Source organism: Acanthaster planci, unplaced genomic scaffold (assembly GCF_054643075.1).
Source record: "Acanthaster planci isolate LZ-2023a unplaced genomic scaffold, COTS_SCS Contig23, whole genome shotgun sequence".
NCBI lineage: Eukaryota > Metazoa > Echinodermata > Asteroidea > Valvatida > Acanthasteridae > Acanthaster > Acanthaster planci.
In genome coordinates, this window is record NW_028257647.1 from 8,250 (window position 1) to 147,688 (window position 139,439).

Genomic DNA, 139,439 nt, shown 5'->3' on the forward strand with positions numbered 1-139,439 from the left:
GGATTCGTGCGCGCAATACTGGTCCTCAACCCAAGCATAGAATGCTTCATATAATCAGGCATAAAAGGTCGGAGAATTTTCTAAATCTTCCAATCTTGGTGTCATATGATAGGCCACATGTTTTTCTATCCATTCATATAAGTTTCATATCCATTTTTGCAGTCGTTAGGGAAATAGCTGCCAAAAGAAGGGCCAGTTCTTCTCTGACTGCCTGATTTTTTGCGGATTTTTGGCTTCGTCTGCGCTATCCTGGTCCTCAGCCCCTGCAGAGAATGCTTCATATAATCGAGCATAAAAGGTCTGCGAATTATCTAAATCTTGCTATCCTGGTGTCATCTGAAAGGCCACTTGTTCCGCTATCCATTCATATAAGTTTCATATCCATATTTGCAGTAGTTAGGGAAATATCTGCCAAAGGAAATGCGAGTTTGTGTCCAACTGCCAGATATTTTTTCGGAATTCTGGCTTCGTCTGCGCTATCATGGTCCTTATCCCGCGCATAGAATGCTTCATATAATCGAGCATAAATGGTCTGAGAATTATCTAAATCTTGCAATCTTGGTGTCATCTGATAGGCGACATGTTTTTCTATCCATTCTTAAAAGTTTCAGATCGATATTTGCAGTAGTTAGGGAAATATGTGCCAAAGGAAATGCAAGTTTGTGTCCAACTGCCTGATATTTTTTTCCGGAAATCTTCCTTCGTCTGCGCTATACTGGTCCTTATCGCACGCAGAGAATGCTTCATATAATCGAGCATAAAAGGTCTGGGAATTATCTAAATCTGGATATCTTGGTGTCATATGAAAGGCCAAAAATTCTTCTATCCATTCATATAAGTTTCATATCCACATTTTGAGTAGTTAGGGAAATAGCTGCCAAAGGAAGTGCGAGTTCTTTTCCAACTGCCTTCTGTTTTTTTGCGGAATTATGTCTTCGTCTTCTCTATAGTGGCCCTCATCCTGGGCAGAGAATGCTTCATATATTCGACCATAAAAAGGTCTAAGAAATATCTAAATCTTCCAATCTTGCTGTCATCTGAAAGGCCACATGTTCCCCTCTCCATTCATATAAGTTTTATATCCATATTTGCAGTAGTTAGAGAAATATCTGCCAAAGGAAGTGCCAGTTCTTGTCTGACTGTTTGATATTTTTTGCGGAATTCTGGCTTCGTCTGAGCTATAAAGGTCCTTATCCTGCGCAGAGAATGCTTCATATAATCGAGCAGAAAAGGTCTGAGAATTGTCTAAATTTGGCATTCTTCGTTTCACCTGAAAGGCCACATGTTCCTCCCTCCATTGATATCAGTTTCATATCCATATTTGGAATAGTTAGGGAAATAGCTGCCAAAGGAAGTGCGAGTTCTTTTCCAACTGCTCCTTTTTTGCGGAATTCTGGCTTCGTCTGCGCTATACTGGTCATATTCCCATGCAGAGAATGCTTCATATAATCGACCATAAAAGGTCTGGGAATTATCTAAATCTGGCAATATTGGTGTCATCTGAAAGGCCACATGTTCCCCTATCCATTCATATCAATTTCATATCCATATTTGCAGTAGTTAGGGAAATATCTGCCAAAGGAAGTGCGAGTGCCTTTCCAACTGCCTCTTTTTTTTGCGGAATTCTGGCTTTGTCTACGCTATACCGGTCCTTATCCCACGCAGAGAATGCTTCATATAATCGAGCATAAAAGGTCTAAAAATTATCGAAATCTTCCAACCCTTGTTGTCATCTGAAAGGCCACATGTTCCCCTATCTCTTTGTAGAGGTTTTTTCATATCCATCGTTGCAATAGTTAGGGAAATATCGGCCAAAGAAAGTGCCAGTTCTTGTCTGACTGTTTGATATTTTTTTCGGAATTCTGGCTTCGTCTGCGTTATACTGGTCCTTATCCCGCGCAGACGAAGCCAGAATTCCGCAAAAATATCAAACATTCAGACATGAACTTGCACTTCCTTTGGCAGATATATCCCTTACTACTGCAAATATGGATACGTAACTTATACAAATAGTAAGGGTACCTATGGCCTTTCAGATTACAGCAAGATTGTAAGATTTAGATAATTCCTAGACCTTTTATGCTCGAATATATGAAGCATTCTCTGCGCGGTATATGACAGCTATAGCGCAAACGAAGCCAGAATTCCGCAAAAAAAGAGGCAATTAGAAAAGAAATCGCACTTCCTTTGGCAGATATTTCCCTAACTACTGCAAATATGGATATGAAACTAAAATGAATGGACAGGGGAACATGTGGCCTGTCGGATGACAGCAAGAGTGGATGATTTATATAATTCTTAGACCTTTTATGTTCGATTATATGTAGTATTCTCTGCGTGGGATAAGGGGGATAAGGGGGATATATAATTCTCAGACCTTTTATGCTCGATTATATGAAGCATTCTATGCGCATGACAAGGACCGGTATAGCGTAGACAAAGCCAGAATTCCGCAAAAAAAGAGGCAGTTGGAAAGGAACTCGCACTTCCTTTGGCAGATATTTCCCTAACTACTGCAAATATGGATATGAAACATATTCAAAGAGATAGGGGAATATGTGGCCTTTCAGATGACAGCAAGATTGCCAGATTGAGATAATTCTTAAACCTTTAATGCTCGATTATATGAAGCATTCTCTGCGCATGACAAGGACCTGTATGGCGCAGACAAAGCCAGAATTCCGAAAAAAAATTCAAACAGTCAGACAAGAACTGACACTTCCTTTGGCAGATATTTCCTTAACTACTGCAAATATGGATATAGAACTTTACAAATAGATAGGGGAACATGTGGCCGTTTAGATGACAGCAAGATTGGAAGATTTCGATAATTCTTAGACCTTTTATGCTCGAAGATATGAAGCATTCTCTGTGCAGGATAAGGACCGGTACAGCAGCGACGAAGCCAGAATTCCGCAAAAAAAGAGGCAGTTGGAAAAGAACTCGCACTTCCTTTGGCAGATATTTCCCTAACTACTGCAAATATGGATATGAAACTGATATGAATGGAGGGAGGAACATGTGGCCTTTCAGGTGAAACGAAGAATGCCAAATTTAGACAATTCTCAGACCTTTTATGCTCGATTATATGAAGCATTCTCTGCGCAGGATAAGGACCGGTATAGCGCAGACGAAGCAAGAATTCCGAAAAAAATATCAAACAGTCAGACAAGAACTGGCACTTCCTTTGCCAGATATTTCCCTAACTACTGCAAATATTGATATGAAACTTATATGAATGGAGGGAGGAACATGTGGTCTTTCAGATGACACGAAGATTGCCAGATTTAGACAATTCTCAGACCTTTTATGCTCGATTATATGAAGCATTCTCTGCGTTGGAATATGACCAGTATAGCGTACACAAAGCCAGAATCCAAAAAAAAAAAAACATCAAACAGTCAGACAAGAACTGGCACTTCCTTTGGCAGCTATTTCCCTAACTGTTAAAAATATGGATACGAAACTTTACAAATAGATAGGGGAACATGTGGCGTTTCAGATGACAGCAAGATTGGAAGATTTCGATAATTCTTAGACCTTTTATGCTCGAATATATGAAGCATTCTCTGCGCGGGATAGGACCGCTACACCACAGATTAAGCCAGAATTCCTCAAAAAAAGGGGGCAGTTGGAAAAGAACTTGCACTTCCTTTGGAAGCTATTTTCCTAACTACTCCAAATATGGATACGAGGCTTATACGAATAGATAGGGGAAAATGAGGCCTTTCAGATGACAGCAAGATAGGAAGGTTTCGATAATTCTTAGACCTTTTATGCTTGAATATATGAAGCATTCTCTGCGCGGGATAGGACCGCTACAGCGCAGACTAAGCCAGAATTCCGCAAAAAAGGAGGCAGTTGGAAATAAAACTGGCACTTCCTTTGGCAGGTATTTCCCTAAATATTCCAAATACGTATATGAAACTTATATGAATAGAGGGAAGAACATGTGGCCTTTCAGATGACGCCAAGATTTCCAGATTTGGATAATTCTCAGACCTTTTATGCTCGATTATATGAAACATTCTATGCGCATGACAAGGACCGGTATAGCGCAGACAAAGGCAGAATTCCCCAAAAATGTCAAACAGTCAGACAAGAATTATATAATCGAGCATAAAAGGTCTAAAAATTATCGAAATCTTCCAACCTTGTTGTCATCTGAAAGGCCACATGTTCCCCTATCTCTTTGTAGAGGTTTTTTCATATCCATCGTTGCAATAGTTAGGGAAATATCGGCCAAAGAAAGTGCCAGTTCTTGTCTGACTGTTTGATATTTTTTCCGGAATTCTGGCTTCGTCTGCGCTATACTGGTCATATTCACGAGCAGAGAATGCTTCATATAATCGAGCATAAAAGGTCTGGGAATTATCTAAATCTGGATATCTTGGTGTCATATGAAAGGCCAAAAATTCTTCTATCCATTCATATAAGTTTCATATCCACATTTTGAGTAGTTAGGGAAATAGCTGCCAAAGGAAGTGCGAGTTCTTTTCCAACTGCCTTCTGTTTTTTTGCGGAATTATGTCTTCGTCTTCTCTATAGTGGCCCTCATCCTGGGCAGAGAATGCTTCATATATTCGACCATAAAAAGGTCTAAGAAATATCTAAATCTTCCAATCTTGCTGTCATCTGAAAGGCCACATGTTCCCCTCTCCATTCATATAAGTTTTATATCCATATTTGCAGTAGTTAGAGAAATATCTGCCAAAGGAAGTGCCAGTTCTTGTCTGACTGTTTGATATTTTTTGCGGAATTCTGGCTTCGTCTGAGCTATAAAGGTCCTTATCCTGCGCAGAGAATGCTTCATATAATCGAGCAGAAAAGGTCTGAGAATTGTCTAAATTTGGCATTCTTCGTTTCACCTGAAAGGCCACATGTTCCTCCCTCCATTGATATCAGTTTCATATCCATATTTGGAATAGTTAGGGAAATAGCTGCCAAAGGAAGTGCGAGTTCTTTTCCAACTGCTCCTTTTTTGCGGAATTCTGGCTTCGTCTGCGCTATACTGGTCATATTCCCATGCAGAGAATGCTTCATATAATCGACCATAAAAGGTCTGGGAATTATCTAAATCTGGCAATATTGGTGTCATCTGAAAGGCCACATGTTCCCCTATCCATTCATATCAATTTCATATCCATATTTGCAGTAGTTAGGGAAATATCTGCCAAAGGAAGTGCGAGTGCCTTTCCAACTGCCTCTTTTTTTTGCGGAATTCTGGCTTTGTCTACGCTATACCGGTCCTTATCCCACGCAGAGAATGCTTCATATAATCGAGCATAAAAGGTCTAAAAATTATCGAAATCTTCCAACCCTTGTTGTCATCTGAAAGGCCACATGTTCCCCTATCTCTTTGTAGAGGTTTTTTCATATTCCTTCGTTGCAATAGTTAGGGAAATATCGGCCAAAGAAAGTGCCAGTTCTTGTCTGACTGTTTGATATTTTTTGCGGAATTCTGGCTTCGTCTGAGCTATACTCGTCCTTATCCTGCGCAGAGAATGTTTCACATATTCGAGCATAAAAGGTCTGAGAATTATCTAAATCTGGCAATCTTGCCGTCATCTGAAAGGTCACATGTTCCCCTATCTATTTGTATACGTTTCATATCCATGTTTGCAGTAGTTAGGGAAAAATCTTCCAAAGGAGGTGCCAGTTCTTGTCTGACTGTTTGATATTTTTTCGGAATTCTGGCTTCGTCTGCGCTATACTAGTCATATTCCCAAGCAGAGAATGCTTCATATAATCGAGCATAAAAGGTCTGAGAATTGTCTAAATCTAGCAATCTTGGTGTCATCTGAAATGTCACATTTTCCCCTATCCATGCCAGTTCTTGTCTGACTGTTTGATATTTTTTGCGGAATTCTGGCTTCGTCTGAGCTATACTGGTCCTTATCCCGCGCAGAGAATGTTTCATATATTCGAGCATAAAAGGTCTGAGAATTATCTAAGTCTGGCAATCTTGCCGTCATCTGAAAGGCCACATGTTCCCCTATCTATTTGTATACGTTTCATATCCATATTTGCAGTAGTTAGGGAAATAGCTGCAAAAAGAAGGAGCAGTTCATGTCTGACTGCCTTTTATTTTTTCGGAATTCTGGCTTCGTCTGCGCTATACTAGTCATATTCCCAAGCAGAGAATACTTCATATAATCGAGCATAAAAGGTCTGAGACTTGTCTAAATCTAGCAATCTTGGTGTCATCTGAAATGTCACATTTTCCCCTATCCATGCCAGTTCTTGTCTGACTGTTTGATATTTTTTGCGGAATTCTGGCTTCGTCTGAGCTATACTGGTCCTTATCCTGCGCAGAGAATGTTTCATATATTCGAGCATAAAAGGTCTGAGAATTATCTAAATCTGGCAATCTTGCCGTCATCTGAAAGGCCACATGTTCCCCTATCTATTTGTATACGTTTCATATCCATATTTGCAGTAGTTAGGGAAATAGCTGCAAAAAGAAGGGGCAGTTCATGTCTGACTGCCTTTTATTTTTGCGGAATTCTGGCTTCGTCTGTGCTATCCTGGTCCTTATCCCCTGCAGAGAATGCTTCATAAAGTCGAGCATAAAAGGTCTCAGAAATGTCTAAATCTGGCAATCTTTGTGTCATCTGAAATGCCACATGTTCCCCTGTCCATTCATAAAACTTTCATATCCATATTTTCAGTAGTTAGGGAAATGTCTGCTAAAGGAAATTCAAATTCTTGTACAACTGCCTGATATTTTTACGGAATACTGGCTTCGTCTGTGCTATACAGGTCTTTATCCAGCGCAGAGGATGCTTCATATAATCGAGCATAAAAGGTCTGAGAATTATCTCAATCTGGCAATCATGGTGTCTTCTGAAAGGCCATCTGTTCCTCTATCCCTTCATATAAGTTTCATATCACTATTTTATGTAGTTAGGGAAATATCTGCCAAAGGAAATGCAAGTGCTTGTCCAACTGCCCCACATTTTTTGGGGAATTCTGGCTTCGTCTGCACCATACCGGTCCTTATCCTGCGCCGAGAATGCTCCATATAATCCAGCAGAAAAGGTCTGAGAATTGTCTAAATCTGGATAGCTTGGTGTCATATAAAAGGCCAAAAATTCCTCTATCCATTCATATAAGTTTCATATCCACATTTTGAGTAGTTAGGGAAATAGCTGTCAAAGGAAGTGCGAGTTCTTTTCCAACTGCCTTCTGTTTTTTTGCGGAATTATGTCTTCGTCTTCTCTATAGTGGCCCTCATCCTGGGCAGAGAATGCTTCATATATTCGACCATAAAAAGGTCTAAGAAATATCTAAATCTTCCAATCTTGCTGTCATCTGAAAGGCCACATGTTCCCCTCTCCATTCATATAAGTTTTATATCCATATTTGCAGTAGTTAGAGAAATATCTGCCAAAGGAAGTGCCAGTTCTTGTCTGACTGTTTGATATTTTTTGCGGAATTCTGGCTTCGTCTGAGCTATAAAGGTCCTTATCCTGCGCAGAGAATGCTTCATATAATCGAGCAGAAAAGGTCTGAGAATTGTCTAAATTTGGCATTCTTCGTTTCACCTGAAAGGCCACATGTTCCTCCCTCCATTGATATCAGTTTCATATCCATATTTGGAATAGTTAGGGAAATAGCTGCCAAAGGAAGTGCGAGTTCTTTTCCAACTGCTCCTTTTTTGCGGAATTCTGGCTTCGTCTGCGCTATACTGGTCATATTCCCATGCAGAGAATGCTTCATATAATCGACCATAAAAGGTCTGGGAATTATCTAAATCTGGCAATATTGGTGTCATCTGAAAGGCCACATGTTCCCCTATCCATTCATATCAATTTCATATCCATATTTGCAGTAGTTAGGGAAATATCTGCCAAAGGAAGTGCGAGTGCCTTTCCAACTGCCTCTTTTTTTTGCGGAATTCTGGCTTTGTCTACGCTATACCGGTCCTTATCCCACGCAGAGAATGCTTCATATAATCGAGCATAAAAGGTCTAAAAATTATCGAAATCTTCCAACCCTTGTTGTCATCTGAAAGGCCACATGTTCCCCTATCTCTTTGTAGAGGTTTTTTTCATATTCCTTCGTTGCAATAGTTAGGGAAATATCGGCCAAAGAAAGTGCCAGTTCTTGTCTGACTGTTTGATATTTTTTTGCGGAATTCTGGCTTCGTCTGAGCTATACTCGTCCTTATCCTGCGCAGAGAATGTTTCACATATTCGAGCATAAAAGGTCTGAGAATTATCTAAATCTGGCAATCTTGCCGTCATCTGAAAGGTCACATGTTCCCCTATCTATTTGTATACGTTTCATATCCATGTTTGCAGTAGTTAGGGAAAAATCTTCCAAAGGAGGTGCCAGTTCTTGTCTGACTGTTTGATATTTTTTCGGAATTCTGGCTTCGTCTGCGCTATACTAGTCATATTCCCAAGCAGAGAATGCTTCATATAATCGAGCATAAAAGGTCTGAGAATTGTCTAAATCTAGCAATCTTGGTGTCATCTGAAATGTCACATTTTCCCCTATCCATGCCAGTTCTTGTCTGACTGTTTGATATTTTTTGCGGAATTCTGGCTTCGTCTGAGCTATACTGGTCCTTATCCCGCGCAGAGAATGTTTCATATATTCGAGCATAAAAAGTCTGAGAATTATCTAAGTCTGGCAATCTTGCCGTCATCTGAAAGGCCACATGTTCCCCTATCTATTTGTATACGTTTCATATCCATATTTGCAGTAGTTAGGGAAATAGATGCAAAAAGAAGGAGCAGTTCATGTCTGACTGCCTTTTATTTTTTCGGAATTCTGGCTTCGTCTGCGCTATACTAGTCATATTCCCAAGCAGAGAATACTTCATATAATCGAGCATAAAAGGTCTGAGACTTGTCTAAATCTAGCAATCTTGGTGTCATCTGAAATGTCACATTTTCCCCTATCCATGCCAGTTCTTGTCTGACTGTTTGATATTTTTTGCGGAATTCTGGCTTCGTCTGAGCTATACTGGTCCTTATCCTGCGCAGAGAATGTTTCATATATTCGAGCATAAAAGGTCTGAGAATTATCTAAATCTGGCAATCTTGCCGTCATCTGAAAGGCCACATGTTCCCCTATCTATTTGTATACGTTTCATATCCATATTTGCAGTAGTTAGGGAAATAGCTGCAAAAAGAAGGGGCAGTTCATGTCTGACTGCCTTTTATTTTTGCGGAATTCTGGCTTCGTCTGTGCTATCCTGGTCCTTATCCCCTGCAGAGAATGCTTCATAAAGTCGAGCATAAAAGGTCTCAGAAATGTCTAAATCTGGCAATCTTTGTGTCATCTGAAATGCCACATGTTCCCCTGTCCATTCATAAAACTTTCATATCCATATTTTCAGTAGTTAGGGAAATGTCTGCTAAAGGAAATTCAAATTCTTGTACAACTGCCTGATATTTTTACGGAATACTGGCTTCGTCTGTGCTATACAGGTCTTTATCCAGCGCAGAGGATGCTTCATATAATCGAGCATAAAAGGTCTGAGAATTATCTCAATCTGGCAATCATGGTGTCTTCTGAAAGGCCATCTGTTCCTCTATCCCTTCATATAAGTTTCATATCACTATTTTATGTAGTTAGGGAAATATCTGCCAAAGGAAATGCAAGTGCTTGTCCAACTGCCCCACATTTTTTGGGGAATTCTGGCTTCGTCTGCACCATACCGGTCCTTATCCTGCGCCGAGAATGCTCCATATAATCCAGCAGAAAAGGTCTGAGAATTGTCTAAATCTGGATATCTTGGTGTCATATAAAAGGCCAAAAATTCCTCTATCCATTCATATAAGTTTCATATCCACATTTTGAGTAGTTAGGGAAATAGCTGTCAAAGGAAGTGCGAGTTCTTTTCCAACTGCCTTCTGTTTTTATGCGGAATTCTGGCTTCGTCTTCGCTACAGCGGCCCTCATCCCGGGCAGAGAATGCTTCATATATTCGACCATAAAAGGTCTACGAAATATCTAAATCTTCCAATCTTGCTGTCATCTGAAATGCCACATGTTCCCCTCTCCATTCATATAAGTTTCATAACCATATTTGCAGTAGTTAGGGAAATATCTGCCAAAGGAAGTGCCAGTTCTTGTCTGACTGTTTGATATTTTTTGCGGAATCCTGGCTTCGTCTGCGCTATACTGGTCCTTATCCCACGTTGAGAATGCTTCATATAATCGAGCATGAAAGGTCTGAGAATTATCTAAATCTGGCAGTCTTGGTGTCATCAGAAGGTTCACATGTTCTTCTAGCCATTCATATAAGTTTCGTATCGATAGTTGCAGTAGTTAGGGAAATATCTGCCAAAGGAAGTGCGAGTTCTTTTCCAACTGCCTCTATTTTTTTGCGGAATTCTGGCTTCGTCTGAGCTATACTCGTCCTTATCCCGCGCAGAGAATGTTTCACATATTCGAGCATAAAAGGTCTGAGAATTATCTAAATCTGGCAATCTTGCCGTCATCTGAAAGGTCACATGTTCCCCTATCTATTTGTATACGTTTCATATCCATGTTTGCAGTAGTTAGGGAAAAATCTTCCAAAGGAGGTGCCAGTTCTTGTCTGACTGTTTGATATTTTTTCGGAATTCTGGCTTCGTCTGCGCTATACTAGTCATATTCCCAAGCAGAGAATGCTTCATATAATCGAGCATAAAGGGTCTGAGAATTGTCTAAATCTAGCAATCTTGGTGTCATCTGAAATGTCACATTTTCCCCTATCCATGCCAGTTCTTGTCTGACTGTTTGATATTTTTTGCGGAATTCTGGCTTCGTCTGAGCGATACTGGTCCTTATCCCGCGCAGAGAATGTTTCATATATTCGAGCATAAAAGGTCTGAGAATTATCTAAATCTGGCAATATTGCCGTCATCTGAAAGGCCACATGTTCCCCTATCTATTTGTATACGTTTCATATCCATATTTGCAGTAGTTAGGGAAATAGCTGCAAAAAGAAGGGGCAGTTCATGTCTGAGTGCCTTTTATTTTTGCGGAATTCTTGCTTCGTCTGCGCTATCCTGGTCCTTATCCCCTGCAGAGAATGCTTCATAAAATCGAGCATAAAAGGTCTCAGAATTGTCTAAATCTGGCAATCTTTGTGTCATCTGAAATGCCACATGTTCCGCTGTCCATTCATAAAACTTTCATATCCATATTTTCAGTAGTTAGGGAAATGTCTGCCAAAGGAAGTGCGAGTTCCTTTCCAACTGCCTCTTTTTTTTGCGGAATTCTGGCTTTGTCTACGCTATACCGGTCCTTATCCCACGCAGAGAATGCTTCATATAATCGAGCATAAAAGGTCTAAAAATTATCGAAATCTTCCAACCTTGTTGTCATCTGAAAGGCCACATGTTCCCCTATCTCTTTGTAGAGGTTTTTTCATATCCATCGTTGCAATAGTTAGGGAAATATCGGCCAAAGAAAGTGCCAGTTCTTGTCTGACTGTTTGATATTTTTTCCGGAATTCTGGCTTCGTCTGCGCTATACTGGTCATATTCACAAGCAGAGAATGCTTCATATAATCGAGCATAAAAGGTCTGGGAATTATCTAAATCTGGATATCTTGGTGCCATATGAAAGGCCAAAAATTCTTCTATCCATTCATATAAGTTTCATATCCACATTTTGAGTAGTTAGGGAAATAGCTGCCAAAGGAAGTGCGAGTTCTTTTCCAACTGCCTTCTGTTTTTTTGCGGAATTATGTCTTCGTCTTCTCTATAGTGGTCCTCCTCCTGGGCAGAGAATGCTTCATATATTCGACCATAAAAAGGTCTAAGAAATATCTAAATCTTCCAATCTTGCTGTCATCTGAAAGGCCACATGTTCCCCTCTCCATTCATATAAGTTTTATATCCATATTTGCAGTAGTTAGGGAAATATCTGCCAAAGGAAGTGCCAGTTCTTGTCTGACTGTTTGATATTTTTTGCGGAATTCTGGCTTCGTCTGAGCTATAAAGGTCCTTATCCTGCGCAGAGAATGCTTCATATAATCGAGCAGAAAAGGTCTGAGAATTGTCTAAATTTGGCATTCTTCGTTTCACCTGAAAGGCCACATGTTCCTCCCTCCATTGATATCAGTTTCATATCCATATTTGGAATAGTTAGGGAAATAGCTGCCAAAGGAAGTGCGAGTTCTTTTCCAACTGCTCCTTTTTTTTCGGAATTCTGGCTTCGTCTGCGCTATACTGGTCATATTCCCATGCAGAGAATGCTTCATATAATCGACCATAAAAGGTCTGGGAATTATCTAAATCTGGCAATATTGGTGTCATCTGAAAGGCCACATGTTCCCCTATCCATTTATATCAATTTCATATCCATATTTGCAGTAGTTAGGGAAATATCTGCCAAAGGAAGTGCGAGTTCCTTTCCAACTGCCTCTTTTTTTTGCGGAATTCTGGCTTTGTCTACGCTATACCGGTCCTTATCCCACGCAGAGAATGCTTCATATAATCGAGCATAAAAGGTCTAAAAATTATCGAAATCTTCCAACCTTGTTGTCATCTGAAAGGCCACATGTTCCCCTATCTCTTTGTAGAGGTTTTTTCATATCCATCGTTGCAATAGTTAGGGAAATATCGGCCAAAGAAAGTGCCAGTTCTTGTCTGACTGTTTGATATTTTTTCCGGAATTCTGGCTTCGTCTGCGCTATACTGGTCATATTCACAAGCAGAGAATGCTTCATATAATCGAGCATAAAAGGTCTGGGAATTATCTAAATCTGGATATCTTGGTGCCATATGAAAGGCCAAAAATTCTTCTATCCATTCATATAAGTTTCATATCCACATTTTGAGTAGTTAGGGAAATAGCTGCCAAAGGAAGTGCGAGTTCTTTTCCAACTGCCTTCTGTTTTTTTGCGGAATTATGTCTTCGTCTTCTCTATAGTGGCCCTCATCCTGGGCAGAGAATGCTTCATATATTCGACCATAAAAAGGTCTAAGAAATATCTAAATCTTCCAATCTTGCTGTCATCTGAAAGGCCACATGTTCCCCTCTCCATTCATATAAGTTTTATATCCATATTTGCAGTAGTTAGGGAAATATCTGCCAAAGGAAGTGCCAGTTCTTGTCTGACTGTTTGATATATTTTGCGGAATTCTGGCTTCGTCTGAGCTATAAAGGTCCTTATCCTGCGCAGAGAATGCTTCATATAATCGAGCAGAAAAGGTCTGAGAATTGTCTAAATTTGGCATTCTTCGTTTCACCTGAAAGGCCACATGTTCCTCCCTCCATTCATATCAGTTTCATATCCATATTTGGAATAGTTAGGGAAATAGCTGCCAAAGGAAGTGCGAGTTCTTTTCCAACTGCTCCTTTTTTGCGGAATTCTGGCTTCGTCTGCGCTATACTGGTCATATTCCCATGCAGAGAATGCTTCATATAATCGACCATAAAAGGTCTGGGAATTATCTAAATCTGGCAATATTGGTGTCATCTGAAAGGCCACATGTTCCCCTATCCATTTATATCAATTTCATATCCATATTTGCAGTAGTTAGGGAAATATCTGCCAAAGGAAGTGCGAGTTCCTTTCCAACTGCCTCTTTTTTTTGCGGAATTCTGGCTTTGTCTACGCTATACCGGTCCTTATCCCACGCAGAGAATGCTTCATATAATCGAGCATAAAAGGTCTAAAAATTATCGAAATCTTCCAACCCTTGTTGTCATCTGAAAGGCCACATGTTCCCCTATCTCTTTGTAGAGGTTTTTTCATATCCATCGTTGCAATAGTTAGGGAAATATCGGCCAAAGAAAGTGCCAGTTCTTGTCTGACTGTTTGATATTTTTTCCGGAATTCTGGCTTCGTCTGCGCTATACTGGTCATATTCACAAGCAGAGAATGCTTCATATAATCGAGCATAAAAGGTCTGGGAATTATCTAAATCTGGATATCTTGGTGTCATATGAAAGGCCAAAAATTCTTCTATCCATTCATATAAGTTTCATATCCACATTTTGAGTAGTTAGGGAAATAGCTGCCAAAGGAAGTGCGAGTTCTTTTCCAACTACCTTCTGTTTTTTTGCGGAATTCTGGCTTCGTCTTCTCTATAGTGGCCCTCATCCTGGGCAGAGAATGCTTCATATATTTGACCATAAAAGGTCTACGAAATATCTAAATCTTCCACTCTTGCTGTCATCTGAAATGCCACATGTTCCCCTCTCCATTCATATAAGTTTCATATCCATATTTGCAGTAGTTAGGGAAATATCTGCCAAAGGAAGTGCCAGTTCTTGTCTGACTGTTTGATATTTTTTGCGGAATCCTGGCTTCGTCTGCGCTATACTGGTCCTTATCCCACGTTGAGAATGCTTCATATAATCGAGCATGAAAGGTCTGAGAATTATCTAAATCTGGCAGTCTTGGTGTCATCAGAATGTTCACATGTTCTTCTAGCCATTCATATAAGTTTCGTATCGATAGTTGCAGTAGTTAGGGAAATATCTGCCAAAGGAAGTGCGAGTTCTTTTCCAACTGCCTCTATTTTTTTGCGGAATTCTGGCTTCGTCTGAGCTATACTCGTCCTTATCCTGCGCAGAGAATGTTTCACATATTCGAGCATAAAAGGTCTGAGAATTATCTAAATCTGGCAATCTTGCCGTCATCTGAAAGGTCACATGTTCCCCTATCTATTTGTATACGTTTCATATCCATGTTTGCAGTAGTTAGGGAAAAATCTTCCAAAGGAGGTGCCAGTTCTTGTCTGACTGTTTGATATTTTTTCGGAATTCTGGCTTCGTCTGCGCTATACTAGTCATATTCCCAAGCAGAGAATGCTTCATATAATCGAGCATAAAAGGTCTGAGAATTGTCTAAATCTAGCAATCTTGGTGTCATCTGAAATGTCACATTTTCCCCTATCCATGCCAGTTCTTGTCTGACTGTTTGATATTTTTTGCGGAATTCTGGCTTCGTCTGAGCTATACTGGTCCTTATCCCGCGCAGAGAATGTTTCATATATTCGAGCATAAAAGGTCTGAGAATTATCTAAATCTGGCAATCTTGCCGTCATCTGAAAGGCCACATGTTCCCCTATCTATTTGTATACGTTTCATATCCATATTTGCAGTAGTTAGGGAAATAGCTGCAAAAAGAAGGGGCAGTTCATGTCTGACTGCCTTTTATTTTTGCGGAATTCTGGCTTCGTCTGCGCTATCCTGGTCCTTATCCCCTGCAGAGAATGCTTCATAAAATCGAGCATAAAAGGTCTCAGAATTGTCTAAATCTGGCAATCTTTGTGTCATCTGAAATGCCACATGTTCCGCTGTCCATTCATAAAACTTTCATATCCATATTTTCAGTAGTTAGGGAAATGTCTGCCAAAGGAAATGCAAATTCTTGTACAACTGCCTGATATTTTTACGGAATACTGGCTTCGTCTGTGCTATTCAGGTCTTTATCCAGCGCAGAGGATGCTTCATATAATCGAGCATAAACGGTCTGAGAATTATCTCAATCTGGCAATCATGGTGTCTTCTGAAAGGCCATCTGTTCCTCTATCCCTCATATAAGTTTCATATCACTATTTTATGTAGTTAGGGAAATATCTGCCAAAGGAAATGCAAGTGCTTGTCCAACTGCCCCACATTTTTTTACGGAATTCTGGCTTCGTCTGCACCATACCGGTCCGTGTCCTGCGCCGAGAATGCTCCATATAATCCAGCAGAAAAGGTCTGAGAATTGTCTAAATCTGGATATCTTGGTGTCATATAAAAGGCCAAAAATTCCTCTATCCATTCATATAAGTTTCATATCCACATTTTGAGTAGTTAGGGAAATAGCTGCCAAAGGAAGTGCGAGTTCTTTTCCAACTGCCTTCTGTTTTTATGCGGAATTCTGGCTTCGTCTTCGCCACAGCGGCCCTCATCCCGGGCAGAGAATGCTTCATATATTCGACCATAAAAGGTCTAAGAATTATCTAAATCCTCCAATCTTGCTGTCATCTGAAAGGCCACATGTTCCCCTATCCATTCATATAAGTTTCATATCCATATTTGCAGTAGTTAGGGAAATATCTGCCAAAGGAAGTGCCAGTTCTTGTCTGACTGTTTGATATTTTTTGCGGAATTCTGGCTTCGTCTGCGCTATACTGGTCCTTATCCCACGTTGAGAATGCTTCATATAATCGAGCATGAAAGGTCTGAGAATTATCTAAATCTGGCAGTCTTGGTGTCATCAGAATGTTCACATGTTCTTCTAGCCATTCATATAAGTTTCGTATCGATAGTTGCAGTAGTTAGGAAAATATCTGCCAAAGGAAGTGCGAGTTCTTTTCCAACTGCCTCTATTTTTTTGCGGAATTCTGGCTTCGTCTGAGCTATACTCGTCCTTATCCCGCGCAGAGAATGTTTCACATATTCGAGCATAAAAGGTCTGAGAATTATCTAATCTGGCAATCTTGCCGTCATCTGAAAGGTCACATGTTCCCCTATCTATTTGTATACGTTTCATATCCATGTTTGCAGTAGTTAGGGAAAAATCTTCCAAAGGAGGTGCCAGTTCTTGTCTGACTGTTTGATATTTTTTCGGAATTCTGGCTTCGTCTGCGCTATACTAGTCATATTCCCAAGCAGAGAATGCTTCATATAATCGAGCATAAAAGGTCTGAGAATTGTCTAAATCTAGCAATCTTGGTGTCATCTGAAATGTCACATTTTCCCCTATCCATGCCAGTTCTTGTCTGACTGTTTGATATTTTTTGCGGAATTCTGGCTTCGTCTGAGCTATACTGGTCCTTATCCCGCGCAGAGAATGTTTCATATATTCGAGCATAAAAGGTCTGAGAATTATCTAAGTCTGGCAATCTTGCCGTCATCTGAAAGGCCACATGTTCCCCTATCTATTTGTATACGTTTCATATCCATATTTGCAGTAGGTAGGGAAATAGCTGCAAAAAGAAGGGCCAGTTCTTGTCTGACTGCCTGTTATTTTTGCGGAATTCTGGCTTCGTCTGCGCTATCCTGGTCCTTATCCCCTGCAGAGAATGCTTCATATAATCGAGCATAAAAGGTCTGAGAATTATCTAAGTCTTGCAATCTTGGTGTCATCTGAAAGGCCACCTGTTCCTCTATCCATTCATAAAACTTTCATATCCATATTTTCAGTAGTTAGGGAAATGTCTGCCAAAGGAAATGCAAATTCTTGTACAACTGCCTGATATTTTTACGGAATACTGGCTTCGTCTGTGCTATTCAGGTCTTTATCCAGCGCAGAGGATGCTTCATATAATCGAGCATAAACGGTCTGAGAATTATCTCAATCTGGCAATCATGGTGTCTTCTGAAAGGCAATCTGTTCCTCTATCCCTCATATAAGTTTCATATCACTATTTTATGTAGTTAGGGAAATATCTGCCAACGGAAATGCAAGTGCTTGTCCAACTGCCCCACATTTTTTTACGGAATTCTGGCTTCGTCTGCACCATACCGGTCCGTGTCCTGCGCCGAGAATGCTCCATATAATCCAGCAGAAAAGGTCTGAGAATTGTCTAAATCTGGATATCTTGGTGTCATATAAAAGGCCAAAAATTCCTCTATCCATTCATATAAGTTTCATATCCACATTTTGAGTAGTTAGGGAAATAGCTGTCAAAGGAAGTGCGAGTTCTTTTCCAACTGCCTTCTGTTTTTATGCGGAATTCTGGCTTCGTCTTCGCTACAGCGGCCCTCATCGCGGGCAGAGAATGCTTCATATATTCGACCATAAAAGGTCTACGAAATATCTAAATCTTCCAATCTTGCTGTCATCTGAAATGCCACATGTTCCCCTCTCCATTCATATAAGTTTCATATCCATATTTGCAGTAGTTAGGGAAATATCTGCCAAAGGAAGTGCCAGTTCTTGTCTGACTGTTTGATATTTTTTGCGGAATCCTGGCTTCGTCTGCGCTATACTGGTCCTTATCCCACGTTGAGAATGCTTCATATAATCGAGCATGAAAGGTCTGAGAATTATCTAAATCTGGCAGTCTTGGTGTCATCAGAAGGTTCACATGTTCTTCTAGCCATTCATATAAGTTTCGTATCGATAGTTGCAGTAGTTAGGGAAATATCTGCCAAAGGAAGTGCGAGTTCTTTTCCAACTGCCTCTATTTTTTTGCGGAATTCTGGCTTCGTCTGAGCTATACTCGTCCTTATCCCGCGCAGAGAATGTTTCACATATTCGAGCATAAAAGGTCTGAGAATTATCTAAATCTGGCAATCTTGCCGTCATCTGAAAGGTCACATGTTCCCCTATCTATTTGTATACGTTTCATATCCATGTTTGCAGTAGTTAGGGAAAAATCTTCCAAAGGAAGTGCCAGTTCTTGTCTGACTGTGTGATATTTTTTTCGGATTTCTGGCTTCGTCTGCGCTATACTGGTCATATTCCCAAGCAGAGAATGCTTCATATAATCGAGCATAAAAGGTCTGAGAATTATCTAAATCTGGCAATCTTGGTGTCATCTGAAAGGCCACATGTTTCTCTATCCATTCATATAAGTTTCATATCCATATTTGCAGTAGTTAGGGAAATAGCTGCAAAAAGAAGGGCCAGTTCTTGTCTGACTGCCTGTTATTTTTGCGGAATTCTGGCTTCGTCTTCCCTATCATGGTCCTTATCCCCTGCAGAGAGTGCTTCATAGAATTGAGCATAAAAGGTCTGAGAATTATCTAAATCTTGCAATCCTGGTGTCATCTGATAGGCCACCTGTTCCTCTATCCATTCATATAAGTTTCATATCTGTATCTGCTGTAGTTAGGGAAATATCTGCCAAAGGAAATGCAAGTTCTTGTCCAACTGCCTGACATTTTAGCGGAATTCTCGCTTCGTCTGCTCTGTAGTGGCCCTCATCCCGCGCAGAGTATGCTTCATATATTCAAACATACAAGGTCTAAGAATTATCACAATCTGGTAATCTTCGTGTCATCTGAAAGGCCACACGTTCCCCCGTCCATTCATTTAAGTTCCATATCCATATTTTGAATAGTTAGGGAAATAGCTTCCAAAGGAAGTGCCAGTTTTTGTCTGACTGTTTGATATTTTTTGTGGAATTCTTGCTTCGTCTGCGCAATACTGGTCCTTATCTCACGTAGAGAATGCTTCAAATAATCGACCATAAAATGTCTGAGAATGTCTAAATCTGGCAATCTTCGTGTCATCTTAAAGGCAACATGTTCCCCTTTCCGTTCATATAAGTTTCATATCCATATTTGCAGTAGTAAGGGAAATATCTGCCAAAGGAAGTGCGAGTTCTTTTCCAACTGCATCTTTTCTTTTGCGGAATTCACTCTTCGTCTGAGCTATACTGGTCCTATTCCCACTCAGAGAATGCTTCATGTATTTGAGCATAGAAGGTCTAAGAATTATCTCAATCTGGCAATCTGCGTGTCATCTGAAAGGCCACATGTTCCCCTGTCCATTCATTTAAGTTTCATATCCATATTTGCAGTAGTTAGGGAAATAGCTTCCAAAGAAGGGCCAGTTCTTGTCTGACTGTTTGATATTTTTGCGGAATTCTGGCTTCGTCTGCGCTCTAGCGGCCCTTATCCCACGCAGCGAATGATTCATATATTCGAACATAAAAGGTCTGAGAATTATTTAAATCTGGTAATCTTCGTGTCATCTGAGGGCCACACGTTCCCCCGTCCATTCATTTAAGTTTCATATCCATATTTTGAATAGTTAAGGAAATAGCTGTCAAAGGAAGTGCCAGTTCCTGTCTGACTGTTTGATATTTTTGCGGAATTCTCGCTTCGTCTGCACTATACTGGTACTATTCCCACGCAGAGAATGCTTCATATAATCGAGCATAAAAGGTCTGGCAATTATCTAAATCTTCCAATCGTGCTGTCATCTGAAAGGCAACATGTTCCTCTTTCCATTCATATAGGTTTCATATCACTATTTTATGTAGTAAGGGAAATATCTGCCAAAGGAAATGCAAGTGCTTGTCCAACTGCCCCACATTTTTGCGGAATTCTGGCTTCGTCTGCACCATACCGGTCCTTATCCTGCGCCGAGAATGCTTCATATATTCGTGCATAAAAGTTCTAAGAATTATCTAAATCTTCCAATCTTCCTGTCATCTGAAAGGCCAGATGTCCCTCCATCTATTTGTATATGTTTCATATCTATATTTGTAGTAGTTAGGGAAATATCTGCCAAAGAAGTGCCAGTTTTTGTCTGTTTGATATTTTTGGTGGAATTCTTGCTTCGTCTGCGCAATACTGGTCCTTATCCCACGTAGAGAATGCTTCATATAATCGAGCATAAAAGGTCTACGAATTATCTCAATCTGGCAATCTTGGTGTCATCTGAAAGGCCACATTTTCCCCTGTCCATTCATACGTTTCATATCCATATTTGCAGTAGTTATGGAAATATCTGCTAAAGGAAATACAAATTCTTGTCCAACTGCCTGATATTTTTGCGGAATTCTGGCTTTGTCTCTGCTATACTGGTCCTTATCCCACGTAGAGAATGCTTCATATAATCGACCATAAAATGTCTGAGAATTATCTACATCTGGCAATCTTTGTGTCATCTGAAAGGCCACATATTCCTCTATCCATTCATGGAAGTTTTATATCCATATTTTGAGTAGTGCAGGAAATATCTGCCAAAGGAAGTGCCAGTTCTTTTCCAACTGTTTTCTGTTTTTTGCGGAATTCTGGCTTCGTCTGCGCTATAGCGGCCCTTATCCCGCGCAGAGAATGCTTCAAATATTCGGGCATAAAAGGTCTAAGAATTATCTCAATCTTCCAATCTTGCTGTCGTCTGAAATGCACATGTTCCTCTAGCTATTCATCTTAGTTTCATAGCCATATTTGCAGTAGGTAGGGAAATATCTGCAAAAGGAAGTGCGAGTTCTTGTCCAACTGCCTCCTATTTTGGGAAAATTCTGCCTTGGTCTGCGCCGATACCGGTCCTTATCCCGCACAGAGAATACTTCGTATATTCAAGCATAAAAGGTGTAAAAATAATCTGAATATTGCAATCTCGTTGTCAACTGAAAGGCCACATGTTCCCTTATCTGTTCATATAAGTGTCATGTCCATATTGTAGTTGTTAGGGAAATATCTGGAAAAGGAAGTGCGAGTTCCTTTCTTACTGCTTGATATTTTTGCGTAAAACTGACTTTGCGGTATACAGGGTCCTGTACTCGCAAAGAGAATGCTTCATATTTTCGAGAACAAAAGGTCTAAATATGGCAATTTTTGTGTCACCTGAAAAGGTACACGTTCCTCTATTTATTCATATGAGTTTGATTTCCATATTTGCAGTAGTTAGGGAAATAACTGCAAAAGGAAGAGCGAGTTCTTGTCTGACTGCTTTATATTTCTACGTAATTCTGACTTGGATATTTTTGCGTTATTCTGACTTTGTGCTATACCGGGTCCTGCACTTGCACAGAGATTGCTTTACATATTTGAGCATAAAAGGTCTTGAAATTATCTTAATCTGGAAATCTTGGTGTTATCTGAAAGGCCACGTTTCACCTATCTATTTGTAGGGAACCGTTCCTCGGTAAGGGCGCCCTCGTCCTTCCAATACGCGTAACGAAGGTAATTAACATAAAGTGGATACATTTTTATAGGCTTACCGGGCACGCGGTGTGAAGGTGATCTCTTTGCTTTTGGTCTCGAATGTAGAACTGTACTCTCTGCATTTTGCTTCTATTAATTTGCAGGGAGGATGGCTTCTGCCATGCCCCTAAGTGTGGGAGAGAGTCAATGTTAGGAACCCCTACTTAAGTACCTATAATTGTGTAAATACTTCTGTCGGAGGATTGTACGATTTACGGGGCCCAATGTTGTAACTGCTTTCTGTTCTACAACGTGCCTACTGTATTGGTTAAATAGCAGTATAAGCCTTTGACCATTCATTGTATTGTTTTTTTCGGTGCCGTCTAGCCATTACACTACACCAACTGTTTTTATATTTAATAAATTGTAGTTCTGGAGTTATGCAACATTTATTGTTCACGTGTTCTCCAAGTGCTCGTCCGCTTTAATTAGGGGACCGTTCCTCCTTCCTCCCACTGTCCAACTGACGTGGGGCTATTCCGCTACATATTCATACAAGTTTCCTATCCGTATTTGCAGTAGTTAGGGAAATAGCTGCAAAAAGAAGTGCGAGTTCTTGTCTGACTGCTTTATATTTCTACGTAATTCTGACTTGGATAAGAAATTTTGGCTCTATCCCATTCATTCTTGGGCCAAATTATCTATGAAACGGTCATTGTGGGATTCGGATACGTCCGAGTAATCACTTTTCGGGATCACTTGGGCACATGGAATGGAAGATTGTCAGCTCTCCTGACTTGAAATGTTGGAGCCATTGGTCTGGAATGAGATTATCCCCTGAGAAGTCATTGTGTATTGCGGACGCTGGAGAAATCACTAGGAAAACGTCCCATTGTGTAAACAGTGTTTAGTCTGTGTTCGGTGGTACGTAGCTCAGTACAGTGGAAGCCTTGCGTCAGTGTCAAAATTGGCGGGAGAATTGGCAGGGTTTGCAGCCAGAATCCCGATGTGAGCACTGATGCAGGAACATGTGGGAGGGTGGTATCCCTTGGACATGTCGGGGTGTATGAGCTTGGTCCAGGAAAATTTATTTGGCGGGAAAGATTGGATCCCTTTCCTTTCACTTGTGTGGAGTGTACTTTAGGCTGTTTTGCCTTGGGTAATTCCACTTTGAGAGATGCAACCTGAACTTGCATGCAATGGGATGCAATGTAGGTTTAATTGATACATAGTGACAACACTGTCGATCTGGAGGATGTGACTATGCTATTTGGGAGAGAGCAAACCTGAAGATACCGCTTCCGCTAATCGGCTGGTATTCTCGGGCAGATTCTTGTTTCACCATCAACCCACAATACTCCCTAAAGGTGCAAGGAGTACAAACATGACAAGGATAATAAATGATGGCCCTATCCCACTCAGAGACGCTCGGTCTTATAGATATATAATCCAAACGAATAAAGTTTGGGTGCTTTCGAAAAAAAACACATTTATTTGAGGGTGTGTCACTGTGTGATTTATTTCTACGTGGAGACTAAAATGGAGCCTCGGTGGGTAGAAATAATAAAAATTAAACTTGTGTAGACCGATCAAAACCATGTTTAGCCAAGCTGTGGGTTGGGTTGTACCTGAGAAAGTAGCGGGAATGCATTTTCGTCCCTTTGGGGACTCATCAGCCGCTTGATTCAAATATGAATCGGGGTGTAAAGGTATGGTTAGTGAGTGGAATGGCAATCACTGACGGAAAAAGTGATTACATTTCCTCTGATCATGATATTTGTGCACAATTAGTTTGAATGGGTTTGCTCATTCAAAAGTGAAATGAGAATATCTAGAGCGTTATCAGATTTCTCATGTGTGGCGGACCGATAGTCCTCCGTGTGGCTGAGTTTGGCTCTGACAATGTTTTTCTTGATATTTTTAGCTACCTTGTAGGCAACTAAAGGAGGTTTGGGGAAAACTTCCTTTAATGTTGGGTTGCCAGAGATGAGGTGCCAGTGTTTAAGAAGAGCTCTTATGATGTCTTTGTGTTTCACATGAGGATTGTGCATAGTGGTGAAGACGAGTGGGAGTTCTTTTTTGTTTTTTCTCCCATTGTGAATCATAGATTCCCGTTGCCGGAAATCAATGGACTGCATCGATCTTTGAATCTCGGCTTGATCATAGCCTCGTTTTTAATGTTTTTCTGCGAAACTTTGTGTTTTTTGTAGAAACTTATTCCCACTATTAGTGTTTCTAGCATATCTTAGAATTTCTCCTTTGATGAAGCCGTGGAATAACGTGTTGTGGATGGGATGAGGTTCTTTCCAGGTATTGGAATGTTTCCCTTGGTTTTGTGAATACTTTCGTATCCAGGGTACCGTTTGAGATGAAACGCGGACCTTTGAAAATTGAAAGGTCTTGGTAGGTAATGGAAGTTTCGGATGCCTCAAAAGTGAATTTGAGGGTGGGGTGCAGTTGATTCATGTGGTGAACGAATTGGGTGAAAGAATCGAGTTGGCCATTGTAGACGATGAGGATGTCGTCTCTGAATCTAGCCCAGAAAAGGATTTTGTCCATGGGGGCTGAGATTTCCGACTCAAATTCATTTAAGCTACGTCGCAAATGTCTGGGCTTGAGACTGATCCCATTGCACATCCGATTTTCTGTCTGAAGAATTTACCTCCAAACTGAAGATAGTTGCAGCCTAGAACAAGTTCTAGGAGAGTGCAGGCGTAGTTGGATGGGGGTTTGGTTATGGCGTAGCCGAAATTTGTCCTGTTGTAGGCTTTGCATACCGATTCAATGGTTTGCACCCGGTGGATGTTGGTGTACGTGGAGACAACATCGATGCTTGCCAGGAGTGAGTTTCGGGGAAAGTTTCTTTTTCTAGTTTGGGGATACCAGGTGTACGGAAGTTTGAAAGGCCTTTGTTTCATAACTTTGTTATGCATAAGAAGTGTAATTCTCATTCGTCTTTGATACTTGTGGATATCATGAAGAAGTGAGAGGCGGTTCGGTTTAGCCGGGGTGGCAACCAAGTTTAAACCTTTACCCAATGCTATTTTCTCCGTTGGGGAGTTTAAGAGCCTGGAAAGGTTTGTAATGAATTGTTCGCTTTGTTTGGCTTGGTTTTTCCGCTGAGTCGAATGGGATGGCCTTTGGAGATTTGAGCAGTTATGGGCAAATCTGTTGGCTTTAGTTTTGTGTCTTCCTTCTTTATGGAAAGGGTGAATTTTTCTTCTAGTCATGGTAACTGACAAATAGGCAGTTATGGTAAACAGCAAAAAAACTCTCTTTAATGGAAGAGGTAGTGGCTCTGAAAAGAGCCGTTGTGTTTGTCGGTGACTAACTAGCGTCTCCGCCTCGAACCGCCATTCTCAGTCACCTATCGTTGGAGTCATGCAGGTATGAGTAGATAGTACATGTCACCGGGCCACCCCCTGCGTTAGTCGGCGTGTTCCGGTGGACGCAATACGGTTGTGCAAGCACAATGCAGACCACACCGTAGGTAACCGGCTACTCTGCCGCCGAGGTTTCTGTACACTGCATGTTGTTCAGTCGAGCACATTCCCCCCTACACCCGTGACTAGACTCGAACCAGCCGTTCTTTGAGAAACAATGATTAAGTACAAGCATTCTACCAGATACAACCTTTCCTGTAGCCTGTTCTCGGAAGCCTGCGGGAGACGACTCCACACTTTGCCCGCAGACTTATGCATTAGATGTGCTATTTGTTAATTAATAAACTGGAGGATCCTGCTCGACAAGCCTTTGTTTAAGTTCTTGGGACCCCCCATCCACACTTCTTTATTTATTCATGACATATTGTAATGGACAGTTATGTAGTAAACAAAGAATGAATGAAAGAATGACACCCCCCGATCGCCAGTCACCTAATCTCACCGATGTCTGAGACAGTGGTGATCCACGGGCAACCTGCTCCATTTCTGGTCATGCCCTGGTGATGACACTGTTCATCCCAGTTCATAAAGTGGCTTGTGACTTGGCTGAAGACTGAATGACTTGTGATGGACTGAACTACCAATGTGCAGCACTGAAGTACGTGTATGACCTGTTATTATGAAGCACTGAAGTAGTTTAGACCAGATGTTCAAGACCAAACTGGAACTGAGATCATATCAAGGTATTAAGACCATATCTAGACCGAGACCAGGGGATACCCAGACCAAGACTATAGGGGGTACCCAGACCAAAACTATGGGGTACCCAGACCGAGACTAGGGGGTACCAGGCAGACCCAAACAAGGGGCCTACTGAGACCAAGACCATGGGGAACTACCAGAACAAGATCGGTACCAGGGGTACCAAGACCGAGACCAGGAGGTACCAAGACTAAGACCAGGGGGTACCCAGACCAAGACTAAGGGGTACACAGACCAAAACAAGAGGTACCAAGATCATGCAGGGGGTACCCAGACTGAGATCATGACAGGGGGTATACCAAGACCTAGACTAAGGGTATCTGAATACAATTGCGGGTGTGTTCCAGCAGAAAGTTTGCTGCACCGTGACCACTGCCATGAACTCAATGTAGCCGTCCTCTGTTTTTCACTAAAGTCCTCTGCAAACGCTTAGCATACCAGGGGTGAGATTTCTAGGGGATTTGTTATGATTTTGGGATTTTTTCATCAGAATTATCCTGGTTTCAGGATTTTTCATCAGAATAATCCTGATATCAGGATTTTCTTTCATCAGAACTATCCTGTTTTCACGATTTTTTCCAAATTCTCCTGATTTCAGGGTTTTTTGTCAGAATTATCCTGATTTCACAATTTCCTTCATCATAATTATCCTGTTTTCAGGATTTTTATAGCACGCCTTTGTAAATCCTCTGGAAAATGATACCATATTCCTATGCCATGGTGGGACTTTAAATCTTTTGGTATTTATTTCCTGGATGTTCATTTTCCTCCAATCTCAGCCCTGGTGTATGGTGTTATAAATTGTGTCCATAAAGGACAAATGTCAAGTACATGTATACAACTGTATATATTTCAATGCATTTTTGGAAATGCAGTCTTCCAAAGGCTTATTTTTCAATGTGTCTCAGTTGAATCGCCTTTTATTTGAGTGGAATGATTACAAATGAAGCTCAATAGGAATGGTTAACAGAGGAGTGACTTGGTGTATTTATAGTCATGTAGAAGTCGAACAGTGATCATGAAAGACAGAGAGAGTCTGTTGAATCTTACAAAATACTACATCAAATGAGTTAATTCCTTTGTATGATGCATGACACTGCTGAAAAAAGCACCAGTTAGAAAAACGGATCCACACATGCTGCTTGCCCTTCCATTTGCTGTTCCTCAAAATCTTCATTTTCAAGCCCCTGACTAATGTCAATTTTTCTTTCAACAAAAAGAAAAACTCTCTTGACCTTAACTATCTCTTAATATATTAAGTGCTAAATGCATTTTTTGTCCAGCACTGATGGTTTTGAAGTTTTGTGCGCATATTATATGACAAGCTGTTTTCTCATCAACTTGCAGCAGTGCACCAGATGCTTTTGATGGTCATGCCCAAAGATTTTTTAGCGCTGCGTAGTGGCGCAAGATGGAGAACTTGGCCAAAAGGTGCTATCACCATAGGTGCCATTTGAGTGTGAATGCTAATGCATGGATGCAGGCATACCAGGTGTGCGTGCCTGTCACCTTGCCTGCGCCTGTTGCATAAGCAACGGTATTAACAATTCTGCCACCTTAATTGGCACTACATTTGAAATCGAAAATGTGCACCGATTTGATTTCAGTATGTTTTCTTTAACTTTTCGTAATAAAAAATTGCCAAAACACACATTAATTAAGCATTTTATGCAAACGATTGCTGAAAATTATATGATGTTGGTATTCAAGAATAATGATTTCTCTCCCTTCCAGAGTTCAAGCAGTATTTCCATCACCTGATCCCAAAGCCATGAAGGACAAGCGAATGGGAAAAGTGGTAGCCTATACGCCAGGCCTGAAGAATGGAAAAGGACATGTATGAGCCAGTAGGGTAAATGATGGACAGTCTTTTGTTGTGTAAGGAATTCATACCTTTTTCTTGATAATCAAACAACCGGGAGTGTGCTGGATATTCAAGTGTTTGATCAGTCATCAAATACTTGAATATTTGGTTTTCAAAATCAAGCATTCAGAGGTAGAAATCAGTAAAATAAAAGGGGAAGTAATGAAATCATTTAGTTACAAAATTGCATAAAACAGGTTGCTGGCTCATTATCCCAATTGGTTGAAATATAGTCAGATGTGTAGGTCAGTACATGAATCTGGCATCAGCGTGAATCATACACCAAGACATTGTGCACATGTGAATTCCAGAGACTAATGCCTGGCCAGGCACCAGCACTTCAGAGTTTGTACTGGAGTCTCAAATGAGCGGAACATTGAAATACAATTCTAAAACACTCAATGGAAAAAAGAAGTGTTACTGTAATTATTGAATTGCTTGTTGAATTGCTGAGTTGTATGGTTGAATTAAAACAGTTTCAAAGTTTCTTGTCCTATTTTACATATATGGCCTGTGGCCTCAGAAGAAAGAACCCTCTTCTGATCACTCATAGTTCCTCAAGGAGCATAAACACGCTCTGACTTCATTGCAAGTTTCTGTGTGTAAACTAATACAGGTATACATGTACACTGTAAAGTAGCTGTGCATATGTCCAGCAATAAGGCCAAATTACTCTGACTTTCAGTGTTCCTTTTCTCATGATTTCTGATCTTGCTGTTACTAAGGGAATAAATCACCAATTAGGACCAAACGTGTTTAACTAGGAGACAAATCCCTCAGCTGAAACTCAGGAGGGAAAAACCACTCAGATGAACAAACAGAAATAGTTGGTTGCTGCTGTTTGTTGGAAATTGGGATAGAACCTAATATTTGACTTTAAGGAAGGTTGAAGTTAGCCTCACAAACAACTACATGTAACTCTGTATGATGTACAAGGACACTTCCTACTCTTAGAGAAGTGCAGGTGTTTGCCAAGGCTCTCATCAGTCTTTCCACTGACGGTTCATGTAAGGACTAGGGGCCACTTAAAATTTTCAATGTTTTTAAAATTTCGATTAAAAAAATAGAATTTTCATCCAGTACGTGTACATTATACATGCATTTGACATAAATTCATATACAAGTGAAAATCTATAATGCAACACAGTATGACAAGATGATGGCTGGAATTGCAATAACTGATCGTGATCGATCGTGCACGCAACAGCATGCCATGTCCAATCCACTCAAAAATGGATCTCCCGAGGTACGGCTACACCTACAGTCAATTACCACGTCTCCACGCACATGCATATGTATTTCTATTGAAACAGAGACGTAGACCTAGCTCTAGCCAACAGATTTGGATGCATTTTGCTGCTGTCTGGCCTTAGATTCAAGGTGATGAATGTTTCACTGTTATTAGCAACTGGTGTTCAACGTTCACTGTGTATACCAGTAGGTTTATATAATGCTTCTGGTACCCTGCTACATTTGTGGTTGATCACTGCTGCAAGCGCCCGGCTTCCAAGTCTAACAGTAAAAACCACCTCCTTCCATGATGTTTTACACTTGCATAATAATGTAATGGAAAGGTCCACCTGTCTGTATATGGAAACGAAGGTGAAAAAGATTGCATTTTTGGAATGCTGGTGTGGCTGAGCTATATATGTGTGGCGTGCACGCTAGACATATTTCAGAGAAATAAATTTTTCTGGATTTTAATATAAAAATTAAATTTCGATTTTCAATTTATTTCCTTGACCCATCCACCCACTATTTAAAAAAAAAAGTCAAAATTTGAAAAAACACTGAAAATTTTGAGTGGCTCCTTAGGAAGACCAGTGTCCATCGCAGGAAAATCACCTGGCAAACCATTCACCCTTGCTCACTTTTTAATTCATTCGTTTTTTACTGCCTGGTCTTGTCACAGGAGGAGCACTATCACCTCTTGGTTGACAAGATCTACAAGATCCAGAAGGAGCTGCAGCAGAAGCGACAGAAGAGGATGCAGGATTCAGGAGGTACTGATGCTGCCGCTGGAGGCATCCTCACGATGGCCACAGCGCAGCTGTCCCAGCCACAGCCTCCCCTCTAACTGCCCAGACCTGTCCATTGGGAAAATTATATCAGAATTATGCTGTACATTACGAAATGTATATGGTCTTGAAGGGTTATTTTGGTGTCAGTGTTGCTTTGGCTCAGCAATGAAAAGTGGACTGGTAGAATGGGGCGTCAGGTTGGCATAGTGACACTTTTGTCACCTTCCACTTCTGTGAATCCAGCCCAGGTTTAATTTGTGGATTTTTTAGTCTTTACTTAACTTTGTGGGTTTTTCTCATCTCTATAATAATCCTGGGGAGTTTTTCCTTCCACTTCTTAAACTGAACACTATCCTTATATTTGCAGTTGTAATTTGAAGTTGTAGATTGTCACATTTCTCAAGTGGTTACTGGCAGCCATTTGAAAACCATCCTGGAGATTATATTGCTATCATCAATAAATAAAGCTGAAAATTTTTATTGTTATTGTTGTTGGAATTACACAGGGGAAATGATATTGTTTATGGTAGCAGGGCCAGGTTTCCTTCAATTTAGTTCTAAATGTGGTCAAAATACAGACTGATCATTGTTGTTCACTGGAAGTCTGTGCACAGGTTAACATGAATTTGGTGTGTGATTTCTACTTACAGTTTTATTTCAATTCCAAGCATCTGTAACTTCTTAAGTTATTACTGAATAATCAAGACCTTTTCTTTATTTGGAGTTTTCTGAAGGCTTTTATTTTACTTCATATTTGAACAGTGGTGTCACCCATAGATCATCGCGCAATTTTTAGGACTGCAGATGAATTGACTCAGGGTGTGTACAAAATGCAGATGTAAAACAAAAATTGTACGATGCAAACAACAAATAAAAGTGTAATGCAAATGTGAATTTTATGTTTTGAAACACATTCCATATCTCGGTATGCGGAATGAAGACGTCAACTGTACATGTAAATGTAACTAGTTCAAGCTTAAAATTGTATTTCTGATAGGAGCTTCATTTCAGGAGCTTCTGGAAAAAATCTTTTTTTTCTGCACACAAGTGTCCTTGCCTATTGTCTCTTTCATGACTTGAACAAAGCTTTTGCCAAAATAAATTAGACTACTAATTTGGAAAACAGACTAATGGATATTTACATGTATGTTGACAGGGTCGCTGCTTGCCAAAGAGAAATCAAATGAATTGGGAAGGGGGAGGTTCAACAGCAACTCTTAAACTTGAAGGTCCCTTTTTCTTGAATGTCTGTATTTAAGCAAGATATGTTCTTTTTTTTTTCTAAATCCACTTAAATTTGGATGTAACCATGATCTGGCCATCTATATACACAGGTAGGCCTACAAGCTAATGGTTTCAAACTTCAAGCATACCTTGACTCGATCAACTCGACTGACATTTAAACATGTCAATGCTCTGTTTGTTTTTTCAAGCACACACAAAGTCTGAGAAGTCTGTGAAGGTACACTGTGTGTTGAATTTGAACTTGGCAGCAGTGCATATATGTCCCAGTTGTAGTACGTACCACTCCATGGGCATGTCCCATATTGTTGAAAAGTATGAGGTTGTGGTAAGATATGTGGTACAAATACTCTTCAAATGACTGGTGTAAATCACTATTTATGGTATTTGGCTGTGTTGGTGGCCATATCTTACCTTTTTCAAGAGTTGAAATTTTTGGCCAAAATTATACCCACCTGCAGGTGGACAAGAGGAAAGGGGTGGAAGATTTGAGAAGTAAATTGCTATTCATGTTTCTTCATTTCCACTAGTTTGATTTTTTCTCCATAAACAGAAGATTCACTATCCGATGTGCCATACCTGGTTGTGAAAGCCACAGATTTGAGTCTTAAGATGGCAACACCTTGCGATAGAAAAATAAAATAGAAAGCTTATGGCTTTAGTACTGAACAGGTCCAGTCTCCTTCAGGAAACTTCTAAGTGCCTTTAGTCTATGCATCTTGTATTCCAAAATGGTCCACCAATCAAAAATGGGCTTGTTTATGTGTCAGGCTTATGTAAAATAAATACAAGCCCTTTGCCTTTTAGACATTTTGGAGAAATATGGGTTAAAGAGTACAGAGTTCATCTTGTATGGCCTGTTCTATGCCACTCAAGGTCAATACACTTGAGGCAAACCAAGGGAATTTTTGTGCACAAAATGATTTTGAAGTCTAGATGAGTATTCCATGTACTTTTTGTAATTTCTGCAATCAGTGTAATAGTCGGAGGATTTTAATTGACTGAAATAAAATATGTAGCCTGAGACATTAATAATATGTCCATGATGTGAACTGCACTTTATTACTCCCTTTTTGCAACTTTCTGTTCCTCTTAAGTTACGTGTATATGTGTAAGAAACCTGGAAGTTATGCCTTATGGATTACTCTCATCATTGAAAAGTGCTCCAGAAATTTAAGAAGCTATTAAAGGAAAAATGATTTAATGAGGACACCCCAACGAATATGAAGTTTTTTAGAAGGTATAGCTCAAATTGTTTTTCCTGAATGAGAGAATAAGATAAAGAAATAAGTCTCTGATTTACATCGAATTATATTGTGGAAATATTTCATTTTCTGAAACGGTTCTTGAAATGGGATGGGGGAGGGCACTGCATTCATCAGCATTAAACTAAAAAAATATCAATGGTAGAGGGGTGTTAACGCTGAGGTATTTTCAAGCAGTTTAATTTGATTTACTCACGTTTCCCCAATGTAAAAACTGTGATATCGAAGCAAAATGAGATAGAGGGCTCTCTGATTTGGAAAAATGTTCAAAGAAACCCTGGTCAGAGGCAAAAGCAGGGATAACGCAAAACAGTTTCAAAACAGCGGTCCCAAATCCCATTTGCGATTTTCACCCACTTTTTTCTTTCTTTCCCGAGGAGCAGATGGGGAACACCCCTCCCTCTTGTAACATGTGCACATGCACGAACTTGAGAGCGCGCCTCTTGTACTACTTGACCTCCAAGTCACTACTCTTGTGTACATGTACGTTGTGTGTAGTGACTTGGACCATAGACCTGGAGGAGAAAATGCTTGGACCGGACGTTCTTGAAGCTCAAGTAGTCTAGTTGGGGCAACTGGCCTATTCCGATTGAGGGCGCTGTGCATAGTTAAGTCCCGCCATGATTGTACGGCGTTCAAAGTTTTACTTTTCGCGTTTTGTAAAAACTTCATGATTTTCACCACAAAAAGGACGTCATTGGTGAAGTGTTGGACAGCCTATGGTACCATATTTCCACATAAACAACTCAAAAGATGGTCAATTGATGCAGGTAAGTTAAAAACCACTTTTTGTTTTCAGGACTTGCTAACGTTTTGACATACATTGATACAATGTACCGGTAGCATGGTGCACTCTGCCTAGTCGCTAGTCGGTGCTGAGGCCCACCATGCATGCCTACTGTTTACTGCGCACCGGAATAAGGCACATACATGTACATATGTAAACCATTGAGCAAACAATGTGTGGTGTCAGTCATTTGGTTTCGAGTCAACTCGGACCCAAACCAACTCGGACCCATGCCAAACTGCTAAAATGTAAAAGTGGACAAAATAAAAATTTTCAACAAGTTAATCACGCCAGGAGTCCTGGGGTTGGGTCCGAGTTGACTCAGGGTGGGTCCGAGTTGGCGCGGGTCCGAGTTGGCATGGGTCCGAGTTGGAATGGGTCCAAGTTGGTTTGGGTCCGAGTTGGTTTTGGTCCGAGTTGGTTTGGGTCCGAGTTGACCTGATCCCAGTCATTTGTAAAAGTGTAGGACTAACGTTACCTAGCCCAGCGGATGTCTACAAATTACAATACAGTGGAAATGTACTTCCAGTAGGTATGACATGTATGATACCCAGAAATTAAAATGTATAAAATTAGATAAAGTTTGAAACCAGAGAAATTCAGTGGTACAAACTGTAAGGCCATACAATGTTTCTATGGGAAGTTACAACCCTTTGAAGTTTCAAAGTCATCAGAGCCTTCTGCTGGGCATTTTGCTGTGACAGGCAGACCCAAGTACACATGCATTGTTTAAAATGCGGTTCACAAATGGTACACTAAAAATACTTTATTTCTACTGGAAAGAATAGCTAGCCTACATGTCTGACAATACAGGACACTTGATGTTGTAGGGACTGTTGTAATATTGCGCATCACAACTCCGCGCGTGTATTTCCCCATTCACAAATGTTGGCGATCGCGGTCTCGTGTTTCTGCTGTTGCACTCTGGGATAGCTTGATGTTCCCCGGCTGCGTGGTGGTGTACTTTTGTCCTACATTGATAATAGTGTTCAACATCGAAATCTGCATGAAAATCGGCTGATTTTTGAGCCAAAAACACCAATGTTCAGGTAAGGAACTAGATTTTTCTTGATTTTAGGGTAGAGGGGTTGTATGAATGTCGATGAATGCATTTTTAATCAATAGAACGGCATTGAAACTACTTGAAACAGCTTACATGTACCTCACGTGGGTATAGTACAAGTACATCGCACGCGATCGCAATCGATTTTTATGTTGGGACTGATGCTTCAACTTTCGATTATCATGGCCTGATGGATATGTTGTGCAAGTGGTAGTTACTCATTTAAACATAATGGTGATCACTCATTAGTAAGACGCCACCAACATCATAGTTGAGGCTGTTCCATTATGTATGCTCACTCCCTGCTTATTGAATGGAATTATTTGCTTTGATTTGTAAACATTTTAAAATTATTTTTGTTTGTTTTTGAATTAGTTCCAAAATCTTTGGAAGTAATTGTTTTATTCTAGAAATATTTTCTGATAGGTATAGTCATACATGTACATTTTCCTATCATTTTCATTCTGCCATGACATAACTTTGTTATACTTGGTCAATTATTGTAATTCCAATCCCTGGCTCTTGTGGGAAAGAACGATTGTTAAAAACACTTGGTTTGGGCTGAAGGAACTCTTAGTGAAAGGGGTTGTGTTTTCTTTTGCAAATGGGAGTGTTCTATTTTTTAATCAATTTAATTATTTTTGTATTTTATTATTTTACCAGTATGATTAAATTATTTTACCATTACAGACTTTGACTGCCATCCAGGGCTGGGTACCATCCATCAAAATGGGAGTGACTTTAGAAGTATGGCGTCTCGGAGTTGGCCTCTTCTCTGCACATTCATCCAAAGCTCGATGTCAACATTCTTCAAGTGAAGCGACAGGGAGTACATGTACCTTTAGTGTAGGTACTGGTTGCAGAACCTTTCTGGTAATTCTCCTGAGTGTATCTATGGGGAAGGCAGCCTTCAGTTGTATACCAATTCGTTATGAACCACTTCGAGTTTGTGGAGACATTGAACTCAATCCTGGACCAATGCCTCCAATATCACTTGATATGGACTTGTTATCACTTGATATGAAACTTTCAAAGTCTGTAGCTTTGCTGTTCAAGGCCGAGTGTTCACTATTTTGGTGTCGTTTTGTGCAGAATTATACATGTACATGTACACTCTGTATAGCTTCATTGTAACGACTTAAAAAAAGTAAATTAACAAAGCAATCTTTTTGATGTCAGTTTTTGTAGGGTCTACCATTATTTTTGCAATTTTAAGCAATAAACCCCCAAAGCAAGCGTGATACTGTACAACACATAAATGTAAAAATGGTTCATGCAAAAAGAAAAACAAACTGGAAAATACAAAGCTGAACAATATTATGTCAGTAGAAGTTATCTAAAAAACTTGTATAGAAACACATTCAGAAAGAATAAAAAGACATTTAAAAGCCTCATGGAATTCAAGCCTTATGGAAAAGAACAAATGTGATGAAAGTAGCTGTAAACTTATAAAAGTGAATGTAAAAAACATACATCAAGGTTGTTAAAACAACCGCAATGGCGACTTTTGCCTGCTTCACATCACATCAGCCTTCTTTTCAAAGCTTTATTTTCCCCGGTGTGAGATCTTGCAGAAGAAGGAAAACTGGAAATATTGGTAAAAGAGAACAAAAAGTCCATGAATGCCGCATTTAAAGACGTTTCTGCAAGTTCTGTTTGTGAAAAAATAAAATTTTTGAGGAATTTGGTCAACATTTGCAAAAACAAAGGACAAAAATTACCTTAGAAACCCTTTTCCGCCACCGATCTTAACAATTTAAAAGCCTGAGTGGTACAACTTACATGTAATCTTGCTCGTCAATAGATGGCAGCATTTTTTGACTTGGTTTGTCAAGTGAGGGCAGGCAAACCAAAATTGTAACAGTTGCTGCATCTAGCGCCATCTAAGTGAATATGGCAGCGCGCATGACGGTCAGCGGATTTGGTTGGTCTGATTTTGTCTGCTTTTGCAAGAAGGGAGCTACATTTTTGAAATTATCTCAACATTTAATGAAAGAAAGACTTATGAACATTTAAGAGTAATTATCCCCACATGAACAAGACCGGGGGAACTGAACTCAGGGACAGGTGGACACTCGCATTCTAACTTTCTTGATTGGCCTGAGCAGCCATTTATTGAACTTGACACATTTCAGGTTCTCACCCAAAGCTGGTGAAGCGGAACTGCAAATATCTTACATGCGTTCAGGTAAAGTATAGATACATGTATTCAGCAAAACGTACAGAAATTGTTCCTGCCCGAAGCTGGTAACACGGAGCAACTCATATCAGCAAAATGTATAAAGCTATCAGCAAAAGATACGAAAAAGCAATTATCAGCATTTGTTTCCACCCAAAGCAGATGGATCATTTTTGGTACCTGTGCAGTACAAAGCCTTCGATATGCAAATTCAAACAGCAATTACAAATTACAGAATACAAAATTGCCCAATTCTCATGAATTGAATCATGAACAAATTAACAAGGATCCAGTCCAGTATACAATATCTTTTGGGCCAACCATCCTAAGTTATCAATATCAAACACTGTGATTGGACAGCAATTTCTATGAAGTGGGGCCCGACTTTGGCCTGAACTGGCTTGCTGGAATATCAGTCAACTAATAAGCATTTTCAAAAACCAAGTTGTTTCAAAACAACTATTTATGTCAAATGACAGAAATTGGTGAGTACCAAATGGCTTGTCTTAATTTGGCCCTTAATAATCTAGTGTTTCCCCCAACAAAGGAAGGGGTCAGGCGTTTCCATTCCCTGAAGCGTTGTTAATAATAATACAGTGACTTGAAAACTGAGGTCAGTTTTTAGGTCCCTGAATGAAATTCGCACCAACATCCACCAAAGTTGGTGACTTTGCCAATTCTGAAACCCCCCTGAAACCATTAACCCTAACTCCCTAGGGTATGTACAAAATTATATTAAAATTGGGGGATTCAGGACTGTTAGGGTTAAGAAAAAAAGGGGGGAAATTCCCTTCTAGCTTCTTAAAACTGGCAACCAAGTACAGGAATTACCGTATCGCCGTCAATTACTCTAGAATCAGCAAAGTGGACTACCGACGGAAAGTGCATCAAAATTTTTTGCAAAGCAACAAAAGAGGCATTGAAGTAAGCTACGGCTGACAGGTGGTGGCACTGAACAGGTTGGAGGAGGGTTGCTTTTGCAAAAACAGACAGATTTCTCTCTTCGCCAACCAAACGCCATGGCTGCTCAAGCAAAAGTGACCAGGAGTTCTCTCCAGAGCTACTAACATCTTAAGGTCACGCCAGTAACTAGTTCAAGGCATTAAATCACCGTGCAAACAACTGTGAGTGACCACAACTGACCCACTTAGTGACAAGGATCCCCCAATGTCCCATGGTGATAAATTATTTGAAGCTGCAATTTATTTTGCCTCAAATTGATTAAGAGCTGGAATAGCTTGTTTGGGACAGAGCAATATTCCATCAAAAAAGGACAGTTTTGTGTGACGGCAAAATAGGAAACGTCTTAACTTGGACGTGGGTCATGTACATGTACATGTACCTTTGTCAAGAACTGCAAGATTTGTATAAACCTTACAGTTCTGGAAGTAGTGTAAAAGGTAAATGAAGACACCGTCCAACCTGGGGCTGAGCTAAAGATTACCCATACAAAATGCATTAATTGGAAGAAAAACCAAACCACCCAAATATGGCAACTTTTGTTTATTTTCAATGTGTAACCTTACAAGTGTCTTGGTTAAACAGCTACCGCAGCCTGGGCGTATTTGACTACATTTTCATGATTTGAAATGTGAACAGTCTCCTCCTTTATTTCTGATTACTTAGACTGGTTTTTTTTTACCCATGCTGCCTTACAGACAAAACCTCATACAAGACCTACATGTACCTTAGCAAAAATGTCATTTAAATGGGTGTATATATATAGCACTACACTGATGTTATGCTCCACTGTAAAAACAGGGTGTTGGTAAAAGTCAGAGGTAGCCAGAGGTAGTCGGAGGTACATGTACAGAAAGAAGTTATTTTATTCTTCATTAACAATAACGATTATAAAATATCCTCATTTGTATAGCGTGTCAGAATGGAGGTATAATCAACTGCACCTGCAACAGTATTCACATGATTTTGCTCGAAAACTTATGAAAATGACAAAGAATTTCTTTAATTAATGCCTACATGTATGTATCAGGTGCCCGTTATTTTGTTTCCTTATTTACCCACCCTGACAACCTTAAATCATCCTCAATGGAATAATACGCCAGGCCGGAGTTAGCAATCAACCAACTCTTCACTTGATTTCTGCACGTGTATGGGTCAACCCGGAGGTTGAGTAAAAGTAGTTCAAACATACAGTACTTGAAACATTATTCAAAAATTACAAAATGTCTGAAATGAATGCCACAAGTGTTTTTCTCTTTATTTATTGACCAAAACATCCGTAAAATGTTCTCTATGGCATGGCATGTCAGGCGGAAGGTAATACGTGTACATGGTGTGTAATATGAAAACTATGATATGGTACATGTACATGTAACTCAATTTCTGGCATGTATGGGACTACCTGGAAGTTGATTTAAAGTACATCGAATTCAAACTTGTGTAACTTGAAAAATCATCAAATATGACAATATTCAGGATGAATTCTTACAGAAGAAATCATCATTTATTTCTTCATTAAATTTTAGGGCAGTTGTTTTGTGTGTATACACACAAAACATTAAATTTTAGGGCAGTTGTTTTGTGTCCTAAAATTTAATGAAGAAATAAAATGATGATTTCTTCTGTAAGAATTCATCCTGAATATTGTCATATTTGATGATTTTTCACTGGACATGTATACATACATGTCCAGTGCATGGTGGCGCTAAAAAGGTATAAAAATAAATGTGTATCGGGGCAGGCTGGCAGGGGGTCACAGGGTCATTGCAACAGGTAACTTTTGAGTTGTTGTACATTGTAAAATGTTACCCTCTTTTGGGTAGGTAGACGAAAAGGAGAGGCAGTGAAGGATAGGATAAAGGAGACGGGGGTAGAGATGTAAAGTGGTTAAACTGGGGAGCCATAAAGATGAGAGACTCAGGAAGTACTACAAAGCTGCTTGTGTGATATTAACCTCATTTATTTCTTTCATTGGAACTCTTGCTTACAACAGAGTGAATTTTGTTAGCTTATTGTTACAAACTGAAAGTAAAACTTGCTGTGGAGCTCCTTGTCAATCAGTGTTGGTCATTGGAGGATTCCAAAAGATAATGTATGACAAGGAATCTAATGTTCACAATTCAAGATACACACTTGGCAAATTTTGAACTTTTTTTTCTGTGAAGAGAAATAAGCAAACTTTACTTGATAACTCTAATTTTAAAATGATTTCATTTTACAAATACATGTAAGTCGTAATGTCAAAGTGCACTGTTGAATTATTCGTATTGGCGACAGAGGCAATTAATTTGTGGTTACATGACTCCGGGGGTGATTAGCCTGTGAGATAACAGAAGCATCTTTGAAGGATCTTCCAGTATATTAACAACTGTTTACATGAAAATTAAATCGCCTGTTATTTTAAATGTCACATCAAAATTTTAACAATTAGTTCTTTGATAACTTCTTTTGAACAAAAGAACTAACAAATTCAGCTTCTGCATTGAGCTCGAAAACAGAGTTCAGTCAATGCAGATGCACCCCACTGAATTTGCTTTAAATCCTTCCGACATCGACAACATCAAGTCTGGGCATTTGGGTCGCTGAGGGGGGGCAAGATGATTGCTGCCCCCTTCTTCCTTAAAAAAGGGTGATTTCCCAGAGGAAGTTCTTGTGATGCCCGTTGATCTACCTGCAGAACTTTCTACCACCGGACCATAAGGTTTTGAAGGCCAAGTCGCACAGCTCTTGCATTGCAGACACATCCAGTGACTGGCATTCCGCAGCTGACCACATATTCCAACCTTTGAAACACACTCAATATGGAGCCAATCAAGACATCCCTCGCAGAACAACATCTTTTTGGATTCTTTTGGTTTGTTACAATCATCAGTGATGTAACAAGTGGACCATGTTTCCTCTATTAAACTATTTCTGATATTCACGTAGCACATGTACATGTAGGTCATGGTGTCGCCACCATTTGGGGGTTGGCGAGATATAGGAAGTGCAGACACTGACAAATTGGTATCTTTGCTAAACATTCTATGATTCCTGAGGTCTTTTTGGGTTGAGTCTTGACTTGGTTGCCAACTATTTGGTCTTCAGACTTCTGTTACAACCAGTGGTCTTCATTGATTAGCCTTTTTTTATAGTTTGACAGACGTTTATTTAATGTTGTTCATACCATGGTTACAGAGTAGAAGATGAATTAAGTTTTACAATAGTTTGCCTTAGAATGTACAATGTCAAGCAGAAAGATAAAGCACACGTTAAAGAACAACATTTAGGTAAAGGGTGAAGCATAGATTTGCCTTTGTACTCTAACCTATTGACAGACATATATATTATTACATAGGGCAATACAAGACATGAAAATGTTTTTGGCAATGACACACAAGGACAAACACTGACAGGCAGGAGATAATACAATGCATCAAAATCCAATTCTAGTCGGTACAGGTGATGTATTCAGATAGTATTAGATTACAAAATCTTGGTGAATGATTTTTTTGAGTAAATAATTGAATCCTCTGTAATTTGCCATTTTCTACCTAGGCAGCTGTTAAGAAGTTAACATCCAGCTTGTTCCTACTTATTCATCTCTTTGCCATCAACCTTTCAAGACGACATCACTAATTGATTAAGAGAAGAGTTACAATGTATGCATCCAAAAATTGGTAAGTTTATTTCAATTCCTGAGCAGTGTAGGATTTTCATTACAGCTGAAAAGTACTTGAGTTTCATTAATGAATCCTGAAAGTTTATTTGCCCTTTGTCTCAGTCACAAAAATAAGAGGGAAAAGTTTTAGTTTATTATATTTGTGGTCAGTTGCTCAAAGTTACCCATTCATCCAACTTGTCTTTCTCATCTTGAGAAATGTGTGGATAACAGTTCAAATTACCTCTGAGGGATGCTCTTTTTTGGCTTGTGCATCTCAACCAACCAGGATTGGCTAATTTAAATCATGTTGGTTAAATCACCTGAGCACTGATTTTAATCACTGTTTCAATCCAATGACTTACTTGAACAGTAATTACTGATTTAAAGCACTCTTTTGTAAAGAGCGGCATCTCCGTTTAAACCAATTAAATCGATTGACTTAAAGTAAAACATGTCATCAACACATTCAGATGTCCTTTCATTTCATCAGCATTTGACTGAACAAAACTTTGGATTTGAACAAAGTTGTGTAATATTGTCCCAGTAAATGTGTGAGGATCATTTGATTATCTGTCAAGCCAAGTGTCTTTTGGAGAGACTGTGTATGAAGAGTGAACTGTTTATACTCAAGCATTAAATGCTACTGAAAATTTTCTGTTGTACCGCATGAATCACAGATGCTGTTATCAGGGTATTTGTTATGGAGGAATTCTGAGTACTTTACAGATGTAGATGTACCTAGGCAAAGTCTTTTGGGCAATTCCGTATGGGAATTGAGAAAAATGGCAAATTTAAAGCTGATGGAATAAAAATTAAGTTTACTGTGCGTTGTCAATAAATGTGCAACTGGCACGGAGCCAAAAAATGTTTTTGAAAGTAAGGCGCATTGCTGATTTCATCTTTTCCCGGTGTTGTACATTTGGAAGCATTAATGGCATGATTCAATTCGTCAGTGTTGAAAGGTTCAATAAGGACTCCATCATTGTTGTCTTAAAATTTGAAAGTGCTTTCCGCCTCTTTTTTGGTGTTGATGAAAGAGGGGTTGTAGTTTTCATTGCTACTGATTTTAGCAAAATTATCAACAGGGGTCTCAACTTCATCTTTGTCAGTAACAACGTTTTAACCATCATAATTAACATAATAATGACTGGAATATTGGTCTTTTTGTGAGAAGGGTCATTACGTTTGATTTTGTTCCAGATCAGTTTAGTAATAATTCTTGGCTTAAGGTCGTTGCAAAATTGTTCCCAGTCTTTTCTCTTTGCAACTTTGATGGTTTTCTTAGCGATAGCACAGGCTCTGTTGCAGTTTATTAGATCAGATGGGAGACTAGTTTTTCTCAGTTTTTTTTAAAGCCTCCTTTCTGTTTTGTATAACTTTCTGACATTCGTCATTCCACCAAGTGGTAGGTGATTTATTTGTGCGACTAGGTTTGGTATTAGGAACTCGACAATGCGCAATCAAGTTCATGAATGAAGTTGTCGTATGTAGTATCAATACTGGCTGTGCTGTCTGGCTTGCTGATAAGACAGTTGCATTCTTTTGTGAATTAGCCCCAAGCAGCTTTTTTAAATGACCACCGAGGTGTAGAGTGGTTAGTGCTTTTATAAATGTGGTGATTAATTTCAATAGTGATTGGACAGAGGTCGCTCCCCATCATGTTATTTAGAATGGTCCATTTGCATTTGGAGGCTATGCAAGGGGAGGCAAGGGTAATATCTATACATCAAAGGGAACTGCGTAATGAGTTAACTCTGGCACCTTCTCCAGTGTTAAGACAGACCAAGTTGTTGTTAGAGATGATATCATCAATAATTTGTCCATTATGATCAAGTTTAGAGCTACCCCATAGTGGGTTGTGACCATTAAAGTCGCCACAAATTATGCAAGGCTTGTCAGTGTTTCCCATGATTTGGTTAAGTAAGTTGAAGTCTAGTGTGGAGCAAGGGTTGTAAGCATTGGTGATGTTAATTATATTTCTACAGTCATCGTAAATTTTACCTATTTGGAACTCCAGAGGGATATTGGAACCCGTTTTGTACTTGGAAGCAACTCCATGTTTTACAAAAAAAGCACATCCACCACCACTTTTTTACATGTAGTTTGAGTTGTTTCCGTCATGGCGGTAGATATTGTAGCCACTTAATCTGAAATTTTTATTCTCTTTCAACCAAGTTTCTTGAATGCAAATGATGTCTGGTTTCTTGATCGTAGGCCAAGAGTAAATGATTTCTTTTAGTTCCTTTTGGTGAGCCAGAAGGGATTGTGCATTCCTTTGTAAGATAAGTAAACCTGTCATCAAAATGTAAATATTCATGATGTTGTGTTTATGTTACTTTTGGGGGGTTGGCTTGCGTTTGACTGGTTAGATGAGTGTGTTCCTGTTTTTGTTTCATGAGATTTTGATGCATCTGTTTTCTTTGGGCTGGATGGAGTCTGTGGAGTTGATCTGCATCTGCCAGGCTTTTCTTTGTGTTTTTTGAGTTCTTCAAATTCGGGACGACGGTGGTCGATAAGAAATTTAGTTGCAGCTACTCTCTCGTCTTTGTTCTTGAAGGTATCCATTATTTGCATTACTCCAGTGAGTAGTTCTAGGATATTGACTGCACTACAAAGGCACTGATGTGTGGATTCAGTTTGTGTTGCAGTTACCTGTTCAGTTTGGGTAGTGGCATCCTTTCTTTGTTTCGAGGGGAGAGTAGTTCTAGGTTGAATGGGTCTGCTGACCTAATAGTTTTTGTTCTATTTGGGTTGTCATGACTTGTGGATTTTACCTCAGGGGTCGCCATTGGTTGTGTTGCAGGAGTAGATTTGGGTGGATGATGCTTTGGGTTTATTGAGATGTCTGTTTTGATAGCCTTTGCTGCGTCTGCATATGATATATTGTATGAAACCTTGCTGTTCTGGATGCGTCTTTCTTGTTTCATATTATTGCACCCTGCATATGCAGATGAATGTTGCTCCAATTGGGTTCAAACCTTGCATACATGTATATCTTGAAAGGGAAGTGATTTAGACGATGATTGACCTCCTGACGATGACGTCATCAGGTGAAAAGTCACTTGACATTAAAGGTGCATTCTTCACAGCACTACATGTATATACCGTGAGGTACATGTCTGATTGGGTTCAAACCTTACAGATATCTTGAAAGGGAAGAGCTCTAGACGAACATTGACCTGATATGGTAAGGACTTCATCATGTGACTAGTCATGTGACATTAAAGGTACATTCTTTACAGCCCTACATCTGGTGAACTTCATGCCTGATTGGGCTGAAAATTTGTAGATAGCTAGAATGGGAAGTGCAACAGGCAAGGTGACATGATGTAAAGGGTGCAAACTTTAATTTGTTATATCTCCTAAGGTCCGAAAGGTTCGAATATTTCGTCACAATGGGGTCACCAAAAATAATATTAGAAACTTCAGGAACTCTTGGATAGATGTTTGAGTAAGAAGTGAGAAATCATATGTGGTAGTATCCCAAATGAAGGAATGCCCTTTTCTTAAGAAAAAAAAATGCGAAAAAGTCCTTTGCTCTGTCCTTAAGACAGACAAAACCTCTAGTTTTCTATGTACTTATTTTTTGCTGTTAATTGGTAACAATGTTTGTCTGTAGTTTCTGTAGTGTTGTCATGTGTGTCCATGGAGCCTCCACTCGACAAGCATACATGTACATATACATGTATGTTTCTTAGGGGTTTCCATCCATCAACGAAATATGTACCATCGTTACCTCTGCATATTATCTGGAAATAGAGTGAAGTGAAAGGGGGTTCAGCTAATGTACATGTACACTGTACATGTCGATGACGACCAACGAAAACATAACTGACTTGTCAGGGCGCCCGGAGCGCTGCGCCGCTTCGCAGGCATGGCTGGCCATGCGGCAGTGGCCCAGGCTAGGCTGCGCAGGCATGGCTTGGTGTTTAGTGATTGATTTCTTTCTTCAAATGTTGCTGTATAAGCCGCAGGGACATTTTCAGTGTGAGAATCAATGTATAAGCAGCGTATATTCCGAAAATGGTATATTAAAAATATATATTAATTGAAAAGAAATCGACGAGCGGAACTCAGAAGCGAGCCGGGAGGTTCGTTTGAAGTTCCCCCAAACCTCCCAGCCTACAGGCCTGGTTGGTAAGGGTGAAAGAATGATCAAGTATGGTATGGGTCAAAACTGAAAGTGGATTTTTTTCCATTCATCTACATGTGTACATGTATGAGGTCAGATTGAAGACATTGTTTGATTTTGGTGTCAGAGAAGGGGATATGGTGGCTGACATTTGCTTTTTAGTGCCTAACTTAGCTATTTTGCCAGCTTTTTCATCACCTGGAATACTGCAATGGCCGCAGTGTTATCCAGATGTTGAATGTTAATGAAGGTAGCTGGATGTCACAAACAATTTTACTCTGAGGTATGGGATTACAAATACATGTAGCTTGTATGGTACTAAGACAATCACTAAAAACACAGCAATGGAGAAGTTTGACATTTTTTAACCATTGGACATGTAGGGCCTGGAGGAATGGAGGATGGTAAATAACTCAGCTTTGAACATAAAAAGTTTATACATACAGATGTACTGGTACCACTGTTTAATCTGAAAATACTTAACCCTAAAAGAGCAGGGTTATATTGGCCCGTGTCACAGACTCAGTGGGGGGAGGGGAAGGGGATTCACTCCCCAAGAACTTGGCAGTGCCTTGCTCAATTTTGTAAAAACCTACCGGGCATGTAAGGACACTCCTTATCATGACAAATGCAAAGTTTGAACTCATTATATGCTTTTGTTGTTCTGGTCATATGAAGTTCAAGGCTACATGTGTACCATTCCAGCTATGGGTACCAGTACCAGCCTGCATACATTGAGTACCACAGTGGAAAAAGTACATGTATACGTTGTTGGCTGATCTGTCGTGGAAAAATCTACGCAGTGCAAAGAAAAGCATACGAAAAGCAAAAGTTTTCATATCCCAGTTGGAATGTGCCGGGTAGAGTGGGTGTACTGAAGTTAGGCAGACAGAGACTTTTTCCAGTTGGCCATATGTTCTGCACAGCAGGCGTTTAACCTCCAAACTCTCAGTTTCTTGCAGGCTTCTGGTATTCCATTGGGATTCCAGTGCCAACTGTCTTGCTTTGGGCTTTTGATTTAGCAAATTTGGTAGAACTTTAAGGCCCATTGGTCATGTTGCCACATGGCTTATAGATTTCTTGCCCGGGCTGGAGTATGACATCTAGCGGTAATACCCCCTTGGTCCTTCATCCATTCATTCATTATGGTTTATTAAAATATGAATGGCAGCCGTTGGGCTGAATTGAACAGTTTTTACAATTTAAAAACCATTAAAATATTACAAAATAATTATAAAAAATTAAACCTTAAATCGTAAAACACAAATACTGATATTAAGAACAATTAACTCATTTAAAATTTTTATCATACATGTAGAAGGTATTGCACTATTTTGAAATCATTTAGTTTTATTACTGTATTGTACATATTTCTCCGTATTCCTCAGATCATACGATATTGGTTGTTTTGTACAAAGCCATTTAGTCCCAATTGCGCTTTTCTCCAAAGACAGTGTAAAATCTGTACACAATTTATCCCTTCTATTTTGTAGTGACTGTAAATCACACGCTTGTAAAGCTGGATCGTATGAAAAATAATTACACCCCAATATAATTAGACAAGCCCTCTTTTGGATAAATTCAATCCTATTTACATGGACTTTTGACAGGTTTCCATTAAAAACAACGGTACCATATTCTAATACTGGCCGACTACAACCCTTACACATGTAGATACATGTAGTAATGATGTCTGCCACCGCTACATCAAAACGCTTAAGACATCTTAGCATGTATAATTTATCATTACATTTCTTGATCATTTCATTAACATGTGCCTCCCACTTTAAGGATCCTAGCAGTAGTAACTTCCTTCAATTGATCAACTCCAATTAAAATTGGTACTGATAAACGTGGTTGTTTCAAAAAGGAAACTGTCATTTTCTAGCATTTGTTTGTGTTAACCTCATATTATTGATATTAGACCAATCCCCAAGTCCTATAATACCGATACATCTTGAATAACAGACGGTCATGTGGAACTCCAACAATCTACCAAGGTTAAGTCATCTGCGTACTTGAAGACAGATATTGATGAATTGGTAAATGCGTCATTAATCATTATTGAAAATAGAATAGGCCCTAGTTCGGTACCCTGAGGTACCCCAGCATGAACTGTACTCCATTCAGACCTACTTGTAGTCCCGAAATTTTTAACATACTGACGATGACAATCCAAAAAATCAAAATCCAACTAATAATAGTAGGCCTTACATTGAGTTGAAATAATTTTTGAACTACATGTATAACATTATGGTCTATGTGATCAAACGCCTTCGAGAAATCTGTTAAGACCACTGTAGACGTTGCCTTAGGATTTTCTGCATTTGTGTAAATTTCATGAAGTAAGCCAATAAGGTAATGTGAAGTCGACAATCCGCGGCGGTTCCCATGTTGGTTTTGGTCTATACTCATTTCTATATCTTCCAAAAGCCACTTGGCAATAACCGGTTCCGCAATTTTCGCAAAGTGGCTAGTCAGTGCAATAGGTCTTAAGTTCTCCAAGGTTGCAGGATGTGACTTAGGGATTGGCACAATCTCAGAACATCAACACTGATTTGGCACTTGACCACTTGTAAATGAGGTATTCAAACTATGAGTTAACAGATAGCACAACTGATATGGGAACTCGTGTATAATACGCACTGCTAAATCATCACCAGTTACCAAGTTTAAGTGATCGAAATACCTGGTGAGGTTGGATCTCTGGTAAGTCATCCTGATTCGTTGGAAGGAACGTTAGTAAAGTACGCTGGTCAGGGTGAGGTAAATCTGAAGCCACCGAACAAAAATATTCCTTAATCCTATCGGCAAGCAAACGAAAATGATGTTGGGTGTCCCCAAATTCCATACCAGGGATCACAGTCGGGTTAGGACCTTGCTCACGACCAGTCAATATTTTAATCTGATTATACCATGCAGTGGAATTGGTCGTTTTTTAATTACGAACCCGGGTACTAAAGTACTGTAGGTCACCTTAGCCTTAGAAATGCTACGTATTGTTTTATTTCGAAGATGACGCCATAAAACAAGATTCCCATTTCTGAAAGCTTGTTGTCTCTGGCGTATACAAGCTTTAATCTGGGAGGAAATCCAAGGTTTATCAGTTCTATGCAGGCGGATCGTTTTTGTTGGCAAGTAAGTATTAAGTTTTTCCTTGACTGAATTAAGTAACATGCTACACTGCTCAGAAGGATCATCCAATTGAAAACACCATGTATGATAGGTTATCCAATTTCCAAATTATCTCAACCCACTTTCCTTGAAAGGACAGAAAGTTTTGTTTGTAACATTACGTTTGTACAATGGGTATCCTGATAGGGGACCCAAAGTATGCAGTTGTGGTCGCTCGTTCCAAGTGGAGCATGGACGTCAATGTCGGTATACAAATTGGCATAATTAGTTATGATCTTATCCAATATGTTACCACCCCATGAAGGGCAATTAACAACTTGTGCAAAATCATTATGATCCAGAATTGACTGAATATTTAAATCGTTGAAATCTCCTGCTATAGAAATACCAGCATCCGGATATTGCAACTAAAGAGACTCAATAGTAAAAGCAATATGATCGATATATTCTTGTGCATTATTTTTCCGAGGAGGATAGTACACAATACAGACTATCAAACATGAAATCTGGCGAGGCAGTCGGGGTGATTTCATTGTTGACCATAGGATCTCCACTCCATTAGGAATCTGTACTGACAACAATTTGGCTTGAAAAGATGTTTAGTATACAATACCACCCCACCATCTGAGTGACCATCACACCTTTACCTCGATAACAGAAAAGTTTTGTAAGGTATACAATTGATTTGGGGTATCAGGAGACAGCCAAGTTTCAGTTATTCCTATAACATCAACATTGTTAGTGTTAGTAGAAATAACTTGAAACTAGTCAACCAATGATGAACCAAGGCAATCATGGACGACACACTACGCCGTATTAGTAAAATCCGAAGAACTCAGGAAAGCACAGTCAAGCACACCATTAGTACTGCATCGGTTCCATAATAGAGTACCAGGGCACAGATGTGAATCGTTGATACCGTACTTTCATAAATACGAAGAACAAAAGAGTTGATTCTTCCGAAGACGCATTGTGACATGGCTGACATGTTGTAGTCACTCAAACAGAGGATTTCACAAAAAGGACAGTAGAATCAACAATTATACATGTATAAGTTTTAGAGAGTTTATCAAAGCAAGACGATGCTCAATCACAAACACAAACGAGAAACAAGTATACTCGTAGTAAAAGCTTAATAAAAACTTAATAGAGCAAAGAGAGTGACTTAACTGCATATCAGCCAGTTAGGTGACACTCACACAGTGCTTTCACAAAATTACCAATAAGACTATTCAGAGCTTTGGCTTGAATTAGCATTAGGGCAGTTCCACGGTGTCAGACGTACATGTACATGTATATGTACATTTTGGGCACTTCAGCAGTGTGTGTTATTATACTTATAATCCTGAAGCAGATTTTGATTTTGATTAAGGACATCAGCTAGTTGGTACATTCATTTAATAACAAAATTTCTCACTCAGAATTATTATTCTTGTAGAAACTGACTCATAACACCATGGTGTCGGATGTACTCAGAGAAAGTAAATACCTTCACAAGGCTTTAGTAAATTTCCGAACCGAAAAAAAAATGCCAAGCCATACAAAAATCATCAAAAGCAACTAGAAAGGAATGGATGATGGGGTATTCAGTGAAACAGTATGAAGGAAAATATTGTCTAGAAGTATTTATGCAAATTTTGCTCATTTAAACAAGTCATGTACTGTCAAACATTTAAACTAAAAAATTTTGTACAGTTGACAATCCTTTGGATAAATAAATCAAATTAAAAGACAATTGCATACATGTACCTGTGAGGTCTTTTGGTCTTGGAACATGAAGTTAAACATTTTTGTATGACAAATGCTGTGTGTGTACTAAGCTGCAATTTTTAAAGATTTCCAGTTCACACTTCACAGGTTATAGTACACATGTAAAATCTAAAAAGAAGCTAAATGAGTAGATGTTTATATACCCTTTTAGATGATTGCCAAATCAAAGGAATGGGCTAGATTATCCTTTTCACTGAAATTTAAGACTAATGGCATAATGCTTTTAAAACTACAGTCTTACATTGTATGTTCATGATAGATACTGTACATGTATATGCCATGGAAAGCATATGTGTAAGGGCACAATACTGGCTAACAAAAATGGGACACATAGGTAAAAATTCAATCTAGTGAAAGGTGTTTAATTTACTTTTAAATTATGACAATGGACCACCCTCTATCAGAAAATAGCAATGGGAAGATAATCGGCCCAAGAAATTTTCTTCCATGCAGTGCTTTCTGTAGAGGGGGGCCTCATAAGTTAACGTTGGTTACGGTGTCCACTTTGCAGTCAACCATGCAATAATAAAAGTCAAAGAAAAACAATGTGGAGTTGTATTGTTGTGGATAAGCTTTTCCTCCTTTCTGAAAGTCATCTTTAAAAAAAAAAGTTAATTGTTACTAATTTTACGATATCTTAATAAGGTGGACACCGTAACTAGCGTTAACAAGTGTACTTTTTCACACACAACAATTTTAAATGATTTGCATTTTGATGACTTGAGGAAAACAGCTGGTTGCGAAGCTTGCAAGTACTTCAAAGAGGACATTATCATTGACAACCAAAGAACAGATACCCTCAATTTCAAAGATCTTTGTCCTGTAGTTTAACGTTAGTTACAAAAATGACACGGACACCAAAAATTTCGAATCAAAGCTAACATTTCATGTGACAAGTTTATTATGACTTGCTTTACTGGAGCCCTCAAGGCAGTTGCCTCACCTTCAGAAAATTGCCTATGTTACTATGTGCAGGTGTTAATACATGCACATGCTTTTTCATTTCTTGGGAGCATCTCTGTGATCTACATATCTGATAAGCCACTTCAGCCTATTTTTAGATGCCCTATATGCATGCAAGAAGGTTGCACATGAGCTTCACAGAAGTTGAAATCTTTGACATTGTGAACTTAAGTACATGTATGTATATTTAAATGTGCACCATTTCCAACATTAAACAATTCTGAGGAACAAGTAAATTGAGTCAATGACTATTTCATTTTTCATTCTAATCTTGTTTCTTAAAAACTGTATTTCATTGTGGAGGCTATACACTGACGATCCCATCTGAAGAACATGGTACATCTCATTAAATGAATTTCATTGAATTTATTCAGTTCGTGCCACCTGGGTGACTCATCTTTGCTGAAAAACTGATGAACTTTTGACTACAGACCTTAGACAAACCTCTGATGACATACATGTACTTAGACAAAACTACTTTTGGCAATAAATGATTAAAAATACTTATTAGCATAGACACTGTATAGTGCATTAATTTTACCTACTTCTTTGCTGTCCAAGTGAAAGTAACGCAAAGATGGATCTGGAATAAGTGAACTTGGATTAACAACACACAGAATGAATTTCCTGTTAACGGTCAGATCTTTTTCCCAAACAAAACTTTGCTTACATGTATATTTATTTGGACAATCCATGCAGTATATAACTGCCAGTTAATCACTAATGATGCGCTTGATGGCACCTGGATACCATGCATCCTCAAATGCGACGACAACTATATCCCCTGCAGTGAGCTGGCGATCGGCAGGCTCTTGTGGGGTCCTGAAATTACAGAAATGGCAACAGGAATGGTTGAAATCGAATAATCTTTGATTTAATTACTACTAAAGCTTCTTTCACAAGGACATGTGAATCTACAGACATATAATCTTATCCAACCATTGAATCTTTTTCTCCTTTCTGGCTTCTGAAATAAGATAGAAGAAAAATAAAATTTAAATAGAACAATTTTTTAACATAACCGGCAGTGGCTTGATTTGTAGAAACATAAAAAAAAACTCTAACAAGACCCCAGGGGTTCCACAAAGGCAAGTTCCCCTATCAGTGTAAACATCACTTGCCTACGTGTTACATCAACTTCGCTCCATTTACTTTTAATTCACTGCGAACTCGCCCCCATACTATTGGATGACAAATGGGGCGAATTTTAATACGAATGGGGCAAAGTCGAAAGTGCCGGTGTGTAACGAACGTGAAACACTGATGATTTCGTGAACTTGGCAAGGCTATTCTTTAAGTTTGTTCATTTTTGTGATGGACTTTAGCTTAAAAAGTGTAAATTATTTGTCGTTTTGCACTTTCAAGAGGGACTTCAGATGTTTACTATTTTTTTTCTTCCGTTCGTTAAACATGGACACGATTCACACGAAACCATCCAAGCGGTCCGCTACAAAGCCCAAAAATCACCCATTGACTATCCATTAAAATCTTCCCTTTTACAATGCCATCTGACCTCTTTTCACAAAAAAATACAGAAAATAAAATCTATTTAAGTTGATACAAACCTTTTGGCTGCTCTTTTTCCGGATATTGGCTGCTCTTTTCCTGATTGTTGGGGGGAAAGCCCCCCTTTAATTCCTCAAGCAACACCAAGTGAAACCAATTGATTTCACATGTACCTTGAACAAAGGTATTAAAAACACACCTTTGTTTAGTCTTTGACAATTCTTCTTTCTTGATGTGGATTACATGTACCAATACATGCATACAACACCTAGAACTTTACTTGTCTTCATCAAAGCTCACGCTGACATGACTTACTTCTGAATACATGCAAAGCACATGTTTGTCTATACATGACACATGTGGAATGGCTTTGGGCCCTAATTATAACCTTATTAGGATGTGTATGTCCAAATACATGTAGTCAAATTTATGCAAATTAGTAAAAAACAAAAGTGAAGCCTACATGTATTTGGTACTTTTACAAAATGTTGGGGCCTCATATCCGTGTATGCAAATGAGGTGGTAGTGGTTTCTGTACAGTGTAAAAGCATTGCATTGCCAGCAATGCATGGTTCTTCAGGACAGTGTCGGACGTACATGTACAGGGTGTCGGACGTACACAATTGATTCCACAATTTTTCAATATTTGAAAAAATAATTGGGGGAGTTAAGCTGATGTCTAGAAAGAATGAACTCATTGTGCTTTGTATTGTAAATTTGGCAGTCTTTTGCTAAAGTTTTCACTGAGGGGCTAAAAAACTATGTCATTTTGGTGTCGGACGTACATGTACATAAAAAAGTAAGTGTTATACATGTAAAATAAGACATTACATAGAATTTCAAAAAGAAAATGAAAATTCATTTCTCTCATTGTTTACTTATTGGGGCACTCTTCAAACTGTAACAAAACTGGAACAAAAAATTATCAGGCTAAAAAAACCGGAAAATCTTTCAGAGGGGAAATATTTTCCCCAATTTCTCGGTATTTAAAACCAATTTTTCAGTATCATATAAAAACCAAATTCTTAAATGTTGTTAGAAATGAAGTATGTTTCATGAAAGTATACATGTACATGAAAGTATGGACCAGTTTGAAATTTTGGCCCAGAGGTTGATGTTTCTGTGGAACTGCCCTTTAGCAAGTTTGACATCTAGGAAATTGATGATGACTAGTGTACTGATAGGTTGCCTCTTGGTATTTTGGCTCTGGGTAAAGTGACATACATGTACATGTAGGTTGGGATATTTGTGGAGGTCTGAGTCTGTGTAGACATCACTGTGTGATGTGTTTTGGTCATTTACGGCTTTTAGTTTGAGGTTGTGATTCATTCTGAGCTTGACTAATTAATCTGTCTAGTGGTGATCTAGGTTGATCATTATTATTGAGAGGGTCATTATGGGATATTGGTTTAGACCGTGACGGTTGGTCCCATGAGGTTTCTGATTCCATTTCATCATCCATTTTGAGCCAAATTTAGTCCTAATATTGATATTATTAATACCTCCTGATTTTGAGATATCTCGCCAAAAGGATCACAAAGTAGAGGAAGGGTTGTCACTGGGTGACAGATTTAACATTTTCCATGCACTCTCAAGCATCCAGTGAGCATGTCTGATCGTGGTGAGACCTTATGTCATTTCCCAGAAGGATTCACTTCACCAACCCCTGCAACTCATGTCCAAAGGTTTAACAATGTACCGGTACATGTACATCTCTCACTGTTTTATGATGCTGTTTTCTCAAAGTGGCACTCAATGGGATTATTTTTTTTTTTCTGCCTACCGGGTACTGTCATTGCTGATCCTGGGATTCCCAGAAACTTTGTACTTACTGCTGGGGATTTTCCATGCTATGACTTATACTAAAAGCACTTTCTCTGAGAAAATTTTAATTGTAAAGTACATAACAGCAATTTCCTCCCGGGTGACATCATATGCAGCAGTGTTTTTTGGTCAAAGGTGCATATCATTACTAATTTCTGAGAATTGTTTACTGGAAATTTCTAAATACTGAATTATTTTTATCAGGTGATTGGTATAGAAAGCTCCTTGTTGTTGTATATCTAGGCAGGGAATAGACACTGCTCGGACAATGCTTTTCGTTCTGGTCTGTTGCATTGTTAAGGCCATTGCTGCTCAAATCTTTGAAGAAAACATGCACATGATCTCTGGTAATGCAATTTGTCTTACAACTGAAACATCTACATGTACATGTGTGTAAACTGAAGGTCAGAGAGCCTGTCCTTTCATTTCCAGCAAACTTTCTCAAAAAGAAGTGACTTTTTATCATGGCATGTCAGTCTGTTTCTTGATGTGAAATTGATATGTCCAGTTGCCATCTGTAGCATGCATAAAAATAACAGATTTTGAAATTAATACTGTTCCCAAGAGCCCCCTTTGGGCAAGGGGAGGTTAGAGTGTTTATGATACCAGTGGACCTGCAATGTGCTACGCGCACGGCATTTGGCTCATTCCCAGCAGTGGCAGCTACATGTACCCCCAGCAATCAGACGCTGCGTACGTCACGCTGGCTGACGTCACACTTCTCCTTCATTGCCGAGCGTATACAGTTAAAAGTCGAAAAGTGCGTGCTGGTTTGTACCTGTTATGTCTGCCAGTCTACTGCGCTCTACCTACCCAAACAGTCACTACATATGCAATTTTCCCAGGCACCTACATGTATTATTGTTCGCTGAAAGGATTTCATCTTATGTAGTGCACCCTGACCTCCCACAATGTGACGCGGTTTCGCCGCCATGATTGTCCTTCTTTTCTCAGCGCCGTAACGTAACAGACGTGTCTTTCGAGGCATCTTCGATTTTCGAGCTTCCATTTTCGCTACACGGTCTTGTGTCAATTTGATCACCTTTGTAAATAAAGTATTACTGTACCTTGAATTTTTACCTGTTGATTAAGAGTATTTTCTTTTGTATAGTTTTGTGTTTTTCTTATGTACATGTACACCCTGCAGGTGTTTACTGTCAGTACTATGAGGTTCTACTCAGCTACGCCCGTGCCTACCTTACTGGTTAATTCTAGGCCTTAGTCGGTTGACTCCCTCCGACCGCCATGGCAAAGAGGACCCCATGCGGGGTACCATTCAGCACTCCCCCAGGCGACTCCGAAGAACACCCGCCGTTCAACGTCATCCAAGAAGACTACTTCTCCGGCGGTTTCCGGGCATACTCCTTCCGGTCCAGGTATCGAAGCCACCGGGTTGGGCTCCCCGCAAATGCCAGGACCCGCCCCGCCTAGTGCACCACTGAGTCAAGATACCCCGCAGCCGGGCAATTCTTTGTCGGGCTGTGCGGAGCCTCTTGGGCTTTTACACTGCCGGGGCTTCAAACCGCCAAAGCCCATTCAAGGCTTGGACTTTCAACTGGGCATCACCAGGTCATCGGACCTTATCTCTCCTGGTCCTCCCACCTGGAACTCTACAGTTCCCACTGACTTTGACCGGGAATGCTCCCAGGTCTTCCGCCACCCACCGCCCCATCTACTAACTCCGCTGTCAGGTCACCTGCTACCGGGAAATGCAAACGTTTCCCCCTTCATCGAGTTCTTCAAAATCTAAGAAGAGACACCACTCTGATCATGGGTCTAATTCTGAGCAATGGATGTCGGCCTTTCTATCCATTAATGAAGCCCTGACTTCTATCGCTCGTCGTGTACATGTAGATGACAGACCACCACCGGCTTCCATCGCTCTGGACCCGTTCCTGGCACCTCCTTCGGCTGCAAGTCAACATGACACGGGACGGGGTTCTACACCAGACTCGCAACAGCAGGGCGTTTCCGAGCTGTCAGAGTGGAGCCGCCCCCATGAGGGCCCCGTGCCTCAGAGCGAGGTATGGCTCTGTCTCTAGCTGCACAACCAGCATTTTCTTCAGTCGAGGATGAAGTTGGTTCCGTTAATACCCTCACTCCGTCTGAAGGCCGCCTCTGGCTCCTTCAGCAGGACATGATTCAAGTGCTCGGCCTGCCATCAGCCACTCCGCCCAAAGACGACTCTAGCCATGGCTCGTTCAAACACCATGCAGCTCAAATAGAGTCTATGGGACGTATTTTTCCTGAACTCCTGCTTGACCGCTCATTTGTAGAAATCTTCAAGTCCCATGTTAAGTCAAAGCAACGGTGTGCCCTTCCTAAACAAGCGACAGCATTTTATCATTTCCCTTGAAGATTTCAAGAATTTCCTGTCAGTTCCAGACCTTCTCGACACAGCCAAAGACAAATTCTCTGCTGATTCTGGAAAAACATCTGCTAAGGCAAATACCAGGATAAAGACAAGTCCCTGCTGGAATCCACGCTCACAAAGCTCGACAAAGCCTCCCGCTTTGGGCTCCGCTGCACGGCCTTTCTTCTCCTTTTGTTGGAATACATCGCCCTTGCTTATGGGAGCCGCGTTGACTCTGCTCCAGGTGTCACTAGCCCTGTCTCGTTTCTCAATGATGTAGCCGCCAATTGGGGCCCCTCCATCCTTGGATGGGGGTGACCAATTGAGGGAGACAGCATCGCCATGGATACTGGAGATGGAGACTGGTCCCGGCTTGCCTGGTACCTCTGCAAAAATAAGTACCAGTCAAATATTTATAAATACTCAAAAATTCAAAAGACACATTTTTTTTCACAATCAAGTTTATCCTGCCCGTGCTAAATATAACATGTCAAGTAATGGCCAATTTTTCTCTTGAATTTTGCTAATCCTTGGAGTGAACAAAGGAAATTTCTTTCTAGCTGTTGTATTATTCACTATTGTTGATCCCATTACATTCAGCAGCATGCCAAAACTGAAAAACATACCACAACCTGATAGGGTTGAAGATTATTTTATACTTCACACAATGCCATAAGACAACACATCAATGAGAAACACTAATTGTCACACATCGAATACGTGATATAACATATTGCATTACATATGAAAAGTATTTCACAGATAACCAGATGATTACTTACCATAGTCCCCTTTAGGAATGACCTTTTCTCCTTCTAGGGGCTCACTCACACCGGACTTGTTCTCAGCTCGGACTCGGAATTGGTACTCATTCCCCTCAGTGAGTCCGATGACTCGGTGCATGCATTCCGTCAGCGCTGCTGATACCTTGCTCCACATGCGCATACTGCCCTCACGCTTCTCCAAGATGTAACCGACAATCTGACTGCCTCCGTCGTCTGAGGGTGGGCTCCAGGAGAGAGTGACGTCATTGCTGCCAAGACGGACAACCTGGCAATAACGAAAAAAGTGTTTGAAAGTGATTGGCACTGAATGACAAATTTTTTTATATACATCAGTAGTTTTTTGTATACTGATCCAAGAAAATTCATGCATTTAGATTTAATTACCTATCTTTGCACGTGTTTGATTTCTTAATTGCTAGAATCTTTTAGTGCAGGATTTGGCCTTACTGTTTAAAGTATGATAAAATGTGGAAAAGATGAGGATATGATCTTGGAGGTGTTGAGGTTGTCTAATTTGAATATCAATGCGTGCACTTACAGGTGCTTTGTTTCGCACACAAGTATGCTCAGCACACTGAGACAGCAAATACACTCACTTGTAAAGGTCCTTCTGGAGGCCCTGGTCTATCAAACACCTTGACTGTTAGAGTCGCTGATGCTTCACCAGCCTTGTTGGTAGCCGTGATAACATAATCACCGCTGTCTTCCCTCTCCGAGTTCCTTGTGTTCAGGACGGTGCCAAAGTCATTGGTCTCTATGCTGACGCGTAGGGTACGCTCGATGGGGACAGAGTTGTGCATCCATTTGATTGTGGGTACCGGCGTGCCCTTGTAGGGGACCTCAACACGGAAGGAGGTGCCAGCACGGACAGTGATCACACGTTGGTACTTGAGATCTAGGTTCAGTTTGGGAGGTACTGTTTAGAGGAGGAAAAAGAACCACAGGGTAAGGCAGTTTGCAATGACCCACAAAGTATAGAACCAAAATTACCAAGGCAAGCTACAACTGCGTTCTTGTTTGCATATTCTTTCCAAAAATCCTAAATAAAACTTCTATTTACAAGATTGAGACTGCCATTTGAAAATGACGCCTTGTTCCTTTGAAACTTTTTTCCCAGTCTTGTGCAAATTTGCACATTACTGCATAAATATCATCACAGGCCTTTATTGTCCATCTTGGGACACATTTAATAAGCTGATACCAACCTGGTGGATTTTCAGCGATGACGCTCTGTGACGGCTCACTCGGGTTACCAGTTCCAGCTCGGTTGACAGCAGAAACTCGGAACTCGTACTCACTGCCTCTCAACAACCGACTAACCTGTGATAACCAAAAACATCATCTCTTGCATTCTCGCTAAGAAAGAAAGAAGAAAATTCCCCTCCCCTTAAAATAAAAAAAGAAAATTAAATCTCGCTTTTAACAATTGCGGCTGTTTGGAGAAGTCGTCTTCGGCGGCAAGTTTGCTGGATCAATGCGGCCAAGAAAATATCCTTCTGCGAGCCACTGTCTTTGATTTCGCAGCAAACTCAGCAACGTAATGCCAGCCAAGTCGGGTCCACTTCAAGCCAGACTTTTTCGAATGCATCGCCCTTTTTGCAGGTAACAATTTGCCATTTTCTAAGCAAAACCAAGAAATTCTCGATGGGATCGACAAATATCTACATGGTGGTAGCCTGATTTTAATTCTTACGTGAACATGCGCCCACCTTTCTCAAGGAAGAAAAGTGCAGTATATTATTGACCATTCTAAAGCCTAGGATGAGCTGTTTTTTGCTATCGGTATGGATAGATATATGTACTGTCAGTGGATTCACAACTCTGAGCTTACTCTGAAACACTTTTGTGGTACCTACTGATATTAAACTCAGAAAATGCCTCTGAAACAAAATCGCTGTTTTGTTATTAGTGGGAAACATAACCTTTGTTCACTACATTGGAAAGAAATTCTGGTGGGTGTTTTAGATCCTAAAAGGCCTTATGCTTTTTAAGACAACCATCAACCCTTATGGAAAAGATCGATGCCTGGATTTTCTTCATATTCATTTTAACTATCACCAACATCAAATTGAATAGAATCAGAATACAACTCAACATCGGAATTGCACTTAACTTTACTGTTTTGAGCTTGAACATCTACTTTGGTCTTTGTACTTGGGGCAGGTGGCCTTCCAATTAGAGAAGCTCCCGCACACAAAACACGCTCCTCCAAAACCCTGAGGCATGTTGACCTGAGCACTGTAACATTGGGACTGCTCAAAGTGATGAAAAGTGCTTTCTTCTGCTTAATCTTTCTGGCGGCTTGATTTTCTGCAAGGGTAATCTTGTCATCATCTTGGTGTGCAGCCAGTTGATGCTCCTCATACTCCGTAACCATGGCCCAACCGTACATGCTGGAATCAGCCACATGAATCAATTTCTGTCTCTTGTTGATGGTACTGGACAGTGTTGCTTTTTCGACCGACAAGGAGGGGTTGTCAGCACCTAACTGGTCTCCTTCAGTTTAAACCAAGTCTTTGACTTGCTTAGAAAATAATAAATATTGCTTAGTATATTCGTGAATAAAATTCGGGTCAAACAGCGACAATGGAAGTAAAAGGATTCAATCCTTATATAAAGATAAAGTGTGTCTAGCCTGTGCCAGACCAGTGTGAAGTGAATCTCCTATACCCTATGCACCCCCACAAGGGTATGCTACATGCATCAATGAAACTTCCATTACACATTTCTCCAACCATTCACAGCTGTACATTCCACCCTTTATGCTCAAAGAAAACAAATATGTTCTAATTCATACCGGGTCACTCACACTTTCTTTGGTATATATTCATCATAAATGGGTGTGTTCTTTTGATGACTTTGATAAAGTTTTATATTTGGAAATAACTGGTTTTTCCTTTAATAAACTTCCTGACTGAAATGTTTGGTTTCTGGAGAAGTAAGGAGATACTGATATATAAGCCTTTTTGTTGAATACAGGGTACATGTACATGTGTGTGGAAATTATCCACAATCAGTTGATCAAAGTTGCTTTTTTCTTTTGTTTCTTTTCAGGCACTGCGGTGAGAACGCTGGTCTACTGACACCATTGTGCTGTCTTGGGAGGGAGCCAGCAGATACACCATGCCCAGCCATTCCACTTTGTCACTCATCTGGTGGTCACTAAAGGACACCATTCAAGTTGATGGGGTGTGCTGATGAACAGTTGACCGACGGAGCAGGAAATTCATTAAGGCAGTAAAGAGGTGAGTTTCTATCAGGCCATTTTTGTCTTGTCTCAAGAAAGTTTTATGTCGCTGTAATACATGTACATGCTTGCATACATGTGCATGTGCACAGCCACGTTTATTTGTTGCTTACTCACTGAATTCAAATTCACACCATGTACATGTACTTATATCTGACCAAAGGGAAGCCAAATGAATTAGTTTCTTTTTAATTTTGAAAATATTCAACTATTTTTCAACTTTATATTTACCACTTTTCAAATTCTGACTCTAAATAAGTACCAGTTTGCATGTACATGTATGACTGTGGATGTCAAATTTCATTTCATATTGGTTAGTTTCAGGTTTAGTTTCATGTCAGAATAACAATGTCTAATGTCAGTGTTTTTTCTTGAATTGTTCCATACTCAATATTGTAACCCTACTTTAAGGAGAAATACAGTAAAAAGGTACAATGGAGTATCAATGTACATGTACATACATGTACACGTACATTGTATGTACGTGTACATGTACATGTACCTTGAGTTGTCATGGTTGTGTGTATAGCACTTTCTATTGGCTGTAGAGGAAAAAATAAACACTGAACTGTTTTTTTTTTTTTTTTTTTTGGCCTGCTGTCTCGGCAGTTATTTTGATATCATCTACTGTTTCTTTAGCTTCCAATGGTGACATCATAATAATATCTTCATTGTCCGTCTTCCTTTCGGCATCTGGTTCCTACTCTCATGGCTTCTGTTCGGTTTCAGTGACGCCCACACACACGCGTTCAAGTACGTTTTCATTCATTTGTTTTTCATTTTGTTTCATGCTCAACTAACCTTCTCACATACCACTTCAGCATGTTGGCATGGAAGGTCTTGACTGTACCATCGCCAAGATCTATACGGTAATCAATGTTTCCGACTTTGGCTAGTACAGGGAAAGGACCCTTCCACCATAGTTTTGGTCAGTATGTAGGAGTAGTAATACGAGGCCACCGCCATTGAAACTTTGGGCTCAACTTTTTGCATTGTAGCAGTGTTTGTTCACATCTACCGACATTTGCAAATTCTGCTGTGCAATTTCCCATGTCTTTTCTAGACGCTCGCAGCGATCGAGAACATGTTGGTGTGTAGTTTTAACTTTGGAACTTTCAACTTTACCCGTCCAAAGTTCGTGTAATATAGCTATCGGACTATGGACTGTGCGACTGTAAAGTACTTTGAAGGGTGCAAATTTCAAGCTTGAGTGAGGGGTTTCATGATATGCAAAGAGGAGAGGTCCAGGATAGCGATCCCAATCGCGCAGCTATTCTGCGTGAAGCCGTTTCAAAATTAGTTTAAGTACACCGTTCATGCGTTCAACCAAACGGTTGCACAAAGGATGTAATGGAGTAGTGATCATCTGTTTTATTGACAAGAGCCTACTCGTTTCTTTCATGAGATCTGATGTAAACTGTGATCCCTGATCGGAAAGAATTTCAGTTGGGAAGCTGACTCGTGTGAATACATTTACATGTACATATACTACCCTGGTAGTTTCAATACTACTGGTACATGTAGGTAGAGCAACGGCTTTTGGATGCCGCGTAATCAATCAGGGTCAATATGAAATGATCCCCTCTGTCATATTTGGGATGAAGGGGGCCTGTAATGTCCACAGCCACAAGTTTAAATGGCATATCTATAAGGGGCATGTCTCCCAGTGGTACATGTACCTTGGTCACTTTGCCTTTGGAATAGTCCATTGACATATGTCGTAGGAACGACAATATTTCGTGAGCTACAAAGTTAATTACGTTGACTCGATATTTAATAGGAACTACAAGTTGAGGACTCACATCTCCATATTGGAAAGTGGGGGATTCAAACTTCCTATACAACACACCGTCAAGCCAGTAGAAAGTGGAAGTTGATCCGTATTTGTTGCATTTCTGATTGCCCTTCTCTGCAAGTTCTCGTATATGGGCCAACGACGGATCATTAGCTACATGTAGTTCGCTCATAATTTCAGGTTTCGAGATGTCTGGAATACTTTCAGGTACCCTAAGTTTCCTTAATGGTCTATCCTGCGCAGCTCGTTGTGTTTTTGTCATTACTGCACATGACATAGTATCGACGCTCCTGTGGTCTATCTCCAAATTGAGTGTTTGAAGAGACACCACATTGCCAGAGCAGGTCAGGATTATTCGGTGATCTGACACCTGTTATGTTACCTAATATGACGTCGTACACTGTTTGTCTCATGCCAAGCGCGTCAGTCCAGCCAACGAAATAGAATGAGTCTAATTTAATTCTTGCGACTGGAGATACGCGAACAGTTACATCGACAAGAATACACGACTTTTCGGCACCAGTGAGTTGTTTATCGGGAACAAGGTCATGTTTTATGACTATTGAGCTACAGCCGCCGTCGCATATACATTAACTTAACATTTGATGTTGTTAACCCAATCCGTCTGTGACTTTGTTCGTAGAACAATCTGAGTTTTTACATGCCGCGCTCATTACAGGGAGTCCGTATCTGCACATCAATGTTGCGTAACCCTCTTGTGTACAACATTCAATGAGTGGCGTGAAATCAGGCAAGGTCGATATACATGTACATGTATAAGCTACAGTTTCTGTTGCACTAGGTGGACCACTTTCTCTAGATTTCGTGGCTTTCTGTGTGTTTTGCTCCATGTCACATTCAGCCTCAAAAAGGCCAGTAATTGCTGAAGCTATCACGTTATAGCGACTTTCTCAATTTCTTTAAACTTACTGCAGCAGTTACGCGCTATGTGACCCGGTTTGCCACATACAAAACACTTGATGATACATGTACATCTCGTGGTGTGTTGGCGTTGGTGATAGGTGTGAATGATTTGGCAAACAGTGCACTATGCATCTGCTTCTGATCTACATATTGGAACCACCTACATGTATTTGAATATTGGCCGTACAGTTTGCTGTTCCCAATAAAGGGAGCAAAGCTGCTGTGAGCATCCGTATACTGCTCTGCAAATTGGGCCATTTCCATAACATATGCCGGTTTATGCTCTTATAGGAAAAGATCACTGCATCAATTCATGAACTGTTCCCGCAAGAGTAAATCTTTCAGACTGTCATACATGTACATGTATATCTTAGGTACACATGTATTTTGGCCATAGCAACCCAACGCATCAGTAGGTTATCAAGACGGACTGCAAACTGTGGTGCACTTTCCTCTTTCTCGGGTTTGCCAACCGAAATTTCTCTCTAAAGGCATGCTCATTCAGGTGGCATTGCTTGAGTAACATCTCCTTGAGCATTTTGTATTTGGCTGACTCATCTGAACTTAGCCAAGAATACAGTACACTTTGAGTGCTTTGCCTTTCAGGAGAGCACTTATATGTACATTGTTGGCCCACCACTCGGGGTTCCGTTCTTGCATGTGTACTGTTCAAAATGCCCTGACATATTGCAACTGCAATCAGACTGCACATTTGCTATCTTGGCAATTGGGCAAACGCAATGGTCGATACCACCCTTCCATAATTCTCTCAATCAGCTTTTGAGGAATTTGTTCCGGCTAAGACGTTTAAAACAAATTCAAACCAATCAACATTGTAAAATCTAAGAAGAATGACGATGCCACTACGCTCTCTAGGTTGCAAAACATCTCTAGATATTTCCCAGGAGTGTAGCCATTGCATGATTAAACGATTAAATCCCATAACTAAAAGAGCATCTCTAGATTTTTCTGAGTTTGCCAATCAATTTTGGTGGAATTTATAATGATAAAATATCCAGGGTGGATACTTAATTCTGATGACTTTTTTACCTTGCTAGTTATCAATGTAGTCTTGTAATTTAAACGTCTGCTCATTTTCAGTTAAGTGTGAACCTGACTCATGATGTGTAATTTTAAAAACACCAAACAAAATAAATAAATCAAACTTAATTAACACCTTTTTTAAATAAGCAAGCATGGACATCAACTACAGTCAACTCGTGATTAAAGTTAACAAAAACAACACCTTTTTTGCCAAGTTTCCCAATTTAATAGATGCTTACAAAGTGCCTAGAGTTAGAATGGACTTCTTTGGACACCGTTGGTCTAGCGATCCTATGTCGTTTTATCACAACCAACTCAACTTTGGGGTACATGTATATTGTACCACTATGGCCTGTGGTGTCGGATGGGACGTACTCAATGACTCAAACTCATACATTTTAGCTCTGTTTAATTTCCATGTGTATTACATGGTTAGAAAGGTCTTGTTTGATTGCAAAATACCCATCCCCAAAGATAACATGTTTGACGCTTTGAACAATAACTAAAATCTTAGAAAGTTTAACGATGGGTGTTTATTGTTTAATGTTGACTCGACTTGATCGTTTAGATAGGCACGAGACACCACCACAAATGGATTAGGTACCACTTTTTATTATGAAAATGGATGCAAACCAGTCCCCGGATGCAATTACAACAAACTTGACTTGGGAGGACACGGAAAATACATATATCTTTATGTGACTTACATGGGATTTGGCATTCCTGTTCCCCCAAGAGCGTTAGGACACCCAAGCCATTATACAGTGACTTGCAACGAACAATCGGACGATAGGAAACTTGCTTGGCAAGATTTTATACCAAAACGACTCACTTGACGAACGCCGGCTTGACTGCAGTGAATGAATCGATCAGAGCTTATGTGTACGTGTTGAGCGCAAGCACAGACCAAAACCATCGTATTAGCCCCGGCTAGAGGATTAGATGCGCAACAACAATTTGTAAACATTAGGGAATCTCTCAAATTGGTTCTCGATCTAAAGCGATCGATCGATCAGTTTCAAAACTCGTTACAATATGCCAAACGTCTTTGAACTTTTTTGTATCACCCGAATGGGCTGAAAAAGGGATGCGAATTGCCTCGCCGGATTGACCGTGTCAGACTGGGCTGGTTGCCGGTGAAAAAGGGGATGCGACTGGGCTGAGAAAGGAATGCAAATTGCCTCGCCGGTTTGACCGTGTCAGACGGGGCAGGTTGCCGGTGAAAAAAGGGGATGCGAGTGGGCTGAGAAAGGGATGCGATTTGCCTCGCCGGTTTAACCGTGTCAGACAGGGCTGAATGCCGGTGAAAAAAGGGGATGCGAGTGGGCTGAGAAAGGGATGCGAATTGCCTCGCCGGTTTGACCGTGCCAGACTGGGCTGAATGCCGGTGAAAAAAGGGGATGCGAGTGGGCTGAGAAAGGGATGCGAATTGCCTCGCCGGTTCGACCGTGTCAGACTGGGCTGGTTACTGGTAAAAAAAGGGGATGCGGATTGCCTTGCTGGATTAACCGTGTCAGGTAGAGCTGGTTGCCGGTGAAAAAAGGGGATGCAAATAGGCTGAGAAAGGGAAGTGAATTGTCTCACCGGATTAACCGTGTCAGACGGGGCCAGATGCCGATGGAAAAAAAGGGAATGCGAGTTTGGGGTGGAATTTTCATTCTATTCAGTAGGTGGCGCATTCCTAATACAAGGTGACAATTCAATTGAACCTGTAGAAGTACCCTTTTCTTCGCAATTATTTCTAACATTACATTCATTTCTACATATGAAAATAATACTTGATATACCTGTGATATAAAGGAGATATGATGATGCCGCTATAACATCTTAGATAAGAAGATGGTTTCAAAATGTCTGTCGTTGTAATCGCCAGCATGCACTTCAATGTTGTTACTGGGAAAACGATTTAATAAACTTCACTTAAAGTTTACCTTTGCCAAATAATGAAAATTATCGGTCAATATAGAACAGCAAAAGTGAAAACCATAAACATTAGGTTTTTATTGAATTTACATGCCCAAACTAAATTAAAAATTAAGCAGATTTTAAATTGATACGGCGATGAAAGATTTCTTTAAGTTAACTACATGTACTTGTTTAACATACAGTTCAGCTGATGTTTCTGTCACGGTCAACATTGTTAAATTATTTGTGATCTTTCAGATTCAAAATGAATGAAACAACCATCCAGATACACGAAACAGGAAATTTTCAGACTTGGAGGTACAGTTGTGACATTTCATATAAATTACATGCAAAAAACTATCCAGCAATAGTTGCACTAGTGCTAACATCCCTGTTTTGTATTGGTCTTAAAAGTCCGTTTTTTGACGACCATGGTTGAACTGCTAAATGACAAAATCATTGAACAGTGACAGCCATATTCATGTACATGTATGCTCTCTTTTCAACGTTTCTTACATCTTAGCTTGTAATTCAATTGTTGCATGGGTACTGATATTCAATGTTCCATCGAAATGTATTTAATGAAATTTCAATTTCAGCATTTTTCTTTTGTTATCCTTATGTTTGTACACAGCCCATCCCACGAAATAAGGATTCTATTAAAGAAAGTGTGGGTTTTAAATTACCGAGCCGAAACCCACTCCTGTTTGTTTATTTATTATCAAACAATACCACCGTGCATGAACATGATCAGTCAAGTGGGGAATTTATAAGTAGTATTGTTTGAATTCACCGATGCATGCCAGGTCGTATCCCTTGGCATATTTTTCCTTTTCTACGCATGCTTTTGTTATCCTGCGTTGTTTTACAGGCTTAGATATTTTTATTTGCGACAAGAAATTGTTCTAGTGTGTCCTGTCAATACTCAACCCTCCAATCAGTACTTAAGTTTGAAACAAGATGCAACACTACCTCTGTGCTTAGAATGATGAATAGCTAACTCTTACATTCATCTCAGCTTTCACAGTGACAGTTTGTCTTCTAGGAGCAAAGAAACCAGGCAATAATTGTCGGAGATGCTCGATTATTTCCATGGAAACATGGAAATGCAGTGCAGAGTTAACCTGGACAATGTCATCATACAGAGAAAATCCATCTCTAGATTCTATCATCTTCAACATAGAAATTATGTCGCCTTTCGTGAAGGCCATTCCAAGCAGCCACGTTTTCATTTATTTCCCCTTTCTGCAGGCTACAGTTAAAGCCATACATAGTAAAAAAATATCCTTTCTCACCAAAATTAATGTGGCGTGCAATGCCCATGACACTCTCCCTCTGCTGCCGTAATCTTTTGGCAATTTCTCTGGATCAGCAGTCACAGTTTTGGGGATCTGGGTTGTCACTTTTTTTTCAATACCGGTAACTGTCTTATGCAATGACTTGTTGCTTTTCCTCTCTGTGCCTCGCTTTCTGATGTCATGTGGAAGTGCACCATTTCCAACTTCGAACTCTGTAGCTGTCAAGAATGACTGGATTATGTTCTATTTCTGCAAGCAGGGGATTGTTGTCGGGGAATTCTCTTGCGGGCTGCTCACCATCAAGTGCTTCTCCTGTCCAGAGGCGACCAGCTGATCAGTCTTGTTTCTACCTTGTTGTTCTTGCTCGTTTTATATGTTAGACGTAGTGTAATTTTTGGCTGGTTTATCATTCATAGGCCTGTCTCGTGGCCGCTATTAAAGTATCTACCTGATGGCTCTTTTGAAAATGAAAGAAGACGTATACATCTTGATTTTACAGCATTTTTACGTTGTTTAATGTCTTCTGACTCTGCAACGCTGCTATCGTTCTTTATCTCCAAACAATAAACTTAGAAAGGCTGTCAGCAATATTGCTCGTCTTTGGTGTTCTCCTTGCCTAAATAAAAAAATTTCCCTTGCAACAAGTCCTTGATTCTCAAAGTGTCAAACAGTTTCAACCTTTTTTTTGCGTCGTTTTCGATCTTGATCAAGGAATGTGAGTGTTGATCCATTTATGGGCTCCGCGTCAAAATTATTACACCAGTAATTCCAGTCGTCCATGGAAAAGTAATGACATTTTCAAACAATTATGTCCATTGATCCGCTATAGGTCTTTCCCAGCTGAACTCAATAACACGAAAGGCAGTTATGAAGCTTAGATCATTGTCGCAAACTGTAACCCTTTCCAAAGTGAGCAAATTCCACAAAGGAAACAGCTGACCTGCAATGTACTACGCGCGCAGCATTTGGCTCATTCCCAGCAGTGGCAGCTACCCCAACCAATCAGACGCTGCGCACGTCACGCTGGCTGACGTCACACTTCTCCTTCATCGCCGAGGGTATACAGTTAGAAGTCGAAAATCGCGTGCTGGTTTGTACCTGTTATGTCTGCCAGTCTACTGCGCTCTACCTACCCAAACAGTCACTACATATGCAAATTTTCCCAGGCACCTATTATTGTTCGCTGTCGGCAGCCACCTTCTACTGTTCACGGGGCTCTGGAAAAACATCACCTCGGACAGCTGGGTCCTTTCAACTCTCCCCCTTGGATATTCTCTCGAGTTGACAAGCACCCCACCATCCAAGGCGATACTACGTCCGACCCCTGTTCCCCACAACAAGGACCAATGCGTGGCACTGGAGTCAGAGATAAATTCCCTTCTTCAACAATGGGCTATTGTTCATGTTCAACCCGACCAGCTGGGAGTGGGGTAAGTTGTTTCAACATTCTTCCTCACACCCAAGAAGGGAAGAGACAACTGGCGTCCTATCATCAACCTGAAGTCATTGAACAAATTCATACGTCCAAAGAAGTTTCGTATGAAAATTATCTTGACAGTGGTACACTCCCTACCGGTTCCGATCCGTTCCACACTAAATGTGGGGGAGGAATTTGACACCTCCACGGCTGTGTCAACATGGGAGGCCGAGGAAAGAAAAGGAAGCATCAGGAGGACCAAGCGGGCCGCAGGAAGCCTCTGCCATCCAGTCAAACCAGGGCCCAGGGTTTAGCGCCCACAGCTTCCGCATTGGCACAGCTGCTGCTGCAGCCATGAATGGCATCCTGTTGTCACAGACTAAGACCCTGGGGTGGTGGAAAACCCTAACCCTAACCCCCACACTCACTGATACTCCTCTGAGTAGGACGTCTGCTCCTCTGTTCCTTTGGTTTTGTTTTTTGTTTGGGTTTGGGGACAGTATTGTCTACCGGGCAGCAGAACACATGGGTCACATACCTTCTCGCGGAATCCTCACATGGCTGGGCACCCGGGGAGCCAGAATATCCTCACTACTTCCATACATGTATGTCAAAGCCCAGCTTCAACACACACCTGCACCTGATGTATTGGTGGTCCACATTGGGACTAATGACCTCTTCACCACTCCGGTGAAAGAGATCTGGGAGAGGCTGGAGGAGGGCCTCAAAGGCATTCACCATTTGCTCCCTAACACTACCATCATATGGTCAGATATTCCGTTGCACCTTTTTTACTATGGCCTGGAGCGCTCTGGAGTTGGCCAGAGAAATGTCAATGCCCTTAATAAATATGCCCATAGGCTGTGTAGACACCCAGGGAATGACCCTGCCTTAGTTCACTCTGACAGCATAAACCCTAGCCAACATTGCATCTTCTGGCGGGATGGCTTACATCTCTCCCAGCTAGGCAACAAATTGTTCGGCCAGAACTTAGTCGCTGCTAAAACTTTCTTCAAACACAACCCTGGGCCATCCTCCATCGTCCCCCCATTTCCAAGCCCTAGCCTTTGTATAATACATGTATATATGCGTATGTTTGTATGGTGTTATATCCATGTAAGTGGGGGGGGTGTAGCTGGCTCGAGAACAAAGTTGGAACTTGTTTGGCATGAGTCACGTCCTGTTTTGGGCCTAAAAGCCCCAATCGCGGGGTGGCTTCTCCCCTGTACCTTTGGGGGGGTTGGGGTGGGGGCAAACTTACCAGTGGCGACTTGCCGCACACACAGTCTCTCTGTTACTGGCCACCAGTTAAAGGTTCGGTATCCCCTGCCCGTTACTCATGCATCACAAAATCCGGCGTTTCATGCCCGTTACTTATGCATTATTAAATTCAGGATCTCTTGCCCATGACGCTACAGAGAAGTTCTTTTGTGATAGAGGTGCTATGTTGTTAGCACTGTGTACTTAACTAATAACTATATTGTTGCCTTTACATAAATGTATGATTTTAAAGTGAATCTGGGGCCCCATGGCAATATCTTTTAATCTATAACATTTTGCATTTGTTATCTCAAGTTGTGGCTGCAATAAACGCTCGGCGAGAAAGGGCTGAAGCATACCCGAGATCCGTGTTTCCGTGTCCTCTCAACTTCTCTGGGACAATACCAATATTCTGGTACCTGAACAATACATTTATGAGATTACATGTACTTCCTTATCTTTGCATTGAGTGGCACTGACACTCACTGGCTACTACGAAAAACTCACCCTGATTTAAGAATGAGAAACGTAGCTCTGCTCCATGCAATATACAGTAAATTCCGGCTAAGTCAGCACTCTTGGGACTCAAGAAATTATGACTACTTACACAAAGGCTGACTTGTGCTGTAAGTCGCCATTTTGCTGTCTTACAATCAGGCAATCTTTGGGCAGGGAACCAGACTCTGTTCAATAAGGCGACCCCCAAAATGGACAGAGTGCATGCATGTAGCACTTGAGGGGCTACTGGTATTGATGTACTCATGCTGGCCGATTATGAACCACGGCCTGTGCTGCTAATAAACAGACATCAGTGGGACTTGTTACTTGACACTTCTTGGCAACCGCGGCGAAGGAAACTGATAGCGAAGCACAAATTTTGACATACACAAAAGAATTTCTGTGGTTTTGTGGAGAAGGGACTTAGAAAAACATGCCGAAATGACTTAGACGATATGACGAGTTACGCGATGCCGACTTAGTCGGAATTTACTGTAGCTACTGTACACCCAAGACAGGGCTGTCCTCATGCAAAAGAATTACCTCTACAAACCAACAGCTTTAGAGATCGGTAACAAATCTTCCAAAAGATCCTCAACGTACCCGTCCTTTACCAACTCCGATTTCCATCCACCGTGCCTTGTAAACAATCCGTCTGGCACTTCCGCTTGGGCAGCAGTGGTTGCTCCCCTGGATTTGAGGCAATGCAAGCCAAAACTCTTCATATCTGCAACAAACACAGGGCTAAAACCTCAAGGATAACTTCCCTTACACTTGAATCTGAGTGTGGCTGATTAATACCCCTCAATTTGTACCCACCTTTAACTTTTGACTGAAAAAAAAAATGAAAAATAAAGGCGTCTGATTCAGAAACTTCAGCTGCAGATAAATATTTCTGGAACAACTCTACTGGACTATACCTAGAATCTGTCTTATTTATGACTACTTGTCTACCCTCTCAATACTGGTCAGTTGTGCTTGACAGAATGAGCACTGTGAAACCCTCAAAAATAAAAGAAATGCCATGTTCATACTTGGGTGGGGATACCCTGCGGTGGTTGGGTACGCTTAAGTTTTAAGCTAGGTATTGATCGCTTCAGCAATTAAAATACTCCAAATAAAGATCAATAACTGGCACAAAAACTTATTCTCACTGTATATTAGAGTTGATTTATTTCTATTTGAAATCAAGTTGAGAAATTTGGGACTGTCCCAATATTGAGATTGAGAAAATTTACACTATTGCGGATACTAATAAATAGAGTTGACAGTGATATGGATTGATTGACCTGTAATGAAAAAAAGCTTATGGTGTGATCATTACAAAAATAAAAAGGTAAGTCATAAGATATGGCAGAGCCAGTGGGCAAAGGGATAATTCAAGGATAAAAGGATAATTGGTCACTTGGGAGACATTCCCATAGGAACGTGAACAAAATTTTCAAACTTTACCGTCCCATAATTCAATATTCCCTCATCCGATCTTAACCAAACTTTGCATGTTTCCCTTTCAGACCCTAATCTATCATCTCTCAAAATGTGGACCGTAAAAAATTTCCTCCTTTTAGTAGTTGGAGCATTAGGGAGACATTTCAATGTCTCCCTAATGTTGAAAAATTTACCACAAAATGTCTCCCAAGTGACCTATTGGAAATATTAAAGGACAGGCTAAAGGATAAAAGGGCCCTGTGCAACCTGCTCTCTCAACAGAGTTCAGCTGTGTAAAGACCAGACAATGAAACAATTCAGTATATGTAATAGTCATTGAATCCAAACATAAAACAGTCGTTATGCTTTGTGCATGGTCAAACTTTCCACAAAACCTTCATGAAAATGCAACTAACGAATCCAGTTCAAATGACAAATTTTTGAACTGACTTGGAGCTCACACTTGGCCCACACGTACTACGAGACAAATCTGTCAATGCGAACAAGCCAGAAATGTGCGTAACGGTAAATGAACGATAAACATTGCAAAACGTTTATGACAAAATTGAACTTACGTTCTGACAGAGCAAACTCCTGCCAGAGAAAAGTAAATTGTCATGTACGCCACAGCGAAGTATGTCGCATAAGTGTAGCGTACAAGAATACCTTCATGTCTGGTACAAACTAATGGACTAGAACCCATTGTTGCAGACTAATATTGATGAGGATATGGTTAATTTATGATTATGACCATGAACAACCGCTGGGGCCACTTTACACAGAAAATGCAACGATTTAAATATTATGTCGGGACTGTGTTGAACGAGTAGGAACACTCAAGGTTTGTGCGAAAGTGTGTGGTGTGGAAATCTGAGAGACTCCTAGAGTTAACAAAGTCTGACCACCACAGAAACGTGAGAAAGCTTGACATGAACCAGTTCACTAAATCGGAAAAAAATCCTGTGTATAACGAAAGACACATTGTAACTGATCTCAAGGTCATAAGATCTGCCTCTTTGTTTGCATAATACAAGTAAGAATCTATCATTCCTTCAGAACTGAAGCTAGGTACCAGCCTTTTCTAGACCTTCTAGAGTAAACTTTACTAGTGAAAAGACCGTGGGATCGTCAATTCCAGCCATTTTGTGTGCCCAAGATATGGATGTTACCTCCTTAATAATTGGTGCTGGGGAATTACACTTTTTACTTAAATGAGTTAAATAATCAAAGGGGTCTGCATGTATGTGCTTTTTCTATTCCCCTAGCCCAATCTGACCACTGTAAGAAAGCTCCCAAGTACAGCTTCCCTTTCCTCCCTTACATGTAAGTCCAGCATTACACTCAGAAGCTGAGCTGCTGAATGCCTCCATTCTGGTGATTCCTCTTCCATACTTGAAGCCCAAATATCATTGCTGAATATGATCTGCATAGAGACAACAAAACTGTCATGATCTGCACAGAGACCACAAAACTGTCATGATCTACACAGAGACAACAAAACTGTCATGATCTGCACAGAGACAACTAAACTGTCATGATCTGCACAGAGACAACAAAACTGTCATGATCTGCACAGAGACAACAAAACTGTCATGATCTGCACAGAGACAACAAAACTGTCATGATCTGCACAGAGACAACAAAACTGTCATGATCCGCACAGAGACAACTAAACTGTCATGATCTGCACAGAGACAACAAAACTGTCATGATCCGCACAGAGACAACTAAACTGTCATGATCTGCACAGAGACAACAAAACTGTCATGATCTGCACAGAGACAACAAAACTGTCATGATCCGCACAGAGACAACAAAACTGTCATGATCTGCACAGAGACTACAAAACTGTCATTATTACTATTTCTAATTTAGACATGAGAAATCTAACCCTAATGCAAGTATTTCACTTTGAGTAATTTCTCTGTAAACTTAACATTGCCACGTCTTCTGGGAACAAATATCTGCCAGTTTCTAGGAATTTCATATGCTAGTTGTACTGGTTTCCGGAGATTATAACCATCTGGGAATAAGATTGGCCAGTATGGTGCCAAAACCAGCATGGGTTAATCAAAGCACCAACTGCCTTGGTACTTTCCATGCGCTTGATAACTCTGGGTGTCAAGGCAATTGGGGGTACATTCCAATTGTTTTCTTTTTTCCAGTCTACAGTGAAAGCATCTACTGTTTCACAACCTGGATTATGGTATCTAGAATTAAACCTTGCGACTTTTTTATTGTGGCAAACCTGTCTACTCTATGAGGCCTCCACAAAAAATGAGAATACAGTACTTGATCAGATATACCCCAGTTGTCCTGATCCGTTTGCCTACTTAGCATATCAGCTTTTTGGCTTGGGGACCTTGAAATCCACTCCATATCTATGCGAATATTAGTACTCCAAAATGCTGAGGCCTATCTCCTGAAGTTCAGGGTTCATACTTCCATGTGCTGCTATTCCCACAACTGCTTGGTTATCTGTAAACCACGTAGTCCAGCAGTTGGACAGTTTACACACAAACGACTTGAGAACTGAGTCAACTGCTTTGCGTTCTTTCCATGTGGAACTCTTCCTAGACTGACTACTGTCCCAAGATCCCTGGGCCTTATCATTACCCAACGTTCTTAAGAGCTCTTAACCTCTTAGCCTGCTTAACTGCTGCTCTCTTCTGCTTAATCTTTCTGGCGGCTTGATTTTCTGCAAGGGTAATCTTGTCATCATCTTGGTGTGCAGCCAGTTGATGCTCCTCATACTCTGTAACCATGGCCCAACTGTACATGCTGGAATCAGCCACATGAATCAGGGTACGTGTACATGTGTGTGGAAATCATCCACAATCAGTTGATTAAAGTTGTTTTTTCTTTTGTTTCTTTTCAGGCACTGCGGTGAGAACGCTGGTCTACTGACACCATTGTGCTGTCTTGGGACGGAGCCAGCAGATAGACCACGCCCAGCCATTCCACTTTGTCACTCATCTGGTGGTAACTAAAGGAAACCATTCAGGTTGATGGGGTGTGCTGATGAACAGTTGACCGACGGAGCAGGAAATTCATTAAGGCAGTAAAGAGGTGAGTTTCTATCAGGCCATTTTCGTCTTGTCTCAAGAAAGTTTTATGTCGCTGTAATACATGTGCATGTGCACAGCCATGTTTATTTGTTGCATACTCACTGAATTCAAATTCACACCATGTACATGTACTTATATCTGACCAAAAGGAAGCCAAATGAATTAGTTTCTTTTCAATTTGGAAAATATTCAACTATTTTTCAACTTTATATTCACCACTTTTCAAATCCTGACTCTAAATAAGTACCAGTTTGCATGTACATGTATGACTGTGGATGTCAAATTTCATTTCATATTGGTTGGTTTCAGGTTTAGTTTCATGTTAGAATAACAATGTCTAATGTCAGTGTTTTTTCTTGAATTGTTCCAAACTCAATATTGTAACCGTACTTTAAGGAGAAATACAGCGAAAGGGTCCAATGGAGTATCAATGCACATGTACATACATGTACACGTACATTGTATGTACGTGTACCTGTACATGTACCTTGAGTTGTGTGTATAGCACTTTCTATTGGCTGTAGAGGAAAAAACAAACGCTGAACTTGTTTTTTTTCTTTTTTTGGCCTACTGTCTCGGCAGTTATTTTGATATCATCTACTGTTTCTTAAGCTTCTAATGGTGACATCATAATAATATCTTCATTGGCCGTCTTCGTTTCGGCATTTGGTTCCTACTCTCATGGCTTCTGTTCGGTTTCAGTGACACCCACACATACGGGTTCAAGTACGTTTTCATTCATTTGTTTTTCATTTTTTTTCATGCTCAACTAACCTTATCACATACATGTACATGTACCACTTCAGCATGTTGGCATGGAAGGTCTTGACTGTACCGTCGCCAAGATCTGTACGGTAATCAATGTTTCTGACTTTGGCTAGTACAGGGAAAGGACCTATAACCATAGTAATAGTTTGTTTTGGTCAGTATGTAGGAGTAGTAATACGAGGCCACCGCCACTGAAACTTTGGGCTCAACTTTTTGCATTGTAGTAGTGTTTGTTAATATCTATCAACGTTTGCAAATTCTGCTGTTCAATTTCCCACGTCTTTTCTAGACGCTCGCAGAGATCGAGAACATGTTGGTGTGTAGTTTTAACTTCTGGACTTTCAACATTAGCCGTCCAAAGTTCGCGTAAGATAGCTATCGGACTATGGACTGTGCGACTGTAAAGTACTTTGAAGGGTGCAAATTTCAAGCTTGAGTGAGGGGTTTCATTATATGCAAAGAGGAGAGGTCCAGGATAGCGATCCCAATCGCGCAGCTTTTCTGCGTGAAGCCGTTTCAACATTAGTTTAAGTTCACGCATTCAACCAAACTGTTGCACGAAGGGTGGTATGGAGTAGTGGTCATCTGTTTTATCGACAAGAGCCTACTCGTTTCTTTCATGAGATCTGATGTAAACTGTCATCCCTGATCGGAAAGGGTTTCAGTTGGGAAGCCGACTAATGTGAATACATCGATCATGGCATGTACATGTACTATACTACCCTGGTAGTTTCAATACTACTGGTAGGTAGAGCAACGGCTTCTGGATGCTGGGTAATCAATCAGGGTCAATATGAAACGATGGCCTCTGTCAGACTTGGGATGAAGGGGGCCTGTAATGTCCACAGCCACACGTTTAAATGCCATATCTATAAGGGGTGATACATGTATCTGCCTGACACCCTGGCCAAAAGAATTCGCTCATAACCTTATCACACGTTTTCCTTGCTCCTTGGTGTCTACCCAGGATGGTTTCGTGAGCTACAAAGTTAATTACATTGACTCGGTATTTAATAGGAACTACAAGTTGATGAGGACACGCGTTTCCATATTGGAGAGTGGGTGATTCGAACTTCCTATACAACACACCGTCAAGCCAGTAGAAAGTGGAAGTTGATCCGTATTTGTTGCATTTCTGATTGCCCTTCTCTGCAATTTCTCTTATATGGGCCAACGACGGATCATTAGCATGTTCGCTCATAATTTCAGATTTCGAGATGTTTGGAATACTTTCAGGTACCTTAAGTTTTCTTAGTGGTCTATCCTGCACAGCTCGTTGTGTTCGTGTCATTACTGCACATCACATAGTATCAACGCGCCTGTGGTCTATCTCCAAATTGAGTGTTTGAAGAGACACAACATTGCCAGAGCAGGTCAGGATTATTCGGTGATCTGACGCCTGTTACGTTACCTAATATGACGTTGTACACTGTCTCATGCCAAGCGCGTCATTCCAGCCAACGAAATAGGGCGAGTCTAATTTAATTCTTGCGAGTGGAGATCGCAAACAGTTTCATCGACAAGAGTACACGACTTTTCAGCACCAGTGAGCTGTTCACCGGAAACAAGGTCATATTTTATGACTACTGAGCTATACAGCCACTGTTGCGTAGAACTTTAAATTTTATGTCATTAACCCAATCCGTCTGTGACTGGCATTGTAGAACAATCCGAGTTTTTACACGCCGCGCTCATTACGGGGAATCCGTATCCGCACGTCAATGTGGCGTAACCATCTTGCGTACAACATTCACTGAGCGGGGTGAAATCAGGCAAGGTGGATATATAAGCTTCAGTTTCCATTGCACTAGGTAGACTGTCTCTAGATTTCGTGGCTAACTGTGTGTTTTGCTCCATGTCACATTCAGCCTCAAAAAGGCCAGTAATTGCTGAAGCTATCACGTTATAGCGACTTTCTCAATTTCTTTAAACTTACTGCAGCAGTTACGCGCTATGTGACCCGGTTTGCCACATACAAAACACTTACCAGATGATACATGTACATGTACATCTCATGGTGTGTTGGCATTGGTGGTAGGTTTGAACAATTTGGCAAATGACGCACTATGCGTCTGCTTCTGATCTACTGTACATGTAGGAACCACCTACATGTACATGTATTTGAATGTTGGCCACACAGTTTGCTGTCCACAATAAAGGGAGCAAAGCTGCCGTGAGCATCCGTATGCTGCTCTGCAAATTGGGCCATTTCCATAACATTAGTCAGTTTATGCACTTAAAGGAAAAGAGCTACATGTAAATGGTCTCTGCATCAATTCATGATTTGTTCCTGCAAGATTAAATCTTTCAGACCGTCATTCCCTCTATGTCTTAGGTACAAATGTATTTGGGCCATAGCAACCCAACGCATCAGCAGGTTATCAAGATGGACTGCAAACTGTGGCTCACTTTCGTCTTTCTCAGGTTTTGCCAACCGAAATTTCTCTCTAAAGGCATGCTCATTCAGGTGGCATTGCTTGAGTAACACCTCCTTGTGCATTTTGTATTTGGCTGACTCATCTGAACTTAGCCTAGAATACACATTGAGCCCTTTGCCTTTCAGGGAAGCACTTACATTTCCAATTAAGTAAACTCATCTCACTGATTAATGCATGCCTTGTGCAAAGTGTAGACATAATAATAAACTACCTAAAAATCCCTGGATTACTAAAAGCCTACTAAAATCTATAAGAAAGAGATTTAGACTTTATAAACTATATCTTTGAAACCCAGATCAATTAACTTAAATAAACAGATATAAAAACAAATGAACTATTGTAAATCTGGTTATTGTAATACCTAGGCAATTCCATTCATGGCATTTGTCATATTGCCGACCACCCCAGACAGGTAATTTAATTTCCATTAAACTGGTGTCATCTTCGAGTTGCACTCCATCCAGAAGAAACTTGGGGGTTTGTAGTTTGAATACGAGATCTGTATGTAACAAAACAACAGGCATTCTTCAATTGCTGGCTGATCAAGACATTGATGTGCTTGCTGTTACTGAGACATGGATTAAAGAAGGAGACATTACTACGGTGTCACAGTTAACATCTGGTGATTACCAGTTTCTCTATAAATTTCGTCAAGGTAGAGCTGGTGGTGGTGTAGGAGTATTGTATGAGTCCGGAATGAGAATACATACCACTCCATCTACTGCAGCTGGATCATCTTTTGAGCACATTGTGGTCGATGTCGACTGTCATGATAAACGTTTCTTGTTGATGGTTGTTTATTGGCTCCAAATGTAGCAATCACTACCTTCTTATCTGATTTTTCTCAAGTCTTTGAACAGTTCATGTCAAAATCATCTGATTTTGTGATAGTTGGAGACTTTAATATTCACATGGATCAGCCTCAAGCAAATGATAGGATTTGTTTTATGAATTTTCTCGAGTCTTCCAATTTGATTCAACATGTAGTATCCCCCACCCATATTAAAGGTCATGTTTTGGATCTTGTTATTACTCGTCCATCTATGGACATTATCAAATCAGTAGATGTTTTGATCCTGCTATTTCTGATCATTCACTGATAATGTGTTCTTTCCTTTAGAAATCAGTAAGCCTGTGAGACCGCAGAGATCTGTGGCATTTAGGAGGCTTAAAAACATAGACTGTGAACATTTTTGTTGAGCCATTCTTTGTTCTGCATTTTCAAAGTATTTGGACGAAACTTCATTACCCGACCCCAACGTATTCACAGCTTTTTACAATTTGGAATTAAGGTTGGTTCTTGACAAGCATGCTTCTCTTCAATCAAAGGTTTTTACTGTACGGTCGAATACACCATGGTTTACTGAGACCATTAGGAAGGAGAAATTTAAGCTTAAAAAGTGGAGTGTCGCTGGCGATGTACTTGACTCACTGTTGACCGGGAGATGTATAAAATGCAATGTAATCACATTGCAAAGATGATCAAGGATGCGAAAGTGCATTATCATCAAAGCTTAATCCAGGAGAGCAAGGGTAATTGTCATCAGATTTTTTGTGTGATTGATAATTTGTTTTGCCGCAAGTCAGTTCCTACATTTCCTACTCATAAGTCCGAAGTCAAATTGGCAAATTGATTCGCAAATTTCTTTCAAGATAAGATCAGCAACTTACGACGTATGAGTAGTGTGAGTCAAGGAGATTTTGGTATTCAAGATCCAATTGTTCCTGAAGGATGTAAGCGTAATTTAGGCTCCACTACTTGTGCACAGATCCAGCAAATCATACGCAAGTGTCCTCCAAAAACTTGTGGTGCTGAGTTGATACCGACTGCACTTTTAAAATGCTGTCTGACTGAAATTTGCCCAATAATCACATCTCTCGTTAATTCTTCTATTAACCTTGCAGTTTTTCCAAATGATTTTAAGATGTCTACTGTTACTCCCATTCCAAAATCTCGGAACCTCAAGGCTGATCAAGCCAAGCTGCTTAAGAAGTATCGGCCAGTTGCCAATTTACCATTTGTCTCCAAGGTTCTTGAGAAGGTGGTTGAGCAACAACTTACTAATCATATGACCAGGTTTATGTTACATGAACCTTTTCAATCGGCATATAAGCGCCCCCATGGAACGGAAACGGCTCTTGCCCGCTTTCAAAATGATATTTGGAAAAATATGGATGAGGGCAAAGTCTCCATTCCGGTATTTCATGATTTAAGTGGTGTGTTTGATACGCTTGATCATGACATTTTGCTTCATCGATTAAGGACACATGTAGGAGTCTCACAAAATACCTTTGATTGGTTTTCTTCTTACCTAAGAGACCGTTTACAAAGAGTTCAGATTTGGTCTTTATCGCCTGATAGTCGGATTGGATTGGATGTGGGAACCATGAGTGACACCTATAGGCTTAAGTATGGTGTCCCCCAGGGCTCTGTACTGGGACCACTTTTATTCAATGTGTACATGTATGTTGCCATTAGGGGATGTTATTAGGCATCATGGACTGAGTTGTCATTTTTATGCAGATGACACTCAGTTGTATTTGTCAGCTCAGCCAACTGCTAGTAGCATACAGCAACAAGTGCCAGTTTTGAAAAATGCTGTGACGACATCAAATGTTGGATGGCGATTAATTCTTTGAAGCTAAATGATGATAAGACAGATCTGCTTATCATTGGATCACATTTGTCGTTCAGCAAAATTCCTAGAACTGTTGTGAATATTGGTAATCACAGAGTCAAGAGTCTGGGTGTGATTTTGACAACGAAATGAATATGCAATCCCTCATCAAGAACATCTCTCGCTCTGCAATGTATCACCTGTACAATATAAGCAAAATTAAACGTTTTTGGGTCAATCAGCCACGGAGCATATTATTCATGCACTTGTTACGTCTCGCATTGACTATTGTAACTCTGTTTTAATAGGTCTATCGGCGTCAGCCCTTGCTTCTTTGCAGAGAGTCCAGAATGCTGCAGCAAGGTTACTCACTAATGGCAAGAAATTTGACCACATCACTCCTGCGCTGATGCAATTACATTGGTTGCCAGTAAAATATAGGGTGATTTTTAAAGTGTGTCTAATGATCTTTAAATGTCTCCATGACAGTGCTTCAAGTTACTTAAGTGATTTGCTTGATGTTAGGATTTCTAGTCGATTCACTCATTCTGCACTGGACTCGCCTAGGCTTACTCTTCCAAAAACTAGGCTGTCTTCTGCTGGCGAGAGGATGTTTTCTGTGGCTGGTCCCCGTCTCTGGAACCAGCTTGACGTTCATCTTAGAGAGTCTAGGAATGTGGAGAGTTAAGACCGGGCTGAAGACGCACGTTTTTAAACAAGCATTTTTAGTTTCTTATTATTGATTTTGATTATGGTACATGTAGGTTATATTTATTTATCTATATTTTGATGTATAGCGCCAAGAGCAGCCTAACGGATTGGGCACTTTATAAATGTCAGTTATTATTATTATTATTATTTAATTAGAGCTTTCAAGAAAATACATTATCTTATCTTTTGAGCAAGAAACAACCAATACTAAAAATACCTGTGAAATCATTCATCAGTAAATATTGAACAGAAAATGTGAAAATACCTAACCCAGTCAATTGTTCACATAAAGAATTCTGATACTACCAGCCCTGTCAGACAATTGCAAACCATTTTAATGATTGTTTTAAAACGATGGACAACAGTTGGCTTCCAAGATACACTGCTGACCCTATGAAATATCTCAACTTTCCTGATTCCCTTTTTTAAAGCCCAATAACACAAGAAGAACTTCATGATTGTATCAATCAACTTCAAACTAAGAAAAGTGTGAGTCATGTGTAAAGAGGATGACACTATCCCATTCAGTGACACTGTCTGGTGACTTGTGAGGTTTACTGATTGAATAATAATTAGTCTAGGCCAGTGGTCTGGTAAGGGGCTGAAATGGGCAGGCGTAAGAAGAATATATAACCAAAAGCTAGTAATGTTTGTTGGATGTGATTGGGTGATGCGAGCGGAAGATTAGTTTTCAAATTCTTTGTCAAGAACAATATGCTTTTGTGCCCAGTAGTGATAACACTTAATCAGTTGCATACGGATGATTTTGAAGGACTTAATGCTAATTCACATAATTGTGATGCTTTTGATGGGTTGTTATACCAGTAAAGGAGATTTTATTTTACTGAGTGTTTTAAACAGTCCCAAATCCTCCAATTTCTATATGATTTTACATACACTCTAGGGGGTTAGGATTTTGAGTCCAGCCATTTGGCCTCAGTTAAGGCAGGCGCATACTTCAGGCAAAGGTGAAAGCGAAGTGAATCTGATGAAAGACTTCCAGCAAAATTTTGCTGGAGTTGAAATGTGTTCAATTTGTGTAAATTCATGAAAGTACTTTCCCGAAAGTAAAGAATGGAGGTTTCAGAAATATTTCTGAAATAGTAGGTAGATGTCTCAGAGAGCTTCGTTTGTGAATTTCAAAGTTGGATGGATCTTGTTGATGTTTGTGACAAAATTAGGAATTGGCCAAGAAATTGGTTATAGATGACCAGTATATTGTCTCTGTACGTGTAGCACCACCATGTGAGAATTTTTCTGCCTTTTTGGAGTATTTTGTTTCAGAAGTCTTGCAGGGTGATGTCACATATTTCAGGGCATGCTGTTGAGCCATTGAAGGAAATACTTTTTTGAAATGGATACAGTTACGGTCGAGAATTGGGTTCCAGAAAATCTTTGATGTACCGGTACATGTAGTAGTGAGTGGTTTTTTGATTGAGTTTTTGTAGTACAGTGTAATTGGTGTTGTTGTTTATCACTTGGTTTGACTTTGATGTCCCTTTTTTTCAATTTCTTTTTTTTTGTTAATTGGGGGGCTAGTTCTTGCCTTAACATGTTTTTAGTTAGTGTCATAGCCCAACGTGGGTCAGTGGATGAGTTCAAATTTGGTGGCTTCCCAATATTCTTCTCAATCCGGTGTTACCGGTATGTCAGAGATTTATTTTGCATGCCAAGTGGGAGATTGTTTAAAAGGATGTTTTTTTCAGCATTGTTCAGGGAATAAATATCAAACTAACGTTTAAGACCAGCCAAGCACATATTTATTCCCATTCATAAATACCTTTTTATTCAGAGAGTCAAAAGAAGTCAACATACATGTATGATGGATTTCCAATGATTTTGTTCTAAAACTTTACTTTTATTTTCCCAAATACCCCCATCCATTTTATGGTATGTTCCTTTAGAAAACTGTCCAATAGAATCACCTTGTACAAGTGAATAGACTTCGCGCACGTGTGGTGCATTCTGCATGTTGCATCACACGCAGACTCATGACTAATAAGGATGGAGTAAACTCTCTCGTATCCAGGTACCAGAGCGTGTTTTACACAACAGACGTTATCACTTCCCATCAGGCATTATCAAATGTTAATACAAGGTCAAGTTGCATGTTGTTGAATAGGGAGACTGTCTGAGGTGTTTATGAATATCCATTAAGAGTGCTATTCTTGGTCTTTGATTGAAGGTGTTTTTATCATTCAAAAGTATTGAGCAGTTTGGTTCAGCAGGAGTGGGGATGGAGCTAAGACCTTTCAATTTTTTTTTTTCGGTTTGCATTAGTGTCACTTTGGATGAGTTGGTTTAATAATTGTGTTCTTCTAAGAAATGTTTTTTTATTGGATTTGGTTTTCTTGGTTTTGGCTTTGCATATACCAGAGAAATAGTTTGATTCTGTATTGAATTTTTTTCTTGCTATCTTTGTTTTGATGAAGGTGGATAGGAATATAAGTGGAGGATAGTGGGTTGTATTCCAGAGATAAGAGCAATATACATGTAGACAGCAACAATGCTTGGCAATCTCATTTGGAAGATGTGGTTACCTTGAAATTAGACTGTTTGGTTTAAGACATTCAGTGTGGATGCCTCTTGACATGCTTGAGGTTGGTTTGGTCATATGAAGTAGCCAAACAGTTGTTGGGCCGTGATGCAGTCTTAGTCTTGAAATTGTTCAGCAATACTTTGAAGAGCTGTTTGCGAGGTTCTTGTGAGCTGTTCCTCTGTGGTTGTTAGCTGATGTTGCTGCTCTTCTAGCATACATGTACATGTAGTCTACCGCCTGCAACCTAGGCAGATTACCAACACATATGCATTATTTCCTAGTCCATTACTTCCTTTCGGTAAATTCTCGATCACTAATAGTGCGAAATTCCAGCACCTTTGTTAGTAATGACCTCTCCCCTGTCGTTTCTCTCCGAAAATGGAAAATTTTTATTTTTCTGTTTTTAAGTGGTTTTGCCAACTTGCTTCGTTTAACGCTGTGCACCCTATGGGGTTTGCTCAGGTCTGTAACAGAGCATAACACGTCTGAAGATCAACCATTAAAGGAGTTGTAACTGTTGTTTAACTCGCGACAGTGTATCCAAAGCTCATTGAAATGGTTAACATTCATTTTCCCTTTGTAAAGAACGTTTGGTGCTAGCCTACCTTTTTGGCAGGTTTAACAGTTTTGAGACTTCTTTACCCAACCGCAATCTAAGATTTAAATCTGTCACCATAATTGCAACCAATTTTGTGTCTCGTTGAACTTTAAAACTTACACCCGAAATTGCATTTTAAACAAATTTGAACCAATGAACAGTGTAATCTCTAAGAAGAATGACGATGCCACTACGCTCTCTAGGTTGCAAAAGTCTCTAGATATTTCCCAGGAGTGTAGCCATCGCATGAGTAAACGATTAAATCCCATAACTAAAAGATCATCTCTAGATTCAGATTGAGCACTTCTAATTATTCTCGTTCTTTGTCTGAATTGTCTTCTACATGTATAAATCCTTCTTGAATAAACTTTAACACAATGTGTTGAGCTTCTCTATAACTATCGGATTTTTCACTAGATAAAAATACTACATATACAGTAGATATGCGTTTTGTTGCCGCCTATCAATTATTAGATCACTGGTTTCTATTTCCATTTCTTTTAATAATTCTCTAAGTCTATTCTACGTTCTTTCTTTTTGTCTGTTGAAGTCATCCAGTTTTGGACTAATGGTACCGCTAAATTCTTCTAGATTTCTTGTCTCATAAGCTCAAATATAATCGCTTATTACATCATAAAACAAGTTCGAACTGCCTTCCTCTAATTCTGACAACGGTACTGTAAGTACCATAGGCTCTGTAAATTCTATATTAACATCTTGTCTATCAGTTCCTCAGTTTGCTGGGCTTGGTTCTGCTGTTTCTTCTTCATTATCTCTGCGCCTTTCACGCCGCCATTTTGCCAGTCTGCCATTTATTTGAGTTTGCCAATCAATTTCGGTACAGTTTATAATGATAAAATATCCAGTGTGGAAACTTAATTCCAACAACTTTTTTACCTTGCAAGTTATCGATGTAGTCTTGCAATTTAAACATCTGCTCATTTTCAGTAAAGTGAAAAGTGTGAACCTGACTCATGATGTGTAATTTTAAAAACACCAAACAAATAAAATTAATCAAACTTAATAAACACCTTATTAAATAAGCAAGCATGGACATCAACTACAGTGAACTCGTGATTAAAGTGAACAAAAAACACCTTTTTTGCCAAGTTTCCCAATTTAATGGATTCTTACAAACTGCCTAGAGTTAGAATGGACTTCTTTGTACACCGTTGGTAGGGCGATCCTATGTCGTTTTATCACAACCAACTCAATTTTGGGGTATATTGTGCCACTATGGCCTGCGGTGTCGGATGGGATGTACTCAAAGACTCAAACTCATACATTTGAGCTTGGTTTAATTTTCACATGTATTACATGGTTAGAAAGGTCTTGTTTGATTACAAAATAGCCATCCCCAAAGATAACGTGTTTGACGCTTTGAACAATAACTAAAATCTTAGAAAGTTTAACAATGGGTGTTTATTGTTTAATGTTGACTCGACTTGATCGCTTAGATAGACGCGCGACACCACCACAAATGGATTAGGCACCACTTTTTATTATGAAAATGGATGCAAACCAGTCCCCGGTTGCAATTACAACAAACGTGACTTGGGAGGACACGGGAAATATCTTAATGTGACTTACATGGGATTTGGCATTCCCGATCGTTCAAGAGGGTCAGGACACCCAAGCCATTATACAGTGACTTGGATCGGACTATAGGAAACTTGCTTGGCAAGATTTTATACCAAAACGACTCACTTGACGAACGCAGGCTTGACTGCAGTGAATGAATTTATCAGTGCTTATGTTTACGTGTTGTTAGGAGCGCAAGCACAGACCAAAACCAGCATGTTAGCCCCGGCTAAAGGATTAGATGTGCAACGACAATTTGTTAAACATTGTGGAATCTCTCAATTTGGTTCTGGATCTCAAGCAATCGATCGATCAGTTTCAAAACTCGTTACAATATGCCAAAACGTCTTTGAACTTTGTTGTATCACCCAGTTTGTACCTCGTACCCCCAGACATGGATCTCTGAATCAGAACATGTGAAGGTTGCCGCAACAACTTGCAGATCACGACCTCTAACATGAAGCCGGGGTACCAACCCAATGTTAATACGCAAAGAGCTCTATTCTCACCACAGCCAGGTCCAGATGATGTTGAACAAAACCAAGTAACACCAGAAAATTAGCGTAGGGCGGTTCCAGAATTCTCAGAGCCGGTTCCGGCTTCAGCTAAGAATTGCGATTCCGAGTTGGAACCGGCTCCAAAAGATATAAAGAAAACATAAGGTTTAATAAAACACTTTAAAAAATCTGTTGCTGCCATGTCATGCTGGTGCCACACACAAACGGAACAACAGACTTGCTTTTGGTCTTTAATGGGCTTTAAGATTATCCACAGTGGGTATTTAGAATTTTACTTTTACCTCTTCGTACTGTAGACCAGTTGTGGTTGGAATAAATCTATAATATATACACTGTATGTAGAACTCAGCACTGCTTCCTCATTCACTATTTTCCATTCAACATTTATGTATATATTCATTTGATAATCCTATAAATGGCCATGGACATGAATAAACGTGACGGAAGGTGCGAAGCACACGTCCACAGCAGGTGCATCTTCTAAATGTAAATACAGTACTCCGAACGCCCATGCGTTTGCTATCTTTTAAGGGGTACCATTGCTCGGGTCCATACATGGAACCAGCTTGATCGCCTATCAAGTGAGAAGTTGATTAGTTGAGATTTGAGAACCGGGACCCTGGCTGGCTAGCTCAAAGGGTCCGTTTGGCGCTTCCGGTATGACTGCCCGTCTCATTATGAGCAGTGGTCAGAACACCACGTGCATGCGTTACATAGTGCATGGGATTTAAGGTTGTGTGTGCATATCCACAGCACAGGCCTTACCCACGATATCAGTAATAAACCAATTCATGTACATGTATGGTCTGGCTCTGGCTTAGAATGTTTAGTGTGGCAGACGATTTATGTTTAATTATTTTGCAAAAACAAATGTACACCTACATTCAACACGTGCGCTGTGGGCAAAGATCAATCACTTAGGTTCTTTTTTATCAAAGACCAAACTTCCGAAAGACACTCCGGCAATATACAAAAACTTTATATATTAATACACTATGATACAAAGGCTACTGTTGAAATGAGAGAGACTCCATAAAAAACTGGGAATAAATGGACTCACTGGACTGAAGGGACACTGTTGAATGGATTGTAATCTGCATGCACCCTGATGAAAGTCATTAATTAGATAACACACCTAATTAAATCATCACTAACTGGAACTGGGTGTTACAGGTACATGTAGCTGCAACTTGGAAAACTGGCAATTGTGGCTGAGTACAGTGAGCAGTGTTTAGTACGGTAAATAAGTACAAACCTTCTTATGGGTGCAATGGAAACTTGTACTAAATTCGCACACGAATTTTTCCATACACGCTACACTCACTTATTGGCCATTGGATAACGATAGCATGTCATTTAATGTCAAATTTAGGAAGGGAAATAGTGACACAATGTACATGTACTTCAAAAATAGATTTTTAACCTCACGAACCTGCCGATTATTAACAATGTAGCATACAGAACAACAAAAAAGTGTTTTCTCCATTCTTCCTCTAGTGTGAAACTTTCTCAAAGTTGAAAACCTAGTACTTATTTCTCCGATTGAAATACCCGTATTCCAAGAAACAAATCACGTGGCCTCAAACATTTAAAAATTACGTAAACGCATTATTTTCTACAGTGCAATGTACATATTGGAAATATTACAGTTCACTGGATCACTGACACCGTCTTAAGGCATATTGTCATGTAGGAATGTGAGCAGTCTTACGTTCGTTGGCTTCAGCAGAGATCATTTTGCCGTGACAATATTACCAGCCATACTGAACAGTCGTTCCGACGGCACACTAGTCGCAGGGACGCACAGATAAAGTCTCGCCAACTTAGTAAGTGTTGGATACTGGTAGCCATTCAGTCTCCACCACTCAACTGGTCGTCGTCCGGCAACAATTTTCCATCGGCAATGTACCTTTTCACCTCCTCCGACGCAATCCTTTCTGGTGACCTATTGGCTGGGGCGTCATCTTCATCCTCTTCTCCAAAAGCGTCGTGAAATAACGCAGCTGCACTCTTGAATTTTTTAAGCGGCGGTGTCGTTGAAGTATCAGTTCTCTTATCAGCGCCTTCACCATTGCTCTTGGCAGGATCCGCTCCAAGATTTTGTTCTCCTTGTTCTTCTGTGATCAGCTGAGTAGCTAAACATTTAGCCATATCTTAAATGCCACCTTTCACAGCCGCCGCACCTGCTCCTTGAATGAACGGCAGGTGCTTATATCGTCCATACAAAAAAACAGGCCATCAACAGAAACTGGCAAGTGTCGTTGTCAATATAGTAGCTTGTCAGCCTCTCTACCATTGTTGCCTTTACCTGTCGAATCTCCAGAATGTCGTACTCTTTGTCTTCCAGCATCCCTTCGATATATCAAATAGCGGGAAGGATACCCGACACTGTAACAAAGGTCTCACCAGAGAATGATTCTGTGACCCGTTTTATTGGTCCAAGAATTGTCATTAGTGATTCCTCTGTAGCAACTTTGCGGTCTGATTAGTTCAGTTCTTTCTTTTTCGTGGCGACCAGCAAGTTGCAGATGGGCTGCTGTTGTTCCAGCATGTCATGGGTTGAACCCCCATCTCGTGTCAACGTCTTGGATGAGTTTGTGAGATGGCAAATTGAATGCTTCCTGCTGCTCCGTTAGCATGTACTTGGCCTTGGATGAGCGCCTTACAAACTGGACCAATTTGGAACACCTTCCCAGTGCATTGTGAACGCTTCAGCAAGCCAAGCCTTTACGACAAGGTTCAAGGTGTGTCCAAAGCAGGGAACGTTCTAAACCATCATTACTTCACACACAGCCTTTATGTTTGATGCATTGTCAGTTACTTTTGCACTGATCTTGGTGATTGGGATTTAGCACTGATCCAAGATGTGGTCCAACGACTCTGCGACGTGTGTGTTGTCATGTGGAGGAGGGAGTTCGGTGTTCTCGATAGTGTACCTTGCCATTTTCCAATCTGGTGAGATAAGATGCGCCGTCACACCAATGTATTGGTCTGAGGTTTGACTTGTCCACATGTCAGTGGTAATGGAGATGTATTTTGCCTCATTAAGCACAGCAAAGACAATCTCTTCTTTCACCTTGTACAGTTTAGGCAACAATACCGAAGAAAACGTCTTCCGTGACGGCAGCTTGTAGCGTGGGTCAAACACCTGAAGCATGTCTTTGAAGCTCTGCTCATCCACGGTATATACTGGTTTCATGCCACGGACAAGGTGTTTGGCCACTGCATCTGTGAGCTGCTTTTGCCGTTCTGAGGTCGATGCATATAGTGTCTCCGATCTAACCTGACTCTGTGTAAAAATAAAAAGAAGTATGAAGTTAGGTTTTGAATAGATTCACATGTACTGTCAAGAAATGGCTACAATTTCCCGCAAGAATATGTACTTTGAATTTTGTTATTCAGTTTAAATTAGTTGATAAAGTGTATTTTTGCCATGTTTGACAGGTTTACAGTTTTACAAGTTTACATTTTACGTGTAGCCCGTTAGTAGTGAAAATAATACGTATATAGCATAGGCATTGCATTATTTGTACGACATAACAAGGGTTTCTAACATACCAAAGTAAAATGTTGGTGGACGAAAGTTAGTCATGAATTTGCCTGATTGATGGTTTATCCCCTTACAAAATTAAAAGCAAACTTACCAGGATAGCCTGTTGATGGAGTTCCTTTGATTGTGTCTCTGACACTTCTGAATCACCTGAGAGCTGTGTAGGCTTAGCCAATTCTTCATGTATATTCAGTCCAATCTTTTGCATGCCAGCCCCGCGCTTACGTTCCATATAAGGCCAAAGAGATCATCAAGTGGCCCAACAAAACATTTTTTATTGGATGCCACGTTCCCAAATTCCGAATGCTGTAGCCTACTACTCGACTGGAAAGCAAGCTGACGGAAACTGCACTGCCACTCTGCAAAGTGGAAACATGTACTGTACTATACATGTACAGAACAAGCCTTCACACCCGGGCATTGTGCAACAGTAAGTACACTGTAGTACACAATGTACATTTATAGTACTGTACATGTTCATGAACATTTTAGTGTCACAACAGAGGGGCACGGTACTAGAATGAGTCTAGAGTGATGACTCGCGCTCAGATCTGATGTTCTTAGTTGTCACTACAGGTGTGGCAGGCCTGCATTAGCGGTGACTTGGACTCGGATGGGATGTTTGGAGATGGCTTTCTGATACTGGAACCGCCAAAAGTGGGGACCTAGTTCTCCACAAAAGCAGAGCTGCCAATTCTGAAATTTCTTTGGAACCGCGATTCCACTTGGAACTGGGAGTTCCACTTGGAACTGGGAGTTCCGCACAAGCCTACCCATTTCAACAGCAGTGCAACCAAACCAAACCACCACCACCCATTACAAAAGACATCAAAGCCAAAGCTGCTAACGAGAGCAAGACTCCTACCCAGCTAGACATTCACCTAAACAAAGAACTGACGCATGGTGTGGTTGCGATTTCACTGGCTTTGATTTGGTTTGCCAGTAGCGCGTAGGGTGCAAAGTGCTAAGTGAGCAACCCAAAGGGCGCATAGCATTTAGCGAGTTGATCCGCTCACCAAAAAAAGATTAAAGGCACTTTAACACCTCGTCCAATCGCGACAGGGTGTTAACTTTTTACTTTTTACCCAAACCACACCAAAGCACCTACCATTAAAAACAAAGTTCACACATGCTCCGCTACCCAACCGAAAACTTTACTTGTAACATTAAACAACCAAAAAAGTATGCTCCCGATGATACCAGGCAAAGCCCCTAGTGCAGACACACTGAGTTTTTTAACACGTTATCCAAGTTTTGCAGCTGTTTTTAGATCCAATTTTTAAAACCTGGCTTGGTTGGTGTGGGGGTAGGAGCGGGTGCCGGTATTGGAGTTAGCGTGGGACCTCCTACGGCTCTGATACCAGCTACGATAGAACTCACAATTGTTGAAATCGCTAAACTAAAAGTCATCAATATACTTATGATTGTCACACCTTGTTCTCGAAACAGCGTACAGTTTTTATCTTGTAGAGTCAGATCGTTGTCTAACACCGCTTCGATCGTTTCTTTGATGCAATTGATTTGTGTTCTTAAGCAGACGGTGTCTTTGATTATGAGCCTACCTCATCTTTCTCCCTCCAAATCTCTAATTTCTTGGTGGTCTTCTGGTGATTGCGCTTGGTCTAATTCGTTTTTGGTCTGTTGCATTTTTTTGTCTAACGCGTCCAACTTGTCTAGGTTTAATATAAGGGCTCCTTTTACCGTTTGTAACAATTTGTCTAATGCGGCGAGTTCTCTAAAGCTAAAGCCTTCTGTTTGCACCTCTCTGTCTTGGATAAGGTCTTCTATGATATCACTTACTCGATCTGCTTGTTGGGGAAGTTCTTGTAACAGGATGTTTTCAGTTACAACGGTGGCTAAGGTCAATTGTGCTTGTTGATTTTTTTTCCATAATCACAAAAACCCAGTTCGTTTCGAATAAAATTTGCTCCGTTTGGGTAACTGGCTTCTTTGGCATTCTTAGCTATTGTATTTAGACTTACAAATGTGTCGGGTTTGCTTTTATCAGTTAGCAATACTTCACCATTACTACCGACAGATTTGTAAAACAGGCCTTTACCTTTACGATATTCAACATTTTCTTATTTAAGACTTGGTAGGTCAGTTATACCGGTAAGTTTAAAATATATAGAAATGGTCTACTTTAGGATTATTTATAAATATGTTTCTTCCTCGATTCAAGGTGTCTTTACTGAGATCTATTGTTGGAATGTGTTCTTCTGTGGTTTGTTGTATGGTATCAAAGCTGTTGTCCCATTCTAGTTCTGTGTCTAACTGCTCTGCTGGGTCTACTTGTTCTTCACCTGATTGATCAAACTCATCCATGGGTATTTTATCCCTTTGCTACCAACCGCTCTTGGGTTGCTGTCGAACCAGCTACAAACGCTGTCAGTTTTGCAATGTCTTCCAAACTCAATCGGTCTAGATCGGGTGTCTTCCATTTCAGTGGCAGTTCAATCAACATTGCGTATCTCGTGAAAATCATGCTCAGACTGCACTGTTGTAAAGCAAGTTGATGATATCGTTTGTGTTTATTGTCATCTTGTTTGTTGTTTTATAATACCACCTAGATAAAAAAATGTTATAAGTTTGTGGGTTTTTTAGTTGGTTTTAAATTACTCCATTTCCAAAATTTCTGGTTTATCGTTAGCTCTCTGTTTTGAAACTTGAGGTAGGGTTGCTATCTTACTCTCCTATACTGGTTTGTGCATTGCGCCCTGTGGGCTGTTTTTTAAAAAGCGTTGAACACCGAGTCCTGCTAATACCAACCAAGGATACCAGTTTAATGAGGGACTAGCATGACTAGCTGCTGTTGGCTGCTGTTGCTGCTCACTCGCTTTTTTTTCTTTCAACAACGCCAAGTTTTTCTCTTTCATTTTACGATTATGTTTGGCCAGTTTTTTACCTTGAGCATACCTGCTTCTATTTTTAACAGTTGTGCTGCTGTTCGCTTCACACTTGGGTCACACGAGCTAAGCTCAGCTGACTGCTCTGCTGGTTTGGTTCCTGTTTTGGTTCCGTTGCTCGTTTTTTGTTGAAATAAAGTTGTTTGGTCGTAATGAGTGCTCCAACTAGCGGGGAAGGTAACATCCATAGCTACATGTATATCAAACCTCTGTGAGAAAGGCACCCATGCTCTGACTGATGATGCGATCTCGCTCTGGATCTCTGCTCAACACTTTCTCTGAATCTAACATGATTTCGTAAGTCATAAACTTGACGGGTAGCGATACCCCAAGTAAACATGAGTTAAAAGACAACAGACTTTCACCCACCGTTGTGATGACTTCCCTGTCAAATTTGGCCAAATAACGTTGATACAGTCTTTCTTGTTCTGCAGGCGGTAGAATTTCTATTTCTTTGACTGAGTACTCCTTGCCAAGATACTGATTGGAATCACCCGATTGTGCTACTATCGCACAAAGTCAGTCTTTGTAGTTAACGGTTTGGGTATGGTTGAGTTGTAAGTTTTGCAAGCTCGCTGCACTTGCTTCTGGTTTGAAATCGTATTGAGGTCTTCCATTTTTAAAAGACGCAAGAAGATGTTGCTTAATTTTGCTCAAACATTGCTCTAACACGTGACTGAGAAGGTTAGTTTTGTTATAAATTTTTTTTTCAAGCGTATGTATTCGCGGGTGTAATACACTAGTTCAAAAACTACTTTAACATATTGCAGTATAGCTACTTTTAATTTACCGTAACAAAAAACTCTTTTTTATAAGATCTCCTATAGGTGGTTTACAACAAGTTACAACAAACACCAACTTGTGCTTTAACTTGTTCAATAACTACCTGAACATACATGTAGTTTTAAAAAGTCTTGCAGCATAGATACTTTTAATTTGCAGCAACACTTTAAAATCTTCTTACAAGTTGTTGCAAGTTCTCTGTATAGCTACCCTACAACAAACACCAACTCACAGGTGGATCGGTTTTTAACACCAACTTGGAAAATTTCACTTCTCTCAAATGTCTCCTTAACCAAGAACGTTGTTGACAATGTCGTTTTCTTCTAACACTTGGTCAAAGCTGACTCCAGCCTTGCAATAGAACAACACCACCCAAGACTTGTTTTCTCTGTAGTCTTTCAACACCTAGTTATATTTCTGCGTCAACAACCAACACGAGTGGTGATAGTGCCTGCTCAAAAATGCTGTCCTTCTGAGAGCACAAGTACTGTTATTTTACTACTCTTCGATATTTGACTTGCTGTTCGAAACTGCAGTTGTCAATCAAAACAGCTTGTTAATTCCCTCAAAGGCATCGCGAAACAGATCGATCGCTTCGTGGAACCCAAGATTTTCTCGATCGATGTCACAGAGATACACATTGGGACTCAACGTCTTTTGAGATACGTTTTATTTTTAAAAACCATGGGACAGATGATCTTCAAAAAACCTTGATAACTGGTTTCAAGCATGTCCAACACCCACTTGGTTTTACCCGAGTTCGTTTTGCCAATGTTTAAACTTTGCAAACTCTACAAAAACTTCCAAAAACTCTGACAGAATACAACTCAGTAACTCAAATTTTAAAATTTCCATCTGCGATCGTGAGTTGAGCAACCATGATGAGAATCACGTACATCGTCAGTTCGCCCAAGGTTTCTGCTTCTCGAATCATTTGTATCATAATTCCACCTGAGTCGCCTACTCTGCGTCCACGTGGCTAGCTAGCTTCGTTCCAGTGTTGGTATTTGTACAGTCCTTGCGAATAAAGTTGGTTGGGTTGCCTTCTGCGGTTAGTGATGTGTTGGTTGAAAAAACTTTGGTTTTTTTTTACCTTCTTTGAAAAGGATGAACTGGCCTTTCAAGCTTCTAACTGGTTGGTCAATGACCATGTTCCAGAGGGTATCTGATTTGTTATATTGTCCAACAAGTGCATTCAAAAAGAAAAAGCTTCAGAGCAAACCTTTAAAAATTGGGATGAAGCGTTGATGGTATACAGTGAAATCACTGGTACCAACCACTTGGGACTTCCACCAGAACCCACGTCGAGTGATTTTTACGCACCAAACGACGATCAAAAAGAAAGTGAGCTCGTGTTTGTGTCAGGTGGAAGTGCCCTTTTGGGTTATCTCGTTTATCGATACTGGCGAAAGGTGGTTTAGTGGGGTCTTGTGACTTCAACCTTTTTCCCTCTTTTTAAAAGAGAGAGATTCAAGAGCAAACGAAGGTCAAAGAAGTTTAGCTGAAAGAGGTTTACTACAGCGTTAGAGGTTATTGGAAAGGAGAGGGAGCTGTGAGACTTTAACACGAGAAAACCGGTGTCGATAAGAGCGTAGTAAGAGCCTCGTTAGCGAAACAAGCTATTTGGTAAATTTATCTACCTGCTCTGGGGTACATACCTAGACTGTGAACTTTACAAACATAGTTTGCTAAACCCAATGACACGCACCAAATGGACATGTTGTATTTGCCCTGGGATCGTGTGCAATGACGTACTTACAAATACACATTAATGGTGGTTGACATGGCTTCTAGATATTAGAAGCAGACCTTTTACAGCAGATGCTGTAAAATAAATTTATGACAAATCTCTATTAAAGTTTCCCCGCCAAGAACAAGTAGACTCTGCTTTGGAATTTAAAGGCAAGTTAAAAAAAATGCTCTTCAGGAATGGCATCCAAGTGCTAGTAGGTGAGCCGGGGGTTCATCGATCGCAAGGGATTGTAGAAGGGATCGCAAGAAATGTTAAATCCAAGTGAGCAAAATGTGGAATGGGTTACAAGGTTGCCCCGACGCGTGAAAGCTCTAAACAAAGAAAAACCCAGTTGATCCGAGAACGAGCAAGGAAGTGAGCTAAGTCCTTTGGAAGTGATTAAGCTAGATCGAGTAAAACAGTTGGCAGCTGTACCCTAGAGAGCAGAGTGGGTAGAGCTTCCCCCAGATGCCCTGGTCTGATGCTTGTATTACCCAGGTAAACAAGAAGGTGTTGAGATATATCAGATCGATAAGCATACGAGTCAGTTCAAACAGATTAACAGTAAAACGTAACAACGGGTCCAACGCCGTATTACCTGACTGACAGGCCCAAGCGTTCTTTTGTGCAAGAAGAGCTTCAAGTGGTACCCAAAGACACTGCGTTACTGCCTGGTTCTGCCGAGGCTTGAGCTTGAGTTGTGAGTGAGTGCAGTGAGCGAGTTGTTCTGTAGTGATCATAGGCTAGGGTATCTATCCCGTTGGACAAAATGTATCGCTTGGTATTTAGGGGATCTTTGTCTGATTTAATCAGTCGCTGCTCGTTAATGATTTTAGATTTGTTAAAGAGACAGTCTTTATAAGATTCGTGGGTTAGGTCTCTATCGGTAACAAGTTTAGTGACCCCTTTTGGCTTTTGGGTAGTTGCTCAAGTTGGTCTTGGATCTGCACTAGATCCTTATAGAGATCGTTAATTTGTAACTCATACACCAAACTTTCGGTATCGGTATAAAGTAGCCCCACACGGTCACCATAACGAGCTTTCAACGTGTTGTAATAAAATCAAACATTAACATCTTTGACAAATTGAAGATCATGGATGTTCACTCCACAGTAGATCGGCTTATTAAGCACCACTTTTGTTTTAAAAGTTCCACATAACACATGTCGCATTCTGGAAATGGCCTCACGCTTTTAAAACGTGAATAGCCCACAGCCTTTTAAAACTCGGTTTAGCCGGCAGCCTCTTACATTTCTCAGCATCGTTGTTGTGGTCCCTGATCAGCTTGGCGCTACAACGTTTACGTACATTCTCCATTGTTTTACCCAAAACTGCATTGTTGGCCAATTTAAAAAAGTCTTTTTCAAAGCTTGCGGTTGCTTGCGTGCGCAGCTTGGTACTTTTAGCAATATAGCTTTTCATCCAAGCTGGTTATCTAGGTTTTTTATCTTCAGCCCAGTTGTAAGTACATGTATAGCTGCAAAATGCGATAGTGCAAAATCTTCAATAAATCCATTGTTTGCTTTTGCATAGCGTTCACTTCCCACACTAGAGATGCCACCGCATTTGGCATGTTCAAAAAAAGCAAATGAACATCAGGGTCTGTAATTAACTCGAGCTGTTCACCGGTGTGTTTTCACAAGGCATCCCAAAAAAATCCAGGAGCTGTGTAATAGTTGGCAGGATTGAAACCATAGTTTTTATAAGACATGTCTCTAAAGTTTTGAAACACATCTGCCAAAAGCAAGTTCTCTGTTTTGACATAAAGATTGTGATAGTCACAGAGGGTTTTACAGTTCAAAGCTTTGCCAGACTTGTTGTTCCTGGGTGTATTCTAATTCACTGATGCTATTTTGTAAAGCTTTGCCAGACTTGTTCTTGGGTGTATTCTGATTCGCTGACGCTATTTTGTAAAGCTTTGCCAGACTTGTTGTGTTTGGGTGTATTCTGATTCACTGACGCTATTTTGTAAAGCTTTGCTAGACTTGTTGTGTTTGGGTGTATTCTGATTCGCTGACGCTATTTTGTAAAGCTTTGCCAGACTTGTTGTGTTTGGGTGTATTCTGATTCACTGACGCTTTTTTGTAAAGCTTTGTCAGACTTGTTGTGTTTAGGTGTATTATGATTTGCTGATGCTATTTTGTACAGCTTTGCCAGACTTGTTGTTCTTGGGTGTATTCTGATTCACTGACGCTATAAAAAGCACTCAGGGTGGTAGCAGCGTCTCGTTAAACTTTTCAAACGAGTCCATGCATTCGTAGAGACAGATCCCTTTTGCAAAAGAAGCGGGCTTTGCTCACCACACACTTGCGCTTGGGTCCGTTTGAGTTTTGAGTTTGAGTTTTTTGACACGCTTTTACAAGCCCATAAAATGAAACTAGTTTATAAATCGAAACTGGCCTAGAGAAAACGAGACATACTTTTCGATGTTTTGGGAAATGCAAAAGATCTTGTCAGTTTGTTCGTTACCTTGAAATAGGCTTGCACCTTGCATAATGAGATGCGCGTCGTAATTTTCTATTCAAGATCCAGATCCCGTGTGAAACAAAAAGAGCTTACATGGGTATACATTGACATGTATGTACATGTACCATATGTAGAGGTTGACAGTAAAATTATTCTATGAAGGAGTCTTACACCAAACAAGTGTACATGTGTACACATACATGTACGTGTATGTGGCTTGTACGTACATGTACACGTACCATACCGGTACATGTACGTACATCTACTACTGTTGTTTCAGTCTGGCGATGACCAGACCATGATGTCATACATTTCAATACACTTCCAAGCCTGTTGCTTGATACATTTCATGCTGTGCAGATGTTTCTTTTAGTTAATTTTTGGCATTTTCCATTTTGACATTTTCTTCCCAGGTGCTATTTACAATTCAGCATGCAGCCTTACATGTACTGTACGTGTACGTCATGTCTCAAATCATCAATTTGATGTAACTCAGGAATTGTGAAGTTTCTGTGCTCTCTGCAGTTTGGTAAGTCTCTTTCCTATCCTGAACTTGAGAAGCTCAAAGGTATGAACAAGGTACCGGTAGGAAACAATTCCATAAACCCACACCACTGATTTTTCCCTGCAGTGATCTACAGTAATCTAAAAGGAAAACCGTGTCATAAAAACATCAATTTTTTCATTGAAAATATTGTGATCCGTGTGCAACTTTTTATCACATTCGGTTCTTCTGACGTTGGGATCATTTTGTAATGAATGTTGTGATCCACGTGCAACGGTTTATCACATTTGGTTCTTCTGAAATTGGGATCATTTTGTAATAATGTTTTTGTCCGTTGTACATGTATGAACCCAGCAGCATGAAATCCTGTATTGAGCACCATGCGACCACTCTGAATTAAACTGCCTTGTAACCTTCCACGCATACAGGTCTGACTAATACGCTCAGATCCAGCAGCATAGTGCACAGGAAAATTGACATCTGTGCCGTATTATGTCCTCCATCTTAGATTCAGTAATAACAAGAAATTCACTTTAAAAATTACTAGTGCAAGTGCAATTTTTTGGCTAAACCTGTGCCAAAAACTGAACTTTGACACTTGGAGCTTGCTCTGTCAGTGCTGTGTACAGCACAGTAGGGCTGCATTACACTTATGTGACATGTATCAATACATGTAAAGACAATTTGGATAGGAAGATGTTGGCACATTGCTCAAGTCTTACAGTAATATATTCCTTGTCACAGGGGATGGTTATTTTCATTGGATGTGTTGGGTGAAAGTACATGTAACTGCCACGTTTGATAGACATTTTAGGTATTACTTGACACTTGAAGACCAGGATGCATACTGTGCGAAACGTTCCTGTTGGGAACTTTGTCAGTATTCCCCTTCCGGCCAGAGCAAAATTTGAAATAAATAAAATACAATGACTTACAAACTAACTCAACTGCCAGCCCTATTTTCCTTACAATGTTTATTCAGTATTCATTGTTCCTGTCTTTGGGTTTGTTATCAATGTGCAATAAGGCCAAGACTGTCAGCGCTTTCGAATGTACATGTACTTGTGTCATGTAAACCTGTCATCGTACTAAAACCTATTCTTTGAATATTTTCTCGCTGCATTCTCAGCTCAATTATGCGTCTTTTCATAATTCATATAGAAAGTTTAAAGTGTATTTTAAACTTGAAAGTTTCAAGTGGTGAAAGTAAAAGTTTGGTTTTGCAGATTCTCTAGTAAAACAATAATATCTTCCTGTTTACACGTACCTTTGTTGCATAAAGGGAGAGTCAAAAAAGCACACAGGTACACATATGTAGACAGCCTGAAGTCGTTAGAGATTGGCTGAAGATATTGACAGGCTGAAGTTAACATCGGTGCTTAGGTTGACAGAGGTAGACTGGCCGATGTCGGCCGAAGTGGATACGCTGACAGTAGAGGTAGACTGGATGATGTCAGCAGAAATAGATGTGCTAAGTTCGGCAGAGGCGGTCACGCTGACAGTGGAGGCGTACAGGCTGACATCAGCAGAGGTGGTCACGCTGACAGTGGAGGCGTACAGGCTGATGTCAGCAGAGGTGGTCACGCTGACAGTGGAGGCGTACAGGCTGATGTCAGCAGAGGTGGACAAGCTAATGGCAGAGGTAGACGGTCAGAGAGTTGAAGTCGTCAGAGGAAGACCAGCTGGCATTGGATATGATGATTTGTGATGACGTGTTATTAATTTGAGATTTACCGGTAGAGATTTAAAAGTGCTTCCATCTTGTCATTCCTTATGTCTTGATGAATTCATCATTTTTGAGACAAATTGCCTGCTGTTGTTCAAGAAGCTCCCTCTGAATACTTTTTTCAAAGTTGACCTGCATCAATTGGAATTTCCTAACTTTGTCGAAGTGTAGTTAATTGAGATTTTGTTCATTTTGCATCAATTACTTCATGTTGCATTTTCATTACGAATATAAATTTGTTTAAATGACTGCAGTGAACGTTATACACAAAAATTCAGCTGTTTGTTAAGTTCCAGTGCTGTAAAGTTCTTGAATAGTTTAAGTGATTCAGCCCAATACTGCTATTCTGAACACCTATGTACCAAACATTGGGGTATACTGAACATTCTCCTTGGCTCCCGAGTTCTCCATACCGAACATTAAAAGGTTGCTTTAAAAGGAAATACATTTAGGACTGATGAGAATACTGACAAGTTTAGGAAAATCTGTCTTGCAAAAGATCAGTGCCAACACCGTCAGTATGTATGTGTTTAATTTGCTTCAGAAATTGTATTTGATGATGTTTATTCTTGTAACAATGCTGCATCATCTTCTCAAGATTTTCTTTTAAATGTACGTGTACAGGTATTACCTGCGGTGGCTCTTGGCTCCCAAGTCTATTAGCCCATGCCTCATAATTAATATCTCCCCCATTCACTCCTAAAACAAGATTCAATCCTAATGTAATCAAGAGTCAAGCCCACAACTACCTATTAGACCACTTTCTCTGATCTCATTGTAAAGACATCAGATTGTCTCGATAGTGTAATTAGAATCAATGTGTTTTATTGTACAAGGGGTTATGATTTTTTAGGTATAAGTACGTGTACCCGGTACATACATGTACATGTACCTTATAGGGTGTAAACTTCAACTTGAGCAGATATACTAAAATGTGGTCTTCAAGATGCACTACTCACTCAATTCTGAGTTCAGCTATAAGCTATATAAGCCTGCAAATCTCAAATGCAAAGTTTGAATTTTAATTGCAACAGAAAAAGAGTAACATTTTGAATTTGTGCATTAATGCAAATTGTTTGGTTGACTGTCATCTGTTTTGGGAGCTAAGAACAACTAATTTGTCCACGGTTTTACGTGTATTTAATGGTGTCCATTCTTTGATTTTCGTATTCATGCCAAGAAACTGAAGTGAGACTAGACGCCATCCAGTCTATGCTGCTTTCCTTAGGATGTCACAGCGATGTGGATAATACCAGTCCCCACTACACAGCTGTTTGAGAAGCTCTTCCATCTCAGTGGATGCCTTTCCGCCCATGCATTCAGTGACCGGGGAATCCCATCCGGGACAACGCACGTAAGGATTTGAGTGTGGCGTCTCGTCACTGATCCTCTAACCATTTGTGGACGTTTTCCTACCAACATCACCGCTCCACGGATAGCGCTGTTCTGTTGTTTCTTCACGAGGTCTTGATGCAGCCCCCTCGTAGATGCCCAACCATCCTATGTGTGCTACCTGTCTCTTGATGCCATTGATGTTATGCTCCGGCATACGCCTTGCCATTGATACCAGTTCCCAGTGGCTACTTTTCTGCAGTGGGCCCTTCTGTGCCGGTGTTGCATCTCGTGAATGTGAGTAGCGTATTTACTAAATCAAAGCTTTCAACATTATGCATTGCCCAAACCGTTGTCATAAAAGTTGTGAACTATGCTTGGAATTGCTATTTGCACTAGAAACCAAGAGAATACTTTATTTTCGGCTCGGTCCGCACGTGGATAGGGTTTTCAGTCCCTATCTGATTCTCATTGTGTCCTCACAGCAGGTTTCTTCAGGCTTGCCAGCTACAGTGCCAAGGGTACTTTTTAGGAATCCTTTGAGTCATTATCAGAAATAAATAATAATAATAATTTCCCAAGAACCTTGCGGGTAGCCATTTCATAATCAAGAACCCATCCTTTTTCTGCATTCAGTAGAAATCTATTTGCCTTTATAAAATTTTTGTTTGAAGTTGTATGGATTTCATATTGAACCAAAACATGTAGAAAAGCTGTAAATTTTTTAAATTTTCTGTCCTTTTCTGAGCTGTCCAGTAAAAGTGCAGAAGACAACTGCATGTTTTTTGGTTGAATGCATTCTTTTTTTTCTGTTTTGCATTTTTACATATTCTGTCAGTCTTTTATTAAAGTCTCACCCTGACAGGTTAAGTTTAGCATGCTTGAATAAAAGAATAATTTGACGTTTTTGTTAAACCATTGCTTTTACTGACCCAATTTCAAATGCAGGTATTGTGTGGCTTCTCATAACTTGCTGGCTATTGAGGGGCATACATCACTGGCTTCCAGTTTACTAAGAACAGAGCAGTTGATCATCTCTGTCATCTCATCAAACAGCAGTTTCAGACGCCTTACAGATTTCACTTATAAGGTGAGCGAGATTTCTTTTGCAATTTCAGAAGAAGCTCAGCATTTGGGCAAATAATTGTTATTTCATACACGATGTTTGTGAAGTCTGTGAACATTTATGATGTGTCAAACACAAACTTGATTGCTCTTCACAGTCTGCATTGCAGGGCATTGCCATAGAAATATTGTCAAATATTACACCACGGACTTTCAAGAGTTGCTACTTATGGCGGTGTTGAAAGTTGGTCGATAATCTTGCTTTTTCAAAAGTCAGGGTTTCAGCTGTAAATAATACCATCAAGTGGTTTTCTGGTAAAATGAAGAAGTTGCAATCTGTAGCTTCTTTGGATATTTTATCGTATGATTTAACAGTTAATATAAAATTGAAAAACGACCTCCTCTTGGTGTGAGCCTTTGAATGTGGGATGGATTGGGGATGTGTGTGGATGTGGGTTTTGATTCTGTTTTGAAACACAACTGCAAAAACGGCAGCTGAAAACCAAGAGGTGAATGGGCAACTTTATTTGGAGGTCGACGAAAAAAGGACAGTCCCAAAATGTTACTTTATTTTCAGTTTTATTGAATATTTCCAGCAGATGAATCATTTATAAATGACCTTGCCAATTGGTATACAAGCTTAAAGACACGAATTTCACACGGCCGTCAGATTTAGTTTATTGGACGTTTTTTTACTTTCCCTTTTGTTTGCATCATATTTCTCCAAAATACTCTTTTCCCACAAAAAGTAAAAAGCAAGTTGTATGAAAGGAATCCACATTGTCTACCACAGTCCCTCCTCAATAGTCGGTCTCAGCAGGAAGTGACGTATTCAGGATAGTTACTGTCTTATCGTGTGTACAAAGTATACATTACAAATTATGTATCTTTTTGCACAGAAACCTTGCAGTGAACTTTAATACTGAAAGTAATTTGTAAAGAACTATTGATTATGCAGCCATCCCATGTCCCCTTTGTTGCAGGCAGAGATAGTCACAAATGCAGAGAGAGATGTCGGCAGAGGTATATGTGCTGAAGTCGACAGACGTGCCAAAGTCGGCAGAGGAAGACAAGCTGATGTTGATTAAGGTATGTTGTGGATATGATGTTTTGTATCTGTTATCCCTGATATTTTGGGGACAAATTGCCTGCCATAATTCCAGGATGCTCACTCCAAACGTAAAAAACATGGACGTCAATCCTCTGAAGTTGTAGCCTAGTTATTTCAGATTTAATTCATTTTGTCAGTGTTTGTTTTACGTTGCATTTTTTAACGGCTGTGGTAGGTTGTGTAACGTCATCAGTTTTTTTAATTACAGCGTGGAAGACACCTACATGGACATCGACAGGAGGAGAGACAGACGGAAGCGAGATGACTGTCCTGAAGGTTAGGCTTGGAATGTGTTTTTGGCTGATATACCGTAATGCACAAGAGGATATAGTTTCATGAATTTATCTTTAAAACTGCTGGTTTAGAATGCACTGTTTCCCAGCACTTTGGAATGATGTGGTCCATTCCTACCATAGTAGATATTTTCGACAGGGCTAACCCTTAATACATGTATATGCATTTTAACATTCACTATTTGTAAAAACCCAGGTGGAAAATATCATAAACAGAGCGTGGCAAAACAAAATCCTTGCAGTTTGCATAATGCCTTTATACATTGTTTATTCCAGCTTTCTGGATTCACTCATCAATGGGGAGGTAGACAGTGTAAAGGAAGGAACAGATTATAGTACCGGTAAGTTTTTAACCCGTTTTCTATAATGAAATGGGAATCAAAAGCTCAATAAAAGCAGGTTAGATATCCTTCCCAATTTATAAACGTTAAAAAAATGCACTACTTGTCAAATACTTTGGAATCTAGAATGTTTATCAACTCTGCACATATATTGTGATTTAATATGTATTTTTTCTGTTGACTACAGGTTGGAAAGATCATCTGATGCCTGAAGATGAGTGAAGTTTCTTTCAACTCGGAAGAATGAACATCAGTAAAGCAGTATAAAGAGAATGAAGACCTTGCTTGTGTTTCTTAGTGTCTCTAAACTCTCTCCCGCCTCCCCTCCCGCTAAAAATTTGTCCTTAAACTCCCTCGCGCCTCCCCTCCCGCTAAAAATTTGTCCTTAAACTCCCTCCCCCGCCCCTTAAACTCCCTCCCGCCTCCCCTCCCGCTAAAAATTTGTCCTTAAACTCCCTCCCGCCTCCCCTCCCGCTAAAAATTTGTCCTTAAACTCCCTCCCGCCTCCCCTCCCGCTAAAAATTTGTCCTTAAACTCCCTCCCGCCTCCCCTCCCGCTAAAAATTTGTCCTTAAACTCCCTCCCGCCTCCCCTCCCGCTAAAAATTTGTCCTTAAACTCCCTCCCGCCTCCCCTCCCGCTAAAAATTTGTCCTTAAACTCCCTCCCGCCTCCCCTCCCGCTAAAAATTTGTCCTTAAACTCCCTCCCGCCTCCCCTCCCGCTAAAAATTTGTCCTTAAACTCCCTCCCGCCTCCCCTCCCGCTAAAAATTTGTCCTTAAACTCCCTCCCGCCTCCCCTCCCGCTAAAAATTTGTCCTTAAACTCCCTCCCGCCTCCCCTCCCGCTAAAAATTTGTCCTTAAACTCCCTCCCGCCTCCCCTCCCGCTAAAAATTTGTCCTTAAACTCCCTCCCGCCTCCCCTCCCGCTAAAAATTTGTCCTTAAACTCCCTCCCGCCTCCCCTCCCGCTAAAAATTTGTCCTTAAACTCCCTCCCGCCTCCCCTCCCGCTAAAAATTTGTCCTTAAACTCCCTCCCGCCTCCCCTCCCGCTAAAAATTTGTCCTTAAACTCCCTCCCGCCTCCCCTCCCGCTAAAAATTTGTCCTTAAACTCCCTCCCGCCTCCCCTCCCGCTAAAAATTTGTCCTTAAACTCCCTCCCGCCTCCCCTCCCGCTAAAAATTTGTCCTTAAACTCCCTCCCGCCTCCCCTCCCGCTAAAAATTTGTCCTTAAACTCCCTCCCGCCTCCCCTCCCGCTAAAAATTTGTCCTTAAACTCCCTCCCGCCTCCCCTCCCGCTAAAAATTTGTCCTTAAACTCCCTCCCGCCTCCCCTCCCGCTAAAAATTTGTCCTTAAACTCCCTCCCGCCTCCCCTCCCGCTAAAAATTTGTCCTTAAACTCCCTCCCGCCTCCCCTCCCGCTAAAAATTTGTCCTTAAACTCCCTCCCGCCTCCCCTCCCGCTAAAAATTTGTCCTTAAACTCCCTCCCGCCTCCCCTCCCGCTAAAAATTTGTCCTTAAACTCCCTCCCGCCTCCCCTCCCGCTAAAAATTTGTCCTTAAACTCCCTCCCGCCTCCCCTCCCGCTAAAAATTTGTCCTTAAACTCCCTCCCGCCTCCCCTCCCGCTAAAAATTTGTCCTTAAACTCCCTCCCGCCTCCCCTCCCGCTAAAAATTTGTCCTTAAACTCCCTCCCGCCTCCCCTCCCGCTAAAAATTTGTCCTTAAACTCCCTCCCGCCTCCCCTCCCGCTAAAAATTTGTCCTTAAACTCCCTCCCGCCTCCCCTCCCGCTAAAAATTTGTCCTTAAACTCCCTCCCGCCTCCCCTCCCGCTAAAAATTTGTCCTTAAACTCCCTCCCGCCTCCCCTCCCGCTAAAAATTTGTCCTTAAACTCCCTCCCGCCTCCCCTCCCGCTAAAAATTTGTCCTTAAACTCCCTCCCGCCTCCCCTCCCGCTAAAAATTTGTCCTTAAACTCCCTCCCGCCTCCCCTCCCGCTAAAAATTTGTCCTTAAACTCCCTCCCGCCTCCCCTCCCGCTAAAAATTTGTCCTTAAACTCCCTCCCGCCTCCCCTCCCGCTAAAAATTTGTCCTTAAACTCCCTCCCGCCTCCCCTCCCGCTAAAAATTTGTCCTTAAACTCCCTCCCGCCTCCCCTCCCGCTAAAAATTTGTCCTTAAACTCCCTCCCGCCTCCCCTCCCGCTAAAAATTTGTCCTTAAACTCCCTCCCGCCTCCCCTCCCGCTAAAAATTTGTCCTTAAACTCCCTCCCGCCTCCCCTCCCGCTAAAAATTTGTCCTTAAACTCCCTCCCGCCTCCCCTCCCGCTAAAAATTTGTCCTTAAACTCCCTCCCGCCTCCCCTCCCGCTAAAAATTTGTCCTTAAACTCCCTCCCGCCTCCCCCTCCCGCTAAAAATTTGTCCTTAAACTCCCTCCCGCCTCCCCTCCCGCTAAAAATTTGTCCTTAAACTCCCTCCCGCCTCCCCTCCCGCTAAAAATTTGTCCTTAAACTCCCTCCCGCCTCCCCTCCCGCTAAAAATTTGTCCTTAAACTCCCTCCCGCCTCCCCTCCCGCTAAAAATTTGTCCTTAAACTCCCTCCCGCCTCCCCTCCCGCTAAAAATTTGTCCTTAAACTCCCTCCCGCCTCCCCTCCCGCTAAAAATTTGTCCTTAAACTCCCTCCCGCCTCCCCTCCCGCTAAAAATTTGTCCTTAAACTCCCTCCCGCCTCCCCTCCCGCTAAAAATTTGTCCTTAAACTCCCTCCCGCCTCCCCTCCCGCTAAAAATTTGTCCTTAAACTCCCTCCCGCCTCCCCTCCCGCTAAAAATTTGTCCTTAAACTCCCTCCCGCCTCCCCTCCCGCTAAAAATTTGTCCTTAAACTCCCTCCCGCCTCCCCTCCCGCTAAAAATTTGTCCTTAAACTCCCTCCCCGCCTCCCCTCCCGCTAAAAATTTGTCCTTAAACTCCCTCCCGCCTCCCCTCCCGCTAAAAATTTGTCCTTAAACTCCCTCCCGCCTCCCCTCCCGCTAAAAATTTGTCCTTAAACTCCCTCCCGCCTCCCCTCCCGCTAAAAATTTGTCCTTAAACTCCTTTGTCCTTTGTCCTTTGTCCTTTGTCCTTTGTCCTTAAAGTCCTTTGTCCTTTGTCCTTAAAGTCCTTTGTCCTTTGTCCTTTGTCCTTTGTCCTTTGTCCTTTGTCCTTTGTCCTTTGTCCTTTGTCCTTTGTCCTTTGTCCTTTGTCCTTTGTCCTTTGTCCTTTGTCCTTTGTCCTTTGTCCTTTGTCCTTTGTCCTTTGTCCTTTGTCCTTTGTCCTTTGTCCTTTGTCCTTTGTCCTTTGTCCTTTGTCCTTTGTCCTTTGTCCTTTGTCCTTTGTCCTTTGTCCTTTGTCCTTTGTCCTTTGTCCTTTGTCCTTTGTCCTTTGTCCTTTGTCCTTTGTCCTTTGTCCTTTGTCCTTTGTCCTTTGTCCTTTGTCCTTTGTCCTTTGTCCTTTGTCCTTTGTCCTTTGTCCTTTGTCCTTTGTCCTTTGTCCTTTGTCCTTTGTCCTTTGTCCTTTGTCCTTTGTCCTTTGTCCTTTGTCCTTTGTCCTTTGTCCTTTGTCCTTTGTCCTTTGTCCTTTGTCCTTTGTCCTTTGTCCTTTGTCCTTTGTCCTTTGTCCTTTGTCCTTTGTCCTTTGTCCTTTGTCCTTTGTCCTTTGTCCTTTGTCCTTTGTCCTTTGTCCTTTGTCCTTTGTCCTTTGTCCTTTGTCCTTTGTCCTTTGTCCTTTGTCCTTTGTCCTTTGTCCTTTGTCCTTTGTCCTTTGTCCTTTGTCCTTTGTCCTTTGTCCTTTGTCCTTTGTCCTTTGTCCTTTGTCCTTTGTCCTTTGTCCTTTGTCCTTTGTCCTTTGTCCTTTGTCCTTTGTCCTTTGTCCTTTGTCCTTTGTCCTTTGTCCTTTGTCCTTTGTCCTTTGTCCTTTGTCCTTTGTCCTTTGTCCTTTGTCCTTTGTCCTTTGTCCTTTGTCCTTTGTCCTTTGTCCTTTGTCCTTTGTCTCACCTACCTTTTATTTCCAAGTTGTGAATAAATGCCACACAGAATAATCACATCTGCTCATTTATTATTCCTCTTGCAATTATCAACTTAAAGTTTCTAGAATTGTAATATATATTCTTTAGCTTCTATTAATTTGTGAATAAATGCCACAGAGAATAATCACATCTCATTTATTATTCCTCTTGCAATTATCAACTTAAATAAAGTTTCTAGACTTGTAACAAATTGTGATATCTGTTGTTTAGCTTCTATTAATTTGTGAATAAATGCCACAGAAATTAAATTATCAAATCTGCTCGTTTATTATTCCTCATCCAATTATCATCAACTTAAAATAAAGTTTGTATACTTTAATAAACATTGTTTTTAGAACATGGGAGTTTTTAATGCAAGGTTGCAAACAATTCACTTTTTTAATCAAACATTGGGCTTAAAAAAATTTTAGAAGCAATTATTCTTGCAGTTTTACTCTTAAAACATGGGGTTACGAACAATTTCCGCCATTTTATCTACTACCTTTTAAAATGAGAAGTTAGAAATGTTGCAAACAGGTCACTTTTTTAGAACATGGGGGTTAGAACAAAGTTAATGTCAATTTTTAAATGCGAAGTTGCAAACAATTCACTTTTTTAATCAAACATTGGGTTTAAAAAAATTTTAGAAGCAATTATTCTTGCAGTTTTACTCTTAAAACATGGGGTTACGAACAATTTCCGCCATTTTATCTACTACCTTTTAAAATGAGAAGTTAGAAATGTTGCAAACAGGTCACTTTTTTAGAACATGGGGGTTAGAACAAATTTAATGTCAATTTTTAAATGCGAAGTTGCAAACAATTCACTTTTTTAATCAAACATTGGGTTTAAAAAAATTTTAGAAGCAATTATTCTTGCAGTTTTACTCTTAAAACATGGGGTTACGAACAATTTCCGCCATTTTATCTACTACCTTTTAAAATGAGAAGTTAGAAATGTTGCAAACAGGTCACTTTTTTAGAACATGGGGGTTAGAACAAATTTAATGTCAATTTTTAAATGCGAAGTTGCAAACAATTCACTTTTTTAATCAAACATTGGGTTTAAAAAAATTTTAGAAGCAATTATTCTTGCAGTTTTACTCTTAAAACATGGGGTTACGAACAATTTCCGCCATTTTATCTACTACCTTTTAAAACGAGAGGTTAGAAAAGTTGCAAACAATTCACTTTTTTAATCAAACATTGGGTTTAAAAAAATTTTAGAAGCAATTATTCTTGCAGTTTTACTCTTAAAACATGGGGTTACGAACAATTTCCGCCATTTTATCTACTACCTTTTAAAATGAGAAGTTAGAAATGTTGCAAACAGGTCACTTTTTTTAGAACATGGGGGTTAGAACAAATTTAATGTCAATTTTTAAATGCGAAGTTGCAAACAATTCACTTTTTTAATCAAACATTGGGTTTAAAAAAATTTTAGAAGCAATTATTCTTGCAGTTTTACTCTTAAAACATGGGGTTACGAACAATTTCCGCCATTTTATCTACTACCTTTTAAAATGAGAAGTTAGAAATGTTGCAAACAGGTCACTTTTTTAGAACATGGGGGTTAGAACAAATTTAATGTCAATTTTTAAATGCGAAGTTGCAAACAATTCACTTTTTTAATCAAACATTGGGTTTAACAAAATTTTAGAAGCAATTATTCTTGCAGTTTTACTCTTAAAACATGGGGTTACGAACAATTTCCGCCATTTTATCTACTACCTTTTAAAATGAGAAGTTAGAAATGTTGCAAACAGGTCACTTTTTTAGAACATGGGGGTTAGAACAAATTTAATGTCAATTTTTAAATGCGAAGTTGCAAACAATTCACTTTTTTAATCAAACATTGGGTTTAAAAAAATTTTAGAAGCAATTATTCTTGCAGTTTTACTCTTAAAACATGGGGTTACGAACAATTTCCGCCATTTTATCTACTACCTTTTAAAACGAGAGGTTAGAAAAGTTGCAAACAATTCACTTTTTTAATCAAACATTGGGTTTAAAAAAATTTTAGAAGCAATTATTCTTGCAGTTTTACTCTTAAAACATGGGGTTACGAACAATTTCCGCCATTTTATCTACTACCTTTTAAAATGAGAAGTTAGAAATGTTGCAAACAGGTCACTTTTTTTAGAACATGGGGGTTAGAACAAATTTAATGTCAATTTTTAAATGCGAAGTTGCAAACAATTCACTTTTTTAATCAAACATTGGGTTTAAAAAAATTTTAGAAGCAATTATTCTTGCAGTTTTACTCTTAAAACATGGGGTTACGAACAATTTCCGCCATTTTATCTACTACCTTTTAAAATGAGAAGTTAGAAATGTTGCAAACAGGTCACTTTTTTAGAACATGGGGGTTAGAACAAATTTAATGTCAATTTTTAAATGCGAAGTTGCAAACAATTCACTTTTTTAATCAAACATTGGGTTTAAAAAAATTTTAGAAGCAATTATTCTTGCAGTTTTACTCTTAAAACATGGGGTTACGAACAATTTCCGCCATTTTATCTACTACCTTTTAAAATGAGAAGTTAGAAATGTTGCAAACAGGTCACTTTTTTAGAACATGGGGGTTAGAACAAATTTAATGTCAATTTTTAAATGCGAAGTTGCAAACAATTCACTTTTTTAATCAAACATTGGGTTTAAAAAAATTTTAGAAGCAATTATTCTTGCAGTTTTACTCTTAAAACATGGGGTTACGAACAATTTCCGCCATTTTATCTACTACCTTTTAAAACGAGAGGTTAGAAAAGTTGCAAACAATTCACTTTTAATCAAACATTGGGTTTAGAAGAATTTTAGAAGTAATTATTCTTGCAGTTTTACTCTTAAAACATGGGGTTAGGAACAATTTCCGCCATTTTATCTACTACCTTTTAAAACGAGAGGTTAGAAAAGTTGCAAACAGGTTAATTTTTTAGAACATGGGGGTTAGAACAAATTTAATGTCAATTTTAAATGCGAAGTTGCAAAGAATTCACTTTTTTAATCAAACATTGGGTTTAGAACAATTTTAGCAAATACACTTGTAATTTTACTTTTTTAAAACATAGTTATTCACATTTTTAACATGGGGGTTAGAACAATTTTAGAAGCAATTATTCTTGCAATTTTACTCTTAGAACATGGGGGTTAGAAAACAAATTTAATGTCAATTTTTACATGCGAAGTTGCAAACAATTCACTTTTTTAATCAAACATTGGGGTCTGAACAATTTTAGCAAATATACTTGTAATTTTACTTGTTTAAAACAGTTATTCACATTTTTAACATGGGGGTTAGAACAATTTTAGAAGCAATTATTCTTGCAGTTTTACTCTTAAAACATGGGGTTACGAACAATTTCCGCCAATTTATCTACTACCTTTTAAAACGAGAGATTAGAACAATTTTACATGAAAAGTTGCAAACAAGCCACTTTTTTTAGAACATGGGGGTTAGAGAACAAATTTAATGTCAATTTTTAAATGCGAAGTTGCAAACAATCCACTTTTTTAATTAAACATTGGGGTTAGAACAATTTTAGCAAATATACTTGTAATTTTACTTTTTTAAAACGTAGTTATTCACATTTTTAACAACATGGGGGTTAGAACAATTTTAGAATCAATTATTCTTGCAATTTTATTCTAAAAACATCAGTTTTAGGAGCAATTACTCCCGTTACATGGAATCAGAAACAATTTCCACCATTTTCTCTGCAGCATTTTAAAACGTACCGCAACGAACAATTTTAAGGGCAAATTTTAAATGTGAATTTGCAAAAAAATTCACTTTTTTAGATCATGGGGGTTAGAACAATTTTAGCAGCAAATATACTTGTAAGTTTACTTTCTTAAAACCTACAGTTAAAAAAATGTCAGGTTGCAAACAATTCACATTTTTACAACATGGGGGTTAGAACCATTTTAGAATCAGTTATTCTTGCAATTTTACTCTTTCAAACCATGAGAGGTTGAACAATTTTAATGGCAATTTTAAAATGCAAGGTCTCGGACAATTCACTTTTTAGGGTTAGAACAATTTTAGCAACAATTATGCTTTTAATTTTACTCTTTCAAGACGTAAGGGTTAGAACAATTTTAGCCATTTTTAGGAACAATTTTAATAGCATGTTGCATGTCCTCCAAGTAATGCCATTCAATTAGAATCTGTTCATTATGGTTTAATTCCAAGTTTAATTAGGGCAGAGGGATCAACATATTTCTACCTGTTTTGTTTTATTTGAAAATACTGAATTTTGAATAAATACCAGAGTAATTGTGAAGTTCTAGTCAGTTATACTCATTTATTGGGGTTAAAATCACATTAGCAGCAATTATGTTTCAACTGTAAAACGTGTGGTTAGGAACAATTTTGGCCATTTTATTTTCTACATTTCCAAAATATGGGATAAGACACTACTTTAACAGTTATGCTTTACCTTACAACGATCAATGAGTCTCTACTACTCTATTAGTCTCTACTAGTAGCCTTTTCACTGGATGAGATTGCAGTCTACACTCTCGTTGCAGTGGTGGCCTGGAACATGGAGACGTGGTGACTGTTTCTATAGCAAAAGCAAACAAGACACACAGAAAAGACAATGAGAATTCTTTACTTCATACAAAATGATGTCTTAAATCTAATTGCAGCGAAGCGCGAGTTTTATCTTAGTGGATCAATCTTCTAACTTTTTCAGTTTATGCCACGTGGAAAATGCTCAAGATCAAAATTGGGTTTACTCTTCATTAATAAATGGGTTAATTAGCCTAACAAGATGGTTTCCTTTCTTGTGCGGAGGCAGCTTGTGCACAAAACCTCACGAGACTCGTCTGAAAAATTCTGAGTGTTTTCTAAGTAAAGACTTAGATTTTCCCTAGTCCATTTAACTGTTCCTGACGCGTGTTAGTTTATGAGTCACTGCCCTGAATAATTAATGGCGTCCGCCTGTGGAACTCCTCGGAAGAAACGAATTTAACAAGGTGTCTCACAGAACGGATCTTGGATTGCAAAAAAGAATGAATCTGCTCGGAATTCTAGTCATTCAAAGGCAACAATAAATTTGTCTCACTGCAAAAAGTGCGAAAAATGCCGTTTCTTTTTAGGGAGTTTTCTTCCAATCAGATTTTCACTGTTTCGTTAACCGGAGATCCGGGGCGTAACCTAACATTGCATGACGAAATCTTATTTTCCAGTCATATTTTAACCTCGACACGTTTTTCAAGAGCCTTTTTGCCAACTACATTCGATACTAAATTCCAAAACGAAGTATATTGTTTGTCTGTTCAGAATTCTGACTTATTTTCCCATGCTGGTAAGAGTGGACTCTGTTAAGTATACGATACAATGCACTTCAGGTCCCAGAAAACGGCCAATAGGGCCTCAGCTTGCATACGAAAAATAAGGTCGGTTACGTCAGTTACCGGAATTGACCACAATCAAATTCATTTTGTGTTAAGGCGCTGAGCGAGTAAAGTTACAGCACTACTCGTGTTCGTGTTCCACAAATTAATTGCAACTTGATAACGCCCGGTCGCATTTTTGCTTTAACTTCGACAAATGGAGTAAAAAAGAAAGTAAACGGACCGGGCCTACGTCGAGGAAGATGGCTTAAAAGGCTACAAAATGCGTTTTCACATTTGATACTTACAGTCATGACACCTCTCTCGTTGAAACTGTTGAAAGTGGCACGGTTTGGATGCCCTCGCGGGAGATATTTCGTAAGGTCAGAGCAGCAAGTGACGAAATGTTGCAAGCTTCCTCGGCGAGGCAAACGTCGATCTAGAAATGCGCATGTTCGGTTACCACGTGCAGGCAAAGGAATTTCAAAATTTGCATAAATGCCCGCCCTACAAAACACATTCTACTCGTATATCGCATGATGCCTTTGCAAATCACAACTGGACCAAATGCGGCGATCGGACGCAACAAATAATTTGAACAGCGTCAAAGAAAATCGTGCGTAACAAATGCTATTCATTCATTTTTAAGTTCGTCTAGGGGAACGTTGAGAGAACGTATCAAAGACTGAACGGCGTGAAGTATGCGCGTTCTTTTATTGCCGAAGTGGGGGCTTTAAATCAAACGAGCCTTTTGTTACTTCTTTTAATTCAATTTGAATTCTCCACACTAAAGACACTCTTGATTCGGGCAAGCTTTTGTTTGTTACATAAGAGACCCCTTGCACCAATACACTGTTTTCAATGGACAAGAAGGGCACAAATTTAAGGACTCTACATTTCAGAGACGGAGGTCGCTCCGCAAAAGCTTGCCCCGAATCACGAGGTATAGCGCAGTATCTTAAGTCTAGGGAATTTGAATTATGTTGGTGTGCAATCACATGACTCACTGTACCAACGTTTGGTCAAATTAAACTCTTAAACGATCTTTCTCGAACTCCTTGGTATTTTTTTAAAGGCATCCAATAAAAGAAGCACTTGGCGAAGCCAGCAGTCGCAGATAAACGTTTATATGGGATCTAAATAAATATACAGGGCATTTTGCCTACAGTGGAATTATCCTACCGAAAAAGTGAACACATTAAACCTCTCTCTTTGCTAATATTACGAAACTAAGTTCTTCAAGATCCTGATTGAGACACTCCGAGAGAAAAAGCAAAAAACTGCGTGAACGTTTTGGAAAAGTAAAGGAACTGATTATTTTGTACACACGAGCGAATAACAATTAAAAAAATAAAACAAAACAAAAAGGAAATAGGCAAATTCAAATAAATCAAATTAAAAATCAACAAACAGCACACACACCTGACAGAGACTACAGTTACAATACCTTTTATTGACATATTCTTCCCGAAATATGTTGCTGGTGTGGGTCAAGGTCAAGTCGATGAAATAAAAAAGAACAAGACATAAATAAGACAACCAAAATAAGACAACTATTTTAGCCTTATTATTGACCTACCAAAGGTGAGGGCGGAGGCAAAAGAGGCATTTTATTGATACAGAGAAAAACATTAGGGTTCCGTTTTATTTTCCTTCCTTCTGATGGTATATTCTAGAAAGGCCATTAAACATTGCGTGACAAAAGATTAAAAATTTATGGGCCCACCCCTCCCCCACAAAAAAATGTAGCTGTCCCCTTTCAAAAAAAGTGTGCCCCAAATCTGCCCATACCCAAGGTTTACGTTTCCAGCTCCTTGTGCATACTTTCCGAAGATGTACACAAAATATACATGAAGCTAAATGTTAACAGAACGTGCACTTGGTGCTGGTAAATAAACCCCTTCACCATTTTTGGAGCAAAATAATACTGAGTAATCGAAATAAAGGTTTCACAACCTTTAGTTAGTTACATGTACTTTTAATTAAACTGTGTGCTGCTTAAAATAAAAGCTAAACAAAGGATAAGGAAAGACCCATCACCAGTTATTTAAAGAAATCATTAGACAGATTGTATGTAAAAATAAATGATAAATCATTGAGGGAAAATCACTCTGCCTTCTTCGGACTGCGATAAGACAATGACGTGCGGCACTGTCCTGTGACCAGCACAGACGTCTCAAGACATCATGGCCCAGTTGTACAGGTTGCTTGCGCTTAAAAACATAAGGGAAGATTTTATGTGCTTTTGATGGTGACACACTTAACCCCCACACTGGAAACAGGTGTTTACCTTTTGTTATGACAGGCTAATAGCTTTTATTTATCTGTGATTATAGAGATCAATTGAGAGCTCATAAACAAAGCTTTCCCGTGCAACCGTACTTGAAATGTTCAGCTTCAGAAGTTCAGCGTACCAATCCATTACCAATCAATTTTGTATTGCTATTTCTTCATTTTGGATACACCTTAAAGATATAATTTTTGACATCATAAGTAAAACTGACCAACGCACAAATTTCTAATTAAGAAAAGTTTATGACAAAGAACCAGCTTCTTATTTCCTTCATGAATATGCCACACTCAAATATCGTGCACAAATAAGCATTGGGAAAATGTGGAAGCCATAAAGGGCTCTACGGCACAAGCACAGGAAACACACACCTGCAAATGTTGGTGCATGGTGTTTGATGCAAGGGATGCCTGCAATTTCATCGAAGGCTTTCATAGCTACAATATGCAGCACGTTGGTAAACGTTCCTGGTTTTGCCACATTTTCACCCCTATCACTGATACTGCAATATTTTCAGCAATTTTCCAACCCGTACTCTTGCTTTTTTATGCATGAACATTTGTGCAAGAAACCAATGATGATGAAACATTCGACTGCTAGAGGTTGATCTCAATTTGGTGAGAGATTCCTTGACTCCGACTCACAAGTAGCCATACTGGCAGCACATCTTCCCTGCCGCTTAGAGGTAACTTTGTTGCCGTCAAAGATTTATACAGCTCCAAACTGGTACTTTATAACATAAACAATTTCTGATGTGAATGGAGTAGAACAATTCATCCCTTAGACATCAGATTTTTAAGTTTGAGGTATCAACTTTGATCCCGGGAATTACTGTGAATGTGTTGTTCCTTTTTTTCTGAATTTGGCTCAACAGAAATTGTTCAAAAGGGAAAGAAAGTCAGAAATTTCACTGCACACAATAATTCATCATTTTGCTTCCATTCACGGGTCCAGACGATAATTGTTATAAGGGAAAGGAAGGCTCCAACTTCATAAGTCTGGTTTCAACCCCCCCCCCCAAAATGGAAACACAATGCTAATGTGTGTACGGAACCTGATGGCAGCAAGGCTATGACTGATGGGCAGCATATTGTGTGCTATTCTGCACAAAGGCAAGAGCAAGACAGATGTCAATACACAATATCCTCAGGATAATGGCATGCTTTACCCAGTGATACTTACGTGGGTTATGCACTGATGATGGAGTTAGGAAGGAGGTTTCAATCCGTGCAGAAAACATGCTGGACCCGTGCAATTTGGAGACAAGGGTGCACTTTCAAGAGACATAACATCCATGCAGTTTGAAGCTATTTCGCCACATAGGACCCGTGTTTTCAGTGCTTGTGAGAAAGGACCTCTCGTCGTTTTTTAAAAGAGGTGAAGGAAGGTAGAACGTGAACAAAATTGCAAGACTCAAGCGATGGCGAGCACCCCATATCAGCACCCTCCACATCGGAATCACCGTCACACTGATTAGGCTGCTGGGTTGCATTCCCAGGGCAGGCTTCAGGAAACCTGACAATTCCTAAAGATTACTGTTGTATCAACCTAGAAAAACACAAGCGAAAAGAAGCAAATGTCAGATGCTAGGAAAGTAATCAAACAAGGTCACTTCTGTGACTGTTTACTGCAGTGTGTCAATGGCAAGAATGAAAGCCATAACCACTCAGAATTTGATTCCGACACACGCTAAGACGTAACCTTTTCGTACAAGATTTTCTCAGTCCAAACACTGCATGGTATCTTTGATAAGTGACAGTAGATTGCCTTTGATAAACCTTTGACACACAAATATGTAAGATTTGCTCCAATTTTCTTAATGGCTCAAAGACTGTGGCTTATGATTCATAGCATCGGGTCCTTTTATTTTCCTTTCATACAAAATAATACTGACAGCTTTGAATGGTGCAGTATAACTAACCTCTCCAGGTGATCCGTGGAATGTTTGATTTTCCTGAAGCAAAGCCGAGGAAAACTAGAAAACTCCCTGGATCACCAACAGAGACTGGTTTATAACACCTCTCCCACAGATTCTCTTTAAATGTAATTGGTAACTGATTTATATAATAAAAACACAAATAAAAACTACGTCTTTTTGAACAAACAAAAAAACACTTTTCCAAACTACTTCTTCGCAAAATAATTGAACCAAACTCTTGTTGTGCAAGGTCTTTGCAATGCACGTAATTAGCTGTGTGCACCTCGGCATGCATTTGCACACAATGTCACAGGCAATGAGTACAGTTCTTTGGTAACTGTGGGTATAGTACCTCAGTTGAAACAGGTAGAGTTCTTTTGGACGGGAAATGCCAGATAGCAATAAAGTGAAAGCCACGTGACTGGTTCTTGGCCAATCAAGATAGAGAATCTGTGGAGGGTTTTGTCCAACCTTCTGATCGCATCCATCATGGCAAGCATTACCACTTTTTCTCTGCTTGAGTTAGTTGAATATCTGTGCTGTGTTTGCCCGACCCACTTCAGATCATGGATGGCACGTATTCAGTACAACCTATAGAAAAAAGGGTAAAGCATATCTATCGCTGGCACTACTCAGTTCAACTTACAGCAGAACTAGTTTTCAATGTCAGAAGATTTCTTGGCCCTTTAGAACAGTACATGATCATTAGTTGTTAGCAAGTAAACTTGATACATGGAATTGAGCCAAAGAGAACATGAGCAGGTTATATTATCTCACAAAATTTTGAACATTGAAATATTTTTAGGGTGAACAAAAAATTGTCTTTGAATACAGAATATTTTCTTTGGTACTGAAATAGTTTTAAAAGGAATTTACATTCAGTCACATTGATATTTTGTAAATTCACAATGCAAAGTACTTTGAAAAGGCTGACTTAAAAATAGACTGACGGCAAATTCAAAAGTACATGTAAAGTCTAAAAATTTTTCAATAAATAAACAATGAAACTCATGAAACAAAAACAACAGATCTTCATACCAGGAGTAACAGGCAGAGGTGGTGTCTTGACAACATCCTTGATAACTGCGAATACATCCGGAACCAGCCCATCTCCCATGATGAAAAAATAATGTAGTATTCTGGAAAAGGGATTGGTTTCCAATAATAATACAAATTTCAGTATTCTAATTCATCCTTTGACATCCAACCACTTCCCCTGCAGAAAATCTGCACAATATGGAACACCATTGCTGAGCCCAAGGACTTGTCTTTAGTGTTCTGTGACGTGCATAATTGTGTGGACACTGAGTTTTGATTGTTACTGGATTGATATGTTCAAGAAAGCCTCTCTGAGTGTGCCAAATGCAGGCTCTTTTCTACTGAATAAATCACAGGTAATACTTGTGACTTTTCGGGTGCTCGATTTTAAGTGAAAAGTGGAATTAACCAATCTATACAGTAAAAGTAAATCACCTAGTTCCCAAAACCTCTCACAAACCCAGTACAACTGTGGTCTATCCAAGCATTATTTGATATGATTCACTTGGACTTCAAGCATTATCCTTACCATATCCATGCAACTGATGATCAGTTCTTTCAAGGAGCTGCTCTGGAAGAGACAGTGCAATCACTTGCCCATGGAGTCCATGGCACACTGTGAAAGGTACTTTCTTGGGTGAGTTTCTGTCCAAAAAAACAAATTCAAATAAGCTTCTTGTCATGGATTGCATGTCACAGACCAAATAAAAGCACAGGTGCAATGTACCTGAATAATCTTCCAACCACTTTTTACAGCCCATGACAATTAAATTTTAAGAGACAAAAAGTTACACAACTTACCAATGCAACTTTCAACCTGTGCATATATATACGTTCTAGTGTTTTTTAGAAATTTTATGAAAAACTGCTGCTAAGTTCATAGTCATAGTTATTTTTGTGAATGAACCATTTCTTAAGTTTGATCCTTACATGTACACTTGTTTCTCTGAATTTCAGAATCCTTGTCCACATATATAATTTTAATTGTAATTATAATTATATGATTTCTGCCACAAATATTGACTTTTGAAACAAAAAGATATAGCTGCCTAGATGTACTTTCAATATACAGCTAAAGTAGTTTTTGACTGAGAGTCATTTGAATAATACAGAACAGCGTCACGATAATGAACACAATATAACAATATAACAGCATTCATGCCAAATTCCCTGAAGCGATTACCAGTTACCAAAAAATCCATTCCCCATTCAAATGGGGAGCAACCTGCCTCACAATCTTTTCGGAATGAGGATTTGGGGCAAACATTTCCAACGAAGAAATCAAGTTGAAAAGAAGTAACACTGAAATACATGTATGAGGATTTTCTTCAAGGTATTATCTTCTTCCATATCTCACCTTCGGGGTACTTTTCAGTCATCTCTCAAAAATGCTGGATGGTCATGGTAGTATCCCTTTCTAACTTGAAGCTTTAAAAGATGTATCGGGAACCATCAATTGAAAGCAAAGAAAAACTATGTAATGAAGATTTCTTTAAGTTTAGTGGCAAAAAATAATCTGCCGGCATATGTACTTTCCACTGTAATCTTTTTACAGGGTAAAAATCTTTACCTTTGTAGTGATAACCAGCAAGAGTTTCCACATCAGCGTTGCCCGTACTGCCTCCAGGTACTCAGTGGCTGGTCTACACAGCCACCCATTATACATGTGCCTATGAACGGTGCAGATCATGACACGTGCTGACAGTAGCCCCTCTGAAAGTAAAATTGTCCTTAACTTTCAAGTCATTATCACCAGTCCTTTGCATGTTTCTTTTAAGTAAAGCAAAGTTTCCATGTTCAGTAAATGTACACAGAAAATTCAGGAGCCAAGAGGTACATGTTTGTTCAGTATACCTGTCTGTTACAGCAGTGTTCATTATGCATGTACCAACACTGAATTGTATGATATTACTTCCTGCAATCTTGTATTTTTCAACATTCTGGGACACAGCCAAGAAGCAATATTTGCTACCAAAAGAGGCCAACAACAGTGGCTAAATTCAAGTTCAGCATACGCTGTACGTCCATACACTTCTCAGACTTTGTGTCCAGGCACTGATAAAACATCAGCCAGAGCTGATCAGACAGGGCAACTGCTGTGGCTTATCCCATCAGATATGTCTACGTATACAGATAACCTGACCCTATTTTCATATGTCCTCTTACATGAAGAGACTCAAGACAGTCTGTGTACTTGCACATCCAATTATTTATTGGACAATATATAATGCCATTATCCAAGACTTCAGGACATTCAAGCAGAAGAAATAGCCATTGACATCTTTACCTGATGCAGCCGTTAGGGCAGATGCAGGAGAAACTCAAGTTCTTATCCAAGAGGCATGTTCAAGCATTCTGTCAGGGTTGTGCTACACATAAACATGCTGTGGTGAAAGAACACAAGACAAGGTGTATTTGAATAGACTCATACATGTAGACTTAAGCACACATTAAAGTGGTGAAGGAACACAAGACAATGTGTATTTGAATAGACTCATAGACTCAAGCACACATTGAAGTGGTGAAGGAACACAAGACAATGTGTATTTGAATAGACTCATAGACTCAAGCACACATTAAAGTGGTGAAGGAACACAAGACAATGTGTATTTGAATAGACTCATAGACTCAAGCACACATTAAAGTGGTGAAGGAACACAAGACAATGTGTATTTGAATAGACTCATAGACTCAAGCACACATTAAATAAACTGTATGAAAAATCAGTCTGAAAATATAATCTAGTTCATGCCTGAAGTGACGGGAGTGGGGAACTGGCTCAGACTATATCTATACACATATGATCCCTCATATTTCTGTTGTAAACCTCCAATGAATATTTATTCGGTCTGAGATCTTTCAAGATACTGAAAGTGTCAGTACATATATTTTCAAAATAAATTCCAACCATCGTCAACCCATCCCTACCAAACCCCCCACAACCGGCTGTCACTGACCAAGCCCACACATCCTCGACTGGGCTCAGGTTTTAGGTTCACGTATTACCATACTATAAGTACATGTAGTTACATACATGCACATGGGAAGAAAACTGGGCTCAGGTTTTAGGTTCACGTATTACCATACTATAAGTACATGTAGTTACATACATGCACATGGGGAGAGAAAACTGGGCTCAGGTTTTAGGTTCACGTATTACCATACTATAAGTACATGTAGTTACATACATGCACATGGGAAGAAAACTGGGCTCAGGTTTTAGGTTCACGTATTACCATACTATAAGTACATGTAGTTACATACATGCCGTGGGAAGAAAACTGGGCTCAGGTTTTAGGTTCACGTATTACCATACTATAAGTACATGTAGTTACATACATGCCATGGGAAGAAAACTGGGCTCAGGTTTTAGGTTCACGTATTACCATACTATAAGTACATGTAGTTACATACATGCACATGGGGAGAAAACTGGGCTCAGGTTTTAGGTTCACGTATTACCATACTATAAGAACATGTAGTTACATACATGCACATGGGGAGAAAACTGGGCTCAGGTTTTAGGTTCACGTATTACCATACTATAAGTACATGTAGTTACATACATGCACATGGGAAGAAAACTGGGCTCAGGTTTTAGGTTCACGTATTACCATACTATAATTACATGTAGTTAAATTACATGCACATGGGAAGAAAACTGGGCTCAGGTTTTAGGTTCACGTATTACCATACTATAAGTACATGTAGTTACATACATGCACATGGGAAGAAAACTGGGCTCAGGTTTTAGGTTCACGTATTACCATACTATAAGTACATGTAGTTACATACATGCACATGGGAAGAAAACTGGGCTCAGGTTTTAGGTTCACGTATTACCATACTATAAGTACATGTAGTTACATACATGCACATGGGAAGAAAACTGGGCTCAGGTTTTAGGTTCACGTATTACCATACTATAAGTACATGTGGTTACATACATGCACATGGGAAGAAAACTGGGCTCAGGTTTTAGGTTCACGTATTACCATACTATAAGTACATGTAGTTACATACATGCACATGGGAAGAAAACTGGGCTCAGGTTTTAGGTTCACGTATTACCATACTATAAGTACATGTAGTTACATACATGCCATGGGAAGAAAACTCAGCTCAGGTTTTAGGTTCACGTATTACCATACTATAAGTACATGTAGTTACATACATGCACATGGGAAGAAAACTGGGCCCAGGTTTTAGGTTCACGTATTACCATACTATAAGTACATGTAGTTACATACATGCACATGGGGAGAAAACTGGGCTCAGGTTTTAGGTTCACGTATTACCATACTATAAGTACATGTAGTTACATACATGCACATGGGAAGAAAACTGGGCCCAGGTTTTAGGTTCACGTATTACCATACTATAAGTACATGTAGTTACATACATGCACATGGGGAGAGAAAACTGGGCTCAGGTTTTAGGTTCACGTATTACCATACTATAAGTACATGTAGTTACATACATGCACATGGGGAGAGAAAACTGGGCTCAGGTTTTAGGTTCACGTATTACCATACTATAAGTACATGTGGTTACATACATGCACATGGGAAGAAAACTGGGCTCAGGTTTTAGGTTCACGTATTACCATACTATAAGTACATGTAGTTACATACATGCACATGGGAAGAAAACTGGGCTCAGGTTTTAGGTTCACGTATTACCATACTATAAGTACATGTAGTTACATACATGCACATGGGAAGAAAACTGGGCTCAGGTTTTAGGTTCACGTATTACCATACTATAAGTACATGTAGTTACATACATGCACATGGGGAGAGAAAACTGGGCTCAGGTTTTAGGTTCACGTATTACCATACTATAAGTACATGTAGTTACATACATGCACATGGGGAGAGAAAACTGGGCTCAGGTTTTAGGTTCACGTATTACCATACTATAAGTACATGTGGTTACATACATGCACATGGGAAGAAAACTGGGCTCAGGTTTTAGGTTCACGTATTACCATACTATAAGTACATGTAGTTACATACATGCACATGGGAAGAAAACTGGGCTCAGGTTTTAGGTTCACGTATTACCATACTATAAGTACATGTAGTTACATACATGCCATGGGAAGAAAACTCAGCTCAGGTTTTAGGTTCACGTATTACCATACTATAAGTACATGTAGTTACATACATGCACATGGGAAGAAAACTGGGCCCAGGTTTTAGGTTCACGTATTACCATACTATAAGTACATGTAGTTACATACATGCACATGGGGAGAAAACTGGGCTCAGGTTTTAGGTTCACGTATTACCATACTATAAGTACATGTAGTTACATACATGCACATGGGAAGAAAACTGGGCCCAGGTTTTAGGTTCACGTATTACCATACTATAAGTACATGTAGTTACATACATGCACATGGGGAGAGAAAACTGGGCTCAGGTTTTAGGTTCACGTATTACCATACTATAAGTACATGTAGTTACATACATGCACATGGGGAGAGAAAACTGGGCCCAGGTTTTAGGTTCACGTATTACCATACTATAAGTACATGTAGTTACATACATGCCATGGGAAGAAAACTGGGCTCAGGTTTTAGGTTCACGTATTACCATACTATAAGTACATGTAATTACATACATGCACATGGGGAGAGAAAACTGGGCCCAGGTTTTAGGTTCACGTATTACCATACTATAAGTACATGTAGTTACATACATGCACATGGGAAGAAAACTGGGCTCAGGTTTAAATTTTAGGTTCACGTATTACCATACTATAAGTACATGTAGTTACATACATGCACATGGGAGAGAAAACTGGGCTCAGGTTTTAGGTTCACGTATTACCATACTATAAGTACATGTAGTTACATACATGCACATGGGAAGAAAACTGGGCTCAGGTTTTAGGTTCACGTATTACCATACTATAAGTACATGTGGTTACATACATGCACATGGGAAGAAAACTGGGCTCAGGTTTTAGGTTCACGTATTACCATACTATAAGTACATGTAGTTACATACATGCACATGGGGAGAAAACTGGGCTCAGGTTTTAGGTTCACCTATTACCATACTATAAGTACATGTAGTTAAATTACATGCACATGGGGAGAGAAACCTGTAATGCTAGTATTTGTAATAGTTACAGTAATAAGGAGGTCAGACAAGAAGTCAAAACCTGTACTGGGTCTACTTACAGCAAAAAAAGGATTTTATTTTATACAAATCATATTTCAGTGAATAGGAATATTAAGGAGTGGATGTTAAAATACAAAATTAATGAATTTGCAATCTGATAATATCAATAAACTACAGTGATTTTTAAAAGTGTTCTTGACAACTTAGTTTGACATGTACATCCTCCTCGTTACCAGTAACATCAATTGCATACTTGTTTTATAATTCCTTTTGCATGCTACACTTGACGCCAATGGACAGAATGATCAACTTCAGTTCTATAGTACGATAGGGGTCCCTGGTATCTACAATTCTGGACAGACTTGTTGGGACACTTGGCAATAGCCATACAATCTCCAGCCCCCTCTCCCACTCCCCCGGTCAATGTTGTCCAGCTGGAACACAGACCGTGCGCACACACCCAACACTGAAAAGGGGGTCTGGAGGCCAACCGAGATTTGTCCAGGATTGTAACAGTTGAAGATGTGGCAAACTTGAAACTTTGTAGCTTGTTTGATGACCTAGTGTCATGACTATGGGTATCATTATTCCTTACAAAAGGAACGTTTACATACGGAGGCAGAGACTGTTTTCAAAATTATACATTAGAGCATACAAATGCCATTTATAAAGATAATATACAGATAAAATTGAATTTAACAATACGGTTTTCAGATGCTGGTCGGCCGAAACCCCCTTTGGGACCCGGGGAGAGAGGGTGCTTAATCTAACAGTGCAAGACTGACTAATAATGTTGTTGATTGGCCGGAAGGCTGGCTAACAACCAATTTAGGTCAGTTTGCCTGACCCCACGGACCACTTCCTGGTCCACAAGTTAAGGGAAGGCCTCCACAGAGAATCCCACAAAACCGATGTTCGGTACCCATGTCACAGCAGACCTCCTGTTGATGAGATAGTGGGGGGCCTAGCATCCTCAGAATTTGAGGCCGCTCTTTTTAACGCAGCATTTCAGCTAGCCTTGTTTGGCTTTCTGCGGGTGGGGGAATTTACAGTCCCGTCCAAATCTAGTGATTGTTCCCGCATAGTAGCCTTATGTGATATTCAGTTTGAAAATGCGGCCTGTTCAATTATGATCGTAACCCTAAGATTTTCCAAAACGGACCAAAAGGAAGGCAAAATGGAAAAGTAAGGCTTCATACTGACTGAAACAGACTGATTGTAAGGCTGGGACAATAGGGCAGAGACTATCCAATGTAATAGGACAGCGTACATCCCGACGGCTGTTACACCGCCGACAGCCATGCAATAAGCGTTTGAAAACAAAGTGTTGGGTAATATCCGAAAATTATACAGGCGTAATGTGGAAGCAATAACAGATACATACAAAGCTATGGTAGTGAGAGAATAATTATTGACAGACCAAAATGCAATAAACTGTACCACTTGTTGAAGTGAAAGGTGAGAACCAACACTTTTCTCCAACTGGAGAAAAGGGCAAGTCTGGCAATGGGGGGGGGGCTAGAAAAAGGACCAGCAATACGGCCCAACTGAATCTCCCTGATATTATTGTGTAATAAAGCCTTGTGTTCATGGACGGACTTGAAATTGCCAGCCGAACTAGAGTGTACTCTCAGACCAAAATAGCCTAAACGAAAGACAAACGTGAAACCATAGATCAGGGGTTGGTAGTTGATGCGTTGGCTGCCCCTCCAGCACTGCCAGGGCATAGGGAGCTACCGCGGCAATTATTGGCTGATTGGCCAGGGGACATGCACATGGAACATTTGCGGACAAATTGACATGCAAACCGGAAACATAGACTGCGGTTGAAGCCGAAACAGATTCCACGAGCAGTGCCTCACTGTTCCTGCTGAGAGGATGTATGACACAGTCGCGGAATGGCTGTTGGGAGGACTTAAGGGGGTAGGTACAAAAAAGGTTTTGTGAGGGACCACCCACTAGCGTTAACCACAATTCAGCATCGATGCTGGCCCAAGAACGAGCAGGCATTCGCGTTTGGTGAAGACGGAACTGGATATCATAATCGCGCCAGCCGGAACCCGTGCGACGGAAGGCTGCAGATCAGACAGTATCGGCACATTTCAGTAATTGTTGGGTGCAGTCCAGATGGCAAATCAAGTAAATGAATGCAAAAACCAAGAAAGCAGACATGGCAGAAGTCCATTGCTCAGTGGACGTTATGCGAACATGCTGAGCTGGGGGGCGAATTTGCAAGGTAGGTGATTCAGGCAAACTGATCAGAAATACACAGTCGTGAGAATGAGTATTACCAAACCCAGTACGAATTGGCTGTAGCAAAGAACCAAATTCGACAAACTCCCCTTCCAAATTTTTTCTAGGATGTTTTTAGGTACCCCCAGCCCCAGCTCGTCACAAACACTGGTAAGTGCGGTGTAGTTTTGTACATTAGCCATTGCAGACGCGGCACTCACAGCTTGAAGTGAAATAGGGATGGAAGTCAAAGGCAATGCAGATGAACTAATACTAGGAGTAGGATCACCACTTGAAATTAAATGAGGAATGGATTGGTGATCCACAACAGGTAAGGAAAAAAGGTTGCAGTGAACATCTGACTCACCAAGCCCCGAAGTCACAGGCAGTGCAGCGGCAGCACTTTGCGATCCTCCGGGTGGGAGATTGAGATCCATCTACAGCACCAGTAGGGATTGCAGATGATGGTGTGGCTGCTGCCGGTATATTTTTCTCTATCCCAACCGAACCAGGGGTTGCCTCAGAAGCATCTCCCCGGCTTTGCGTAGGCTTACCGGTAGCAGAGCAAGGCCTTCCGTGCGGTCTCCTCCTCTCAGAAGGCCAAACGGTTGCTGCCACTCTCTTCCCAGACTTTGGCATCTTGCAGTGACATGAGATGGTGTTTAACAAAAAGACTGAAACCAAAATTGGCAGAGAAACGTGCAACTTGATCATGTGTTAACATTTGATCATGCCTGCTGAGAAGTGACAATGCCTGCTGTGTAAAACACACACTAAAACTTGGATGAGACAGTTTACTCCATCCTTATTAGTCATGAGTCTGTGTGTGACGCAACACGCAGAATGCGCCAGGCGCATTGAAAAGGAATATACCATAAAATAGATGGGGATGTTTGGGAAAATAAAAGTGAAGTTTTAGAAAAAATTGTTGGAAATCCATCATATGTTGACTTCTTTTGACTCTCTGAATAAAAAGGTATTTATGAATGGGAATAATTATGTGCTTGGCTGGTCTTAAACATAGTTTAAAATTTATTCCCTGAACAATGCTCAAAAAACATCCTTTTAAACCATCTTCCACTTGGCATCTAAAATCAACCTCTTCTATGACACCAGATAGAGAAGAATATTGGGAAGCCACCAAATTTGAACTCACCCACTGACCCACATTGGGCTAAGACACTAACTAAAAACATGTTCAGGAAAAAACTAACCTCCATTAAAAAACAAAAAAGGGGATATCGTAGTTAACCATGTGATAAACAAAACCAATTACACTGTACTAAAACACGTCAATCAAAAAAACCACTCATTACTACATCAAAGATTTTCTGGAACGCAATTCTCGACCACAACTGTTTCCATTTCAAAAAAGTATTTCCTTCAATGGCTCAACAGCATGCCCTGAAATGTGACATCACCCAGCATGACTTCTGAAACAAAATACTTCCAAAAAAAGCAGAAAAATTCTCACATAGTGGTGCTACAGAGACACTATACTGGTCATCTGTAACCAAATTCTTGACCGATTCATAATTTTGTCGCAAACATCAACAAGATCAAACCAACTTTGAAATTCACAAACGAAGCTCTCTGAGACATCTACCTACTATTTCAGAAATATTTGTGAAACCTCCATTCTTTACTTTCAGGAAAGTACTTTCATGAATTCACACAAGTTGAATAGCAAAATTTTGCTGGAAGTCTTTCATCAGATTCGCTTCGTTTTCACCTTTGCCTGAAGTATGAGCCTGCCTTAACTGAGGCCAAATGGCTGGACTTAAAACCCTAACCCCCTAGAGTGTATGTAATATCATGTTGAAATTGGAGGATTTAGGACTGTTTAAAACACTCAGTAAAATAAAATCTCCTTTACTGGTATAACAACCCATCAAAAGCATCACATTTATGTGAATTAGCATTAATTCCTTCAAAATCATCCATATGCAACTGATTAAGTGTTATCCCTACTTGGCACAAAAGCATATTGTTCTTGCTGACAGAAGAATTTGAAAACTAATCTTCTGCTTGCATCACCCAATCACATCTAACAAATATCACAATTTGAAAGCTAATCTTCTGCTCACATCCCCCAATCACATCCAACAAACATCACTAGCTTTTGGTCATATATACTTCTTATGCCTACCCATTTCGTGTAACATAAACCTGGTCATATGATTAGTAAGTTGTTGCGCAACCACCTTCTCAAGAACCTTGGAGACAAATGGTACATTGGCAACTGGATGATAATTCTTAAGCAGCTTGGCTTGATCAGCCTGTACATGAGGTTCCGAGATTTTGGTATGGGAGTAACGTAGACATCTTAAAATCATTTGGAAAAACTGCAAGGTTAATAGAAGAATTAACAAGAGATGTGATTATTGGGCAAATTTCAGGCAGACAGCATTTTAAAAGTGCAGTTGGTATCAGGTCAGCACCACAAGTTTTTGGAGGACACTTGCGTATGATTTGCTGGATCTGTGCAGAAGTGGTGGAGCCTAAATTAAGCTTACATCCTTCAGGAAGAATTGGATCTTGAATATCAAAATCTCCTTAACCCACACTACTTATATGTCGTAAGTTGCTGATCTTATCTTGAAAGAAATTTGCAAATCAATTTGCCAATTTGACTTCGGACTTATGAGTAGGAAATGTAGGAACTGACTTGCGGCAAAACAAATTATCAATCACACAAAAAATCTGATGACAATCACCCTTGCTCTCCTGGATTAAGCTTTGATGATAATGCACTTTTGCACCCTTGATCATCTTCACAACATGATTACATTGCATTTTATATATCTCCCGTTCAACAGTTAGTCGAGTACATCGCCAGCGACGCTCCAGGTTTTTACGCTTAATTTTCTCCTTCCTAATGGTCTCAGTAAACCATGGTGTTTTCGACCGTATAGTAACAACCTTTGATTGAACAGAAGCATGCTTGTCAAGAATCAACCTTAATTCCAAATTGTAATAAGCTGCGAATACATTGGGGTCGGGTAATGAAGTTTCGTCCAAAAACTTTGAAAATGCTGAGCAAAGAATGTCTCAACGAAAATGTTCACAGTCTATGTTTTTAAGCCTCCTAAATGCCACAGATCTCTGTGGTCTCACAGGCTTACTGATTTCTAAAGGAAAGAACACATTATCAGTGAATGATCAGAAATAGCAGGATCAAAACATCTACAGATTTGATAATGTCCATAGATGGACTAGTAATAACAAGATCCAAAACATGACCTTTAATATGGGTGGGGGATACTACTTGTTGAATCAAATTGCAAGACTCCAGAAAATTAATAAAACAAATCGTATCATGCGCTTGAGGCTGATCCATGTGAATATGAAAGACTTGAGAAAAATCAAATAAGAAGGTAGTGATTGCTACATTTGGAGCCCAATAACAACCATCAACAAGAAACGTTTATCACGACAGTCGACATCCACCACAATGTGTTCAGTAACAGCAAGCACATCAATGTCTTGATCACCCAGCAATTCAAGAATGCCAGTTGTTTTGTTACATACAGATCTCGCATTCAAACTACAAACCTGCAAATTTCTTCTGGATGGAGTGCAACTCGAAGCTCACGCCAGTTTAATGGAAATTAAATTACCTGTTTGGGGTTGTCAGCAATATGACAAATGCCATGAATTGAATCACCTAGGCGTTACACTAACCAGATTTACAATAGTTCATTTGTTTTCATATCTGTTTATTTAAGTAAATTGATCTGGGTTTCAAAGACATACTTTATAAAGTCTATTTCTCTTTCTTATAGATTTTAGTAGGCCTTTAGTAATCCAGAGATTTTCAGGTAGTTTATTATTATGTCTACACTTTGTATAAGGCATGCATTAATCAGTGAGATGTACTTATTTGGAAGAGAATTGTGAATACTGCAAATTTACTCCATCACCAGTAGCAAACAAATCCCATTCAACTTAACTAATTCATCTTTCAGTACAGCAACATGTCCGGCTGAAGTGCAGTATTTCTTTTCAATGTGTACATGTAGGTTTCTGCTTAGTTTAAGCAAAGTCAAAGCCAAAGAGAATAATTGGAAGGTGATCACTGAAGTCCAATAGAACGATGAAAGTGGAGGATGGTTCAGTGTAGTTTTTGAAGATATCATCAATCAATGTTGCTGATTTCTGAGTTATTCTAGTTGGTTTATCAATTGCAGGGCAGAAAAAATGAGTATGTAAAAAGTTTTGTCATCATCAGTTAAAGCTTGAGTTTCACTATAAAGAAGATCAATGTTAAAGTCCCCCATCGACCAGCATTTCATCTATTGAGCTGAACATTTTTTCCAGCACCAAAGCAGCTGTGATTCTCTGCATATGTTCTTCCTCTGGCTTCAAACTGGGTTAAAGGGGATGGGCCATGTAGGGTTAACTTGATGTTATATGATATTTTTCAACCGTCTTATAAACAGTAAGTTGGATTAAACCCTCTTTTGTGTCATTAAATCAGCAAAACTTGGTGTTTTCTGTGTGCTGTTTTCAGTCTCTGCCTGGGCTCTTCACACAAATTTATCGAAATCCGCCAATGTGGGCAGCAGACAAATCTTGGCAAAAAGGTTTTGATGATGCATACCATAGATAGGTTTGCCACTTACTATAACACCAAGTTACCGGGATTTAACTCAGATTAACCTGGATTTTGGAATCCAGGGTGTGAAAGTGTGGATCCGTTCTCAGTTAACTCGTCACGTGAACTCAACTGGTTAGCTCCTCCCATTCATCCTAATTCAAGAGTACTTTTCCATATGAAGTATACAAAAGCTTCTGGAACTTTCACTGGCCACTCTTATTCCCAGATGGACAAACTCTGCTATGAACAATTCATTAGCCAGATAACCAGGAGTGCTATACTTGCAATCAGATTGCAGTTTGGATGATGTATGAAGTGCAGATAAATGGTCTTAGCCGGACCAAATTCCTCAAAAGCTGATTGAGAGAATTATGGAAGGGTGGTATCGACCAGGGCGTTTGCAAAATTGCCAGGATAACAAACTTGCAGTCAGATAGAAGCTGCAATATGTCAGGGCATTTGTGTATGATTTGTGAGCAAATATTGTCCAAAGAGGACTAAGTCCTGTGCTCATTATTTAAATTATGGACTTAAATACATTTCTAACAGTTGTTACCTTTAATTTTCAGGTAATATTTCAGAGAGGGCTATGGGTACATAAGGACATGAGATGAAACAGGATGACGACTTAACATCTGGGCTACCAGACGTAGATGCAGAGCTGAGTCTACTCTTAAGCAGTATGGAGAAGCTTTTCATAGTTTGTGTACATGGCAAATCAAACTACAAGTAGAGCCCAACTACTTATCCCTGTACATAAGTCATACTTGTAATACTAATTAAGATGTACAATTATTACTGTACAGACTTACATGTGTATCAGTTTATCATCTTCTGCTACTATGTGTTTAGTCGCATTTACAGGTTTCCTCCAATTTGATGAGCTTTGACATATTAAAACAAGCCATTTGACTTTGATCATATTTATGTTTCGATTTTCATTCCATCCAGTAAAATGGATATTTACAGAAGTGGTAGCCATGACGTAATCGCCACACTTTCTCTTTCCATCTCTCTGGTAGGGATGCTAGAGAAATATCTGAAATTAGCTCAGTTGCCCAACAAAGATTCCTATATAGGCTATTCAGAAACTTAACAGCTATAAAACGAGGTTACGAGTTACCGTGCAAAGGATTAATCAACCAATGTATCCTTCCAGAGTTTGTGGGGTCATGATGGAGGTACTCAAGCCAATAGTTGGTGATGTCTCCAAATACTGTGTTCACAGTTTAAGATCAGGAGGTGCTATAGAGGCTGCCACAGCAGGTGTTGAAGGCAGGCTGTTTAATAGGCACGGGACATGGAGGTCTCAGTCAGCCAAAGGTGGCTTTGTGAAAGAAGACTTCTCTAAGTCTAAAGCCATGTTCCTATTGGACTTTATTTGGTCAACTTACCACAACTTTCCTGTAGAATTACAAAATTAAATCCAAAGGAAACACACGGTAAATTAATGTCCCCATCAACTTACCGCAATCGTGATATAAATATAGCAGGCCGAAAAGGGGCGCGAAAGATTTCTGCGCAGATATAGTAAGTTAGAAGGGGCACAAAAAAGTCCACTGGGAATAGTTCCCATACAATGTAGATTGACCATGACCACGCTGAGCCTACGAACCAGACTACTGCCTACACAGAGATTGTAACGGTGCCCCGTACTAAAGTTGTTATTCTTGATGTTTTAAAGTTTTACTTTCCCACCAAGTCTTCCCCAGGGTACTTTATGCTGCACAGCATAACACATGCCCGAGACAGGTTTTTGTTCATTGTTTGGTCATGGTAGGTCGTTTTACATGTTTCTTTTGTATACCTAGCGTTACGTTGCACCAGAAACACTCCCAGGATCACTTTGTTTGGGGCAGTTGGATTTTGAAACCCTGAGAATGGGAGGTGTATGAGAAAATGGGTGCAGAAACAGGTTGGGGAGTGTTGCGTTGGGTTATGCTACCACCATAGCCAACAGGTGTGTAGAATCTGCCACCGCAGATTACAAGTAAAAGGGTAGACATAAGAGATACCCAACTAGATTGTACCACAAGTTATTTTTCTCCTGTGACGACATCTCTGATCAGTCTTCACGGAAGTTATGCCTGAAGCTACATATAGAGCCAAATGCCTTGATGGAATTACCTTAAGTTCAATTCTTTAAAGTTTGTTCATTGTCCTAGTCATTGTTGATGTAATACGCATTTATTGGAATATTGTATTTTAAACACTATTTGATGTTTATTCTATGCCAAATCTATTCGCAAGATGTGTTCCGATACATTATATTTGTAGATAACCTGTTTGGAGGGTACAGACCTACATGTACAATAGCAGCGAGCCAATATGAGCTGAGTTGCTGAGTTAACGTGATCAAAGTAGTAACGAAGAAACTGTCCGTTGTTTGAATTATTTTGAATTGATTGGAGTGAGTTTTCTGCGAGATATTGATTTGCTTCCGATAGTTTTTATTTACTTTGCAAGTGTCTTGAAGTCTTTAAGTTGATTTGGTTTACATTTCTGTTTAATTAAGTTTGAGCTTAATTACACTCTTTGTCTTATGTATGATCCGTTGATTTCATCAAGTTAAGTTGCTAACCTTTCATTTTATTTATTTGTAAATACATGTACTGTAAAAAGTCTTTTTTTTATTACGTTGCAATAGCCCTCTCGTGTTTCATTTCAAATATGTAACTCTAAACTCTCTTTTTGCGGGACCTGGGTGACATTTATTTAATAATAAATTTGGCTAGAATGAGGAAACAGAGAATGCTTCCAATCACACTGAATGAGACATGGTTGTATGTACTGTTATGAGCTCACATGAATTACATTTCTTTAATTCATCAATCTAATTTTATCTCTCTTTGCATGAGGTGGCCTGAGGTAACGTGCATGGCAGAGGGCCGAGTTGCAGTGCAAGACTGGTCAGAGAGTTCCCAATGCATTGTGGGAGAGCATCGCACCCAATTCAAACCCCCAATGGTATATGTGTTATCTTCCTGTTGGTTACAGTTGGTATCATGATGGAGGGTCAGATCCGAGATTACGTTTATTTGGCGAAAGTTGTGGGTTTTCTGGCTCAGAGTTATTAAGTTTGTCCATACTGAGCGTGTGAAATTGCAACAAAGTGCCACAGAAAAACGTGTGGAGATCTTGGAACGTGTGGAGAACTTGGAAACACTTAGAACAACAAAGTTTGGAAACACAACTAACATTAGAAAATGTGAAGAAAGAATTGGCCACATCTCCTGACGGCTCGAAAGACGGCGATGCACAATCTCAATTCAAAGTCAAAATACAACATCGCACTCCTAAATTACCAGTATTTAACGAGACGCATGACGATTTGGATGCATACCTCTGACACTTTGAACGGTACACAACCATGCAAGAATGGAACCCCGACTCGTGGGCCAAAAATCTAAGTGCTCTCCTGAAAGGCAAAGCACTCAATGTGTATTCTCGGCTAAGTTCAGATGAGTCAGCCAAATACAAAATGCTCAAGGAGGTGTTACTCAAGCAATTCCACCTGAATGAGCATGCCTTTAGAGAGAAATTTCGGTTGGCAAAACCTGAGAAAGACGAAAGTGCGCCACAGTTTGCAGTCCGTCCTGATAACCTACTGATGCGTTGGGTTGCTATGGCCAAAATACATGTGTACCTAAGACATACAGGTATGACGGTCTGAAAGATTTACTCTTGTGGGAACAGTTCACGAATTGATGCAGTGATCATTTACATGTAGCTCTTTTCCTATAAGAGCATAAACCGGCTGATGTTACGGAAATGGCCCAATTTGCAGAGCAGTATACAGATGCTCACGGCAGCTTTGCTCCCTTTATTGGGAACAGCAAACCGAACGGCTAATATTCAAATACATGTAGGTGGTTCCTAGATCAGAAGCAGACGCATCGTGCGTCGTTTGCCAAATCATTGAAACCTATCACCAACGCCAACACACCACGAGATGTATCATCCCGTACACGTTTTGTATGTTGCAAACCGGGTCACATAGCGCATAATTGCTGCAGTAAGTTTAAAGAAATTGAGAAAGTTGCTGTAACGTGACAGCTTCAGCAATTACTGGCCTTTTTGAGGCTGAATGTGACATGGGGCAAAACACACAGAAAGCCACAAAATTTAGAGAAAGTGGTCCACCTAGTGCAATGGAAACTGGAGCTTATATATCCAAATTGCCTGATTTCACCCCGCTCAGTGAATGTTGTACGCATGACGGTTACGCCACATTGATATGCGGATACGGACTCCCAGTAATGAGCGTGGCGTGTAAAAACTCAGATTGTTCTACGCAGCCAGTCACAGATGGATTGGATTAATGACATAAAATGTAAAGTTCTATGCGACAGCGGCTGTAGCTCAGTAGTCATAAGCCCTGACCTTGTTCCCGATGAAAAACTCACTGGTGCCGAAAAGTTGTGTATTCTTGTCGATGGAACTGTTTGCGTATCCCCAGTCGCAAGAATTAAATTAGACTCGCCCTATTTCATTGGCTGGACTGACTTGCTTTGCATGAGACAACCCGTGTACTACATCATATTAGGTAACATAACAGGTGTCAGATCACCGAATAATCCTGACCTGCTCTAGCAATGCGGTGTCTCATCAAACACTCAATTTGGAGAGGAGCATTGATACTATGTCATGTGCAGTAATGACGCGAGCACAACGAGCTGCGCAGGATAAACCATTAAGGAAACTTAAGGTACCTGAAAGTATTCCAGTCATCTCGAAATCTGAAATTATGAGCGAACTAGCTAATGATCCGTCATTGGCCCATATACGAGAACTTGCAGAGAAGGGCAATCAGAAATGCAACAAATACGGATCAACTTCCACTTTCTACTGGCTTGATGGTGTGTTGTATGGGAAGTTCGAATCCCCCACTCTCCAATATGGAGATGCGTGTCCTCAACTTGTAGTTCCTATTACATGTAAATACTGAGTTAATGTAATTAAAGTAGCTCATGAAACCATCCTGGGTGAACACCAAGGAGCACGGAAAATGTGTGATAAGGTTATGAGCGAATTCTTTTGGCCAGGGTGTCAGGCAGATAGTACCCGATATTGTCGTTCCTATTACATATGTCAATGGACGATTTCAAAGGCAAAGTGACCAAGGTACATGTACCACTGGGAGATATGCCCCTTATAGATATGCCATTTAAACGTGTGGCTGTGGACATTACAGGCCCCCTTCACCCCAAATCTGACAGAGGCCATCATTTCATATTGACCCTGAATGATTACGCGGCATCCAGAAGCAGTTGCTCTACCTACCAGTAGCATTGAAACTACCAGGAAGTACATGTACATGTAGATGCCATGACCGATGTATTCACACGAGTCAGCTTCCTAACTAAAATTCTTTCCGATCAGGGATGACAGTTTACATCAGATTTCATGAAAGAAACGAGTAGGCTCTTGTTGATTAAACAGATGACCACTACTCCATTACATCCTTCGTGCAACAGTTTGGTTGAATGCATGAACAGTGTACTTAACCTAATGTTGAAACGGCTTCGCTCAGAAAAGCTGCGCAATTGGGATTGCTATCTTGGATCTCTCCTGTTTGCATATCATGAAACCTCTCACTCAAGCTTGAAATTTGCACCCTTCGAAGTACTTTACAGTCGCACATCCATAGTCCGGTAGCTACATGTATCTTACGCGAACTTTGGACGGGTAAGGTTGAAAGTCCCAAAGTTAAAACTACACACCAACATGTTCTCAATCTCCGCGAGCGTCTAGAAAAGACGTGTGAAATCGCACAGCAGAATTTGCAAATGTTAAAGTAAAATGTAAAAGTCGAGCCCAAAGTTTCAATGGCGGTGACCTCGTAATACTACTCCTACACACTGACCACAACAAACTATTACTATGGTTATAGGTCCTTTCCCTGTACTAGCCAAAGTCGGAAACGTTGATTACCATATAGATCTTTGCGACGGTACAGTCAAGACCTTCCGTGCCGACATGCCGAAGAGGTATGTGAGAAGGTTAGTCGAGCATGAAACAAAATGAAAAACAAATGAATGAAAACGTACTTGAACGCCTATGTGTGGGCGTCACTGCAACCGTACAGAAGCCACGAGAGTAGGAACAATGAAGATATGATTATAGTGTCATCATTGGAAGCTAAAAAAACAGCAGATGGTATCAAAATAACTGCTAAGACAGCAGGCCAAAAAAAGAAGACAAAAAAAAAAGTTCAGTGTTTGTCCTTTCCTCTTCAGCCAATAGAAAGTGCCATACACACAACTCAAGGTACATGTACATACGAGTACTTGTACATTGATACTCCAATGTACCCTTTCGCTGCATTTCTCCTTGAAGCACGGTTACAATTTTGAGTTTTGAACAATTCAAGAAAAAACACTGACATTAGACATTGTTATTCTAACATGAAACTAAACCTGAAACTAACCAATATGAAATGAAATTTGACATCCACAGTCATACATGTACATGCAAACTGGTACTTATTTAGAGTCAGGATTTGAAAAGTGGTAAATATAAAGTTGAAAAATAGTTGGATATTTTCAAAATTAAAAATAGCTTCATTTGGCTTCTCTTTAATCAGATATAAGTACATGTACATGATGTGAATTGGAATGCAGTGAGTATGCAACAAATAAATATCACTGTGCACATGTATGCATGCATGTATTACAGTGACATAATACTTTCCTGAGACATGACGAAAATGGCCTGATAGAAACTCACCCCTTTACTGCCTTAATAAATTTCCTGCTCCATCAGTCAATCGTTCATCAGTACACCCCGTCAACCTGAATGGTGTCCTTTTGTGACCACCAGATAGTGACAAAGTGGAATGGCTGGGCATGGTCTATCTGCTGGCTCCCTCCCAAGACAGCACAATGGTGTCAGCAGACTAGCACAGATGCGTTCTCAACACAGTCCTCAAAAACAACAACAGAAAAACAACTTTAAACAACTGATTGTGGATGATTTACACACACATGTACATGTACCCTGTATTCAACCAAAAGGCTAATGTACTGTTATCCCCTTAGTTCTCGAGCAGCCCAATGTTTCAGTCAGGAAGTTTATTAAAGGAAAAACCAGTTATTTCCAACTACAAAACTTCACCAAAGTCATCAAATAAAGAACACACCCATTTATGATGAATATACGTGTATACCAAAGAAGGTGTGAGTGACCCGGTATGAATTAGAACATGTTTGTTTTCTTCGAGAATAAAGGGCTGAATGTACAGCTGTGGAA

At 40.0% G+C, this 139,439-nt stretch overlaps 2 protein-coding genes, 1 long non-coding RNA gene and 1 pseudogene across 10 annotated transcripts; 1 reads left to right on the forward strand and 3 right to left on the reverse strand.

Moving 5' to 3' along the window:
- The first annotated feature begins 32,641 nt into the window (after nucleotides 1-32,641).
- LOC147795459 (uncharacterized) lies at nucleotides 32,642-104,999 on the forward strand. 8 transcript variants are annotated; one of them, XM_087131874.1, is made up of 11 exons: nucleotides 32,642-32,811; nucleotides 40,568-40,689; nucleotides 60,196-60,386; nucleotides 61,028-61,141; nucleotides 74,836-75,026; nucleotides 98,647-102,093; nucleotides 102,745-102,886; nucleotides 103,845-103,950; nucleotides 104,181-104,248; nucleotides 104,542-104,606; nucleotides 104,794-104,999. In XM_087131874.1, exon 6 carries the CDS (start codon nucleotides 100,144-100,146, stop codon nucleotides 100,444-100,446), a length of 303 nt encoding a protein of 100 aa, XP_086988000.1. In that variant the 5' UTR covers nucleotides 32,642-32,811; nucleotides 40,568-40,689; nucleotides 60,196-60,386; nucleotides 61,028-61,141; nucleotides 74,836-75,026; nucleotides 98,647-100,143; the 3' UTR covers nucleotides 100,447-102,093; nucleotides 102,745-102,886; nucleotides 103,845-103,950; nucleotides 104,181-104,248; nucleotides 104,542-104,606; nucleotides 104,794-104,999. The 8 variants fall into 8 exon arrangements, with proteins under 8 accessions (XP_086988000.1, XP_086988002.1, XP_086988005.1 ...); XM_087131876.1 differs by lacking the exon at nucleotides 61,028-61,141 and having other exon boundaries at nucleotides 98,647-98,762; nucleotides 100,122-102,093; XM_087131879.1 differs by lacking the exon at nucleotides 61,028-61,141 and having other exon boundaries at nucleotides 98,647-98,762; nucleotides 101,645-102,093; nucleotides 104,794-104,996.
- LOC147795460 (immunoglobulin superfamily member 22-like) lies at nucleotides 55,969-88,947 on the reverse strand. Its single transcript, XM_087131870.1, has 5 exons — nucleotides 88,714-88,947; nucleotides 58,347-58,461; nucleotides 57,738-58,057; nucleotides 57,139-57,406; nucleotides 55,969-56,742 (listed from the first exon to the last, which is right to left on the reverse strand). The coding sequence occupies exons 1-5, from the start codon at nucleotides 88,945-88,947 to the stop codon at nucleotides 56,303-56,305; spliced, it is 1,377 nt and encodes a 458-aa protein (XP_086987996.1). The 3' UTR covers nucleotides 55,969-56,302.
- A 6,429-nt stretch (nucleotides 105,000-111,428) lies between the features above and the next one.
- Nucleotides 111,429-121,601, reverse strand: LOC147795461 (uncharacterized). The gene is made up of 9 exons (XR_015423872.1): nucleotides 121,510-121,601; nucleotides 120,793-120,935; nucleotides 119,752-119,867; nucleotides 119,223-119,323; nucleotides 118,688-118,775; nucleotides 117,449-117,814; nucleotides 115,424-115,456; nucleotides 114,285-114,415; nucleotides 111,429-113,201 (listed from the first exon to the last, which is right to left on the reverse strand). It is a non-coding gene; the product is annotated as an uncharacterized LOC147795461 (long non-coding RNA).
- A 5,430-nt stretch (nucleotides 121,602-127,031) lies between these two features.
- LOC147795462 (uncharacterized) lies at nucleotides 127,032-127,791 on the reverse strand (annotated as a pseudogene).
- Nucleotides 127,792-139,439: the final 11,648 nt, after the last annotated feature.

What these genes read in the sequence shown, in the direction of transcription:
- LOC147795460 (XM_087131870.1), bottom strand. Translation starts at nt 88,947, where the DNA reads ATGGCTAAATGTTTAGCTACTCAGCTGATCACAGAAGAACAAGGAGAA. An exon ending in AAAGGATTGCGTCGGAGGAG is followed by an intron (nt 58,462 to 88,713) that starts GTGAAAAGGTAC and finishes TGGTTATCACAG; the next exon opens with GTTAGTCGGTTGTTGAGAGG. An exon ending in CATCGCTGAAAATCCACCAG is followed by an intron (nt 58,058 to 58,346) that starts GTTGGTATCAGC and finishes TCCTCTAAACAG; the next exon opens with TACCTCCCAAACTGAACCTA.
- LOC147795459 (XM_087131874.1), top strand. Translation starts at nt 100,144, where the DNA reads ATGTCGGCCGAAGTGGATACGCTGACAGTAGAGGTAGACTGGATGATG.